We start from the raw sequence: 144,179 nt of genomic DNA, 5'->3' as shown, positions 1-144,179 counted from the left end.
TGTTGAGCATCTTTTCTCCTGGTTATTAGCCATTTGTATAACTTTTTGGAGAAGCATCTATTCAAATATTTTGCTCATGTTTTTTAAAATAAGATAATTTTTAGAGCAGTTTTAGGTTTGCTTCAAAATTGGGTGGAAGGTACAGAGATATTTTACTTACTCCCTGACCCTACACCCACATGGCTTCCCCCACTTTCAATATCCTCCACCAAAGTGGTACATTTATTGCAACTTGAACCTACATGGACACATCATTATCCCAAGAGTCTATAGTATACAGTAGGGTTCCAACTTGGGGTTGTACATTCCATTGGTTTGGACAAATATATAATTATATGTATTCACCATTACAATATACAGGGTAATTTCAATAACCTAAAAGTTCTCTGTGGTCTGCCTATTTAACCCTCTTTACTCTATATCCTCCTCATCATTGATTATTTTACTGTCTCCATAGTTTTGACTTTTCAAGAAATTTATATAGTTGGAATTATATAGTATATAGCCTTTTCAGATTGGTTTCTTTCACGTAGTAAGTAATGTTTACTTAAGTTTCCTCTATGTCTTTTCATGGCTTGATAGTTCATTTCTTTTTCACATTGAATAATGTTCCATTGTCTTCTCCCTCACTTTTTTACTTTTCTCATTTCTTTTACTTTTCTCTTTTCAATCTGGATGCCTTCTATTTCACTTTCTTGCCTAATTGTCCAGGCTGGAACCCCTAGTACAATGTTAAATAGAATAGGCAGAAGGACAGACATCCTTGTCTTATTCCTGTTCTTAGGTTCTCAGTTTGAAAGCATTTAGTTTTTCACTATTAAGTATGATATTAGCTGTGGGTTTCTCTTAGATACCCTCAAGTTGAGAAAGTAGACTCTGTTTCTAGTTTTCTTTTTTTTTTTAATCATGAGTAGCTATTAACATGGTGGACTACATTAGTTAATTTTCCATTTCAAACCAATTCTTGTGATAAATCTCATTTGATTGTGGTCTGTAATCCTTTTTATGTGTTGGCTAGATTTTGTTTGTTAGCATTTTTTAAAGAATTTTTGTGTCTATATTCATAATAGATAATTGGTGTATAGTTTTCTTTTCTTGTGATGCATTTGACTTCAGGGTAATACTACCATCATTAAATGAGTTGGAAGTGTTCCTTTGTTTTCTGTGTTTTGGATGAGGTTATGAGGATTAGTATTAATTTTTTCTTAACTAATATAATTTACCAATTAAGTAAGCTATCATTAGGCTTTCCTTAGTGGAAGTTTCACAATTACAAATTCCATCTCATCAGTTATTACTGCTCCATTCAGATTTTTTATTTCCTTGAGTTAGTTTTAGTAGTTTATGTCTTTTCTGGAACTTGTGTATTTCATCTAAATTATCTAATTTGTTGACATATAGTTGCTCATAGTATTCCTTTTTAGTTCTTTTAATTTTCATAATGACTGCAGCGTTCCTTCTTTCAGTGCTAGTATTTTGAATTGCCTCTCCTTTTTTCTTTGTCAGTCTAGCTAAAGGATTGTAAATTTTATTGACCAAGGAACCAAATTTTAATTTCATTTATTTTCTCCATAACCTTTTAATTGTCTATTTTATTAATTACCACTCAATATTTATTATTTCCTTCTTCTGCTTATGATACATTGTTCTCTCTTTTTAACAATTTCTTAAGATGGAAGTTAGCTTTCATATATGACATATTATTTTTTAAGGTTAGGCATTTGCAGATTTACATTTTCCACTAAGGACTATTTCAGCTGTACTCTATAAGTTTTGGTATGTTGGAGTTTTTATTTTTATTTATCTAAAGGTATTTTCCTATTTCTCTAATTTTTTTTTCTTTGATCCATTTATTATTGGAATGTTTTAAAATTTCCACATATATATAAAATTTATTTTTTGTCATTGATTTCTCATTTTATTCTATTGTGATCACAGAACATATTATTTTTTCAACTTTTAGATCCAAGGGGTACATGTGTGGGTTTGTTTCTTGGGTGTATTGCATGACACTGAGGTTTGGAGTATGAATGATCCCAAAATCCATGTACTGAGCATAGTACCCAATAGTTTTGTAAGCCTTGCCCACCGCCTCTAGTAGGCTTTAGTATCTATTGTTGCCATCTTTATGTCCACAGGTACCTGAAGTTTAGCTCCAACTTATAAGTGAGAACATGCAGTATCTAGTTTTCTGTTCCTGCATTAATTCGCTTAAGATAGTGGCTTCCGGCTGCATCAGTGTTGCTGCAAAGGGCATGATTTTGTTAATTTTTATGGCTGCATGGTATTCCATGGTGTTTACGTTCCACATGTTCATTATTGAATCCACTCTTGATGGCACTTAGGTTGATTCCTCATCTTTGCTATTGTGAATAGTGCTATGATAAACAAACAAATGCATGTGTCTTTTTGGTAGACTGGGTTTGTTTTCTTTTGGATATATAACCACTAATGAGAAGGCTGAGTCAAATGGCTGTTCTAAGTTCTTTGAGAAATTTCCAAATTGCTTTCCACAGTGGCTGAATTAATTTACATTCCTACCAACAATGTACAAATGTTCCCTTTTTTCTGTAGCCTTGCCAGAATCTGCTGTTTTGACTTTAATAATAGCCATTCTAACTGTTATGCAATAATATCTCATTATGGTTTTAATTTGCATTTCTCTGATAATTAGGGATAATAAGCGTTCTTTCATGTTTGTTGGTCATTTGTATGTCTTCTTTTGAGAAGTGTCCGTTCATGTCTTTTGATCATTCTTTAAAGTGGTTATGTGTTTTTTTTTCTTATTGAATTTTTTAAGTTCCTTATAGATTCTGGATATAAGATCTTTGTTAGATGTATAATTTGTGAATATTTTCTCCCGTTCTGTAGGTTGTCTGTTTACTTTATTGATTTGTTTTGTTTTCATTTTGGTTTTGGTTTGTATCGTTTTTTTTTTTTTTTTTTTTTTGCTGTGCAGAAGAAGCTCTTTAGTTTAAGTCCCAATTGTCAATTTTTTATTGTTGTTGCAATTGCATTTGAGGACTTGGTCATAAATTCTTTTCCAAGGTCCATGTCCTGAATGGTGTTTCCTAGGTTTTCTTTTCTTTTTTTCCATTTTTGTAGTTCTTTAATTTTCTCTATCTTCAATTGCCTTCTTATGACCTTTGCCCCTTTTTAAATAGAGGTTTTTTTAAAACAAATAAATTTGTAAGGGCTCTATATAGATTCAGAATACCAACTCTTACTGTTTTTACTTTGACTTTATTTTCTCAGTTTTTTTTTATTATTATTATACTTTAAGTTTTAGGGTACATGTGCACAATGTGCAGGTTTGTTACATAGGTATCCATGTGCCATGTTGGTGTGCTGCACCCAGTAATTCGTCATTTAGCATTAGGTGTATCTCCTAATGCTGTCCCTCCCCCCTCCCCCCACCCCACAACACTCCCCAGAGTGTGATGTTCCCCTTACTGTGTCTGTGTGTTCTCATTGTTCAATTCCCACCTATGAGTGAGAATATGTGGTGTTTGGTTTTTTGTCCTTGTGATAGTTTACTAAGAAAGATGATTTCCAGTTTCATCCATGTCCCTACAAAGGACATGAACTCATCATTTTTTATGGCTGCATAGTATTCCATGGTGTATATGTGCCACATTTTCTTAATCCAGTCGATCGTTGTTGGACATTTGTGTTGGTTCTAAGTCTTTGCTATTGTGAATAGTGCCGCAATAAACATACGTGTGCATATGTCTTTATAGCAGCATGATTTATAGTCCTTTGGGTATATACCCAGTAATGGGATGGCTGGGTCAAATGGTATTTCTAGTTCTAAATCCCTGAGGCATCGCCACACTGGGTACATAACGAAATGAAGGAAGAACTGTTCAACTATGGTTGAACTAGTTTACAGTCCCACCAACGGTGTAAAAATGATCCTATTGCTCCACATCCCCTCTAGCACCTGTTGTTTCCTGACTTTTTAATGATCGCCATTCTAACTGGTGTGAGATGGTATCTCATTGTGGTTTTGATTTGCATTTCTCTGATGGCCAGTGTGATGAGCATTTTTTCATGTGTTTTTTGGCTGCATAAATGTCTTCTTTTGAGAAGTGTTTGTTCATGTCTTTTGCCCACTTTTTGATGGGGTTGTTTGTTTTTTTTTATAAATTTGTTTGAGTTCATTGTAGATTCTGGATATTAGCCCTTTGTCAGATGAGTAGGTTGCGAAAATTTTTTCCCATTTTGTAGGTTGCCTGTTCACTCTGATGGTAGTTTCTTTTGCTGTGCAGAAACTCTTTAGTTTAATTAGATCCCATTTGTCAATTTTGGCTTTTGTTGCCATTGCTTTTGGTGTTTTAGACATGAAGTCCTTGCCCATGCCTATGTCCTGAATGGTATTGCCTAGGTTTTCTTCTAGGGTTTTTATGGTTTTAGGTTTAACATGTAAGTCTTTAATCAATCTTGAATTAATTTTTGTATAAGGTGTAAGGAAGGGATCCAGTTTCAGCTTTCTACATATGGCTAGCCAGTTTTCCCAGCACCATTTATTAAATAGAGAATCCTTATCCCGTTGCTTCTTTTTGTCAGGCTTGTCGAAGATCAGATAGTTGTAGATATGTGGCATTATTTCTGAGGGCTCTGTTCTGTTCCATTGATCTATGTCTCTGTTGTGGTACCAGTACCATGCTGTTTTGGTTACTGTAGCCCTGTAGTATAGTTTGAAGTCAGGTAGCATGATGCCTCCAGCTTTGTTCTTTTGGCTTAGGATTGACTTGGCGATACGGGCTCTTTTTTGGTTTCATATGAACTTTAAAGTAGTTTTTTCCAATTCTGTGAAGAAAGTCATTGGTAGCTTGATGGGGATGGCATTGAATCTATAAATTACCTTGGGCAGTATGGCCATTTTCATGATATTGATTCTTCCAACCCATGAGCATGGAATGTTCTTCCATTTGTTTGTATCCTCTTTTATTTCATTGAGCAGTGGTTTGTAGTTCTCCTTGAAGAGGTCCTTCGCATCCCTTGTAAGTTGGGTTCCTAGGTATTTTATTCTCTTTGAAGCAATTGTGAATGGGAGTTCACTCATGATTTGGCTCTCTGTTTGTCTGTTATTGGTGTACAAGAATGCTTGTGATTTTGTATCCTGAGACTTTGGTGAAGTTGCTTATCAGCTTAAGGAGATTTTGGGCTGAGACGATGGGGTTTTCTAGATATACAATCATGTCATCTGCAAACAGGGACAATTTGACTTCCTCTTTTCCTAATTGAATACCCTTTATTTCCTTCTCCTGCCTGATTGCCCTGGCCAGAACTTCCAACACTATGTTGAATAGGAGTGGTGAGAGAGGGCATCCCTGTCTTGTGCCAGTTTTCAAAGGGAATGCTTCCAGTTTTTGCCCATTCAGTATGATATTGGCTGTGGGTTTGTCATAGATAGCTCTTATTATTTGGAGATATGTCCCATCAATACCTAATTTATTGAGAGTTTTTAGCATGAAGGGTTGTTGAATTTTGTCAAAGGCCTTTGCTGCATCTATTGAGATAATCATGTGGTTTTTGTCTTGGGTTCTGTTTATATGCTGGATTACATTTATTGATTTGCATATGTTGAACCAGCCTTGCATCCCAGGGATGAAGCCCACTTGATCATGGTGGATAAGCTTTTTGATGTGCTGCTGGATTCGGTTTGCCAGTATTTTATTGAGGATTTTTGCATCAATGTTCATCAAGGATATTGGTCTGAAATTCTCTTTTTTGGTTGTGTCTTTGCCAGGCTTTGGTGTCAGGATGATACTGGCCTCATAAAATGTGTTAGGGAGGATTCCCTCTTTTTCTATTGATTGGAATAGTTTCAGAAGGAGTGGTACCAGTTCCTCCTTGTACCTCTTTTAGAATTCAGCTGTGAATCCATCAGGTCCTGGACTCTTTTTGGTTGGTAAGCTAATGATTATTGCCACAATTTCAGAGCCTGTTATTGGTCTATTCAGAGATTTAGCTTCTTCCTGGTTTAGTCTTGGGAGAGTGTATTTGTCGAGAAATTTATCCATTTCTTCCAGATTTTCTAGTTTATTTGCATAGAGGTGTTGGTAGTATTCTCTGATGGCAGATTGTATTTCTGTGGGATCGGTGGTTTTATCCTCTTTATCATTTTTTATTGCATCTATTTGATTCTTTTCTCTTTTCTTCTTTATTAGTCTTGCTAGTGGTCTATCAATTTTGTTGATCTTTTCAAAAAACCAGCTCCTGGATTCATTAATTTTTTGAAGGGTTTTTTGTGTCTCTATTTCCTTCAGTTCTGCTCTGATTTTAGTTATTTCTTGCCTTCTGCTAGCTTTTGAATGTGTTTGCTCTTGCTTTTCTAGTTCTTTTAATTGTGATGTTAGGGTGTCAGTTTTGGATCTTTCTTGCTTTCTCTTGTGGGCATTTAATGCTATAAATTTCCCTCTACACACTGCTTTGAATGTGTCCCAGAGATTCTGGTATATTGTATCTTTGTTCTCATTGGTTTCAAAGAACATCTTTATTTCTTCCTTTATTTCGTTATGTACCCAGTAGTCATTCAGGAGCAGGTTGTTCAGTTTCCATTTAGTTGAGTGGTTTTGAGTGAGTTTCTTAATCCTGAGTTCTAGTTTGATTGCACTGTGGTCTGAGAGACAGTTTGTTATAATTTCTGTTCTTTTACATTTGCTGAGGAGAGCTTTACTTCCAACTATGTGGTCAATTTTGGAATAGGTGTGGTGTGGTGCTGAAAAAAATGTATATTCTGTTGATTTGGGGTGGAGAGTTCTGTAGATGTCTATTAGGTCCACTTTGTGCAGAGCTGAGTTCAATTCCTGGATATCCTTGTTAACTTTCTGTCTCATTGATCTGTCTAATGTTGACAGTGGGGTGTTAAAATCTCCCATTATTATTGTGTGGGAGTCTAAGTGTCTTTGTAGGTCACTCAGGAGTTGCTTTATGAATCTGGGTGCTCCTGTATTGGGTGCATATATATTTAGGATAGTTAGCTCTTCTTGTTGAATTGATCCCTTTACCATTATGTAATTGCCTTCTTTGTCTCTTTTGATCTTTGTTGGTTTAAAGTCTATTTTATCAGAGACTAGGATTGCAACCCCAGCCTTTTTTTTGTTTTCCCTTTGCTTGGTAGATCTTCCTCCATCCCTTTATTTTGAGTCTATGTGTGTCTCTGCACGTGAGATGGGTTTCCTGAATACAGCACACTGATGGGTCTTGACTCCTTATCCAATTTGCCAGTCTGTGTCTTTTAATTGGAGCATTTAGCCCATTTACATTTAAAGTTAATATTGTTATGTGTGAAATTGATCCTGTCATTATGATGTTAGCTGGTTATTTTGCTCGTTAGTTGATGCAGTTTCTTCCTAGCCTCGATGGTCTTTACAATTTGGTATGTTTTTGCAGTGGCTGGTACCGGTTGTTCCTTTCCATGTTTAGTGCTTCCTTCAGGAGCTCTTTTAGGGCAGGCCTGGTGACAAAATCTGTCAGCATTTGCTTGTCTGTAAAGTATTTTATTTCTCCTTCACTTATGAAGCTTAGTTTGGCTGGATATGAAATTCTGGGTTGAAAATTCTTTTCTTTAAGAATGTTGAATATTGGCCCCCACTCTCTTCTGGCTTGTAGAGTTTCTGACAAGAATTCTTATAGTTTGTGATCTTACGTTTAAATCTTTAATCCATCTTGAGTTAATTTTTGTATGTGGTGAAAGGTAGGGGTCCAGTTTTGTTCTTCTACATGTGGCTACTGAGCTATCCCAGCACCATTTATTGAATAGGGTATGCTTTCTCCATTGCTTATGTTTGTCAACTTTATGGAAGACTAGGTGGCTGTAAGTATATGGCTTTATTTTCAGGCTTTCTGTTTTGTTCTACTGATCTATATGTCTGTTTTTACACGAGTACCATGCTGTTTTGGTTACTGTAGCCTTATAGCATAAAATTGGATAATGTGAGTCTTCTAGTTTTATTTTTGCTTAGAATTATTTTGGCTGTTCAGGTTCTTTTGTGGCTCCATAAAAATTTTAGAATAGTTTTTTTTCAATTCTGTGAAAAATACCATTGGTAGATTGATAGGAATAGTGTTGAATCTGTAGATTGCTTTGGGCAGCATGACCATTTTAATGACACTGATTCTTCCAATTAATAAGCATGGAGTGTTTGTCCATCTGTTTGTGTCTTCTGTGGTTTCTTTTAGCAGTGTTTTGTAGTGCTCCTTGTAGAGATCTTTCACCCTCTTGGCAGAGAACATACTTTGTATGATGTCAATACTTTCAAATTTATTAAGATTTGTATTATAGGGTGACAATAATCTATGTGTTTTATGTGCACGTGAGAAGCATGTGTATCTTGCTGTTGTTAGGTGAAGTGTTTTATAGCTATCTACCAGGTCTAGTTGGTTTATAGTATTAGTCCAATCTTGTATTGTCTTCCTGACTGTCTTTTTAGTTGTTCTATCTATTACTGAAAATGGAGTAGTGAAGCTCCAGCTATAATGGTTGAATTAAATGTTTCTCTCTTAAATTTTGTCAGTTTTGGGGTTATGTGTTTTGATCTCTGTTGTTAGGTGAGTAGAGGCTTATACTTATCATATCTTCTTAATGGTTTGGTCATTTTGTCATTATACAACATCTCTTCTTATCACCGGTAACTTTTTTTTATTGTTGTTTTCTTTTACAGTCTATTTTGTCTGGTGCTATTATAGCCATTCTGGCTTTCTTATGCTTGTTTGCATGGTTTACTTTTTTTCCTTTCATTTTAATTTCAATCTAAAGTATATTTAAAATCTAAATTATTTCTGGATTTTAAAGTATGTGTCCTATAGACAGCATATAATTAAATGTTGTTTTTTAGCTTACCTGACAATCTATCCCTTTTCATTAATTTATCCACATTAGATTATTATTGATATATGTGAATTTATGCCTACCATTTTACCTTTTGTTTTCTATAAATTTTATGTCTTTATTCATTCTTCACTTAATTGTTAAATTAAGTGAATAGTTTCTAGTGTAACATTTTAATTTCTTTAATAATTTTCACTTTTTTGGGTATTTTCTTAGCCATTGCTCTAGGACTTGCTATATACAATTTGATTTACCAGAATCTGCTTCATATTTGCACTCACTTAATTCTGGCAAGATATAGAAATGTTGTTTGGGAGGCCTAAGTGGGCAGATCATGAGGTCAGGAGGTTGAGAGCAGCCTGACCAACATGGTGAAACCCTGTCTCTACTAAAAATAAAAATAAAAAAAAATTAGCCAAGCATGGTGGTGGGCGCCTGTAATCTCAGCTATTTGGGAGGCTGAGGCAGGAGAATCACTTGAACCTGGGAGGCAGAGGTTCCAGTGAGCCAAGATTGTGCCATTGCACTCCAGCCTGGGTGACAAGAGCAAGACTTCATCTCAAAAAAAAAAAAAGAAAAGAAATGTTATTTGCATATAATTCTAATCCCTCTTCCCCCATTTTGTGCTGTTATTGTTACCGATATTATATTTATTTATGATAAATTGTATGCATATTTTAATATATAGTTGTTTTATAAATCAATTAAGGGCAGAGAGAAGTAAAATATATTTAATTTATCTTTGATAATTACATAATTACCTTTACCAAAGCTTTTTTCCTTTCATGTGGATTCAAATTACTTTCTGATGAAAACTGCTTTCTCTATGAAGGACTCATTTTTATTTCTTATAAGATGTACTTCTTATAAGGTGACTACTAGGAATTAACCTAGTTTTTGTTCATGATTTGTTTCTTTGCATTAATAATTTTCACCTGTTATGGTTTTTTTTTTACTGCAGAGAAGGTCTAGAGATCACCTCATTGTATTCTACAGTGACACACTTTGAATATTTACATTTATATTTCCCTGAAGGCAAATATAAGATTCTGAATCAAGGAAAAATATTATTACTTATAGCAATAAACAAATCAAGAGATAGAAACCAAAAATTGTGAACCTTGAAATTTGTATCATATGGCTCACAAAGCAGTTTTTTTTTCTTCCTAAGAGAAGGAGAAAATAATCGTCTCCCTAAAGAAATTATCCATAAATAATAAAGGGTAAAATAAAGGATAAAGATACTTGGATCTTGCCCTCTGGAATAAAAATAAATCTCCGCAGTAGGATTTATAATATAATTGTCTTTTTTTTACAGTTGCTAAAAAATATCCACCTTTCTGGGTTTTCTCCCCCTTTGGGATAAAAATATATATCTCCAAGAAGGTAAATCTTTCTGGAGTTCTCTCCCTCTCTATTCTGTCATCTTTTAACAGTTCCTGCTTGTGTTTCAGCCCAACTTCCAGTTTTCATTGCTCAAACATCTTCACCATGCAGAAACTTGAAAGTATTCATATTTTTTCTAACAGTCAATAATATATGCTTAATTACTTATTGTTGATGTCTTTTAAGGCTAGAAATCCAAAATAAGATCAGGACACATTTTCTTACTTTTATTTTTCATTGTTCTACCTGGTTACCAGCTTCCAGAAACCATAACCCAGGCTAATATTAGCATTGCCACTTCAGCTACAATGTCACTCAAACATTGCCTTTGGCAATTCACAACCTCATGGGGCTCAATTTTTTAATCTTGGGAATTAAATGGTTGTCTAGATGATCAAGAAGCCCTCTAGCTAAAATTTTATGAGTTTTTAAATCTAGAGGCAGGCTCATTTAAAGCAAAATGAGATAAAACAAAACAAAAAGCTTGTTCATCACTCCTAGAATTATTACTGTGAAGAACAAAACTGTGTTTCAAGTTTCAAATGCTCCACTCAATCTTTTCCATGCATTTCACAACTTATTCATAAGTATCTCATTTAATAATTGACTTCATTGTAGTGATAATGTGAATAAAAATAAAACCTTGGCCAGTTTGGAGTATTTTCCAGTCTAAGATTAATTAAGCAGGTTATCTTTCACAAAAATTTGAGAAAGAGCTTTTGGTTACACAGTAGTCAATCTCTTCTGTCTTATAATAGTCTAATAGTGTAATAGTCTTAATCTGTTTTGTGCTGCTAGAACAGAATACAGCAGACTTGGTAACTTACCATGAACAAAGATGTATTGGCTCACTTTTGGAGGCTGGGAAGTTCAAGATTGAGGGGCCTGTATCTTATGAGCACCTTCTTTCTGCATCATCACGTCGTGGAAGGCATCACATAGCAGAAGGGGGAAAAGAGGCAGAGAGTGAGCAAGAGGAGACCAAACTCAACCTTTTATTAAAAAAAATTAAAAAAAAATTAAAAAATTAAAAAAAACACTCCTACTGTCAGGGCATTAATCCATTCATGACAGTGCAGATCTCATAGCTTGATTACCTCTTGAAAGCCACACCTCCCAATACTGCAACATTGAGTATCTAACACATGAACTTTGGGGATCACATTCAAACCATAGCAGCTTGCCTACTCTGAGAGGTGGAGAAATGGTCATCTTTTCCAGGTGCTTGTTAAAAAAAAAAAAAAAAAAACTCATGAATAGGTCATTATAAAAAACTAAACAATAAACAGACTTTCAGAAGAAAGAGAAAAAAGATTATTTGACCCTGAAAAGATGACATAAAAGGCTCTCTTGATTTATCAGAAATTTTTAGAAACCAATTCAGATGCCTCATGAGTTGCAATTACCCTTCTTGTTTTTGGTTGTATGCAGAGCCACTTAAATAATTTCATTTTTGTACAATCTAACTTGAATTGTTTTCTATTACACCCAGTTCTGCTATCATAAACACAGACATTCCTAAAATTTATTGCACTATGTAAAATCATGCAATAAAGACAAATAGTTGATAGCAAATGCAAAGTTAGGAACAAAATCTTCACAAATTTTATCACAAATTTCCTACCTTTACAAAGAAAAGGTAGGAAAATAATGAAAATGATAGCCCAGTTTTATACGTATTAAATGGTGAAGAAAACTATAAATACTACAATAAATATTATACTTTGTCTTGGTGGAGGGGCTGCCATTTGTTTCTCTAAACAGGCCTCAGATGGGTTGAAGCTGGTGAGTTATCATGAAGTGGTAGAAAAGACGTTACCACATTTGTAATCTTTTGTGGCCGTAAAACCTGGGGCATGTTTTTTCTTGCTATTGACAATGTAAGTCTTTTAAGCTATGTGTTTATACTAAATACCTATTTTATCAAAACTGAAAATTTTTATATGATGTATAACCTTTAATTAACTTTTGTATCACTGCTGGAATTACCTTTACTGTTTTCTAATCTTCACCCAGGGCTTTGCTTAACAGCCGAAGGCTTTAAAAATTTTAGTGGTGTTTGAAAATAACCAAACCAGCCAATACTTGTGCTAAAAAGAGCTGTTCTGCAGGTTTTGGCAATTTCTATTTAAAGTCTTAGTTTACAGATAGTGCTTTATATTTGATTGTGAGAAAGGATATTTATGACTTTTTGACTCTGTTCTCCTATGCATAAGCTCAATAATCTTTCCATTACATTAAATTCTCTGGGCCTTGTTTTCATTGACTTTGCAGCACAAGAAGTTTTTCTAATCAAATATTTCTTTCTCATTAATTTTAGAGCATTGTCTCTAGTGGTCCACAGTGTGGATTTCTTTAAGTCTGTTGCTTGAGAACTGTTTCATGCTCTCCCATTTCTTTCAAAACTTTTTATTATTTCAAGTTTCTTCTCAATATTTAAAGCTTCCTTTTCTGATGCACTGCTTGGTGTTTTCAATCAAGGACACTTGTATTTTTGGGATTTTGAATGAATGTCACAAAGGCAAAATATTACCAAATCACAGTCTTTTAGGATAACATGTTCAGTGAACAGAATGAGTTGACAGAAGAGATATTTGAGATGTTGTTCCTGTGTGTATTTTGCATATTCCTATGTGGTTCAATTCAGTTGGATACAGTTTTCTGTATGAACTTTGAATTTCTTGCAGGTGAAATTTCATGTGAACAAATGTAATACTGGCATTATTCTCAAATTATTCCCCAATAAATAAATTGCATTGGAACAAACTTGTGTTTTCAAAACAAGTGTGATAGCAGAACTTACTGTACTTGTGTCCCAAAGTGCCTTCATTAAGTCTCCTGTATTTGTCAATTTTTGAGGGCAAGACATACCATGTGATTTTTTTAAAATATATTTTTAAAAGTTTAATTATATTTGGAGGTATTTAGCCATCTTCAGGAGTATGAATTGTCTACTTTGAGATTTTGAGGAATTTTGGAATATGGAGTGTTAAAAATAACAGACTATTCTGTAACCAGAAGCATATTTTGTCTTATGAATTAGAGCTCAGACTCTAAAAATAGACTTTCTGTAATTGAACCAGCTTGTATACATTCATATTGCTATGTAACCTTAGGTAAGTTATAATAAACTATTGATGTTACTATCTTTAGAGTAATCACTGACTTTACACACTTAATGGAAAAAAAATCAGTATAGAATTACCAATTTTCCTTAAAATAATGAAAAATTGTTCAGGAGAGATCATCTTTAGCCAATACATAACCTATTATTACCTTTATAATATATAAAAGTAACATAAATGAAGACAAAGAAAACCTTGTTTATTTTATAATTTACTATTTACTGTATCTTTGTCTCCTCTTCAATTCTTCATGTTGAAATGCACCATTATAAAAGGGACTATAAACAACTAATGATAAATACTAAGACTAAGTTCAATAAAAATAAATTATTGACATTGGAATCCAAAAGATGTTGGCAAACTCCTGTAATGGGAATGATATTCAATAAATAAGGCTTTGTGGGCTGTGTGGTCTCTGTTACAAAGGATTAAGTCTGCTATTTCAGCTCTAAAGCAGCCATGGACAATACAGAAATAAATGACTATGGTGGTGTTCTAATAAAACTTTATTTACAAAAGCAGAGAGAAAGATTTCGCCTACTGGCCGTAGTTTGATGACTCCATGGAATAAATCACTCAGATTTAGCAACTGACTTTTAGAATATGTACATTTCTGTAATAGTGTTAATCTGTACCAGCTCCAAAATAGCTTTATTTCAACAGCCTCACATCCAGTATTAGCAGATCACCTGGATTGATTAAATAATTTCTGCAGGACCTCTGCTTTAGTGGTTCTTACAACCACTAAACTTGACCCTTACGACTATACCAAACTTATGCCTCCCTTCCATAGTGACTAATTTAATTAGCCTGAGGATGTGGTTCAAGTATCTATATTAAAAGAGAAAATACAGTTGACTCAAAAGATGCAAGCATGGATTACATAATTCTAATTTTAAGCCAGGTTTTGCTATAGAAACATTTGTTAATATTTTAGAAGGTGTTCATTAAAGTGACTACATAATCACTTATTTTTTGACCTTAGGCACATTACTTAATATATTTGTGAGGCAGAGACTGGTAGGTAGTTTTGTTTTCAATAAAGTAGAAATGACTTGGCTCCTACTTAGATGGATCTATAATAATCATTTTGTTTAACACTTGTATGTCAGATTAAATAAACCAAATCAGTAATTATATATGCTAATTTTCTTATTATGTTCTAAGGCTTGAACATAATGTTATGCAAAGTAAAATACAGTCTTTATGGAATTAATATTTATTAACTTTAATATTTACTAATATTTAACAAAGCTTTTCAACCTCACCACTATTGACATTTTGAAATGGATAATTCTTTGTTGTAAGAGGCTATTTTGTGCAATGTACGATGTTTAGCAGCATCCCAGGCTTCTACCAACTAGATGCCAACAGTACCCCTCCTCCTGCAGTTGTGACAATCAAAAATTTTTTCTAGACACTGCCAAGTATTTTGGGAATATATCAGTTGAGAATTATGGATATTTACTCAAATAAGACATGTAGAATTTTATGTAGTATGTTATAGATGACTGTGGTAGGCTTAGCAATTTAGAAGATGGCTGCTAGTGGTCCACATCCTCCTGTGTTTGTGGTCTTGTGTAATATTCTCCCATTCAGAGTAACATACACTTAATGATTTGCTGCCAATAAATTGTCTATGACGAAAGTGGTGGAATGCCACTTCAAAGATAAGATTCCAAAAAGACTCTGCTTTGTTGATCCTCCTTCTAATTTTTTTAATTGACAAGTAAAAATTATATATATTCATGGTATATAGCATGATGCTTTGAAATATGTATACATTATGGAGTGGCTAAACAAAACTATTTATCATATGTACTACCTCACATATGTATCACTTTTTTCTGGTGAGAAAACATAAATTCTACTATCTTACCATTTTTCAAGTATACATTTTTATTCACTATAGTCACCATGATGAACAATAGATCTCTTTAACTTATTTCTCCTGTTTAACTGAAATTTTGTGTCCTTTGACCAACATCTCCCCAATTGCTATACTTCCTATACTCTGGTAACCACCATTTTACTCTCTATTTCTATAAGATCCACATGTAAATGAGATCATGTAGTATTTGCCTTTCTGTGCCTGGCTTATTTCACTTAAGATAATGTCTTCTAGGTTCTTTCATGCTGACTCAAATAACAGGATTTACTTATTTTTTAAGGCTGAATAGTATTCCATTGGGTATACATAACACACTTTGTTTATTCATTTATCTTTTGATGGAAACTTAGGTTGATTCCATAACTTGGAAATTGTAAATAATGTCATAGTAAACATGGCAGTGCAGACATTTCTTCAACATCTGATTTCACTTTCTTTGGATATATGCCTATTAGTGGGATTGCCGAATCATATTGTCGTTCTATTTTTAACCTTTGTGGAACCTCTATACTGTTTTTCAAACTGGCTACACTAATTTACCTAAGATAATTTACCAAACTTTTTTTTCATCTATTTGATATTAGCCATTTTAACAGGTATGACATGATATCTCATTGTGATTTTAATTTATATTTCCCTAATGATTAGTGACGTTAAGCATTTTTTCATATACCTGTTGAAAGTTTGTATGTTTCCTTTTGAGAAATGTCTATTCAGGACGTTTGCCCATTTTTTAAATCAGGTTACTTGTTTTCTTGCTATTTGTGTTTCCTATATATTTTAGATAATATTAATGTCCTATCAGATGTGTAGTGTACAAATATATTCTTTTATTCTGTGGGTTGTCTCTACTTTGTGGATTCCAAAAATATTAGAATTGTTTCCTTTGATGTGCACAAACTTTTTAGTTTGATGTAATCTTATTTGTCTAGTTTTGCTTTTGTTGCCTGTGCTTTTGGGGCTATATCCAAAATAATTATTGCCTAGATCAGTGTCATGGATTTTTTTTCTTATGTTTTATTCTAGCAGTTCTACAGTTTCAGGTCTTACATTTATGTCTAAGTAATTTTTTTTTTTTTTTTTTTGAGACAGAGTCTCGCTCTGTTGCCCAGGCTGGAGTGCAGTGGCGCAATCTCGGCTGACGGCAAGCTCCGCCTCCTGGGTTCATGCCATTCTCCTGCCTCAGCATCTCCAAGTAGCTGGGACTACAGGCGCCCGCCACCACGCCCAGCTAATTTTTTTGTGTGTGTGTATTTTTTTTAGTAGAGACAGGGTTTCACTGTGGTCTTGATCTCCTGACCTCGTGATCCGCCTGCCTCGGCCTCCCAAAGTGCTGGGATGTCCTTATGTTTGTATATGGTTTGAGGAAGGGTCTAATTACATTCTTCTGCATGTGGATATCTGGTTGTCCCAGAATCACTTGTTGAAGAGACTGTCCTTTTCCCATTGTGTCTTCTTGGCATCTTTGACCAAAATCAATTGACCATAATTATATAGAGTTTATTGCTGGGCTCTCTTCTTCTCCATTTAGCTTTGTATCTGTATTTATGTCAGTACTATGATATTTTGGTTATTATAACTTTGTAGTATGTTTTGAAATCAGGTAGTGTGATATGTCTGACTGTTCTTTTAGCTTGAGATTGCTTTTGCTATTTGGGGTCTTTTTTGGTTTTATACAAATTTTAGGATTTTATACTTCTGCAAAAAATACTGAAATTTTGATAGAAATTTCATTGACTCTATAAATCACTTTGGGTAGTATGGAAATTTTAGCAATATAAATTCTTCCAATCCATGAACATGGGATACCTTTCCATTTGTTTGTGTCTTCTTCATTTTATTTCATCAATGTGTTACAGTTCTCAGTGTATTGATCTTCCACCTCCTTTGTTAAATTTATTTCTAAATATTTGTGTATGTGTATGTGTGTGTGCATGTGTGGCTGTCATAGATCTTTTAGTGTTGCTATAAAAGAATACCTGAGGCTGGGTAATTTACAAAGAAAATACATTTATTTAGCTCATGGTTCTGCAGGCTGAGAAGTACAAGAAGAATGACACCAGCATCTGCTTAGCTTTTGATGAAGCCTTTTCATGCTGTGTTATAACATGATAGAGAAGGTCAATGGGGAAGTGGACACATGTAAAGAGGAAAACTCCAAGGGGGTACTCTGGCTTTATAACAATCCACTCTCATGGAAACTAATCTATTCCCTCAAGAACAAATTCACTCTCTTGCCAGAACAATTACTCACTCACTACCATGAGAATGACACCAAGCCATTCTTGAGGGATTCACCCCCATAACCCAAACATCTCCTAGGCACTACCTCCAAATGCCATCACATTAGGGATAACATTTGAAAATGAAGTTTGGTGGGAAAAAACTCCAACCATAGCAGTAGCTGCTGTAAATAACATTGTTTTCTTTTTTTTTTTTTTGAGACAGAGTCTCGCTCTGTCACCCAGGCTGGAGTGCAGTGGCGCAATCTCAGCTCACTGCAAGCTCCGCCTCCCGGGTTCACGCCATTCTCCTGCCTCAGCCTCTCCGAGTAGCTGGGACTACAGGCGCCCGCCACCACGCCTGGCTAATTTTTTGTATTTTTAGTAGAGATGGGGTTTCATCGTGGTCTCGATCTCCTGACCTCGTGATCTGCCCGCCTTGGCCTCCCAAAGTGCTGGGATTACAAGCGTGAGCCACCACGCCTGGCCAACATTGTTTTCTTAATCTCATTTTCTGATAGTTCATTGTGAATGAATAAAAAGTTACTAAATTTTGTATGCTAATCTTGTATCCTGCAACTTTACTGCCTGAATTTCTTTATTAGTTCTAATAGGATTTTTTTGGTGGAGTTTTTAGGATTTTCCATATATAAAATTATGTCATCTGCAAACGGAGATAATTTAACATTTTTCTTTCAAAATCGTATGCGTTTTATTTTTTTGTCCTGCCTAAATGCTCTAGCTAGGACTTCCAGTTCTATGTTGAACAGAAGTGTTGAGAGTGGGTGTCCTTGCCTATCTAAGATGAAAACTTTAAATTTGCACCATTGAGTATGATGTTAGCAATGAGTCTGTCATGTACAGTCTTTATTTTGTTGGTGAACATTTCTTCTATAACTAATTTCTTAAAGGTTTTTATCAACAAGACTCTGTCTTGACAATTGACATATTGCAAGAAGCCCTATGGAGAAACCCAGGTGGCAAACAACTGAGGGAAACCTCCAGTCAACAGCATACAAGAAACTGAATACAACTAATGACTTAAATGAGTTTGAAGTTAATTCTTTCCCATTATTTCCTCTTGAAATACATCAAAGAAATTCCTTTTAGTTTAAAATTGAGATTTTGTTATTATAATGAAACACAATCTTTAGCATGGGCTATAAGTAATTTTTTCTTGATTATTTATTGTAATATGTATCAGTCTTTTTACAGTTTTCACAAATACCTTCTTTTTCCTGTTGAGAGTGGGTGTCCTTGCCTATATAAGGTGGAATCTTCAAACTTTTCACCATTGAGTAAACTATTAGCTATGAGTCTGTCATATATATTCTTTATTTTCTAGTAGAAAAGAGTCTGAGTAGATGAAGTCTGTCACACAGGCAGTGTATGTCTACATGATTGTCCCCCAATAAACACCCTAGACACAAAGGCTTAGTTGCGCATCCTTGGCTGACACCATTTTTAATGTGTTGTCATGTATCATTGCTTGAAATGACTACAGGTTTCAGTGACACCTTGTTTGCTGCTTTGTGAGAGATCCTGTGCCAGAGGACACTGTGCCTACATTTCTGAAACTCAGGAAAAGTAAGATAATAAGTGTTTACTGTTTTAAAATGCTATGTTTTGAAGTAATTTACTATGCAGCTGTAGGTAACTAATAGAGTGATAGTTAATTAAATATAATTTATTTAAAAATTTAGCATTCTGATTTTTTTGGTAAGGCTACTTTTAGGGATTGGAGCCAACTAGCTCTCAGCCGTTATAATTTTTTTCTTTGCCAGTGGTGGAAAGCCTTTCTTTACTTTTTACAATTTATCTAAAATCTCCAATTTATGACTCTTGAGACATATGGTCACTAATGGAGGAAGGAAACACACAGGAAAAAGAAGGTGCTTGTGAAAACAGTAAAAAGACTGATACACATTACCAGAAAAAATCAAGGAACAATTACTTATAGCCCACACTAAGGATTACATTTCATTGTAACAACAAAATCTGAATTTTAAACTAAAAGGAATCTCTTTAATGTATTTCAAGAGGAAATAGCAGAAATGTATAATCTTAAAGAATCTTGGAGAATATAGTACTTTATGTTGATTTTGCTTTCAATATAATCAAGAAAAGAGAATGTACTCCAAGGTACAAAAGACTAGAAAAACACATGATTCGTATAGAATTTAAAACATAGAGGGAGCTGTGCAGGGAAAGCTAACTCAGCAGGCCTGGGTTGCTCAAATCCTCAGATTTTCCAAATAAAGATCTGTCTTCAGGACTAGTCTGAAGCAGGCTTCTATAAGATAAGCTCTGTTAGCTTAGACTATTTGGCCTGATAAGAGTATGTTTATATTCTTGAGGCCTTGGGCCATGCTGTATTTGTTTGATCAGATAAGTTTACCCTAACAATGCAATTTATGGTTAATGCTTGTTTTTGCTTTGGGAGTGGTAGAATCTCAGTAGCCGAAGTCTGTCACACAGGCAGTGTATGTCTACATGATTTTCCCCCAATAAACACCCTGGACACAAAGACTTAGGTGAGCATCCTTGGCTGGCACCATTTTTATTGTGTTATCACATATCATTGCTGGAAGAATTAACTATGTCTCTGTGTGACTCCATTGGGAGAGAATGCATGAAAGCGTGTGCCTGCTTCCTCCTGGACTTTAGACCACGTGACTTATTCCTTTGTTGATTTCAGTCTGCATCTGCAAAGTTATATAATAATCTATAACTATGAATATAGCAGTTTTTCTGAGTATCTGAGTCCTTCTAGCAAATCTTCAAGCCTGAGAATTGTCTTGGGAACCTTTGACACAGAATTAATAGTAAGAATCATTATAGATGAATTTAAGGCTTCAGTTCCAGTTGAAATACATGCTAAGGTACTGAAGTAACTAGTGTATCATCCATATCACCCTTAATAATTTTTGATCTATTATAGAAAATAAGTGCCAGAATAGCTGTGATCATCACAGATCATCAAACATGATCCCAATTTTTCAAAGAAAGAACATTAGGAGCTAAAAATATGTAAGCTTGATATCAGATTCTAGAAATACTCTATAACATAATTTAGAGCATATAGTGAGCTTATTGAAAGCTGGAGTTACAGAGTAGATCTCTTATAACTGGGGAACATAATACATAGCACATAATAAATGTAACACATAACACATAGTAGGTGCTCAAGAATTATTTGTAAAACTAAACAAGTAGTGTTGGGTTGCAAGACTGAAAAGATAAGATATCATGACTAGGAATTAGCATAGATGAAGAATCAATACAGGAAGACAACCTAACTATGTTGGCTGTTTTAATCAGGTGATATCTAATTAGATTGGCCAAGCATAGGAAAGTCACAGATAAAGCTAATTTGGATTTCAGCAGTGTGTTAAAATCTTTCATGATTTATTTGTTTACCAGTTGGACAAATGTAGGCCAGATGTCAGAAAAATCAAGTATTGACAGAGTTGGATGAGAGTAGATTCAAATGATTGAATGATGATTTCCCAAGAGTCATCACACAGGATTCTGTCTTAAGCCTTGTCCTCTCTAAGATTTGTATCAGTGACTTGGATAAAGACAAAAATGTATGCTTATAAAATTTTTAGATAACAAAAAGCTGAGAGAAATAACTAATGTGCTGCATAACAATCAATATTAGAAAAGATCTTGACAGCAATTTGTGTGAAAAAGACTTCAGGATTTTAGTCGACTGCCAACTCCATCAGCTATGGCTGCCAAGGAAGTTAAATGTGTGTTGTATATAAATGCAGTAGCATGTGTGTGTGTTTGTGTGTGTGTATGTGTGTGTGTATTTCACACATGTTTGTTAGAAATTATCTCTTAGAAAATCAGTGAATCTAATAGAATTCACTGACAGAGTTTGTCCTAATCCAAAATTCTTGGGTTTCCTCTCACAAGTCAGTTATTATGATTGTGATCAACCATGCCCTAGTGTGTGCTAGTGTGACTGAAAAAGTAGTTTTCCTAAATGGCCTTATTAATGCAGGAAAGTAAATTATAAAATGGTATTAGGGCTTATTTCAATAAATATATATTAAATTTTTTAAAGCGACCCACTTTAGCAAGAACTGTTTGTTACTGGTTGCTTTGAGATCAGAAGGGAGAAAAGATGGATGACCTGCCATAGAGCCACCTGTAAGTGGAAGTGAGAAAGCAGGAAGTTTTTAGTTTATTTAAAATATCTGCCCAAAAAAAAAGAAAAAGAAAAAATCCTGTATGAGAAGGAAGACTGTTAAATTAATAAGCAAATCATCTTAAGTGAAACAGAGGAAGGCAATGTTTAAAAATATTGTTGGGACAATAGAAAATGTTCTAGCATGTTAAAATGGTTTTTCTGTGACCACCACCACCCTACTGTGAGGATCTGTAGGGCTCAGGAAGCTGCTGGGATTCTCTTCCTGTTGCCTTCCCACATAGGTCTCTACTGGAGCTGTGCTCTCTGTAATGCACAATGCCCTTCAGTGAATAGAGGGGTCACACACCTCGTAGCTTTACTCACTTGCTTGCAAGGGAATCTGCAAAGTAAGCATGTAAGAATATAATTACCTTTGCTAATAATGGCCTAGGAAGGGGACCACATGTAAATACCATGATAAGCTCCTGAAGTAGGCTAGAAGGAATGCTGGATGTTAATACTTCAGCAAAAGCAGAAGGTGATTATTTTTTATTCAATTAAAAGCAGAATGTTAATTATGGCTATGTTTGTCACAAGAGAGTAAATGTGTAAAATATTTGGACAAATTGATCAGGGCTAGCTCCTGAAAAGACAAATTAGCGTGAGTGAACTGGGGCCATCAAATATCAATCACTGTCTTAACATGAGATAGCAAAGATAGGCCCTAGGCTACTTGGAAGGAGTTAGGTTTATATCCTTTAAAATAATAATTTATATATATATAGTATATATTTTACATATACATAATTATATATGTATAATAAATTATACACAAAATATAATGATCTGTTATATAGACTTTTAAGGTGGGAATATAATTACTGTTTCTAGCTTTGTTAAATAAAATTTAAAAGTTTTAGATCATTCATTTATCCATAGCAAATTATTCAATTATCTAATATTTACTTGGAATTAGGACATTGTATAAAATCATTAGCCTCTTACAGTGTGGAGTCTAGAGGGAGACAAGAAGAAGTATATCCTCAATTAAGAGATATTCACTGCCAATAAATTGCAACTAATAATACCTTTACTTTTCTCAGTGACCTGGCTCATGAGGAAGAGAAAATGTGTGTAAGTTTCAGATAAAGAGAGAGAGAAAAAGAGACAGAGAAGAGATTAACTTGTCCATTTTTTTCAAAGTTGTATTAGATTATACTAGCATCAATCATCATTAAACAAGGTAACTCCAATAAACAGAATTCTCCCTACTACATGGTGGCTGATTTAACTTAGAGAAAGTAAGGGGAGTGGGATTAGAAGAGGAAGGTGGTATGGTTTGGCTGTGTTCCCACCCAATTCTCATCTTGAATTTTAATCCCCATAATCCCCACATGTCATGGGAAGAATGTGGTGAGAGGTAATTGAATTATGAGGCAATTTCTCCTATGATGTTCTTGTCAATGAGTTCTCGAGATCTGATGTTTATGTAAGTGTCTGGCATTTCCCCTGCTGGCACTCATTCTCTCTCCTGCCGCCCTGTGAAAAAGTGTCTTCCGCAGTGATTGTAAGTTTCCTGAGGCCTCCCCAGTCATGCAGAACTGTGAGTCAATTAAACCTCTTTTCTTTATAAATTACCCTGTCTCGGGTATTTTCTTATAACAATATGAGAATTGACTCATACAGAAGGCAATTGTATAAATAGCTTAGTGGAAAAAAGAAATACGAGGGAGGATTTACAGAATTAAATGTAGTCTGCAAGGATTCATTTCAACGTCATCTTAGGCCAGTTTCTTGGAAACAGACTCTGAACTGACAACTTGCAGGCAGGAGGCTTATTCGTGTGTAACGGAGAAATGGTACCTGTAAGTAGTTAAGGAAAGAAGAACTGGGTGAAGGGAGAATTTGAACTGCAGTGCAGTTCCCATAGAGGCCTCAGCCAATCACACATGGGCCTGTGGGGCTACCATACTCCTTTAGAGTTGTAGTGAGTTGAAATAAATGGCCCAAAGGTTGCTCCGGCTCCCTTAACCAGTTGTTGGATCTGGGCTGCCCTTGGGAAACTGGCATTATATTGAGTGAGAGAGCGTTTTATCAGATAAAAGCCATTTCAGGGAGCAACTCATCTTTGAGTGATCAATAGCCACTAGGGAAATAAATGTCAGGGATAAAGAAGGAGGTGTCTGGCCTGACTGTGTGACCGTAGTATCCATTACAAACATCTTGATGAGTCCCATTCACTAGTTTATCCCCAGAATTTGCCTCTGTAGAGAGATTATTCATCAGTTTTCAAGGCAAATACACAGGCAAAATAGTCCACTTTAAGGGGACTATATAACAGATAATTATTTATTATATTATATGTGTAATTCATTATTCTTATATAATAATGTATGTATGATATATATACTAAATATAAAACAATTTTAAAGGATATAAGCCTGACCCCTTTCATTAACTATCTCCTCCACCCAGACTCTCAAAATTCAGCTAAGGAACTCAAGTTTAGAGTTAGTAATCAAAAAGCATTTGGAGGCAGTTTAGAAGATGAATTGCAAGGGAAAAGGGGTAGATGCTCTGAAAAAAGAAAAATATTGGTCACAGAAAACAGAATAGTGAAGTCAACATCCACAAAGTTAGTGTGGTAGAGGGGATTGAAGGGAGACACCTGCTTGCATTTTTTTCCCTAGACCTACTTTCAGAGGTGTAGCAGACAAATTACAGAAGATAGAATTAAAATTGATTCCACCCATGGGGTCTGCCACTATTCCACCTAAATAATACAGAAGAGCCAGGAGCATGCATAATGAGAATTCATAATTTCACAGCTTAAATAAAAGCTATAAAAGTCATCAGAATGTTAAACCTGCAAGCAGAGATAGAGAAATGTGTTTTTTATTTTTATTTTTTAAACTCCTTGGTGCAACTCCAAGAAAGAAAGCAAAAATTTCTTAGAGGCCAAGAAATAGAAGCACAAAGGAGGCCTGTGGGGAAGGTAGCATTTTTCAAAGAAATGTCAAATACTTTTTAAAAATGAGACATCACCTGAAATATTCCCTAGGAGTAAAATTAACTCATAACCTCTAATTAAATAAGATATTGATATTTTAATTTATAAGGGCATATGAATGGCTGTGAAATTTATTTATTAGAATGTGTTTCAGTTGTGCAATCATTGTACACTGCTCTGTGCCATAAAATTACATAATTAGATACACCAGAACTTATATTTAATACCAACATTTAAGTCTTCTTGCAAATGGGCGTTGTGTGGGAGTTACTGTATCTTATAAACTTGCCGGGGCAGAGAAAATTCCAAAGGATGTTTAGTGGGGGGAAAATGTATTATAGATTTCATATGATAAAGTAGTGAATGTGAACTGGCTCTGGCATCTGGATGCCTGGTTTAAACACTAACTCTACTACTTACAAGTTGAGTTCAAACAAGTTATTTGAACTCTGGACTCAGTTTCCAAATCTGTAAAATGGGGTATTATTTGTAATTACCTCACAGGACACCAATTAATGTTTAGAGCTTATTTTAGCATCTTTCATATTTTAATTATGTCATAAATGACAACTATTGTTGTTATTAATATTAATTGCTGTAGTGAGCAGAAGTATGTCTTTAGAATAGAAATGTATTAGGATAATAGTAAGTGTGGATGTGGAGAATATAATGAGTGAGGATCTAATGAGTAGAATCAATTATGTTTAGTAAAACTGAGTTACCTGAAATGTAAGAAAGCTAAAAGACTTGATGTATTTCTTCTTAATAAATTAGTTTTTATTATTATTTTGAGAAACTCCTTGGTAATATACATTCAGTATGAGAAGCTCCTTAGTAATATACATTCAGTAGTTTGATCAGGTCATGTGTTGGGACCCCTAATGTTTCTTCACATTTGATGATAATAAGAACAAGCATTTATTAATTTTCTCACTGTTTGTCTGATACTGCTGTAAGCACTCTATATGCGTAGACCCAATTAACCTTCCCCGAAACCTTTATCAGGTACATGTGAGTCTCATCTCAAGGGGAAGAAAATATGATAAGAGAGTTTCTAGTAACTTCCATGTTGTTAAATCACAGAGTCAAGACTCAATCCCAGGCACTCTGGCTTCACAGCTTGGGACCTTAAACAGTATACTATATTGTAGTATATCTGCTTATATGTGTCCACTGCGCAAACATGGTTAAAAACATTGGTAAGTAAATCTGTTATTTATTAAGTCAATTCAAAAGAAAAAAAGTTTTCTGATTTCAGTGGCTCACCATTTCTATTATGGTCTGTCCCTATTTACACTGTTAGACTTTACAACCTCACTTCCTGGTAATTTACAAACAGCGGTAATTACTATTACACTATGACTATTTACAACCTCACTTCCTGGTAATTCACAAACAGTGAAAATGAAACCGGGGTTTTAGGTTTTCTCCACTCAGTCCATCTCCTTTATGGCTTTACCTGGCCAACGGCAAGAGTGGGAGCTGCGGTTATGTACATCCACAGCATCTAACAATGGTGAGTGGCTTACTACATGATTATGGGAATCAACTGGTGAGAAATAACGGTGCCATAGTCAAAATAGCCTAATAGACCAACTATCAACACATGATATTGGCAGCCCCAGGGGGATTACAGTAGGATTCAACCAAAAGGATTGACTTTATTTATCTTATAGTCACACATATTTGAGGTAATTTGGAAACCTACTTTCAGACATTAAATGTTTTCTCTAACACTAAACAGCAATTATTTCTTTAAGATCATATATTAGTTTGCTAGGGCTTCCATAATGAAATACCACCAACTGGGTAGCTTAAACAGCAGAATTTTTTTTTTTTTCTGACAGTTTTGGAGATTAAAAGTCCAAGATCAAAGTGTTAGCAGGATTGGTTTCTTCTCTCCTTGACTGGTAGATGACTATCTTCTCCCCGTGTCTTCACCTGGTCTTCTCTCTGTATATGTCTGTGTCCAAATTTTCTTTTCTTATGAAAACACCAGTCATATTAGATTAGGGTCCAGTGACTTCATTTTAACTTAATTATCTCTTTAATGACTCTATCTCCGCTATAGTTGAATTCTGAAGTACTAGAGGTTAGGACTTCAATATATAAACTTTTTCGGAGGACACAATTCAGTCCATGACGCAGTATCAGTGGAATAAAAATCATTCTACTCTACCATACTAGAACAATATTTTGGGCCTGGCTCATAGCCCTGCAATCCCAGTACTTTGGGAAGCCAAGGCAGGAGGATCACAAACTTACATATTATTCCAGTCCAACAGAAGCTTTAAGTTAAAAAAGATAATTTTAAACTTTGCTCAACATGGTCTACTAATAAGCTGGCTGCATGGAAGTGAGTTGGAATTTCTTCCCCACATAGGCTTTTGTTCCTTTGATGGGAGATGGCAAAAAGGAAAGCTTTGCAAAGTCACACCTCATTTTGCATACTTACTAGAATAAAAGAAGAATGTTCAGAATATGCACAGATGAATAGAATGTCTGACCTTAATGTCATTTTTATTAGAATGTACTAAGCCTTCTGTTTTTCAACTAGCAGTAGCTATGGTTACACTTCTCATATTTTTTGAAAACCATTGGTTAGAGCAGTTTTATGCCCAAATATTCTTCATCTTAATGATGTGAAAAACAAATTACTAGACACTAAATTACTAAACTTTTTATATATTAGGGTTCTCAAAATTTTACAAATTAACCGAAGCTAAAAATTAAAGCAAAACAGTGACAAAACACTCAAAATGTAATTTCAAAGTTAGCAATTTTTTAACTATATAATTATGGAAGAAACATGCATCTTTATGTATCTGAAATGTTGATGTACATTATTTTAGTTCAGTATTACTTTATTTCTTCTCCCAAATGTTACTGAGAAGAACAGATTAATTTCCATGTTCTTCCCTATGGCAGCATATAAAATATTATTTAAATGATATATGGAGTAAGTCTGAGCCTAAGTTAGAACTCTAGTGTATATAGTGGAAAACTTGATAGGCTTAAGAAAGACTTAAAATCTTGTTTAATAGAAACTCCAGATATAAATATAAGAAGACAAGACTGCATAATGATCCTCCATGAACCCATTATAGCCTCAAGAGTTACTAAATAATGACAGATCCTTTTCTTTTTGATCCATAACTCCACTCACACCCCTTTTCACTTGATTATTTAAAAGTGAGAGCCTGAGCAACATAGCGAGACCCAATTTCTACAAAAAATTAAAAATAAAAGCTAGCCAGGCATGGTGTTTGCACCTGTGTTCCTAGCTACTGAGGAAGCTAAGGCAAGAGGAGCACTTGAGCACGAGAGTTCAAGGCTACGGCGAGCTATGATTGTGTCACTGCACTCCAGCCTGGGTGACAAAGCGAGACCCCCATCTCTTAAAAAAACAAACAAACAAACAAAAAAAAAGAAATGAGTTCCAGACATCAAAAAATTTAGAAATAAATATTTGAGTATGTAACTGTAAAATATAATGGTTCTTAATAAGTACAACACAGTAGGCCGGGTGCGGTGGCTCATGCCTGTAATCCCAACACTTTGGGAGGCTGAGGTGGATGGATCACTTGAGGTCAGGAGTTTGAGACCAGCCTGGCCAACATGGCAAAACCCCATCTCTACTAAAAATACAAAAATTAGCTGGGTGTGGTGGTACATGCCTGTAATCCCAGTTACTTGGGAGGCTGAGGCAGGAGAATCACTGGAACCCCTGAGGTGGAGGTTGCAGTGAGACGAGATCACACCATTCAACTCCAGCCTGGGCAACAGAGTGAGACTCTCGCTCTCTCTCTATACATATATATATTTATTTATTTATATTTTTATTTATATATATATATCACAATAGTATTCACATGCTGCTTCAATTAATTTCTTTTTTAACTAAATGTCTAGTCACTTCACATTTCCCAGATTATCATATATATAGTTATATATTTATGTATAATAAATACATGACATATATTTGCCATTATATAAGTATATGATGTATTCAATATATTCAATATGCATTCAAAAATATTTGAAAATTCAAATGCAGTCTATATATTCCCACTGGTTGAAATGTTGCTTGTCTTTTTTTCACTTGCTAGTTACACTTCCCTTTTCCTTTCTCTCTGTTTTTCCCGTCATTTTGTTGTTGTTTTTGAGGAAACTAAGTCATCAGTCCTAGAAAGCTCTCAACACAGAAACTGCTTTTTGCTGATTGTCAGTAATGACAGAAAAACAATTGCCTAAGTTGTCTGTTGCTAAGAATATTTTTTCCAGAATAAGAACGGATGAAGGAAGGAGGCAGAGACAGTATTCTCTGATGTCCAAAGTTTGTATGGAACACTGGAAAGAAGGCCAGACCAGAGATTAAATCCTGACTCTGAGAAAGACTGGCTTGGTATGGGGCAAATTTTTATTTTTCTGGGTGTCAGTGTCCACGTATATAAAATCACATATAAGTACATCATAGTTAAATTACTGAAAACCAAATATTTTTTTAAGTTGTGAAGGCAGCTAGAGAATAAAAGACATGCTTTTTACAGGATAACAGTAAGAGTGATAGCTGATGTCACAAGAATACCTAAAACAAGTTATCTTGAAAGAAAAGTGGAGGTGAAATGCTTAGTGACGTTAAAAGCTTATGTGAAATATTAAAAGGAATAACCTATGATAGAGAAACAAACAAACAAAAAGAAATTATATGGTTTAAAGCTTTGGTCTGGGCAACTGAACCAAGGTCAAATCTCAGCTTCACCATTTTGTTTCTATACAGCTTGTGGTAGTTACACTGGCTGATTCTTAATTTTCCTTATCTTTCAAATGGTTATAATAATGTCTACCTCATGGAGATGTTGTAAAGATTAAAAGATAGAAATCAGTAAGTTGCTTAATAAGTGTCATAGTTACCACAAATTGACAAATGTGATTGGGGGAAGAAACTATGCTAAGGAAATATAAATAAAATGACCCTGAATTTTTCCTTTCTTTCATGTTTATGTATGTGTATGTGAGAAGCTGAAGTGACTATCATCACAGTAAACCCAATATTTGAAATAATTCATTTGAATAATTTATTTTCTTTACAATTATTTTCTAGCTGAGTTAGAAGGTTTTTGGGTTTTTTTATTTTGGTTTTTTGTTTGTTTGTGTGAGATGGAGTTTCACTCTCGTCAACCAGGCTGGAGTGCAATGGCACGGTTTCGACTCACTGCAACCTCCACTCCCGGGTTCAAGTGATTCTCCTGTCTCAGCCTCCAGAGTAGCTGGGATTGCAGGCGCCTGCCACCGTGGCTGGCTAATTTTCATATTTTTAGTAGAGACGGGGTTTCACCATGTTGTCCAGGCATGTCTCAAACTCCTAACCTCAGTTGATCTGCCTGCCCCGGCTTCCCAAAGTGCTGGGATTACAGGCGTGAGCCACTGCGCTGAGCCTGTTTTTTTTTTGTTGTTGTTGTTGTTGTTTTTATAAGTAAGGAAGACATAGTCAGAAGGATATGAGAAGGGATATACAGGGCCTCAAACTTTATTTCCCTGGCTGAGGGTACATTATTGTTCCTTGTATTATCCTCTATGCCTGTCTTTATGTCTAAAAGCTTTATAATAATTTCCAAAATTATAATTTAATTATGGTTAGCTAGCACTAAGAAATGACAAGTATTCAACAAATCTGGGGGATAATTTAGTTTTAAGTTTCAGCTAATGACGTATAGGGATGTGCAGAATGTGTTAATGATATGTTATATTACAGCTGTCGATTACAAACAACTTTACTTCCTGTGTCTCTGCTCTTTATCTGTTTAATATCCTCTTTCTCATATACCCAAACACTTCTCTTCCTTTAAGGATATTAAGTCGCCTTTGCAGTTATTAATATTATATTGGTTGAAATAATTTAGGGAATAGGGAATGAGGTCAACAATGTACAGACTAGATAATGTGGCTCCTGGACTGCAGCAACATTGGCTGCAGTTAGACAGGAAAAAATTGTTAGATTATTGGAAGCCATTTTTATTTTTTTCATTAAATTTTAAATACATTCTGCTTAGTCAAGCCTACATTGAAAGGGTTTTAATTGATAGTTTTCAGTGCTCAATCTATTATTCTAATGAATGATATATAAACATGTTTGTTTATATATTGTTATCTTACTTCATTGATTTTTTCATAATTATTAAAGCAAGCTCTGGTATGAATTAATGAAGGTATGTTGATTTTAGCAAAAGACAAGGATGCTTCCAGTTTTTTATTTTTATTTTTAATTTTTTAAATTAACCTTTAAATGTATCACATTTTTAGGGATCATAGTTCAGGCTTACTCTAGCTGGCATTGTTTCTCTCTAGATATGTGTTTATCTATTTGGAGGAACTGTTGTGTTGTAGAGTGTTTTGGAGAGAAATTTTTATAAGAAATAATGTTTATTTAGAATAAATAATTTGATATTTTCTTAGAGCGTTTATTTATTTTCCACTTAGAAAATAAGGTTCTTCTGGTAGTAGAACTTAGTTTTTGGTTTGGGTCTCATTCATGTAACCCATGAATATAGAATGATGTCAAATATAAGTCACCTCCAGAGCAGATGTGAATTAAGGATCACACTAGCTGTACATTCTTCTGTCAGACCACAGTAGTTGGTTCAAAGATAGGTACATTACCTATGTTAAGCCAATCAGAATGAACAAATTGGATGTGGAGCAGTGAAAATGCAGTTCTGGAGCAGCAAAGATCTGCTTGTGACAAAGAGAAGAGAGCCTTATTAATAATAAAACAAAAAAATGGAGGAAAGATGATGGGAGAGAGGGAGGACAACTGAGTTTTTTTGACAAAGCCCCTGATTGACCACATCAGAAGTTAGCATATCCCTTGGTCCTGAAATCAAGTTTGGTTTTGGTTTTCTGGATTCACCAATAAATGAGTTCTAATTGATAAAATTTCATTGATAATGTTTAAACTGACAGTGTTATAAAAATAAATTACTACAATATTAAAAAGAATTCTGGATGTTTACTATCTTTGTGAAACTAGCTTTTTGATACCATATAGCTTTTGAACTCAACATTTTCGTTTTTATCTGATGTTTGAGGTAGCCCAAAGAACAGCAACTACATTCTTGCCACATATTCACAGGCATGCAGCCAAACTTAAAAAAATATATAGTCTAATTAATCCCCAAGTACCTACCCTGTTTGAGCCTCTTTGCTCCTCACCCTCCATGTATATCCCATGAAAATATTTAATCTTATGGATTTATGAGTTTGTTTAGTTAACTAGATAGTTCCAGTATTCTGCTCAACATTTTATAAGTCACCAGAGTTTAGAAATGCCATATTCCCAGTATTAGGCATATACTGAATAGTCTTTTATGTTATAGACAATTTCCTTTTTCAATCCCCAAGGGGGCATCAGGGTCAACATCAATGACACTCTTATTCTCAGGTTGCTGGCAGAAGAACTAATTCCGTGACAACGGCTCTCTCTCTATCTCTGACCTCCAAACCCCTGAATTTCTGATGAATGGCACCCTAGGAAACTAGGCTTGACATGTTTGCTTGCTTGTTTGAAATCAATCGAGAAAGTAAAAAGTACTTTAGAGATGCATGGCATTCTCACATGGATTTATTGCAGAAAAATGTATTTATTTTCTAATACATAATTTACTTCCTGAATTGGTTTTTAGGCAGAGAGATCCATTTGTGTTTCAAGAGGTATAAGCAAGAGTGATGATTGAGAGCTTAATATAGACATAATCTCTAGTTCTCGATGATTAGTTCTCCATGGATTTTTGCCATGGATTAATACACAGCTGCAAAATTTGTGCAGTAATCCTCAGCTATGCAATTTGGTGGCAGGCTTTATTTTAGAGCCATTGTCCCTACGAATAGTTAGAACACAACATGTATCAGTGCTTAGTTTATATCTTCCTACTGATAGATAAACTGATAGATAAAAAGGGAAGGCAATAGCCTAAAACTATAAGGAAGTCAACACAGAGATAAAATCTGACAGTAAGATACATATGTGTGAGTGAATTGGGTTATTATTCAGTAAGAGCAGGGTGGCTTCAGGGCAGTGATGGCATGCGGATTGTACCTCAAATAGTGGCTTGGGTTGTATGAGAACTATGCATTTCTATTAGGAGTAGAGGTGGCAGAACAATGTAAGCAAGACATGTTTGTGAGCAGGAGATAAAGCCTGGTGGAACAAAGTGGTCACACTTGGAAGAAATGAGACATATGATAGAAGTGAATCCTGAGCACACAATTGAGGAGGGTGTGTACCGACAGTCAAAGGGTTTTGGAATTTATCCTGTGAACATTAAGTGTTCTTACTGTTTTTAGGTCTCTGCAGGTAACTAATGAGAAAAAAAAAAAATCAGGTTAGCATGCATTGTTTTGGCTTCTGGAAAACCAAATTAGGGAACATTTGGGAAAGCTCTTTTCATCATAATAACTGATTCCAAACAACAAAATGGAGTGAAAGTAGTCAATGTACCATTCTCTTTGAATGTGTGGAAATGACAGGATTAAATTCAATTAGTTTTGAAATCATCTGCTATGACTAGAGGAAGGCAGCATAGTTATCTCACCTTAATTGGTACTAAAATGGAAGACAAAGTTATAGCAACATGGCTTTGGGGAGAGACCTGGAACAAGTAAGACAATATTAACATGGCATTGTTGAGATGCCTTAGGTTATGGGAAATCACAGCTTCAAATACTAACTCACAGCATAGAGAGGCCAAGAAACAGCTACGGTAAATAAATGAATATGCCACTCAGCAGACAGAAAGAAGGGAAATGAAAGTTCTCTTTAAGACACATAACAATAATCAAGGTTCCAAAACTACTAGACTTAGTATATAGCTATCACCCAGACTGGAACCACTGTAGGTCTGAGAAATGAAGAGATATTGTCCATCAAGAAAAAAGCAGCCCTGTCGGGAAGGGAGAGTGAAGAGTGTTCTAGACTCAAGTGCAACTTGAGAGAAAGTATAAAATTGATAGATACTGTTCGGATAGAAAGATTAAGGAAAGAACAGGCAGAAGATGGCTTAACAGTTGAGACAGGTTTATTGAGAGTAAATCTGAGAAGGGGTTTTGGCCAGCAGGGTCGGAGCAAAATTCTCTTACTGCCTGAGGCTTTTTTAAAGGGCCCGGTGGAGAAGTGTGCTTTGAAGCAAGATTTTATGGGAAAGTGCTGGCTGTTTTGTTATGGTTAGGGCCATTATGCTCTGTTGAAGCTACGGGCAGGGCTGACATTTGCAGTTTTGGCCAGGTGGCTTAAGATGGTGGAGTGTTACAAAGATGACGGTACTCTTGTCCTATCAATCTGGACTCTGTGGTTAGATGAGGAGATGGGCCGGTGTGCTTTTATGGCTACTTCCTGCTGAAAGGGGGCTGTGAGATTGTTGGTTCCGGATTGACTGGAGGAGTAGCACCGTTTTCAGGTATTCCTGGGTGGCGGCTTGTGAGATGGCTGTGATCCTATTGGTAAGGAACTTTTGGGAGAGGGTTATTAAACATGGTAAAAACAATAATTCCAGGCCTATTATTATTAGAAGGCCTATGAAGGGGGGAATTCAGGTTAATAATTTACCATTTAACCAGGAACTAATTTGGTTTTTTTGTTGCTCCCTAATTCTTTGAGTTTTCTTCGTAAGTTTTGAGGCTGCATCCCTTATCAAGCCTGACTGGTTGAGATAAAAGCAGCATTCTTCCCCTAGAGAGAAGCAGAGACCTCCCTTCTCTGCTGTAAGGAGGCCGAGTTCTCTCTGGTTTTGGAGGACTACTCTAGTTGGGGAGTCTAGCTGGTCTTGAATTTTTACAAAGCCTTTGGCTATATTTTCCAGGGATTCTTGTAGGTCTGTGGAGAGAGCCTCAAAATATGAGAGTGGAATGTCTCATTCCCCAGCTCCTAAGCTGATGCCCAGCACATCCAATAAAGGAATGATTTGGATTGCCCTTTTCTGATTGACATGTTGAATGGAAGGCACTGGCAAGGATTGGTTAAGGGGAAGTATTCCAATGGCTAGAGAAAGGTAGGTCAGAGTACAAGTGCCTGTCCTATTAGTTGGGAGGCAGAGGTATGTGTTGGTGCCACACAAGAAAAACAAGCCTGCTTTGGAAATGCAGGTAGAGATATGAAGGGCAAAATGTGGATTAAGGGCTGTTTTTTTGTGGTGGGTTTCTGGCTCCAAACAGACAGTGGAGATGCAAGGGAGGCTTCAGTGATTGTGGAGACGTATTAGGAGTTGACGTTTGTACATTTAATGCAATATGAGGTGGCACCAGTTATGGATAGCCACGGATAGAGATGTGTGTTGGGGATAGAGCAATTAAAAGATGCAACTGTGACTATAGGGGTTTAGGGGAGCTGTAAAGTGGACTCATTGGAGGAACAACCCATTGGCCTCTAGTGAAACTTGATATTCAACCTGGTTAGTTTGATGGTCTGTAGGATGCTGGATAGAAATGGTTTTGTTACATTCTCCTGGGATGAGGGATCCTATGGGGGATGTACCTGCATGGCTGAAAAACAGAGTAGAACCTGTTGAAGGAGGGGGGCATGAAGAGCAATGGGTTTTTCCATAGAGGGGTCAGAGGAGGCATATCTTGTTAGGGAGTTATAATCTACTTAGAATAGTTTGTTGGCTTGGTTAGCAAATTAGTTAGTGTAGTTGCCAAGTAGAGTGTCTGCCCTTTCAAAGAAGGAAGACTCCTTTGGGAGTTTGTAAATTAGAAATGAAACGTTTTTTGAGTTAACACTGTAGGGAGAGGTGCTGGTAGGGCGGTATATGCCGACAAGGACAGTGATAGGCACATTCAACAATTATGAGCATAAGAGGAATTAGCTTGCCGCAGAAGGTACTGAGTGAGATTTAAAGAGTGTTCCATATGTTTAATGATGAGTAGTGACTTGATGGGGGCCGAGGATTCCATTGTAGTGAGGAAAAGTAAACTTAGGTACGAAGGAACAGCAGGCCGAAGGAAAAGCAAGTTATTTGGGTGGGGGAGAAATCCTGGAAGGCATCTTGAAGCCGTAAGTCCCACAGAAGGTTAAGGATTTGATTAGGGGAAACTAGAGGCTCCATGTGAGGGTACCAGGTAAGATCTGAGGTAAGGAGTGTGAAGAAGAGGCAAAAATTGTGGGGAGAGAGACAGAGAGAGTTGATAGGCTTTTAATAGGTTCAGGTGGAAATTTCTTCTTTGGGAATCCTGGTTAGGCAGATGGATGTAGGCCCTGTGGAAACACAGGAAAAGGTTGGGAGGGGTTTACTTTTTGTTGGTGGGGGGCTGGATGAGGGAGGATTGGTTTTTTTGAGGGATGAAATGTGGAACCAGTTAGCAATTTTGTGAGAGCATTTTTTAGAATGCCATTTGTCATTTTTACCTTCCCAGAAGATTGAAGTAGGTAAGGGATATGGAATTTCCAGGTAATATGAAGGGCTTATAAGATTTGGAGTGATTTGGGCAGTGAATTTGGGATTATTATTAGACAGCCTCTGATTTAGGAGTAGTAGGGCTGCTAGGGAGTTTATTTGGTTTTGTGTGTGCTTCACATGGGCTGCTAACTCCGTTAGTTTCTCCTTTAGTTGAGCAGACAAGAGAAGTGAAAAAGCTAGACTTGTAGAACTAAGGCCAATTGCAGAGGAAATTCCCAGAGCAGGGAGGATGGGAATTAATTAGACCACCCTTTCTGTTTCCACATGTGCATCTAGAGGGAGGGGAAATTTTTGATCCTTTGTGGCAACAGACAGGGAGGCGTATAAGTGTGGTGTTTGCATAGGAGTTTCCTGAATGTCCCTCATGCCAACAACAGAGTTGGAGGAATGGGTTAAAGGACCTTGGTATTTAGTTAATACAGATGAGCTTGCCCCAGTATTTAAAGGAAAGAAAGTTTTACCAGATACCGTCCCGATCATCCTGGGCTCCATGGACTCACTGGGTGTGGGGGCAATGGATCCCAACCTTTTCAGTTGTTTGTTGACAGTGCCAGCAGAGAAGAGATTTTATTATGTGGCAGTTAAGGGGCTACTTTTTGGGCTGCACCTGAACAGGGTGGGTGTACCTGTTGGGGGCAGTCCATTTTCCAGTGTCCCCATTGACCACATGTCAGGCATGGCTTAGTGGGGCAGGGGTGGGGATGGGGGTGGGGAAGGCTTGGGCACATCTTTGCCCAGTGTCCAGGATTGCCACAACAGAAGCCAACTCTTGGGGTATTGGGAGGATTTCCTTTTGAGTGTCCAGGGGGATTTTGAACAGCAGAGGCAAGCATTTGGTATTTTAAGTGAAGATGCTTTTTAATTTTTTTTTCCTTTTTTTTGTTGTAGAAGACATGAAAGGTGGCACTCAGGGGTTTCCACTGAGGAGTTTGGGGGCCATTTTTTTAGGTTTTGGAGTTTTCTTTGAATACTGGGGGCAGATTGGGAGATGAACTGGAGATGGAGGAAGGTTTGACCTTCCCTATATTCTGGGTTTAGGTTAGTATAGTTTAGCATAGCCTCTGTGAGGTGAGGGAAAAAAAAAAAAAAAGAGGACAGGGTTTTTTAATAATTTATGGTTGCTCCCTCTCAGAGAGGGAGAATAGCAGGAGCAGTCTCTGGACAGTTAAGTGGGGGAGAAGGAAGGAGGGAAGGAGGGTTGAGCGGGTGGGACTGACAGGGAAAGAGACCCAGGCTGTATGGGAGCAGGTTGGGGGACATGCCGGGGTAGGTTGAGGACTGAGAGAGGCGTGAGTGAAGGTAAAAGTAGGCTTGAAGATGGGGAACTTTTTGCCTTTTGCCATTCCAGTTGAGGAAATTTTCTAGGTTCCTAAGAACTTGGAAATTGAAAGCGCAGTTCTCAGACCAAAGGGTACTGTCATTTAATTTGTACTGGGGCAAGCTGTATTGCAGTAGACGAGTTAGGGTTAGGCTTTGATAATCCAGATGAGAGAAGGGAGGAATTCGAGATTGCTTGGAGCCCATTGAGAACTGGCAAGGAAAGGCTGGAGGTGTTTGCGGTTAGACTAGGCATCCCCAGATAAAGGGCGGAGACCAGAGATTTTCTCCCAGAGAAGAGACAGATTGCAGGGAGATGTCAGGTGTCCCTGAACGTTCACCTCCTAAGGTCCCTGATGGTTCCTCGGGGACTGGGACTGCGGACCTGACTTTCCTGGGTACCACAGGAAGAACAGGTTGGGGGGCAAATTTTACCAGTTTTTCGAATTAATGTCCGGTGTTGGATGCTTTAGAGGGAACCGACAAAGGATCTCAGACTGGAGCCACGGGGGAGAAATAGAAAGCGAAGGCCAGGCACGGTGGCTCACGCCTGTAATCCCAGCACTTTGGGAGGCCAAGGCGGGCGGATCATGAGGTCAGGAGATTGAGACCACCCTGGCTAACACAGTGAAACCCCGTCTCTACTAAAAACACAAAAAATTAGCCTGGCGTGGTGGCGGGTGCCTGTAGTCCCAGCTACTTGGGAGGCTGAGGCAGGAGAATGGCGTGAACCTGGGAGGCGGAGCTTGCAGTGAGCCAAGATCGCGCCACTGCACTCCAGCCTGGGGGACAGAGCGAGACTCCGTCTCAAAAAATAAAAAATAAAAAATAAAGCAAATTACCCAGATTGGGTTGTTGGTGGCAAAATTCTGGGTCTGGGAATTTTGAGAACCCACCAGGGAGTATCCCTGGCCAGAACCTTGCAGTCCTCTCCGGTCAGTCAGTTAACTCACGCAATTCGCTTACGGAAAAGAGACGAAGGGTTGAAGGAGGGGAAAGGAAGCCAGAGAACCCTCAGGATCCAGGAGTTAGCCTGGGACGAGCTGCCGCTGCCCATTGCTTCCTCAGTTGCAAGAGGGTTCCCTGCCCCAACACCTATCCCGGGTTTTGACACCAAATGTTGAGATAGAAAGATTAAGGAAAGAAGAGGCAAGAAGGCAGTTTAACAGTTAAAGACAGATTTATTGAGAATAAACCTGAGAAGGGCTTTTGGCCAGCAGGGTCAGGATCAAAATTCTCTTACAGCCTGAGGCTTTTTTTGTTTGTTTTTGACGGAGTCTCTCTCTTGTCACCCAGGCTGGAGTGCAGTGGCACAATCTCGATTCACTGCAACCTCTGCCCCCCAGGTTCAAGTGATTCTCCTGCCTCAGCCCTCCCAGTAGCTGGGATTACAGGCGCCCGCCACCACACCCGGCTAATTTTTGTATTTTTTAGTAGAGGCGGGGTTTCGCCATGTTGGCCAGGCTGGACTCAAACTCCTGACCTCCAGTGATCCACCAGCCTCAGCCTCCCAAAGTGCTGGGAGTACAGGTGTGAGCCACCGTGCCAGGCCTGCCTGAGGCTTTTTTAAAGGGCCTGGGGGATAAGTGTGCTTTGAAGCAAGATTTTATTAGGAAGAGGTTGGAATAGTGCTGGCTGTTTTTTTATGCTCTGTTGAAGCTGTGGGCTGGGCTAACATTTGCATTTTGGCCAGATGGCTTAAGATGGTGGAGTGTTATAAAGATGACTGTACTGTTGTCCTATCAGATACTATAAACAAAAAATTAAATTCTAAGCCCCTGGCTTAATGGACTTTTCCTCTCAGCTAAGAACACTCTAAAGCAAACCTGAAACACTAGTTCAGGCCATGATGAGAATGGATAGCTGGTCAGACTTGCCTCATTATACCTTCCTCTCTTTGTAAATTCAGGCACAACTGACCAGCATTAAGAGGGACCTAAAGATTAACAAAACAGCCTCCTTTCAGCAGTAAGATACCAATGTAACATTTAACAGGCCCTGAAAGAAATCAAAGTATTTTACCCCAAAGTTTTTTTCTTTGCCATATTTTGAAATGACCCCATAAAGCTGCCTCTTGTGGGGAACATATGCATTCTGTAGAGAATCCTCTTTCCTTTTCAGGTATTTTTCCTGATCCAGGAGAGAATTATCTAAGAGTCTGACACTCTTTTAAGTCTAAGAAGCATTCACAATGGATTCTTTCTGAAGCCTGCTACCTGGGGGGGGGGGGGGGTTCATCTGCATAACAATAAAAATTTTGGTCTCCACAACACTTTATCTTAACCCAGACACTCCCTTCTATGGATTCCAGGTCTTTAGATAAATTCTTTCAACCATCTGCCAATCAGAAAATGTTTGAAACCACCCATGACTTGGAAGCCCCTGCTAGGAGTTGTCCTGTCTTTCTGGACCAAACCGATGTACATCTTACATGTATTGTTAGACGTCTTGGTCTCCTTAAAATGACAGAAAACCAAACACCGCATGTTCTCACTCATAGGCGGGAATTGAACAATGAGATCACTTGGGCACAGGGCAGGAACATCACACACTGTGGCCTGTTGTGGGGCGGGGGATGGGGGAGGGATAGCATTAGGAGAAATACCTAATGTAAATGATGATTTGATGGGTGCAGCAAACCAACATGGCACATTTATACCTATGTATCAAACCTGCACGTTATGCACATGTACCCTAGAACTTAAAGTATAATTAAAAAAAAAAAAGTATGAAATCATGCTGGAATGCTGTAGCCTGAGCACCCTGGGTGCATGTTGTCAGGACCTACTGAGACTGTGTCATGGTCATGTGCTTAACCTGGGCAAAGTCAACTTCTAAATTGACTGAAACTTGTCACAGATACATTTGGATTACCACACCGTGGTGCATTTCAGAAACAGAAAGACATGCTGTCGTGTTTGTAGCGGAGCTAGAAGACTTGAGTCTGGAAAGGAGTAGCCAGATCCCACGGCTTGAAGGCTTTAGGAGCCATGGTGATATGGACAGGAAGCAGGGAAGTGCTGGGTAGAGAAAAGCAGGGTCCCTGGCGAGGGCTCCACCCTCGGGCCTATGCCCATGGACCTAAGCAAGAACTGGCACTCCTGTTTTCATGCCCAGATGTTGTATTTTCCCAGACCACTCTGACCTACCACACCTCCCATTCTGTGCCCATAAAAACCCAGGACCTTACCAGGCACAGACGCAAGTGGTTGAATATCGAGAGGAGCAGAGGAACAGAGTGGCACAGAGCAGTGGAGAGCAGTGCGCTGGCAAAGCAGAGAAGGAGGGAAGAAGCATCTGAACATTGGCTGAGAACAGCCAGATTCCAGGGGAAGAACACCTTCCCACTCCATTCCCCATCTCTGGTTCCCCATCCATCTCTCTGAGAGCCACCTCCACCACTGAATAAAACCTTGCACTCATCCTCCAAGCCCACATGTATTCCGATTCTTCTGGTTCACTGGACAAGAACACAGGCTATCACACTGGTTCCCTGTCCTTGCAATAAGGCAGAGCATCTATTGAGCTGATTAACGCAAGCCATCTGCAGATGGCAAAGCTGAAAGAGCACACTGTAACACATGCCCACTTGGGCTTCAGGAGTCCTAGATACTCCTGTGGGGTCGGAACCAAAAAGGTCTCCCCAGGGCCTCTGCACCTGCCCATCTTCATGCTTCCCCTAGGAGTTTGGGCAGTGGGGCACCTAAGGAGCGAGCCATATCCCTGTCACACACCCTGCGAGGGGAAAGGAACTCTCCCGTTTCAATGGTAAGCATGGTCTCCAGTGATAGAAGGATACTTTAAGTGCTAATCACAAGAATAAATTGTCTGTCCAAATATCACAAAAAGATTATTAAAAATTATTGTATTGAGTAATTTGCCCTACCTAATTAAATTTTCTCTTATTCTTGTTTTGCTGTGTTTAACCTGAAACTTAATCCAAAATATACAGTTTATTGGAAAATCTTGATCCTAGGAGCGTGTTTAAATTTTTAATTAAAGCATTATTGACTGCCTGCTATATGAAAAATTCTGTGCACATTACTAAAGATACACAGCTAAAAGATAATTTGACAAGGTGCAAATTCTAGAAAGTTACATCAGCTCATAAACAATTCCTCTAAAGAGTCAACTGAGTTAGTGAAGGGTGGAAAGGGAAGAAAGTAATCACAGTGTCAGAGACATGTGAACTAGTGCAACTCCATCTTGAGTAGAAGCTGGGTAAAATGAGGCTGAGACCTACTGGGCTGCATTCCCGGATGGTTAAGGCATTGTAAGTCATAGGATAAGATAGGAGGTCAGCACAAGATACAGGTCATAGAGACCTCACTGATAAAACAGGTTGCAGTAAAGAAGCCAGCTAAAACCCCCAAAACCAAGATGGTGATGAGAGTGATGAGAGTGACCTCTGGTCATTCTCATTGCTGCACTCTGACCAATGCCATGACAGTTTCCAAGTGCCGTGGCAATGTCACGAAGTTACCCTATATGGTCTAAAAAGGAGAAGCATACATAATCCACCCCTTGTTTAGCATATCATCAAGAAATAACCATAAAAATGGACAACCAGTAGCCCTCAGGGTTGCTCTGTCAATGGAGTAGCCATTCTTTTATTCCTTTACTTTCTTAATAAACTTGCTTTCAGTTTACTCTACAGACTCACCCTGAATTCTTTCTTGTGCAAGATCCAAGAACCCTCTCTTGGGGTCTGGATCTGGACCCCTTTCCTGTAACAACAGTGTTTAGAATTTTTGGAGTCTCAATTTTGAATACTGGTTTAATAGCGAGGAAAGGTCACTCTTAATTTCAATTAAGTTGACTATTTGATGGAAAGTCCTATATAAGCATTGACAATGACCTCACAACCTGGGAGAAATTTAAGACTACAGTGAAAAATCACAGAGTTTGACATAGTGGAAAAACATGGACACTGAAATCAGTCAGAAATGGGTTGAACTATTTAGTAATGTGCCAGGCATTCTCAGACACAAGAGAATGAAACCCAGTTTTTGTTCTTGGGGATCTTACAGTCTACAGAAGGCTTGTCCAGCCTGTGGTCAGTGGGCCACATGTGGCCCAGGACTGCTTTGAATGCAACCCAACACACATTTGTAAACTTTCTTAAAACATGATTAGTTTTCCTGTGATTTTTTAATTTTATTATTATTATTAATTTATTTATTTATTTATTTTTGACGGAGTCTTGCTCTGTCATCCAGGCTGGAGTGCAGGGGCGTGATCTCGGCTCACCGCAACCTCCACCTCCCAGGTTCAAGCGATTCTCCTGCCTCAGCCTCCTGAGTATCAGGGACTACAGGTGCGCACCAGCACTCCTTATTTTTTGTATTTTTAGTAGAGAAGGGATTTCACCTTGTTAGCAAGGATGGTCTTGAACCACTGACCTCATAATCTGCCCACCTCGGATTCCCAAAGTGCTGGGATTACAGGAGTGAGCCACTGCACCCAGCCCTCTGGTTTTTTTTAAAGCTCATCAGCTATTATTAGTGTTAATGTATTTTATGTGTGGCCCAAGGCAAGTCTTCTTCATCCAGGGTGGCCCAGGGAAGCCAAAAGATTAGACACCACTGGTATAGGGAGTAATTGTGACAATAAATAAGTAATTATAGTATCAGGTGGAAATAAGATTTATAAAGGGAAAAAAACAGTAGTGTTAGGGAATAAAGAGTATTGGGGATGTTTTAAATCATAGGGAAGGGACCTTGACAGAGGTGGCATTTCAACAAAGCCCTTGAATAAGTAAGGGAGCACTGCAGCTATTTGGTAGGAGACTTGCCTGGGCAGAGGGAAGAGTCCTTGCCTGGGCAGCACTCAACTTTATGTGTTCAATAAAGTTAATCTAAAATAACCCCAACTAGATACATTAGCATTATCTACATGTTTAGAAAACTGCTTTCATCCTGGAATAAAAATACCCCAAAGAAAAAAATGCTATACATTAAAGGCAAAGAAGATCTTAAAAAGGACTTAATCCAACCACCTCAATTTGCCACTGAGAAAACTAGGTTATGAAAAACAAAACTATTGGCAGAACTGGGCTGGAACTAGAAATTAAGCCCTTTCAACCTCAGATTGTTTATTATTTTTCTGTGATCTCTGCTGGTACATAAGAAAAGGTCTCAGGAGTTGTCTTGGCATAGCATCTAGTTTAGTACCAAGTACAGTGAGCTGCATGATTTATGAACCCTGTTCAAAATGACATGACAATTCAGAATCTTTTTAATTTCTCCATGAAATACCATATATATTTTATTGAGGGTCAAAAATGCCACTTTTACACGGTAAAACTGCTTTAAACTTAGGATCCCAACATGAACAGCATAAAAATATTTTTTAAATCTAGAAAAATAGAATCTCATTTTTGAAAAAAATCCTTGTCTACTTTCAAAAAAAAAAATTGCTCAATATGCTCCCATTAACTCTCCAGGAACATTTAAGATGACTAAGGCTGACCTTCTTGCTTATTTTTCAGTTTAAAAAATGTGAATCATTTTGCCATTTTCTATTTCTTTAGTCTTTATTTGGATTTTGTGAATGTGCTGTAAAATATCTTTCCCCAACAGGGCTCTTAGAATCATTTGCCTCTGCTAGTGGTCCATTATTATTCCCTTGCTTCCCAACTACCACCGATGGGCTGGGAGGTTGGTACTGACCTGGTATTGTGATTCAGGTATAATTCTTGCCTGCCATTCTTCTAGCTCTGCTCTTCTCGAAAAAGTCACTGTGTGTCTCTGCTCCCATAATGCTAAGTGATCTTGACATTAATGGTAAATATTTGTCTGCAGACAATCAATGTATTTTTTTGTTGATGGCAATCTAGCTCCTTTTATGACAGTTTTTAAAACAAAAGTTTGTAAGTATTCTTGCAAGAAAAAAGGTGATAAATTATGGTAATTTATTTGGTTATTCTATAAAAAGGCAATTTTATTCATAATGTAGTTCTACTATAATACTTACTGTACCATCCTAAAATTTCAGTCCTAGGGCAGAGAGAGGTGTTTTGTGTGGAAAGAAAAAAGCACATGGGCAAAAGGAGGAGAAATTGCAAAGAATGAGTTTGTCTTCTCCCTTATTCCTAGTTTTAGAGATGATGGGATAATTTTCAAAGCAGGGAAATTTATACGTTTACATCAATTTTACTTTCTTCCTGGAAACCTTTCATTCGGAGGTCAAAGGTTTTAATGACTGTAATAAATTAAAAGTGGGCCAGCCCAAAATCTTTTTACACTCCTTGCATTATTAGTAAGTGGGATGTAATTTTCTTCCTCTAATCTGGCCAGGGATTGTCCAATGGAATAATGTAGAAGTGATTATTCTATTAATGCCATACTGATTTTTAGACCTAGGTTTAAGAAACTTGGGCAGCTTCCACTCCTTGTCCCTTGAATACTTACTCTTGGATCTCAGCTCCTCACTCCATTGCAGCCTAACCAGCTCTGTGAAGCCCTTACAGAAAAGAACTAAGATGTCTGACAATCCCAGCCGAACTCTCAGGTGATATCCAGCACCAATTTGGCAGCCATAGGAGTGAACTCATTTTGGAAAAAAACATTGTTTAGCTCCAGTCAAGCTGATGCAAAGAGACCAGTGATTAATTCCCCCTACCAACCCCCGCACAAATGACAGGTTAATAAGGAAAACAGATTATGTGTTTTTATGCCCAGAAGTTTTGGCTGGTACTTTATGCACCAGAACAGTACTCTTTTGTAAGCATCTTCAAACGAATCGGGCTTGCTATTTCTATAAGAGCGTTTTATACATACCTGCACTAAATGAGTGCCCTCTCAACAAAGCCACCTCCCAAGAACTTCCCCAGATCAATGTTCACCTTCTTTTAGAGCAGATGGGCTAATTATTTGTTAGAAGGAAGCAATTTGATTGAAGTAATTCTCAACAAGGCTTGAATGATTAATGTGTATTTAAGCCACTCAGAAAGATTTAATTGGCAACTTGTCAACCCATATAATAAAATAAATTGAAAAAATAGTAGACAGTATAGGGAAAGTTACTGTCAGATGGTGGCCATAGTTTACAGAATACAAATTATGCAGGCTGTCATTATGTAATAGTTTGGGCCTCTGAATTGAGTAGGTTAAATCAAGGATATGCATCTTGTGTTAGTTACTAGAAAAGGGGCACCTTATAGTATATTGTGTTGTATTTTCAAATAATCCCTTGTTTACCTCTGTGCCTAGGTTGACTATTCCTTTATGGTAGGAGTGAAATCTACCTCCTCCATGTATGTTCCACCATACCTAGTACAGTGTATTTTGTATATTGTAGGTATTCAATAAGTGTTTGTTATATAGTATAATATAATATAATATAATATAATATGAAACACACCTGTATACATATTTACCATTTGTTGGATGTCAAAGTGTATACAGACTTTACAAGATATTAACATAATATAATCAAATTGATATTATATCTTGCTTTTTTCTTTATTGCACTGCCTAAAATGTCTAATGCAATGTTGAACATATTGATTAATTTTCAATTGTTATAGTTCTATTACATTCATTGAATGACCCCAAACTAGTAATATTGTACCATTCTTTTTATTTATTTCCTGAGTCACTTTTCTCATATTTCAGTCAAGGTTTTTGCATTTATATTCATGAGATTGCCCTGTGATATTTTTAACTGTAATTTTTAAGTTAAGTATTGTTATCAAGTTTAGGCTATCCTCATAAACAAATTAAGAAAGGGTCTGTCTTCTTATAATTTCTGAGATAATAAATATATGCTAGCAGTCATCATAAAAGTCATTTGGGATTGCATTTTCCTTTGTAGGAAAGATTTTTAAAATGAATTTAAATTCTTAAGTAGTTATGGGACTATTCATTATAACCACTGGAAAGAAAAAACATATTCACAGATGATATATTTGTAGAAACTTCAAAGATAATCTATTCATTGATATTAGAAATAATAAGTTGGTTTAATAGCTTGCTGCATACAAGTTAAATTCAAAGAACATATGTAAGAAAAAATAAAGTGAAAATTTAACAATAAAAGATACTATTTCAAATAGCATCACAAATACGAAATACCAAGTCATTAATGCAGCATATATTTTATGGCCACTCATGGAAAAATTATATTTTTAAAAAATTTATAGAGGATGTTAATGATTAGATGTATTATGAAAAAAATTGAAATGATCCATATTAAAAAGATGCCAATTCTCCTAAAATTGGCCTGTACATTTAAGGCAATTACAATAAAAGTTCCAGCAATTTTATTTGTTTCTGACCACAAGTTAATTCTAAGTTTATAGCAATTTGTAAAGGGTCAAGAATAGCTATCATAAGAATAAATCAATAAACAACAGAACAACATTGGTAGTGCAGAAAAAGATCTTATCTTAGATGGATATGTAATTTATGACAAAAGTAGAAGAAGTTGATATTCATCTTGTAAAAAATATAAAACTTGGCCTCTACTTCAAACTGTTTCCAAAAGTTAATTCCAAATAATTAAGACATTTATGTGAAAGAAAAAAAGCAAACCTTTTAGAAAATGATCTGAGACTATCTTTAGTGAGACAGGTTTAACCATGTTGGCCAGGATTAACATAAGCTTGAGGTAGGTAGGGAAATTTTTACAAAGGGAACACATAAAGCACTTCTTATAAATGTAATTTAATGAATTAGAATACATTAAAATGAAAAATTCCCTGTAAATTCAAACTAAAAGTTAAATGGTAATCTATGAAGTAGACAAAATAATTCTAACACATATAATTAACAAAGGGCCTGTATCCTAAATATAGAAAAGTGTCTAAAAATTAGTACAGAAAATACAGAAAATCCAATAACATGTCAATGGAACAGACATGTTACAAAACAACATATCTACATGGCAAGTAAATATGCGAAGAGATAACCTCATTGGTAATCAAAAGAATGTTGATTAAAATTGTAATAGAATGCTATTAAAAACCAGTACATGAATACAAGTAAATAGACAAACAATATGGAAATTGGCAAGAGGTGGAGCAGCCAGAATCCTTAAGCTCTGCTGCTCTAAGGTGGAACTGGCACAGTGACTTTCAAAAACTTTTTAACCAGTATTTACTAAAGCTGAAGGTGTATGAGCTTCATTATGATTCAGCAATTCTACTTCTGGGTATAGACCCAGCAAAAACAATTGATAATAGACGATAGAGAGATAGATAGATAGATAGATAGATAGATAGATAGATAGATAGATAGATAGATGATTGATAGATAGATGATAGATAGATACATGATAGGGAAGTTGGCATTATCTTTTAAAATCACAATTGTATATACCCTTTGACACAGAAATTTTATTTCTAGTCATTCCCAAAGTTTTACTAGTATGTATGTGAAAGGATTATCCACTGCTGTATTACTAAACAGGTTCAAAATCCCTTATCTGAACCTTTGGAATAAATGTGTTATCAAATACAGATTTTGTGTTTATTTTTAGGAGGATACCACCATGTGTATGTCATCTAGTACATTATACCCTCAGTAGGATTCAGAGCACAACCCCATATCGAAATCGCTGCCACTTCTGCAGTGAAATGTGTGTATATTCACACTAAGTAAAATAAACAAAAATATAAATAGTATTACTGTCTACATATGGTTTTCCTAATGGTAGTCACTGATTTTTGAAACAATGCCATAAACATAGGCCGGTGGTGTGCAAACATGAGCATACATCAGGGTCACCCCAAGCCTTGTGAAAAGACAATTGCTAGGTCTTCAGTTCAGATTGCATGATTCAGTAGGTGTGGGGTAGGACCTTGTGATTTGCCTTTTTAATGAAGTTTTTGAAGTTTTTATGAAGTTTTTTTGCCTTTTGCTGATGCTGTTGGTTCAAGGGGTCACATTTTGAAAATGTCAATATTGAGGATAAGCATTCTCTGCTTTTTCTTTCTATGAATAATATTTAATAAAACTTTAAGCTAAACTTAAAGCCTGTTACATTTACATACACTGAATTTTTGCTATACTAGCATGCCTTGGAAAAGGGGACACATCAGTGTGGTCATTGTAATCAGAGTGAAGTTACGTGTCTAAGGGTAGATGTGGAGCAAGTTTCTCAAATGACAAAACCATACCACAGCATTATTAAACCTCATTATAGATGGCTTTATTTAAAATTTCTGGTGTTTTCTGTCTCATTACCATGGGTTTATAATAAGTTGTAGTCTTTGGTTCACAGAAAAATGTATGTTATTTAAGGACAGAACTTAATTGATCAGACATTTTCTCCCCATATTCCATGAAACATTTAAACATTCACACAATTTCTGCATTATTTACATAATACACAAGTGATTTTTAACATTTTTAACACAATTTTTAACACAATCGAACATTTAAACAGTCACACAATTTCTGCATTATTTACATAATACACAAGTCCTTTTTAAAAATCTAACTTTTCCACACTCTTGGGTGATTGAATTTAGTCTGGGTGATGAGGTCTGATATTAATTCTTATAATTATGCAGAAGTATCATTTAAAGTCTTCACCAGCAGGGTTTTTCAAACATCATTGCTAGTTTGATGGCTATGCCAAGTATTTGTTAATATTGATTTATCAAAATAATTCCAAGCATTTCAGACAATATGTCCTACAAACTGAATGCTTTTAGAATATTTGGATTCTTCAACCTCTGTTAATTACTGCATGCTTACATTTTAAAATGTGTTTATGCTTGTCTTCATGAATGTAATGATCATGTTACAAATGTCATATTGAGGGGAAAATATCCATGAATAATAACATATTAAAGTTATTTTTCCTAGTCATACTAATCTGCAGTGGGTTCACATAGCTGTTTCAATATTATTTTTGAGGCAGTAAGAAAACATATCTCTAGTTATCCTTGTTCCATACCCAAGAAGAGTCAACATTATTTATTCGTATTATCTGTTGTTCTCTCCTCAGTATCATTAAGTTGTTTCTAGGAATGTAGGACAGTGCCAAACTTTTTATCAACATTGTAAATTTGCACAAAACTGCATTTTTCATTATTACTTTAAGAATTTTGTCAAAATACCTTATTCACCATAGTTTTTTTAGACGTGCTTCACCATGGTGCTTCTTAACACCTTGGAGTCAACCTCCAAAAGATCCACATTCACCTTTCATTGTCTCTTCTTGGTCTCTTCTGGCTTATTTAATGGCCAGAAAATTTGTTGGTACATTAGTTTTACTTCTGATTGTTGTATTACTATAATCAACACATGTTCATGACCTTTATTTTTCATGTCATATGTTGTGTTTTTCTGTTTCTTTAGTTCTTGCTCATCACAGCTGCAAAGTGAATACAAACATGCTAACCAATATATTACTATCACAGAGTAGCATTTTCTGATGTTCTGACTTTCTGCTTCTGATTTTTCACTGTCACCAGAGTAATAGCTTTAAATATAAAAATATTTTCATAGTTTAATTAAAACCAAGGTCAAAATATAAAATGTAAAAGAATGCCAAATACAGTAAAATATTATTAAAAATGCAATAGTATATCAGCAAACAGAAAGGGCACCTGTGACTGTTGGAAGCACAGATATAAAAATTGTGACTCTGTGCAGATTAGATTTTTTTAGTCAAATTAATTTTGGCATAAAAATTGTCTTAATTGTCTTTAAAAATATTTTCAGAGATTATCAGATTTTGAAATTGTAAATGCAGAATATGAACCCACATAAACAAAATATTAGTAAAAAATATTCATCATTAGAGTCTTGATTAAATAAATTGTGGAACATGTTCTATGGTGTAATACTATGTAGCGCTCAAAAAGAATGAGGAAACTATATTTTTGTATCAAAATATCCCTAAGATTTATTAAGTGTGACTAGCAAGATGCTAAATAATATTTGTAGTCTGTTTCTATTTCTGTAGAGAAGGGAAATAATTATAAGGAAACAGAAAGTGATGTATGAGAGAGGATGGAAGAGAAGCTTTTCACTATATGATTTTAATTTGGTAGTTTTGCTACTTAACTATGTACAGCTTTACATAATGCTGCTAATTCTGCTTAAGCAATTAAACACTTGAAAAAATAAAAGATAATTTTGTTAGGGAAACTACAGGAAGAAGAAGTATGAGTCCCGATATGCTGTGTGGCACCAAACCTGCTATGTGACACAAAACTAAAATTTAGCCACTGTAGCCATCCAATTTAGGGGAAGCCTCCACTAACAAATAAATCGATAACCATTGCCTTCTGGCGTAGGTTAATTCCAGTGCTTTATTAGAACATCGTCATTGCCATTTACAGCAGAAGACTAACAGAATACCTTTGTTTTATCAGTGGGGAAGTGCGAGAAAGGAGAATCTAGGACAGAACATGGCTTTCATGTAACTGAGATTTTGTAAGTTTGAGCACTTCCACTTCTAAGGTGCATAGGCCTTAGGCTCTTATTCCCAAAAGTACATGCCAGACACAGACATTCTCCCAATGTCCTGGTAGTGTCAGAAGCTGAGTTGCAATTAGGATGAATCATTTAAGCTATTCTGTTGTTAGTTGTTAGACTGGTAGGTCAAGGAAAGTTCATTGACAGAGTTTAGCTAGCATTTTCAAAGGATTTGACAGCGTCTCCAGTGGTGGCCTGCTGAATGTGATTGAAATATGTGAGCTCTATGGCAGTACATTTAGGTAGATCTATACCTATTTAAATATTTCTAGGAAATAATTGATTAATGAATCCTTGTTGAAAAGAAAGAAGGCTACTGGTGGGTTATGCATTCTATTAGCCCTGCTGTTTAACTTTTAAACTTTGACTTATCTGTTTATTTTATAACTTCTTATTGCAAACTCACCATATGTGAGTTTTATAACTCATATATAACATGTAACATATTTTATAACTTCTTATTGCAAACTCACCATATGTGAGAGTCTATTAGTCTACTGGGAATGTTAATAGTGAGGACTGCTTCAGCATGCAAAATTATAGTCTAAGAGGGTTACTGAGGGGGCTTCAGGATGGCTGATTAGAGACATCCAGCACCCCCCTCTTCCACAAAGAGCCAAAATAGCAAGGAGATGATCACACTTCAAATAGAGAATGTAAGAGTGGACACAAACTCAACAGAGAAGTAGCAGAAAACACCTTAGGCATGGAAGGAGGGGGAGGTGAGACAGCGAGCTCATCTGGGATCAGCTGGGAGTCTGGAGTGTGGGGAAAGTGTGAGCAAGAGATCCTGAAGCCCACATTCTCACTGTGTATGTCTGTAATAATAGCTACAGGAGAGCCTTTCAGCCTTTTCAAGCCCTAAGACTAGCATAGGAAGATGCCTGGATCACGTGATGGCATTGCTTCAGGGAGGGAGCTTATGCTGAGTCCCACACATACCCCAAGTCTAAGTAGCTATAGCACAGCATTATTTTGAAAGCTTATTCCCCACCAGCCTGCATCTTGTTCTGGGACCCAACAGTCCCTGCATTGCCACATCCCAAAAGCTCTGCGGACATTCTCCCACATTCACATGGAGGGTTGCAACAGCACAATGCTGATTGGACCCAGCACTCTAGCACACATGGTTTTCTGTGCCCCAGGGAATGGTGGTGCAGTGCAATAGGAAGGCTGTGCCAGGGACAAAGAGAGTCCAAGTGTTTACTCACTAAAGCCTGAGAGCCACTTGCCTGGGGCAGCTAACACAGACAGCAACTCTGGCACCCCAGCAGCAGGACTGCTGTGCACATGCCCTGAAAACAGGCTCCCCATGCCCACCACTGTGGCTGTTGTAGCACGCTGGCTCTCCTTCAGGAAGCCTGAGGATCACTCTGTCCTATTCACCACAGCTAGGGCCTAAGCATATCAACAAGGGGCCTGAAGACAGGCCCACCCAGCCTGGCACTACCTGTAACCCCCGCAACAAACTCCAGTGCCCAAGCACACTGCGCAGATGCCTGGAGATTGCCCGGTTCCATTCACCACTGCTGGCATCTGTTCATTCCTCCGGGGGGCCTGAGGATGGGCCTACCCAACCTGTTACTACCACCACAGCCAGAATAAACCTGAATACACCACCTGGGGGCCTGAGGACTGGCCTGCCCAGCATGTCATAGCTACTGCTAACACCAGTGCATGCTACTTCAGAGCCTAAGGGTTGTTCTGCCACTGCTACTGATATCACCCACACCACACATGCTGCCCAGGGGGCTGAGAACCCACCCACCTGCCAATCCCACCACTTCCACTGTCAACACCTGAGCAAGCCACCTGTAGGCTCAAGAATTGACCCAGTTGTACCTGTAAATACCGGTGCCTGCATATGCCACCTAGGGGTTAAAGGACAGACATGCTCATCCCACTGCTGCCACCCTGAGGTCTGAGGACTGGCCCATCTTACTTTCTTATCCCCGGAAAGATGTCCACAAAGCTTCCACTAATAACCGTAGCTTAAGACACTGAGGAAATCACAGGCATCACTGATGCTACTTACAGCTGAAGAAATCATAAGGAGACTATACTACTGCATATACCCAGAATCAAAACTAAAGTATTCTACCCAACTAACACCACAGATATATCTCCTGGTAATGTATTCCTCTACAAAAGCCAATCCAAACAATTAGAAGAAGTGAATATTACACCAGATATGCAGATATCAATGTAAGAACACAAGAAATATTTTTTAAAAAGGATACATGACACTTCTAAAGGAACACAATAATTCTCCAGCAACAGATTCCAATAAAAAGAAATTTATAAAATGCCAAAAAAAAATTCAAAGTAATAATATTAAAGAAGCTCAGTGAGATACAAGAAAGCACAGATAATCATTACAGAGAAATCAGAAAAACAATTTAGGATAGGAACAAGAAATTCATCAGAGAGGTAGATTAAAAATATATATAGAGAGAGATAAATCTGGAAACTGAAGAATTCAATGAATGAAATAAAGAATTCATTCAATATCTTCAACAGTAGACTAGATTAAGCAGAAGAAGGGACCTCAGAACTTAAAAACAGGTCTTTTGAAATAGCTCAGCCTGACAAAACATTTTAAAAAATTAAAAACAGTGAACAAAGCTTATATGATATATGGGACACCATAAAGCGAGCAAATAGGAAAATTTTGGGTATTCAAGAAAATGAAAAGAAGGCCAAAGTCATAAAAATCATTTTATTATTATTATTATTATACTTTAAGTTTTAGGGTACATGTGCACAATGTGCAGGTTTGTTACGTATGTATCCATCTGCCATGTTGGTGTGCTGCACCCATTAACTCGTCATTTAGCATTAGGTATATCTCCTGATGCTGTCCCTCACCACTCCCCCCACCCCACAACAGTCCCCAGAGTGTGATGTTCCCCTTCCTGTGTCCATGTGTTCTCATTGTTCAATTCCCACCTATGAGTGAGAACATAAGGTGATTTGTTTTTTGTCCTTGCGATAGTTTACTGAGAATGATGGTTTCCAGTTTCATCCATGTCCCTACAAAGGACATGAACTCATCATTTTTTATGGCTGCATAGTATTCCATGGTGTATATGTGCCACATTTTCTTAATCCATTCTATGATTGTTGGACATGTGGGTTGGTTCCAAGTCTTTGCTATTGTGAATAGTGCTGCAACAAACTTACGTGTGCATGTATCTTTATAGCAACATGATTTATAGTCCTTTAGGTATATACCCAGTAATGGGATGGCAGGGTCAAATGGTATTTCTAGTTCTAGATCCCTGAGGAATCGCCACACTGACTTCCACAATGGTTGGACTAGTATACAGTCCCACCAACAGTGTAAAAGTGTTCCTATTTCTCCACATCCTCTCCAGCACCTGTTGTTTCCTGACTTTTTAATGATGGCCATTCTAACTGATGTGAGATGGTATCTCATTGTGGTTTTGATTTGCATTTCTCTGATGGCCAGTGATGATGAGCATTTTTTCATGTGTTTTTTGGCTACATAAATGTCTTCTTTTGAGAAGTGTCTGTTCATGTCCTTTGCCCACTTTTTGATGGGGTTGTTTGTTTCTTTCTTGTAAATTTGTTTGAGTTCATTGTAGATCTGGATATTAGCCCTTTGTCAGATGAGGAGGTTGCGAAAATTTTCTCCCATTTTGTAGATTGCCTGTTCACTCTGATGGTAGTTTCTTTTGCTATGCAGAAGCTCTTTAGTTTAATTAGATCCCATGTGTCAATTTTGGCTTTTGTTGCCATTGATTTTGGTGTTTTAGACATGAAGTCCTTGCCCATGCCTATGTCCTGAATGGTAATGCCTAGGTTTTCTTCTAGGGTATTTATGGTTTTAGGTCTAACATGTAAGTCTTTAATCCATCTTCAATTAATTTTTGTATAAGGTGTAAGGAAGGGATCCAGTTTCAGCTTTCTACATATGGCTAGCCAGTTTTCCCAGCATCATTTATTAAATAGGGAATCCTTTCCCCATTTCTTGTTTTTGTCAGGTTTGTCAAAGATCAGATAGGTGTAGATATGCGGCATTATTTCTGAGGGCTCTGTTCTGTTCCATTGATCTATGTCTCTGTTGTGGTACCAGTACCATGCTGTTTTGGTTACTGTAGCCTTGTAGTATAGTTTGAAGACAGGTAGCGTGATGCCTCCAGCTTTGTTCTTTTGGCTTAGGATTGACTTGGCGATACGGGCTCTTTTTTGGTTCCATATGAACTTTAAAGTAGTTTTTTCCAATTCTGTGAAGAAAGTCATTGATAGCTTGATGGGGATGGCATTGAATCTATAGATTACCTTGGGCAGTATGGCCATTTTCATGATATTGATTTTTCCAACCCATGAGCATGGAATGTTCTTCCATTTGTTTGTATCCTCTTTTATTTCATTGAGCAGTGATTTGTAGTTCTCCTTGAAGAGGTCCTTCACGTCCCTTGTAAGTTGGATTCCTAGGTATTTTATTCTCTTTGAAGCAATTGTGAATGGGAGTTCACTCATGATTTGTCTCTCTGTTTGTCTGTTATTGGTGTACAAGAATGCTTGTGATTTTTGTACATTGATTTTGTATCCTGAGACTTTATTGAAGTTACTTATCAGCTTAAGGAGATTTTGGGCTGAGACAATGGGGTTTTCTAGATATACAATCATGTCATCTGCAAACAGGGACAATTTGACTTCCTCTTTTCCTAATTGAATACCCTTTATTTCCTTCTCCTGCCTGATTGCCCTGGCCAGAAGTTCCAGCACTATGTTGAATAGGAGTGGTGAAAGAGGGCTTCCCTGTCTTGTGCTAGTTTTCAAAGGGAATGCTTCCAGTTTTTGCCCATTCAGTATGATATTGGCTGTGGGTTTGTCATAGATAGCTCTTATTATTTTGAGATATGTCCCATCAATACCTAATTTATTGAGAGTTTTTAGCATGAAGTGTTGTTGAATTTTGTCAAAGACCTTTTCTGCATCTATTGAGATAATCATGTGGTTTTTGTCTTTGGTTCTGTTTATATCCTGGATTACATTTATTGATTTGCATATGTTGAACCAGCCATGCATCCCAGGGATGAAGCCCACTTGATCATGGTGGATAAGCTTTTTGATGTGCTGCTGGATTTGGCTTGCCAGTATTTTATTGAGGATTTTTGCATCAATGTTCATCAAGGATATTGGTCTGAAATTCTCTTTTTTGGTGGTGTCTCTGCCAGGCTTTGGTATCAGGATGATGCTGGCCTCATAAAATGTGTTAGGGAGGATTCCCTCTTTTTCTATTGATTGGAATAGTTTCAGAAGGAATGGTACCAGTTCCTCCCTGTACCTCTGGTAGAATTCGGCTGTGAATCGATCAGGTCCTGGAGTCTTTTTTGTTGGTAAGCTATTGATTATTACCACAATTTCAGAACCTGTTATTGGTCTATTCAGAGATTCAACTTCTTCCTGGTTTAGTCTTGGGAGGGTGTATTTGTTGAGGAATTTAATAGTTGAAAATTTCCTAGCTCTAATAAGAGGCATAGACGTCCAGATACAGGATGCTTACAGATCCCCAAATAGATAAAATTCAAAAGATGTTTTTTATGGCATAGTATAGCCAAATTGTCACATCAAAGAAGAAGAGTAAATTCTACAAATAGCAAGGGAAGGGTGTCCAGTCATTTATAAGGGAACTCTCCGTTAGAAAATGATTTCTCAATAGAAGCCTTACAGGCCAAGATAGAATGGGATGATATATTCAGACGGTGAAAGAGAAAAAAACCCTGCCACTCAAGAATACTATACCCAGCAAAGTTATTTGAGAGGATTGAAAGATAAATGGTCTCTCCCAGACAAGCAAAAACTAAGAAAATGTATTACAACTACACCAGTCCTGCAAGAAATACTTAAGAGAGTTCTACATTTGGAAGAAAAAGTATGATACCGACTGTCAGGAAAACACATAAAAGTATAAAACTCATTTGTTAAGTAAACACACAAATGAGAAAGAGAAAAAAACTCAAATTTTACCACTAACCCCCGTTCACCAAACTGCAGTGATAAACAAGAGAAAATAAAGGATATATAAAGCAATCAGAAAACAATGAACAAAATAACAGAAATAAGTCTTCATATAGCAACACCCTTGAATGTGAACAGATTACATTAAAGATATAGACTGGTAGATTGAATTAAAAAAAAAAAACTGACCCCAATTCATGTTGCCTACAAGAACTTCATTTTACTTGTAAAGACATGTTCACTAAAAATAAAGAAATGGAAAAAAAAAACTATTCTACACTAACAGAAACCAAAAGTAGGTTGGGATAGATATACCAGAAAAAAGCTACTTTAAGTCAAAACCGGTAAAAAGAGACAAAGAAGGTCATTATATAATGACAACGAAAGCAATTCAGCAAAAGGATATAACAATTCTAAATAAATGTGCAGCAACCCTGAAGCACCCAGATGTATAAAGCAAATATTATTAGATCTAAAGGGAAAAATAGACTCTAATACAGTAATATTTAGGAACTTAAACATCCCATTCTTAGCACTAGAAAGATCATCTAGACAGCAAGTGAACAAAGAAACCCTGGATTTAAACTTGATTTTAGACCAAATGGACCTAACAGACATCTACAAAACATTTTACCTAACAGTTGCAGAATACAGCACATGAAACATTCTCCAGAATAGACCATATGTTAGGCAACAAAACGAGTCTCAATACATTTCAAAAAATCAAAATCATAGCAAGCTTCTTCTCAAAACTCAATGGAAAAAAAAAGAGAAATACAAGAGGAACTTCAGAAATTATACAAATACATGGACATTACACAATATACTCCTGAACAACCACTGGATGAATGAGGAAATTAAAAAGAAAATTTAAAAAAATATTGAAGCAACTAAAAATGGAAACACAACAGACCAAAACTTACAGGATACAGCAAAAGTAATGCTAAGGAGGGAAGTTTATAACAATAAATACCTATCTCAAAAAAAGTAGAAATATTTCAAGGAAACAATCCAACGATGTACTTCAAGAAACTATATAGAAAAGCAAGAACAAACCAAATACAAAATTAGGAGAGGAAAGAAATGATAATAAAGACCAGAGTAAAACTAAATGATAGAGAGACTGAGGAAAAAACAATGCAATGGATCAACGAAATAAAAAGTTGGTTTTTGAAGAGACTAATAAAATTGATAAACCACTAGTTCAACCCACCAAGAAACAAAAAAGAGAGAAAACTGAAACAAAATCAGAAAGAAAAAAATGAGATGTAACAATTCATATCACCAAAATAAAAAAGATCATCAGACTATTATGAACAACTGTACGCTAACAAATTGGAAAATCTGGAGGAAATGATTAAATATCTGGACACATGCCAATCCAGCAAGATTGAATTAGGAAGAAATAAAAAACTTAAGGAGACCTATAACATAATAAGATTGAATCAGTAATAAAAAGTATTCCACAAAGAAAAGTCCAAGATTGGATGGCTTCACCACTTAATTCTACAGAACCTTTATTTTTTTTATTTTTATTTTTTATTATACTTTAGGTTTTAGGGTACATGTGCACAATATGCAGGTTTGTTACATATGTATCCATGTGCCATGTTGATTTCCTGCACCCATTAACTCGTCATTTAGCATTAGGTATATCTCCTAATGCTGTCCCTCCCCTCTCCCCGCACCCGACAACAGTTCCCAGAGTGTGATGTTCCCCTTCCTGTGTCCATGAGTTCTTATTTTTCAATTCCCACCTATGAGTGAGAACATGCAGTGTTTGGCTTTTTGTCCTTGCGATAGTTTACTGAGAATGATGGTTTCCAGTTTCATCCATGTTCCTACAAAGGACACGAACTCATCATTTTTTATGGCTGCATAGTATTCCATGGTGTATATGTGCCACATTTTCTTAATCCAGTCTATTGTTGTTGGACATTTCGGTTGGTTCCAACTCTTTGCTATTGTGAATAGTGCCGCAATAAACATACGTGTGCATGTGTCTTTATAGCAGCATGATTTATATTCCTTTGGGTATATACCCAGTAATGGGATGGCTGGGTCAAATGGTATTTCTAGTTCCAGATCCCTGAGGAATCGCCACACTGACTTCCACAATGGTTGAACTAGTTTACAGTCCCACCAACAGTGTAGAAGTGTTCCTATTTCTCCACATCCTCTCCAGCACCTGTTGTTTCCTGATTTTTTAATGATGGCCATTCTAACTGGTGTGAGATGGTATCTCACTGTGGTTTTGATTTGCATTTCTCTGATGGCCAGTGATGATGAGCATTTCTTCATGTGTTTTTTGGCTGCATAAATGTCTTCTTTTGAGAAGTGTCTGTTCATGTCATTCGCCCACTCTTTGATGGGGTTGTTTGTTTTTTTCTTGTAAATATGTTTGAGTTCATTGTAGATTCTGGATATTAGCCCTTTGTCAGATGAGTAGGTTGCAAAAATTTTCTCCCATTCTGTAGGTTGCCTGTTCACTCTGATGGTAGTTTCTTTTGCTGTGCAGAAGCTCTTTAGTTTAATGAGATCCCATTTGTCAATTTTGGCTTTTGTTGCCATTGCTTTTGGTGTTTTAGACATGAAGTCCTTGCCCACGCCTATGTCCTGAATGGTATTGCCTAGCTTTTCTTGTAGGATTTTAATGGTTTTAGGTCTAACATTTAAGTCTTTAATCCATCTTCAATTAATTTTTGTATAAGGTGTAAGGAAGGGATCCAGTTTCAGCTTTCTACATATGGCTAGCCAATTTTCCCAGCACCATTTATTAAATAGGGAATCCTTTCCCCATTGCTTGTTTTTGTCAGGTTTGTCAAAGATCAGATAGTTGTAGATATGCGGCATCATTTCTGAGGGCTCTGTTCTGTTCCATTGATCTATGTCTCTGTTGTGGTACCAGTACCATGCTGTTTTGGTTACTGTAGCCTTGTAGTATAGTTTAAAGTCAGGTAGCGTGATGCCTCCAGCTTCGTTCTTTTGGCTTAGGATTGACTTGGCGATGCGGGCTCTTTTTTGGTTCCATATGAACTTTAAAGTAGTTTTTTCCAATTCTGTGAAGAAAGTCATTGGTAGCTTGATGGGGATGGCATTGAATCTATAAATTACCTTGGGCAGTATGGCCATTTTCATGATATTGATTTTTCCAACCCATGAGCATGGAATGTTCTTCCATTTGTTTGTATCCTCTTTTATTTCATTGAGCAGTGGTTTGTAGTTCTCCTTGAAGAGGTCCTTCACATCCCTTGTAAGTTGGATTCCTAGGTATTTTATTCTCTTTGAAGCAATTGTGAATGGGAGTTCACTCATGATTTGGCTCTCTGTTTGTCTGTGATTGGTTACAAGAATGCTTGTGATTTTTGTACATTATTTTGTATCCTGAGACTTTGCTGAAGTTGCTAATCAGCTTAAGGAGATTTGGGGCTGAGACAATGTGGTTTTCTAGATATACAATCATGTCATCTGCAAACAGGGACAATTTGACTTCCTCTTTTCCTAATTGAATACCCTTTATTTCCTTCTCCTGCCTGATTGCTCTGGCCAGAACTTCCAGCACTATGTTGAATAGGAGCGGTGAGAGAGGGCATCCCTGTCTTGTGCCAGTTTTCAGAGGGAATGCTTCCAGTTTTTGCCCATTCAGTATGATATTGGCTGTGGGTTTGTCGTAGATAGCTCTTATTATTTTGAGATACGTCCCATCAATACCTAGTTTATTGAGAGTTTTTAGCATGAAGGGTTGTTGAATTTTGTCAAAGGCCTTTTCTGCATCTATTGAGATAATGATGTGGTTTTTGTCTTTGGTTCTGTTTATATGCTGGATTACATTTATTGATTTGCGTATGTTGAACCAGCCTTGCATCCCAGGGATGAAGCCCACTTGATTATGGTGGATAAGCTTTTTGATGTGCTGCTGGATTCGGTTTGCCAGTATTTTATTGAGGATTTTTGCATCGATGTTCATCAAGGATATTGGTCTGAAATTCTCTTTTTTGGTTATGTCTCTGCCAGGCTTTGGTATCAGGACGATGCTGGCTTCATAAAATGTGTTAGGGAGGATTCCCTCTTTTTCTATTGATTGGAATAGTTTCAGAAGGAATGGTACCAGTTCCTCCTTGTACCTCTGGTAGAATTCAGCTGTGAATCCATCAGGTCCTGGACTCTTTTTGGTTGGTAAGCTATTGATTATTGCCACAATTTCAGAACCTGTTATTGATCTATTCAGAGATTCAACTTCTTCCTGATTTAGTCTTGGGAGGGTGTATTTGTTGAGGAATTTATCCATTTCTTCTAGATTTTCTAGTTTGTTTGCATAGAGGTGTTTGTAGTATTCTGTGATGGTAGATTGTATTTCTGTGGGATCGGTGGTGATATCCCCTTTTTCATTTTTTATTGCATCTATTTGATTCTTCTCTCTTTTCTTCTTTATTAGTCTTGCTAGCAGTCTATCAATTTTGTTGATCTTTTCAAAAAAAACAGCTCCTGGATTCATTAATTTTTTGAAGGGTTTTTTGTGTCTCTATTTCCTTCAGTTCTGCTCTGATTTTAGTTATTTCTAGCCTTCTGCTAGCTTTTGAATGTGTTTGCTCTTGCTTCTCTAGTTCTTTTAATTGTGATGTTAGGGTGTCAATTTTGGATCTTTCCTTCTTTCTCTTGTGGGCATTTAGTGCTATAAATTTCCCTCTACACACTGCTTTGAACGTGTCCCAGAGATTCTGGTATGTTGTGTCTTTGTTCTCGTTGGTTTCAAAGAACATCTTTATTTCTGCCTTCATTTCATTATGTACCCAATAGTCATTCAGGAGCAGGTTGTTCAGTTTCCATTTAGTTGAGTGGTTTTGAGTGAGTTTCTTAATCCTGAGTTCTAGTTTGATTGCACTGTGGTCTGAGAGACAGTTTGTTATAATTTCTGTTCTTTTACATTTGCTGAGGAGAGCTTTACTTCCAACTATGTGGTCAATTTTGGAATAGGTGTGGTGTGGTGCTGAAAAAAATGTGTATTTTGTTGATTTGGGGTGGAGAGTTCTGTAGATGTCTATTAGGTCCACTTTGTGCAGAGCTGAGTTCAATTCCTGGATATCCTTGTTAACTTTCTGTCTCGTTGATCTGTCTAATGTTGACAGTGGGGTGTTAAAATCTCCCATTATTATTGTGTGGGAGTTTAAGTCCCTTTGTGGGTCACTCAGAACTTGCTTTATGAATCTGGGTGCTCCTGTGTTGGGTGCATGTATATTTAGGATAGTTAGCTCTTCTTGTTGAATTGATTCCTTTACCATTATGTAATGGCCTTCTTTGTCTCTTTTGGTCTTTGTTGGTTTAAAGTCTATTTTATCAGAGACTAGGATTGCAACCCCTGCCTTTTTTTGTTTTCCATTTGCTTGATAGATCTTCCTCCATCCCTTTATTTTGAGTCTATGTGTGTCTCTGCACGTGAGATGGGTTTCCTGAATACAGCACACTGATGGGTCCTGACTCCTTATCCAATTTGCCAGTCTGTGTCTTTTAATTGGAGCATTTAGCCCATTTACATTTAACGTTAATATTGTTATGTGTGAATCTGATCCTGTCATTATGATGTTAGTTGGTTATTTTGCTCGTTAGTTGATGCAGTTTCTTCCTAGCCTCGATGGTCTTTACAATTTGGTGTGTTTTTGCAGTGGCTGGTACCGGTTGTTCCTTTCCATGTTTAGTGCTTCAGGAGCTCTTTTAGGGCAGGCCTGGTGGTGACAAAATCACTCAGCATTTGCTTGTCTGTAAAGTATTTTATTTCTCCTTCACTTATGAAGCTTAGTTTGGCTGGATATGAAATTCTGGGTTGAAAATTCTTTTCTTTAAGAATGTTGAATATCGGCCCCCACTCTCTTCTGGCTTGTAGAGTTTCTGCCGAGAGATCAGCTGTTAGTCTGATGGGCTTCCCTTTGTGGGTAACCCGACCTTTCTCTCTGGCTGCCCTTAACATTTTTTCCTTCATTTCAACTTTGGTGAATCTGACAATTATGTGTCTTGGAGTTGCTCTTCTCTAGGAGTATCTTTGTGGCGTTCTCTGTATTTCCTGAATCTGAATGTTGGCCTGCCTTGCTAGATTGGGGAAGTTCTCCTGGATAATATCTTGCAGAGTGTTTTCCAACTTGGTTCCATTCTCCCCATCATTTTCAGGTACACCAATCAGATGTAGGTTTGGTCTTTTCACATAGTCCCAAATTTCTTGGAGGCTTTGTTCATTTCTTTTTATTCTTTTTTCTCTAAACTTCCCTTCTCACTTCATTTCATTCATTTCATCTTCCATCAGCGATACCCTTTCTTCCAGTTGATCGCATCTGCTACTGAGGCTTCTGCAATCTTCGCGTAGTTCTCAAAACTTGGCTTTCAGCTCCATCAGCTCCTTTAAGCCCTTCTCTCCATTGGTTATTCTAGTTATCCATTCTTCTAATTTTTTTTCAAAGTTTTTAACTTCTTTGCTATTGTTTTGGACATTTGGGTTGGTTCCAACTCTTTGCTATTGTGAATAGTGCCGCAATAAACATACGTGTGCATGTGTCTTTATAGCAGCATGATTTATAGTCCTTTGGGTATATACCCAGTAATGAGATGGCTGGGTCAAATGGTATTTCTAGTTCGAGATCCCTGAGGAATCGCCACACTGACTTCCACAATGGTTGAACTAGTTTACAGTCCCACCAACAGTGTTAAAGTGTTCCTATTTCTCCACATCCTCTCCAGCACCTGTTGTTTCCTGATTTTTTAATGATGGCCATTCTAACTGGTGTGAGATGGTATCTCACTGTGGTTTTGATTTGCATTTCTCTGATGGCCAGTGATGATGAGCATTTCTTCATGTGTTTTCTGGCTGCATAAATGTCTTCTTTTGAGAAGTGTCTGTTCATGTCCTCTGCCCACTTTTTGATGGGGTTGTTTGTTTTTTTCTTGTAAATTTGTTTGAGTTCATTGTAGATTCTGGATATTAGCCCTTTGTCAGATGAGTAGGTTGCAAAAATTTTCTCCCATTCTGTAGGTTGCCTGTTCATTCTGATGATAGTTTCTTTTGCTGTGCAGAAGCTCTTTAGTTTAATGAGATCCCATTTGTCAATTTTGGCTTTTGTTGCCTTTGCTTTTGGTGTTTTAGACATGAAGTCCTTACCCACGCCTATGTCCTGAATGGTATTGCCTAGATTTTCTTGTAGGATTTTAATGGTTTTAGGTCTAACATGTAAGTCTTTAATCCATCTTGAATTAATTTTTGTATAAGGTGTAAGGAAGGGATCCAGTTTCAGCTTTCTACATATGGCTAGCCAGTTTTCCCAGCACCATTTATTAAATAGGGAATCCTTTCCCCATTTCTTGTTTTTGTCAGGTTTGTCAAAGATCAGATAATTGTAGCTATGCGGCATCATTTCTGAGGGCTCTGTTCTGTTCCATTGATCTATATCTCTGTTGTGGTACCAGTACCATGCTGTTTTGGTTACTGTAGCCTTGTAGTATAGTTTAAAGTCAGGTAGTGTGATGCCTCCAGCTTCGTTCTTTTGGCTTAGGATTGACTTGGCGATGCGGGCTCTTTTTTGGTTCCATATGAACTTTAAAGTAGTTTTTTCCAATTCTGTGAAGAAAGTCATTGGTAGCTTGATGGGGATGGCATTGAATCTATAAATTACCTTGGGCAGTATGGCCATTTTCATGATATTGATTTTTCCAATCCATGAGCATGGAATGTTCTTCCATTTGTTTGTATCCTCTTTTATTTCATTGAGCAGTGGTTTGTAGTTCTCCTTGAAGAGGTCCTTCACATCCCTTGTAAGTTGGATTCCTAGGTATTTTATTCTCTTTGAAGCAATTGTGAATGGGAGTTCACTCATGATTTGGCTCTCTGTTTGTCTGTGATTGGTTTACAAGAATGCTTGTGATTTTTGTACATTAATTTTGTATCCTGAGACTTTGCTGAAGTTGCTAATCAGCTTAAGGAGATTTGGGGCTGAGACAATGGGGTTTTCTAGATATACAATCATGTCATCTGCAAACAGGGACAATTTGACTTCCTCTTTTCCTAATTGAATACCTTTTATTTCCTTCTCCTGCCTGATTGCTCTGGCCAGAACTTCCAGCACTATGTTGAACAGGAGCAGTGAGAGAGGGCATCCCTGTCGTGTGCCAGTTTTCAGAGGGAATGCTTCCAGTTTTTGCCCTTTCAGTATGATATTGGCTGTGGGTTTGTCGTAGATAGCTCTTATTATTTTGAGATACGTCCCATCAGTACCTAATTTATTGAGAGTTTTTAGCATGAAGGGTTGTTGAATTTTGTCAAAGGCCTTTTCTACATCTATTGAGATAATCATGTGGTTTTTGTCTTTGGTTCTGTTTATATGCTGGATTACATTTATTGATTTGCGTATGTTGAACCAGCCTTGCATCCCAGGGATGAAGCCCACTTGATCATGGTGGATAAGCTTTTTGATGTGCTGCTGGATTCGGTTTGCCAGTATTTTATTGAGGATTTTTGCATCAATGTTCATCAAGGATATTGGTCTGAAATTCTCTTTTTGGTTATGTCTCTGCCAGGCTTTGGTATCAGGACGATGCTGGCTTCATAAAATGTGTTAGGGAGGATGCCCTCTTTTTCTATCGATTGGAATAGTTTCAGAAGGAATGGTACCAGTTCCTCCTTGTACCTCTGGTAGAATTCAGCTGTGAATCCATCAGGTCCTGGACTCTTTTTGGTTGGTAAGCTATTGAGTATTGCCACAATTTCAGAACCTGTTATTGGTCTATTCAGAGATTCAACTTCTTCCTTGTTTAGTCTTGGGAGGGTGTATTTGTTGAGGAATTTATCCATTTCTTCTAGATTTTCTAGTTTATTTGCATAGAGGTGTTTGTAGTATTCTCTGATGGTAGATTGTATTTCTGTGGGATCAGTGGTGATATCCCCTTTTTCGTTTTTTATTGCATCTATTTGATTCTTCTCTCTTTTTTTCTTTATTAGTCTTGCTAGCGGTCCATCAATTTTGTTGATCTTTTCAAAAAACCAGCTCCTGGATTCATTAATTTTTTGAAGGGTTTTTTGTGTCTCTATTTCCTTCAGTTCTGCTCTGATTTTAGTTATTTCTAGCCTTCTGCTAGCTTTTGAATGTGTTTGCTCTTGCTTTTCTAGTTCTTTTAATTGTGATGTTAGGGAGTCAATTTTGGATCTTTCCTGCTTTCTCTTGTGGGCATTTAGTGCTATAAATTTCCCTCTACACACTGCTTTGAATGTGTCCCAGAGATTCTGGTATGTTGTGTCTTTGTTCTCGTTGGTTTCAAAGAACATCTTTATTTCTGCCTTCATTTCATTATGTACCCAATAGTCATTCAGGAGCAGGTTGTTCAGTTTCCATGTAGTAGAGCGGTTTTGAGTGAGTTTCTTAATCCTGAGTTCTAGTTTGATTGCACTGTGGTCTGAGAGACAGTTTGTTATAATTTCTGTTCTTTTACATTTGCTGAGGAGAGCTTTACTTCCAACTATGTGGTCAATTTTGGAATAGGTGTGGTGTGGTGCTGAAAAAAATGTATATTCTGTTGACTTGGGGTGGAGAGTTCTGTAGATGTCTATTAGGTCCACTTTATGTAGAGCTGAGTTCAATTCCTGGATATCCTTGTTAACTTTCTGTCTCGTTGATCTGTCTAATGCTGACAGTGGGGTGTTAAAATCTCCCATTATTATTGTGTGGGAGTTTAAGTCCCTTTGTGGGTCACTCAGGACTTGCTTTATGAATCTGGGTGCTCCTGTGTTGGGTGCATATATATTTAGGATAGTTAGCTCTTCTTGTTGAATTGATCCCTTTACCATTATGTAATGGCCTTCTTTGTCTCTTTTGATCTTTGTTGGTTTAAAGTCTATTTTATCAGAGACTAGGATTGCAACCCCTGCCTTTTTTTGTTTTCCAGTTGCTTGATAGATCTTCCTCCATCCCTTTATTTTGAGTCTATGTGTGTCTCTGCACGTGAGATGGGTTTCCTGAATACAGCACACTGATGGGTCCTGACTCCTTATCCAGTTTGCCAGTCTGTGTCTTTTAATTGGAGCATTTAGCCCATTTACATTTAACGTTAATATTGTTATGTGTGAATCTGATCCTGTCATTATGATGTTAGTTGGTTATTTTGCTCGTTAGTTGCTATAGTTTCTTCCTAGTCTCGATGGTCTTTACAATTTGGCATGTTTTTGCAGTGGCTGGTACCGGTTGTTCCTTTCCATGTTTAGTGCTTCCTTCAGGAGCTCTTTTAGGGCAGGCCTGGTGGTGACAAAATCACTCAGCGTTTGCTTGTCTGTAAAGTGTTTTATTTCTCCTTCACTTATGAAGCTTAGTTTGGCGGGATAGGAGATTCTGGGTTGAAAATTCTTTTCTTTAAGAATGTTGAATATCGGCCCCCACTCTCTTCTGGCTTGTAGAGTTTCTGCTGAGAGATCAGCTGTTAGTCTGATGGGCTTCCCTTTGTGGGTAACCCGACCTTTCTCTCTGGCTGCCCTTAACATTTTTTCTTTCATTTCAACTTTGGTGAATCTGACAATAATGTGTCTTGGAGTTGCCCTTCTCGAGGAGTATCTTTGTGGCGTTCTCTGTATTTCCTGAATCTGAATGCTGGCCTGCCTTGCTAGATTGGGGAAGTTCTCCTGGATATTGTCTTGCAGAGTGTTTTCCAACTTGGTTCCATTCTCCCCATCATTTTCAGGTACACCAATCAGACGTAGGTTTGGTCTTTTCACATAGTCCCAAATTTCTTGGAGGCTTTGTTCATTTCTTTTTATCCTTTTTTCTCTAAACTTCCCTTCTCTGTTCATTTCATTCATTTCATCTTCCATCAGCGATACCCTTTCTTCCAGTTGATCGCATCTGCTACTGAGGCTTCTGCAATCTTCGCGTAGTTCTCGAAACTTGGCTTTCAGCTCCATCAGCTCCTTGAAGCCCTTCTCTCCATTGGTTATTCTAGTTATCCATTCTTCTAATTTTTTTTCAAAGTTTTTAACTTCTTTGCTGTTGTTTTGAATTTCCTCTCGTAGCTCAGAGTAGTTTGATCGTCTGAAGCCTTCTTCTCTCAACTCATCAAAGTCATCCTCCATCCAGCTTTGTTCCGTTGCTGGTGAGGAACTGCGTTCCTTTGGAGGAGGAGAGGTGCTCTGTTTTTTAGAGTTTCCAGTTTTTTGGTCTGTTTTTTCCCCATCTTTGTGGTTTTATCTACTTTTTGTCTTTGATGATGGTGATGTACAGATGGGTTTTTGGTGTGGATGTCCTTTCTGTTTGTTAGTTTTCCTTCTACCAGACAGGACCCTCAGCTGCAGTCTGTTGGAGTTTACTAGAGGTCACTCCAGACCCTGTTTGGCTGGGTGTCAGCAGCGGTGGCTGCAGAACAGCGGATTTTCGTGAGACCACAAATTCAGCTGTCTGATAGTTCCTCTGAAAGTTTTGTCTCAGAGAAGTACCGGGTTGAATGAGGTGTCAGTCTGTCCCTACTGGGGGGGTGCCTCCCAGTTAGGCTGCTCAGGGGTGAGGGACCCGCTTTAGGAGGCAGTCTGTCCGTTCTCAGATCTCCAGCTGCGTGCTGGGAGAACCACTACTCTCTTCAAAGCTGTCAGTCAGACAGGGACATTTAAGTCTCGGGAATTTCCTGCTGAGTTTTTGTTTGTCTGTGCCCTGCCCCCAGAGGTGGAGCCTACAGAGGCAGACAGGCCTCCTTGAGCTGTGGTGGGCTCCACCCAGTTCGAGCTTCCTGGCTGCTTTGTTTACCTAAGCAAGCCTGGGCAATGGCGGGCGCCCCTCCCCCAGCCTCGCTGCCGCCTTGCAGCTTGATTTCAGACTGCTATGCTAGCAATCAGCGAGACTCCGTGGGCATAGGACCCTCCGAGCCAGGTGCGGGACACAATCTCCTGGTGTGCCGTTTTCCAGGCCCATTGGAAAAGCGCAGTATTAGGATGGGACTGACCCAATATTCCAGGTACCCCTTTCTTTGACTAGGAAAGGGAACTCCCTGATCCCTTGCGCTTCCTGAGTGAGGCAATGCCTCGCCCTGCTTCGGCTCACGCACAATGCGCTTCACCGACTGTCCTGCACCCACTGTTTGGCACTCCCTAGTGAGATGAAACCGGTACCTCAAGCAGAAATGCAGAAATCACCTGTCTTCTGTGTCGCTCGGGCTGGGAGCTGGAGATCGGAGCTGTTCCTATTCGGCCATCTTGGCTCCACCCTCCTACAGAACCTTTAAAGAAGATTTAATATCAATTCTTCTCAAACTTTCTGAAATACTGATTTATCTTTGTATTCCCAGAATAAGCCACATTTGATCATGAAAAAAAGAAAATGGTTTACCATTTGCAAAGCTAGAATCCGCTTACATCTTTGGACTTTGCATATGTGTGTGTGTGTGTGTGCACGCGTGTGTGTATGTGTGTGTGTGTGTGTGTGTGTTTTTCCATACACATCCACACCCCTAAGGTATTCACACAAAAAGCATAGCTTCTTTCCTCAACAAGGACCTTGAGTTTTCTTTTCTACTAAGGCCCTTCTGTGGAACAAATTAATATAAAATGTGTTAAGGTGTTTTCTTAGGATACTAAAGTTAAAAAAAAAAAAAAACCTCCTGGTAAAGTACTCATAATCATAACAACTTAAAGCTTTGACAAATGTCACATTCCTAGCCAGAGCAATTTGTGGAAGAGTTGAGGAAATATAGGTTATCCGTCTCTCCTTTCCTGTATCTCTCATGTTGATAATGGAGCTAATGGAGTTTGTTTGATTTTGAACATCAACTAAGTAAACCATGGTCTGATATTTCAAAGAAATAAAATATACTATAAATCAAGGCAGTATTATTATGAGGTCAATTTTCAAGGAACAGTTTCCCAATAAAGGTTCATCAAGTAAATCTTTAAATAAGTTTTCAGGATATGGCATGCTTTGAGCTTTTCCAGTTAATTAAATATAACTAATATTTTCCAGTAGAGGAGTTTAAATCAGTTAAAGCTACCTTCAGAAATATTATAGGAAAAGATTGTATTATATTAATTTATTTGAAATATTAAAAATTATAGACAGTGCATGATTTAAATGGAATCCTCTTCTCAGAATATTAGCCACTATAACGTCTAGAGACTACACACTTACAGTACTCTCAGGACAAAATCTGAAAAATAGACCGTACATCCCACAGGGTGGATATACCAAGTTGCATATAAAGCAAACCAAGCCCTTAAGACAGGAAAGAGAACATTCAATCCCAATCCAGAGAACTTTAGAAGAGATATGTTCAATTCAAAGTTTTCTTCATTGCTTGCATACTAGCCTCTGAGAAACCCAAAAAAGTAACCAAGAAATGTATACTCAGAACTGACTTTCTGAAGCTGACAAAGTAAAATCCCAAAATGATATAATATGTAGGCATGGGATGTATTTTTGATACCCAACTCAGATTGTATAACAAAGAAATGTCAAGGGCATTCCTTTCAAGCCTCACCTGGTTACAGCAAACTTAGAGGCACATATAGACACAGACACCACCTATAAATATTTTTTGCTCTAACATAAGCCAAAGCTTTGGAGAAAAGGTAATGTAAGGATATTTGGAGGACTCCACAAGTACATATAAGAAGCAACCTTGAATTTTAGGTGCGTAGTAGTGCCACGTATTGGACCAGCAGGATGCATCCAGGTAGTGTGAGGCCTGAAATTTATTCAAATCAACATTACAAATGCAAAATTAGTGATGAGAGTAAATATTTATGTAGAACGAAAATAAATCAAGTTATAAATTTAAAAAAAAACTGAAACGTCATAAACATGAAAATAATCAAAAAATATGTTTAACTACTTAATTATTTTGACCGTTTACTCTTTAATTACTTCTCAGAAAAAGAACTTTGTAATATAATTTTCTCTAGAGAAAATGAATACCTAATTCTACCTGTCCTTTAGCATGGTTGAATGAAATTTGTTTTTATTATTAATTATAGAGATCAGAGGTGCAAGAGCCCTTTGCAGGAACTGGGAATGGGTTACAGAAATGTGTTCACATGTTTTTGTTAATTTCTGCAAAAGTTAGATATTTTAACTAAGATGAGTTCAGACAACTATGTATTTTCACTCTGCTGTGTTCTATATGTTTGTGTTACCCTTCAAATTCATATGTTAAAACCTAATCACCAACGTAATGATATTAGGAAGTAGCGCCTTTGAAAGGTATTTAGGTCATGAATTCAGAGTCCTTCTGAATGGAATTAGTGTCTATTAGTGCCAAAGAGCCCCCATAGAACTGCTTACCCCTTTCTGCCGTGTCAGATACAGCAAGACAGCACCATAAACCAGGAAACAAACCCTCATCACCAAATCTGTTAATGCCTTGACATTGTACTTCCCACGTTCCAGAACAGTGGGAAATATATTTCTGTTGTTTATAAGCAGTTTATGGTACTTTGTTGTAACATCACAAGTGGACTAATGCACTCCGACTTCTCCTCTTACTCTATCACATGACTTCGTGTCAAGTGGTATTCACGTGGCCACAAGAAGTTTTGGAATCTGGCTGGGGGATATTGAGGAATATATGTAGTCTAGGTTTAGTGGGATGTATTTGTGTGGTTTGTAGTCAGTTCTGATTTTACTTGGATTACTGCAGATTATCACAGTGTGGAAACAGCTTCCACCAATACACCTCAAAATATATATAAGGTTAGCCACTGCACAAAAACACAATCACAATGCCTTTCATGTTGTACAGATAATATATGAAAAACATTGTATAGAGGTTTTTAAAAATTTGAAAGTACTAAAATTTACATGGCATTGCTGTTAATAAATTCTAAAACTGAGGCTGAAAGTGTCATGAAGGGAAATACATAATGAAACTATATGATCAATTTCAGTTAAAATATCTTACTTAAAAAAAAAAGTGACACTATGCCCACATTGCTTTGGTCCTTCCTGAAGCATAAAGTTTCATTGGCTTCATGGTAAACCTGCTTCTGTATATACTGTAAGGAAAGGTAGGACTTTAGACAGGTTTGGTTTAAAATCTCAGCTTCATTACTTAAGAGTTCAGTGATGAGGACTACTTTTTCAGCCTTAGTTTCTTCGTCTATTAAATACTTCACTTGAGGAGCTTGAAAGATTCATTTATTCAACAACTGCTGATTGAGTATCTAAACAGAAGGTGCTGGGAATGAGCTTAGCATATGCCAGGAACTGAAAGATTTATGTGGCTGACAAAGAGTTGAGCAAAGCAGAAAATATTAGTAAGTGAGATCTGAGAGAAGGGACCTCACACATGGCAAAGAGTCTTAACTTTATTATTATTGCAAGTAGCTTATTTTAAAATTTTAAACAGGAAGTGACATTCATGATTATTTCATCCATGTGGAGACTTATAATATTGACAGCAATAGATTATGTTACAGGCAAAATAATCATCACTATACAAATGCTTTTTTATGTAATCCTCTTAGAAATCTATTGAAATAGTGTCATTACGTCCAATTTGCAGCATTAGAAACCAAAACTTTGAAAAACTGATTAACTTACTAAAAGCCAGGAGGTTAGATTTGGACAAAGTGGGTTCAAACCTAGGTCTCTATTACTTCAAAACCTCTTCTGCAAACTGTAGTTAGCCTGTTACCACCTAGCAGGAGTCTGATCACTTCAATATCCCTGAGATTTAAGGGAGTGTTTGCACCATTTGGGTGAGTATTATTGGAAATCTCTTGTCTGTGCTCTAAATTTTTCTGTGGGGAAAAATAGACTATCCTTTTAAATTGAGAAAATTTTTTATTGTTTTGTCAGTTAGCTCAGTAAAGAAAAGGTGCTCTTTTGCAGTTTAGAGTGTGGCTTTTTGCAAATGCAATACTATTTTAAAATGGCTTATTCAAAGGAAATATTTTCAAAAAATAGAAAAATAGATTTAAACCCCTGTGTTATGAAGTTCAAGGACAATCCTGATATACTCCTAAAATAGCATCCAGTACAACAGATGTTTATTTGTCACAGTACACTTCGGGATATGGGTTCTTTATTTTTCTCTGCTCCAGCATCCACTCTGGATCAGAAATTCTTGGCATAAATGTAAGTGTTGAATCATATCAAATGAGTAAGAATCTCTACTATGAGAATTTGACTCGTCTCCTAAGGGTCCTTTAATCTATTAAAAACAGAGTCCTCTATCCTCTTTAAGACCATTTTAAGCCCAAATTCCTTATTTGGGTCTCCTTTATCTAAATTGACTGGGTAATTTCATCGAGGTATGAGATATTTGCCTAATCTTCTCTATAGGCTTCTGTTTAGAGCTTATAATTAAAGAGTGAATGATAGCCCTTGGCAGCTCCTCTAAAATAATTCAGGTTTAATATAGCCAAACACTTCCCTTCTAAAGGCGCATTGGGCCAACCTAATTATTCTAAAAAGTAGAGATTAGAGATGAGCCATGTGAAGATGCGTTTTCTTTGAAAGAAAGCAGACAGTGACTGAGGATCTTTTAGGTATACGTATAAGATAGTAGAGTTGGATCCATGCCAGAGGGAGTTAAATCCACAATAAGCAAATAGTAACACATAAAAAAGGTCTTCCTCGGGCGCAATGGCTCACGCTTGTAATCCTAGCACTTTGGGAGGCCAGAAGTGGGCGGATCACCTGAGGTCATGAGTTTGAGACCTGCCTGGCCAGCGTGGCGAAACTCCATCTCTACTAAAAATACAAAAATTAGATGGGTATGGTGATATGTGCCTGTAATCCCAGCTACTCAGGAGGCTGAGGCAGGAGAATCACTTGAACCCAGTAGTTGGAGGTTCCAGTGAGCCCAGGTCGTGCCACTGCACTCTAGCCTGGTGACAAAGCTAGACTCCATCTCAAAAAAAAAAAAAAAAGTCTTTTGTTGATGTTTCTATTGTCTGTATTCTACTTCCTTTTCATTTTTTTCTTTGTTGAGGAAGCACTGAAAGATTATTTCCAATTTTGTGTTAATCAAGAAAATGGTTGTTTTCTGATGGATTTCACCTTCGTATTTCATCAATACAATTAAATTCTCTACAGATAAAACCATCTATTTCTTCATTTACTAATCCTTTCCTTAACTTTATCCTTTATAATTTAACCACTAAGTGTTTGCATTTGGTCAGCCAAGTGTTAGAAACTCAGCAGCAGTAAAATCAGTGCAACATTTGGTAGATACAATTTCATAAATGACTGGAAATTTTTATTTCACGTATCAGTCAATCTAGCTAGACCAGTGGTACCAATGCCTGACTTTCATCCATACCTTTATTCAATTAATTAAGTCATAAAATGCAACCTTTAAATAGCAGTTAGTAATACTAAAGTGCAGAGAAGGAATCTGTAATCAGTTTGAAAGATTTGAATTTCTGTTAAACACTTAAGATGTCAGGCTTGGTTGTGCCCTAGACAGAGAATTTCCTAGAACAACTGGTAGTTACTTTAGATTGCTCTGTATTTTAAACAGAAGATCATACAATTATTTTAGCACTTCCAAGATGAAAATATCTTTTGCATCAAAAAATGACAGAAAGTGCGGTAGGTTACCATGTGACTTTGTGCTCATTTCCACCATACCTCAAACTAATTTAATTTTAAAGGACATTTTAAGTCATGTTTTGACTATAAAGCTCTTGCATCTGATTAAAACATGACAAATCCTTATATGAACTAAAGTTACAGGAACAAAAATATTTTTGAAGCTGTGCAAAGGTGCTAAGAAGTTGACAATTTTGATTGTTGACAATCACTGATGGAATATGGTTGAAATCTGATACCAAAATAATAGCTATTAAATGGGCAATGGCTACGATTTTTGTGACTGAATAAGGGCTATGCCTAAACAATTATACTCTAAGGCCTGATAGGGTAGCTACTAACCAGATGTGGCTGTTGAACACCTTAAATGTGGCTATTCTAAATTTAGATGAGCTAAAAATGTAAAATACACACCAGCTTTGAAGACTGATTGTGAGAAAATGTAAAGCTCTCATAATAACTTCTATATTGAATAGAGGTTAAAATGATAATATTTTGGGTACATTAAGCTAAGAAAAATAAATTATTAAAATTAATTTTGCTCATCTTGCTTTTTAAATGTAACTAACTTAAAATTTAAAATTACATATGCAACTTGTATTTGTGACTCTCATTATATTTCTATTTGATGGCATTGCTCCAAGGGGACTGACAGAGGCAAATAAATTGTTAAAGAGTAAATTAAAATCCATTTGAACACATTTGGCAATTATATTAACCTTCAAAGTATATCTTAGAAGCCTTCTCATATCTTACTCAGTAATTTTGTCCCTTAGATAACCATCCTTATTAACATATACATAAGAGACCAACACATACAAATGCACATGTGCACACACACAGGGTTCTCAGAAGGAGGAAAAATGAAATACTGGAAGCAGCCTGGCATGCTAAAAAGAAAACTGGAATAAGACTAAGAAAATTTGGATTTGTTAAAAATGTTTGCTCACAACTATTTCTAGTGACAATAAGTCACTTATTTGACCTGATCCTTAGTTTTCCCATTTGTTAGTTGACTGTGTTAAAGAATCTCTAAGACTTTCCTGCTCACACATGCAAGGAATCCTTAAGGCAGATGAAAAAGATACAGGATTGACATGAGAGTTGATTAGAAAACTTGACTTCACTGGAGAAAATGGAGAAAAGCCATTATAAATGCCTAGAGCAAGATAACACTTGAAGAGTACAGAGACAAGCATCCCAGGAAGATGTCTTTTCCCATTAGCCTCTACCCACTGCTTACACATTTCATCTTCACAGAAGGAAGTGTATCCCCCTCTCTCTCTGAGTCTATATTCTTGTTGAGAAGATTTTTTTTTCTCACAACCACCCCATGTCAGATTTGTGGCCTTTCCACATTTTGTCCCTCTGGTCACTTGGATTCTTAGGCACTTGGTCCTACCCAACATAATTTGTTGTCTTTTGATTTCACGTAGGAAGTTCTCCTGTGAATGATCTTGCATTCGCCTCCTTTCTGACTTAGTTTTCTATTTGCGAGCCCCTATCTTTAAAACAAGATTCAAAGCCAAATTTCCCTAACTTCCAACTTTCAAAGCTTTTATGCGACCTCATCCTTACCTTGCAGGTTCTGGATCTGTTATAGGAAAGAGGTTCCGATCCAGACCCCAAGAGAGGGTTCTTGGATCTCACACAAGAAAGAATTCAAGGTGGGTCCATAAAGTGACAGCAAGTTTATTAGGAAAGTAAATAAATAAAAGAATGGCTAATCTATAGACCGAGCAGCCCCAAGAACTGCTGGTTGCCCATTTTTATGGTTATTTCTTGATGATATGTTAAACAAGGGGTGGATTATTCATGCCTCCCCTTTTAGACCATCTAGCATAACTTCCTGACCTTGCCATGGCATTTGTAAACTATCATGGCACTGGTGGGAATTTAGCAGTGAGGACAACCAGAGGTCACTCTCGTGGTCACCTTGGTTTTGGGGGTTTTAGCCAGCTTCTTTACCGCAATCTGTTTGATCAGCAAGGTCTTTATGACCTGTATCTTGGGCCAACCTCCTATCTCATCATGTAACTTAGAATGCCTTAATCATCTGGGAATGCAACCCAGTAGGTCTCAGCATTATTTCACCCAGCTTCTATTCAAGATGGAGTTGTTCTTGAATAGAACAACTCTGACAGATCTTCTCAAAAGGTAAGGCACATTTAGGTCTGGGGTAGGATGGAAGGGTACAGGACGAGAGAGTTTCCATTGTACAAAGGGAAGGCAGAAGTTAAAGTAGGAAGGCCAGGAAAGAAAGGGAAATCTCCTTCTTCCGTGGCGTGAGTGTTGTCTTCCTTTATTTGTGATTCCAGTTATTTAACTACTTCTATTGAGTATTAAACTTTCCATCTAGAGGTATGGAATATGCAGACAAATCATATTCTCTGCCCTTGGAAATCTGTACAAGACTAATGTTTCAAAATATTAATATGTGAGCTTTCTTCTTTCCTTTTCCAAATTTCCATTTTGGTAGGATGATCTCCCCAAAATCCCCTTTAGGTGCATAAGAACCACAACCCAAAATGTCCTTTTTCACTTCTATCAACAGTTCTCTCTTTTTAACCCAATTATTTCTGAAGTGAGCTGAAATCTGTAGCCTAAATATATAAACATAATGATGTGATTTTATAATCGGTTTAGATTAAGCGCAAAATATATTTAAAATGTAAGGGTGTCACCTGTTCAAGATGCTATCATTAAAGTGGTTGGTTGTTACTTATACATAAGTCCCTTGAGTAGTTAATGCAAGGCCATTCTCAGTAATACCCAGAGCCACTCAAATATGATTCATAAAAGAGACAGTCCTTGAATCTCCTCTCCAGGGCAACCTGAGGTAATAGGTAGTCACTGTATTCTGTCCTTTTGCTATTACAGCTATCAGAACTGCTTGACAAAATTGCTATCCCTCTCCTAACCAGGTAAGACTAACCCAAAACTCCTTTGGAGAAGAGGAGAAAGGGGAAGTGTTGCTGGCCACCTGGAAACACAAAGTTCTTGACTCCCCACTTGACTCTTGTAGGCTAATACTCTAACCCTTATTCTCCGTGGGCTAGAGAATCCCTTCTCATCTCCTCATTGAGACTCAGAGACAAAAGGTGCTTGCATTTATTTTACTCATAGGTGTCAAGATTCCATTTTCCATGTTAAAGTTATTTCAAGTACCTTTAACCATATTACAAGAAATACAGTAGTATGGAGACCCCATAGGAAATGTATAAATTGCACTGCCCAAAAACAATACAGTTAAAAGTCAGAACAAAGAAAAGCCGGTGTGAACCCCAAATATCTGAGGGAGGTCTCAGTTAATTTAGAAAGTTTATTTTGACAAAGTGAGGACACGCACCCATGACACAGCCTCAGAAGGTCCTGATGACATGTCCCCTAGGTGGTCAGAGCACAGTTTGGTTTTATACATTTTAGGGAGACATGAGACCTCAATCAACATATGTAATATGAACATTGGTTCCATCCTGAAAGGTGGAACAACTTGAAGCAAAGGAGGGACAACTTGAAGTGGGGAGGGGGCTTCCAGGTCATCAGTAGAAAAGAGACAAATGGTTGCATTCTTTTGAGTTTCTGATTAGCCTCTCCAAAGAAGACAATCAGATGTGCATTTATCTCAGTGAGCAGAGGGGCAATTTTGTATAGAATATGAGGCAGGTTTGCCCTAAACAGTTCCCAGCTTGATTTTTCCTTTAGCTTAGTGATTTTGGGGCCCCAAGATTATTTTGTTTTCTAACAAGATTCTCTAATTCTAGTTTATTTGTTAGATCCTATGTATATGGCTATCCTCATCTCTTGCACAAGTGAGGTTCACTAATCCGAACCTCTTTACTTTCCATTTTGGCATCTTTTGGCAAGGGCACACCGAGTTTATAGTGTCCCTGTGTCTAGGTTCATGGCTTTCCAAGTAAGCCATCATAAAATAGCTTGTACTATTTTACTGGGAAATTAAACCCAGGACTATAAATCTAATTCTTTGTTGCTCTTCCTGGATCATTTTTGCTTTTTTTTTTTTTTTTTTTTTAGATAGAGTCTTGCTCTGTTGCCCAGGCTGGTACAGTGGCACGATCTTGTCTCACTGCAACCTCCGCCTTCCAGGTTTGAGCGATTGTCCTGTCTTAGCCTCCTGAGTAGCTGGGACTGCAGGCATGAGCCACCACACCCATCTAATTTTTGTACTTTTAGTAGAGACAGGGTTTCACCATGTTGCCCAGGCTTGTCTCGAACACCTGACCTCGGGTGATCCACCCGCCTCAGACTCCCAAAGTGCTGGGATTATAGGCGTGAGCCACCGCACCTGACCTTCTTTATTTGACATCATATGTGATTCCAGCTCAAATTAAATTGAGAATTAAAACAGATAGTGAATGTAGCCCTTTATATAGAAAAACAAAGTTCGGGTCTCTATAGTTGTAGCTAACAAGCAGTCGAAATGTCAGTCTGCTTTTTCCTGAGCAATTACGATGTAACTAAGGCACTAAATCTGCCGTATCTGTGGTGGTAGATGCAGAAGAAGTCATTGAAATGCATCTTTAGTTATGAATCTCATTGCAAAAAGTTGTTTTTGTTCTTCCTTAGACTCTGTCTTTAAATATGTAAAAAGGCTGTAATTAGCCCATGTTGTTGTCATGGGATCCATAATTTAGCTAGAGCTCACCAGTAGTAAGGGACACAATATGGCTCAGGAAGTAGTAGTAGAAATAGAACAGGGCTCATGGAGGAGAAAAAGCTGTATGGGTGGACTAGAACATCGGCCCCCACCAGGAGAAGAAAGACAACATCAACTGCAGGGTTTGGGCAAGACAAGTAATGTCCTTGTGTAGTTTGCTAGTCCATGTATAAGATTTTCTGTAAGAACTGAGCAAATAGAGGAATCCATGACACTTACTGCCTGCCTATTTCCTGGGTGACGTTTGTTGTGTACATGCTGCCTGTTGCTTTTCAAAGCAAACCAGAAGAGTGAGGATGTTTGCCAAGGGCAAAGGTGTGATGGACTTCTTTGGAAATGCTTCCTGGAGAAGAGTTATTTACTGTTAGTAGTTACATCCATTCCTCCCCTATTGCAGTCTGTTCTGTTGAGGGTTGGCAGATACAAACAAAGCCTGTGATTCTTTCCTCTCTTCAATGTGCCATTCCTGGAGAGGAAATTACTAAGGAGAGAAAGGGGGAGAGTTGGCCACTTGAATAAAGCTGAATGAATACCAGACATGTTATCCTAATGACCATAATCATTTTTCATTTTAACATAACAGAGACTTTGAATCCACGGGAAATTATCCTAGGTAACAACGTGACTACTAACATAACATTTACAATAGTGTTCAACAATTTATTACCATATGCTTGGATATTATTGGCGTGGCATTTATAACAAAAAAAGACTTTCTCTGCTTACTCTTTTGTGTTCAGGGACAATGCTATTACATTCAAATATTTAATTGTGTCTGTTTCTCTTAGGCTAAGCTACATGGCAGAAAAATACACTCTAGCAAGAACACTGCCTATTCTATTTGCACTGCCTATTCTACTATGCAGAAGCCATGGGCCTACTGCTGAGTTATGTATTTATATCTTAGATAAAATAATAGTTGCTTTCTCACAAGCAACAAAATTACTTTGCTTACATAGGGAGATAGAGAAAAACAAAACTAACAAAGAATGCTTCGTGGAGATTAAAAGACTGTTTAAACCAAAGAGCATGTGCATTTCAATTTATATAGTGAACAAGTAGGAAAGAATTATTGCTGGGAGAAAAACAACACATCTGATTATAGAGCACACTTGAAAATATGAACAATACTCTGTTCATGAGCATAAGTATGAAGTGCTGGGGTTAGCATCCGGCTGATCAAAAGCATCTTGCAAAGCAAAGAGGAAGTGCTCATTATTCAATGACTTCCAGGCTTTCACACAACTGTAGTAACTTTGTTTACAAAGTCATCTGATTTTAATTGAAAAAGATCTTGAGATGCTCAGAGATGTATAGAGATGACAGATTAATGGCCTTCTCACCCAGCCTAATATTCCTGCAAATCCTTAAAACCGCATCTTGTGAAACTAATATGAGAAAAGGGTATGGCTTTCCACATTCCTGCCAGCTTAAGTTATCCATCTGATTGGCATATGACTTGCAGGTGGATTATGACTAAAGCAGGGACAGATGACTAATACGAGCTGCTGCTTCTAGAAATCAATAGAACACATCCTAATTCAATCACGCCCACTCAGTATTATTTCTCCCTCTAAACTTCTCTTTGTATGCACTTTTAAATATCCGTTATTTTTTCATTTGTCTCATATGGGAGGTTAATGAGAATATATAAACTGATAATGACTTTTCTTTAAGTATTAAACACACTATTAATAGGCCAGAGAAATAACATAAATCATGCCAATAAGGAAATAAAAAGCTGAATCTGCAGAATAAAATGTTAGCAATAGATCACATTCAAGTTGCTGGTAATTAAATATTGTGAGCCTAAAATAAGTATCTCTGTTGCCAAAGAATATGCTTTCAATATAATTTTCCTTTTATCTTCTGAAGACCATATTATTTTATTATATTTTCAACATTCTTTATTTTTGGTGGTATAGAAACAATCTATAAAGAATCTGCATCAATATGGTTTATACCATCAAAATTATCACTTACAACTGTCAGAATTTTAAACCCCAAATGAAACTATTTAGAAACCTAACCATAAATATATAATACCCTGTCATCATTTTTTTCAGGCTTATTTTTCTTTCTTTCTTTCTTTTTTTGTTTTTTTTGACAGAGTCTTGCTCTGTCACAAAGGATGGAGTGCAATGGCACAATCTTGGCTCACTGCAACCTCCGCCTCCCGGGTTCAAGTGATTCCCCTGCCTCAGCCTCCAAAATAGCTGGCATTACTGGTGCCCACCACCACACCTGGCTAATTTTTGTATTTTTAGTAGAGACAGAATGTCACCATATTAATCAGGCTGGTCTTGAACTCCAGACCTCAGGTCTGGAGACCTGCCTGAGCCTCCCAATGTTCTGGGATTACCAGCATGAGCCATCGCGCCTGGCCTCAGCATTACTTTCCTTAAGCCTTAAGTAATAATCAGTGAAATCACTCATTCAAGATGCCAATATATATGAATACATTTTTCTGCACACACACACATACACATACACACACAGACACACACACACATACACACACACACACACACACAAGTGAATTAGAAGATGGCTCAATAGAAAATGTCCCAAACAAATCACAGACTGTTAAGAGATGGATGAAACAGAATAGAGTGTAAGAGACAAATAGAACATGCTTACAATGTTTAATCTATGTACCATTGGAGTCCCAGAAAGAAAAAAAATAAGCCAATGGATCAAAATTAATATTTGAAGAGATATAACACAAAAACTTTGTAGGCCTGGGTGCAGTGGCTCACGCCTGTAATCCCAACACTTTGGGAAGCCGAGGCAGGTGGATCACCTGAAGTCAGGAGTTCAAGACAAGCCTGGCCAATATGGTGAAACCCTGTCTCTACTAAAAATACAAAACATTAGCTGGGCATGGTGGCGGGCACCTGTAATCCCAGCTAATCGGGAAGCTGAGGTAGGAGAATAACTTGAACCTGGGAGGCGGAGGTTGCAGTGAGCAGAGATCCTGCCATTGTATTCCAGCCAGGGTGACAGAGGAGACTCTGTCTCCAAAAAACAAAAAACAAAAAAAAGGAAAAGAAAAATTAATGATTAACATATATATTCCAGAAGTGAAACAAATTGCTAACAAAATAAATACAAATGTGTCTACACCAAGTCACATCATAGTAATACTGCTGAAAAACAAAGACAAAGAAAAAAGACCAATGGCAGCCTGAGGGAAAGCAAGAATACGGTACATTGAAAGGGCAAGAGTGAGAGTGACATATGACTTCTCCATAAAAACTCTCAAAGCAAGAAGGCAAAGGAATGGGATCTTAACAGAGCTGAAGGAAAACAACTACTAGAAAAGAATGTTATACTTAGTGAATATATTCTTTAAAAATAAGGTAAAATATTTTTCAGACAAAGGCTGAGAAAGTTTATCCCAGCAGACTTCCACTATAAGGAAAAGATAAAAAGGAAGATTTCATCAGGCAGGAGAAAAATTACCCAAATAAAAAATTAAAATGTAACTAAAAATTTTAAAATTTAGTTAAATTTAAATCGTATGGATGATTAAAATGAAAGACAATGACCAAAAAAAAGAGGTAAAAGGCGGTAAATGCAGTATAAAGTTTAGATTATTGCACTAGTATCAGAATTAGAGTGTACTGGGTTAAAGATGAATATTATAGTCTCTAATGTAACAATTAAAGAATAGTTAAAATAGGATTTCTAACAAGTTACTTGTAGAACTTGCTAAGAATGAATGATAAAATTATTCAATCTATTCAAAAGAAAGCAGCAGTCAAAGAAGATAGAACAGCATGCAGATGAACCAAGTACAAAAAGTTATATAGTGGTAGATTAAAACCACCCATATCAGTAATTACATTAACTATAAATGGACTAAACTCTCCAAGAAAAAGATTAAATTATTGCATTAGATTTAATGAAAAAGTGCTGCTACTTGAAAGAGACAAACATTAAATAAAGGGATGTACAAGGTTTGAAAGAAGGATGGAAAGTGATATACCATGTAATCACAAACTAAAAGCTGGGGGAGCCATACTAACCTCAGGAGCACTAGATTTTTAAAAAGAAATATTGCTGGAGATAATTAAACATAAGACATACCATAATGGTAATGGGAATGATCCAATAGGAATGTATCAGAATTCTATGTATTTTTCAATAACAATTTTCAAAATTACAAAGTGAAAAGTGAGATAAATAAGGAGAAATACATAATTATCATGACAGACTTATAAATTATTAATAACTCCAAGCTTCAAGGCCAAAGTCTTCAAATCTTTCTCTGCTCCATCTTTATATTACTTTTTCCTTTATGTATGAGCAATCTCCCTCCTTTTTATAGGGATTCATTTAAGACCCAACCAGGTAATCCTGGATAACCTCTCCATCTCAAGATCTTTAAATTAATGGCATCTGCAAAAATTCCTTTTATTATTATTATTGCTATATAAAGTAACATTCATGGGTTCCAAGGATTAGGGTGTGAACATCTTTTGAAGAGCCATTTTTAACCCTACTACAAATCCAGTCACATGTCCTTTCCTATCTGATGGATACTTGCTGAGATGACAAATCCAGCTTCCTATAAAGTGCTGATTCTCTTCCTGTAAAGTACTGATTCTTATCATTATGTCCTAGGTCTGATCTGCAACATAGTCAACCCTCTAGTCATAGGAAATGAGTTTCTCTTTAAGCACTGCCAATTGTACCTTGAGTCCGTATTTGTCTGTTTTGGAGCTTTCATTTTCCTTCTTCAATGCATCAGTTACATCCAACAATAACTAACAATATGACAATATTTATAATTACAACATCCACCTTCTCTGTCCAGTATAGGAGGTATTGCATATAACAGTTTATTTCCTTCCACACAGAAACATTCCAGTTTGTGATGGATGAAAATTTTGGTAATCTCACTGCTCTAGCTCCAGCCTAGCACGGTGCATCAACAGTTCACTTACCGCCAATGATGAGGTCATGATACCATCTGACCATAGAGGAATTCAACTCCAGATTCCTGTTTTTCCAGATTCCTTCCTATGATGAACCAGTTTAGGTTATTCAGTCACATTTACCTGAGGTTGGATTCTTCAGAAACATAACCTGAAATGAAGATTCATGTGCAAGTTCCCAGGAAAAGCCAGTACAGTAATGAGGGAAGTGGAAGAAGCAAAGCAAGGGGGCAATTTCAGGCAAAGTTCTGGGGAAGGTAGCTTTAATTTTATCCTAGAAGGAGATTCATAAGTGTAAGTTACTCCTTGGAGTTCATTATGGCCCAAGGCAAGGGAGCTGGTTTTCGTTATGCTGCACTCATCAGTCAGTTGCTATGGGGAGAGGTAGCTCTCAAGCACTAGTAGCTTTTTATGCTTTGGGAAAGGGGCTCTAGAAACCTGAGAAAAATTCTTCAGCGATGAGTTCTAAAAGCAAGCACACTCAAGTCTAAGAATGGATAGGAATAGTAAAAAAGGATCTGAGGGTACCCGAGCTTAGCACTGAGAGTGACTGGAACATATAACAGGTGATGAGCTGTATGCTACCACTGCCTCCCCCAACATGTCCCCTACCAATGTTCCTCTGCCCTGATCTGTTATCATTCTCTCCCTCACTCCCTCACTGTACTTCACACATATTTGCCTTCTCTTTGCTCTTTAAATGCACTGTCCTCAAGTATGTTTGATTTTGCTATTCCCTCTGCTTAGAATGCTTGTCCCGTAGATATCAGCATGATACCTCCTCTGCTTGAAAACCCCTAGAAGAAAAGCTCTTGCCTGACCACCATTTCTCAAATTATATACCATCCACCACCACCATGACTACTTTTTACTTTAGGTGACCTTTTCCTGCTCATTTGTGTTCAAGATTCTTATTGCTTAGTATATATGGAATCAGTATTACCTGGCTTCAAATTTCAGAATCATTACTCTGCAAATTACTGTGTAAATTACTGAACTTGTCTTTTCTTCACTATCTTTATCTGTAACATAGAAGTAACAATACTACCCATTCAAGTCTCTTTGAGTATTAGATGAGGGAATACAGGCAATGTTCTTAGAAAAATTCCCAGCCACAATTTAAATGTCCAATAGGCATAAGCTAATGTTTGTTTACTTCCTTTCTTACATGACAGGATACTAAGTCCATTAGGAAAGAATCTTTCATCTTTTTTAACTGCTATGCTCTCACTGAGAGCATACTCAGTGATATTCAGTAATTATTTTTCATTAATTTATGTATAAATGCACAGGTTGTTTATCCTTCTAATTCTATTAAAGTTTCTTTCTGCTTTCTTCAAATCAGTAGTGATGACTATGGATGAATTAGTTTCTAAAACAACTGAAATCCACAGATCAGCCCTGTCATGAAAACTCAATTTTCTGAAAGAATGCACTGCGCCTGCACTTTGCCACCTACATGGATGACAGGGATAAAATTAAATCAAATGCAACAGATAGTATATGAGTATCTGCACATGGCAATTACTCGTTCTTTTGGGCAATTGAACACAATGATTATTTTGGGAACATGTTTTATACTTTCATACTGTTTCCTTGTGATAACTTGTTTCAGTCTCCATGTTTCAACAATTGACATTAGTACTTCACTGGAGTGAATGAATGAGTGACTCTAACATGTCCTTCCTTCTGCCACCATCTCACAGCCACTAACTGGGTAATTTGATTCAGGAGAAGATAATTCTGTCACTTTAATTTCTCTCAAAAAATCATAGTGCTGTCAGAAGCTCCACCCATAAGTATAATTATAAAACATGGAGCACAAATAGCTAAAAGTATATTGTGAATGGGAGTTCACTCATGATTTCGCTCTCTGTTTGTCTATTACTGGTGCATAAGAATGCTTGCGATTTTTGCACATTGATCTTGTATCCTGAGACTTTGCTGAAGTTGCCTATCAGCTTAAGGAGATTTTGGGCTGAGACGATGGGGTTTTCTAGATATACAATCATGTCATCTGCAAACAGGGACAATTTGACATCCTCTTTTCCTGATTGAATACCCTTTATTTCCTTCTCCTGCCTGATTGCGCTGGCCAGAACTTCCAACACTATGTTGTATAGGAGTGGTGAGAGAGGGCATCCCTGTCTTGTGCCAGTTTTCAAAGGGAATGCTTCCAGTTTTTGCCCATTCAGTATGATACTGGCTGTGGGTTTGTCTTAGATAGCTCTTATTATTTTGAGATGCGTCCCATCAATACCTAATTTATTGAGAGTTTTTAGCATGAAGTGTTGTTGGATTTTGTCAAAGGCCTTTTCTGCATCTATTGAGATAATCATATGGTTTTTGTCATTGGTTCTGTTTATATGCTGGATTATGTTTATTGATTTGCATATGTTGAACCAGCCTTGCATCCCAGGGATGAAGCCCACTTGGTCATGGTGGATATGCTTTTTGATGTGCTGCTGGATTCGGTTTGCCAGTATTTTATTGAGGATTTTTGCATCGATATTCATCAGGGATATTGGTCTAAAATTCTCTTTTTTTTTGTTGTGTCTCTGCCAGGCTTTGGTATCAGGATGATGCTGGCCTCATAAAATGAGTTAGAGAGGATTCCGTCTTTTTCTATTGATTGGAATAGTTTCAGAGGGAATGGTATCAACTCCTCCTCGTACCTCTGGTGGATTTCGGCTGTGAATCCATCTGGTCCTGGACTTTTTTTGGTTGGTAAGTTATTAATTATTGCCTCAATTTCAGGACCTGTTATTGGTCTATTCAGAGATTCAACTTCTTCCTGGTTTATCTTGGGAGGTTGTATGTGTCGAGGAATTTATCCATTTCTTCTAGATTTTCTAGTTTATTTGCAAAGTGGTGTTTATAGTTTTCTCTAATGGTAGTTTGTATTTCTGTGGGATCGGTGGTGATATCCCCTTTATCATTTTTATTGCATCTATTTGATTCTTCTCTCTTTTCTTTTTTATTAGTCTTGCTGGCAGTCTATCAATTTTGTTGATCTTTTCAAAAAACCAGTTCCTGGATGCATTGATTTTTTGAAGGGTTTTTTGTATCTCTATCTCCTTCAGTTCTTCTCTGATCTTAGTCATTTCTTGCCTTCTGCTAGATTTTGAATGTGTTTGCTCTTAGTTCTTAACTACTTTTATAGTTCTTATAAACATTAAGTGTTAATAGAGAATGTATTAAAAATATACTAACATATATTGAGCATTTTATATCTCAGTATGTTAGAGGCATTTTATATGTTATAAAATATATATATTATAAATGTTATATTGTACATTATGTATAAAGTATATATGTTATAAAGATGCCTTATGCACTAACTATATGTATATAGTAGTATTATCTAATATTTACTAAATGTTTACTAGATGGCAGGCTCTATGCTAAGGGCCTGTTACTTATTTAATACTCATAGTAACCCTGTCATGTTGGTACTTATTATTTCTTTTTTATAGGTTAAGAATATTAATCTCAAAATAGTTAAATACCTCAGTCAAGGGTTCACACTATTTAGACAGCAGAAAAGTCTGACCCCAGAGCCTTTGCTTAGAAGCATATTATGTGAAGTTGTAAGTTCTTATATTGTTATTTATAATAGTGAACATTTTGGAAATAGGTGTCAACAAAATTATGATACATTCATAATGTTGAAGAATATGCAGTGGTTAAATAGATTTATATATATATATATATATATGTCTACTAACATGGAACACAACTTTCAGAATTTATTAAGTGGGAGGAAGAGTTACAGAAAACAATGATCCATTTAAGTTTTAGAAATCCTATTATGTATGAAGAAAAAGGTAGATACATGTATATTGACTTGAAAAACATAAAAAAATGTGCGAAAAATGCATAGTAATTGTTCAGAGGTGTGTTTTTTTCTTTCCTCTATGGTCTTAAGTGGATAACAGGGAGGAGATCAAGGACTTTCTAATAGTATTTTCTTTGTTTGGTAATGTTTGAGTTTCTTATAAAGATAATATTGTCTTATATTACCATTTTAAAAAATTTCAAACCACATTTTCTTTGGGAACTATGAACAGATTGTTTTGACTATGATTTCCTAGGAATTATTGGTCTGTATGTAGTGCATGCAGAATGTTTGATAAATGTAATGTCATTCCTAAGGAAAATGTCAAAATACTCTGTGAAATAGAACACAGTATACAATGTTAGTTTTGATTAGGGTATATATATGAGTACACATGACATAAGTAGTATATTTGATTAGGATATATATATACACACAGACATAAGTATTATATACAATACTTATATATTATTATTAATTATATTTTTATAATCATATGATTAAGTATATTTTAATATTATTAATTATATTATATATAATACTTATGTGTGTATATAATAATAATATTTATGTTATGTGTATAAATACATATTATATATTTTATATATAATACTTAAGATTGATTGTGTTAGAATTGATGTGATTATTTGAACATTTGTATGACCAGTTAACCTAATGACAAATAATTCCCCATATCTAAAATATTACAAATTAATTATCTCCAAAAACATATATGTTATTTTATGCATCAGTATCTTAAGATCAATGTGTTAAATAATGTCTCATCAAAATGTGATTTTATAGTCTACATTATGTTTAACTTTGATGGTTCTAAAATGGGTTAGATATGTCAAACAGAGCAGCTCCTAACTCCTTTCCCTCATACACATAATTCCCTATCTTAATTCTCCTCCGAAGGGGAAGTCTCCCTGAGTTTTGTATCTACAGGTCCACTCTCTGACCCTCAGGTCGGAATGTGAGGCTCATATTTCTTTCCCTGTAATTATTTCATGCACACATTTTATGGCTTCCACCTTGAGATACCATTACCAGTGAAGCTGAGTTATTATATACCAAATTGAAATGAGCCAGGAAATGTTTCTCACAATATTTCACAATTCCTAATGCAGGTATAGGCCCTGATAGAATCCCCAAAATTGCTATCAAAGTTCAAATTGAATGTGAACCATAGAATGCTTCAATTCACATAAGAAAGATCTATCATGTCTCTGCATTTGGCATAGAGTTAATCTGAAACTGAGGTCTTAATTGGTTGACTTGCAGTTTAGATATCTGTAAATAATGCAGATATGAATTTATCTATAATCAGCCTTTTCTGTCTTTCAGCACCACAGGGTAGACCTTCTTTTCTTGTTCAATTGAAACAATGTGAAAAGGCACATAGATAGATTTTTTTTTTTTACCATGTCCTGACTATTCTTGTTTTTTGTCTTAACATTTTACTGGAGTAAAGTAGCACATACACAGAAAAGCGCACATACCACAGTATAGAGCTCAGTGATTTTCACACACTAAGCACTCTGGTAACCAATACTCAGATGAATAAATAGGCAATTATCACCATCCCTGCTTAGTGTCATTCCTGTTCATGGAGGAATTTCAGAGAAGCTGCCATGAAAGCTTCCATACCTAAGTGAGTGTTTCTAAGGAGGAAGCCTGAAAGCTGTAAGCAAAACTCTACTTCTGCGCTCTGCCAGTAGCCACATATATGCTTATATATGCTTGCATCTGCTGCAAGCAAATAATGCTGTGGCATGAGAAAAAATATATATTTGGTCTCTATACCTGTCTCTTGACATAGAGCTCCTAAAACCCTTGTAGTTCCCTGAGTGATAGGGTGCTAAGAGCATCCTTTGTTCAATTTGATCTTTGACCCTGGTTTGTGACATAGAGCTCCTTAACTCCTTGGAATTTCCCAGGTGATAAAAATATCTTTTGTTCTAATGAGGCAACACTTGGTAGGGTCCTGGATAGCTTCAAGTTGGGAGCTGGTTGCCAGGAAGACCAAGCCATGATTAGAAACTTGAAACTTTCAGCCTCAGAGAGGCTGGGAATTGAGTTAGTAATCAATCATGCCTATGTGATGAAGCCTCCATAACAATCCCTCAACTACAGGTTCAGAGAACTTCTGGGCATCAAATATATTGATGTGCTTGGAGAGTGTCACATCACAACTCCATGGGCACAGAAGCTCCTGTGCTCAGGAACCCTCAGTCCCCTTTCTATGTGCCTACCTCTTCATCTGGCTGTTCATCTGTATTGTTTGTAATATCCTTTACAATACAGCGGTAAATTTAAGTAAATATTTGCTTGAGTTGTGTGAGCTGTTATAGCAAATTATTTGACATGACGAGGGTGAGAGGTTGTGAGAACTTCTGATTTATAACTGGTTAGTCAGAAGTATAGGTGACAACCTGGAACTTATAATTGGCATTTGAAGAGGGAAACAGACTTGTGGGACTGAGCCCTTAATCTCTTGGATCTGCACTAACTCCAGGTAGTTGCAGAATTAAACTGTAGGACATCAAGTTGGTATCCGTACAGTTGGTGAGTCAGTTGGTGCAGGAACACTTGATACACATTTGGTGTCAGAAATGTTCTGTGGGTAAAAATAGGTTTTCCTTTAAATGGCTTCTCCTTCTCCCCAGTCTGTCAAATTTCACCTGAGTGCCTTCCACTGAAGAATTAAAATAGAAAGCTATTAGAAAGGGCATATGGTAAATAATATTTTAAGGCTTTATACTGCCACAATCAAACAGCAGGTCTAGAAGAGTAGGCAAGATATTGATTATCAACAAACACAACTGGCACACTTTCTGAGTCTTCTGAAACCTAGAGAAATGATCTTTCATGATGCGAACATGATTTACTGTTGCTGTGTCACTAATAGGGAGTGAAAAATTTGAAAAACAATTAATATGTTGGGATGTTTGATATTAACTATAGGAAGTGAAAAAGACTCACAATTTCCCCTTTGCATTTTAAATTTTTAAAAAATTATACTTATTTTTTAAAACTATGGATGAATATTTACAAATGTGGAAAGACTGATATGAGAAAATTCCATTGTCTCATCTCCCAATTTCAATCTTACATCTGTACACCCCACCTTCTTCCACCTCTTCCTAAAGGACAATCGATACAAATTTAAAATATATGTACTTTAATCAATAAATATTTATTAGGGATATCTAAAATATAAGACTTTTTAAACATAACCACAATATTGCTATTTATTATGTCTAAAACATGTATAAAGTTAATTGTTTAATAACACCAAATATTTTGGCAGTGCTTAAGTATCTCTATTTGATAATTTTTAAAAGAATCAAGATCTTGATAAAATCTATACATTGCATTTGGATGATAAATTGCAAGAGTCTCCTTTATATAGTCTGTCTCTCTCCCACTCTCTCCCTTCCCACCACACACACCCCTCTCTCTCTCTCTAGAAGTTTATTTATTGACTATTCAGGTGGTTATGCACAGTATGGATTTGGTTGATTTCATCCCTGTGGTATTATTTAACATGTTTCTCTCTACCATGTTACTGTTAAGAGCCTTGTCCAGATTCTGAAATGTGGTGCTGTGTACTAACACCAGGAGGCACATAATGTCTAGCTTTTTCTCCTTTGTGTTTTTAGCTGTTATTAGGTCATTATTTTTCTTGAAGTTACAAAATGCTGACATTCTGACTCTATTATTCTTCATTTATAATCTGGAGGAGAATTTTTGCAACTTAATTAATTGGTTATCCTTAAGTACAGTTCACAATGGAAAAGGTGGATAGACTCTTGATTATTTTTCTTTATGTATCAGTCCTCAAATAGTTTTCTGGGACCTCAAATGTGGGCAATGTGTACTCAGTTCTAACACAATATTTAAGAGTTCTGTAACACTGAAAAAAATATGTTTCCTCTCTGTTGATATATAAATCTGGTGGAGATGTTTGAATAATTAGAAATAATTCACACAAAAAAATGCCTAGCTGACACTTTTGCACACAGTAAAAACTCAACCCATTTTTATAATCATTACTATTTGTTTAAATACTCCATATTCAATGTTTACACATATGGCTTGAGGAAATAGGAGAAATATTGAACTATGTATTATATAATTATATATAACCTTATATATAACATATATGATAATGCTATATATTATCTTATGTATGTTATATATAATATATATGCACAGAGAAAAACGGCACAGTAGAGTTACTAAAAGAAAAAAATGTTTATTTGGGAAATGTGTTCTAAAACACTGGATTATTTTTATATTACATGTAAAGAATAGCCGTACTTCAAGCCCCTCTGCCATTTTTACTTGCCCTCTTCTCAGTGAAGAGATTTCAAAAATGCCAGTTTTTCAGACAGGAGAGGAGATAAAGGGTTTGAGACAGCAAAGCAATCGCGCTAAGAAATATAAACTTGGTCTAAGTCTTTTGACAAAATCTAGCAGCAGCCTGAAAATTTATCATTCTTTTCAGTATATGTTTCATGTAAGCTTGTTAGAAAAGAAGAATAAGATTACTTATACAGATGGCTAACTCAGCAGGTGAGAGCTTGATTAATCTCAGGTCAAGACCTCATGTCTCCTATGAGCTCATTATTTTCACACGTTTTCATGTCCACAGTGTACATATTTAACCCAGGTCAGTCATTTCATAAATGCTTATTCAGATTCATTCATAAAGGGTAAATTCTTGAAGTTCTAACTCCACAATAAAAGAAAAACTTAAAGCACGTTCATAATAATATTGGATTTGTAGTTTCAACCACAAATTAAAACCAACAATAATGTTTTTATGCCCATTATCCATTGTCTCTGTGTTGATGAATTCCATTGATCCATCAACTTATATTTAGGGTTTCTGATTGTCTATTTTACTGAGAAGTCAATACCTTCAACTCATTGAAACCGTGGAAAATTCATAAGATATGCAATAGAGGTGAGTTGATGTCAGATGGCTATCTGATAATTCTTCTCATGTGTGGGTTACTCTGACTCTGAGTATCAAAAAGAAAAAGTCCATCTCTTCCTAGAGAACTGTGAGATTTTCAACCTCTCTTGCAGCTAGATTGAGAGTATGTGATCTAGTTTTTCAAGTCAGTTTTCCCCACCTTAGACTTTGAATTGGAATTTAGGGCAAAAAACATAGAACATCAATTTTAGCGATAATGGCAACATCACCAAGGCCCCAAGAATAGGAGCAGCAATAGTAGAAGCAGTGCAGTGCACAGGTAGAATACAGTATTTGGTGCTGACAGTGACAGAAGTGCAAGCTGGCATATGTGGTGAGCAGCAGCAGCAGCAGCCAGACAGTTCTCACAGAGCTGATATTTGATGTGGCAGCCAGTCTGCTGCTAGCTGCAACCTAGCTTTTCCTCTTCTTGGCCATTTTTCCAACCTGATTCTTCAACCTTCCTGACTCTTTTGTGTACTGCTTGCTGTCCCCTACATAAATATTCTGTTTAAATTAACAAGTTTGCTCCTGTTACACAAAACAAAGAATCTAACTGGCACAAGAAGTGATCACAGAAGCTCAAGAAAATGTAGACAATCTGAAATGGATTTTCTGGACAGAGTTGATGTGAAAAACACAACTAACATTTGGGGAAATAATTCTGTTCATCCCTAGCGTGCAATGGCTAAACGAATATATTCCATGCTATGTGAACTCTAATCATCTGAATAGATGTTATAATACCTTTCAATGAAATTAGCCATTTCTTACTATCCAAACTGAAAACCTGGTATAACAAACCTACATGCAAGTTTCAGTGAAAACATTTAAATTGCATGGATATTAATGTGAAAATATGCAGAGTATGCTGTAGTTTTACCTCAGTGATTTCCTCAATAAATTTTTGTCTTGTACTTGCATTTAAAAATATGATGTGTATTTTTGCTATCATTTATTCCTACATGAGTAAGTTTAGAAAGTCTAACGAAGTAGAAATGCTGTGAAGAAAATAGGTGAGCCTAAGAGGCACCAAAATTATATATTAGAAAAAACATTTGAGGTAATAAAGCATTTTAACAGAGGTGACTACTTAAAAGACATAATCATGGCCATACACGTATTCCCAATAACTGTTTAAGTGAGTTGTTTCTCAGCATGGGAAAATAAATAACAATTATGAAAGATAGCTATTGCTAGTTTTACCAGTGGAGGGTCTTGACTATGAGTCGTCCAGGTGCTTGGCGTTTTGAACAAAGAATTGGAAAAAATACACAAACAAAACAGTGAAAGAATGAAGCAACAAAAGCACAGATGTAATGAAATGGAAGTACACTCCACAGAGGGGGAGTAGGTTAGAGCAAGCGGCTTAAGAGCTCTGGTTACAGAAATTTCTGGGGTTTAAATACCCTCTAGAGGTTTCCCATTCGTTAATTGGTTACACCCTATATAAATGAAGGAGTGGGCCATGACCAGTCTGATTGGTTGTGGGAGGGGGCCAATCAGAGGCTGAAGTGAAGTTACAAAATTATACATGAAGACCGGTTGCGGGGAGGGGACCAATCAGAGATGCTTTCCATTTTTTATTTGGGCAAGGGAGTGGCCTCTGATCCTTTTGTTACTTGGATGTGGAGAGGTGGGGTTTTCCTTCTGATTCAGTTCTAGGAGGTCAGCTCAGTGTTAGGTTCCCTGACTCCAGACCCTATTGTCCTGCCTCACTGGTTCTGGAAAATTTCAACATGTTACCTATATATGGCATATTAATTTTGAAAAAAAAAAAACCAGAACATTAACTTCCCCAGTGCATGTGAACCACAATCAGTGTTGGCCGCCCCTGAACATCATATTGGTACAGCAGAAAGTGCCAAACATATTTAAAGACCTGAATAAGGCCACGATAAAGGAGTATGATGACTTAGTGAAGGAGCTGAGAAGTAGACTGAGTTAGGATAGATTAAGGTATTTAAGAATCAGGCAAGACTGCACAATTTGAAGATTATGGGTCAAGGAGTTTCTGCTGATAATGAAGCTGCAATAGTCTATGAATTGCAAAATTCTGTTGTTTCTGACTTCATGCCATTGGGGAAATGATTGACAAAAAGTAAGAGCATCATAAATCTTGGTAAGAAGCTTGAATTTAGTGAGATGTCTAGAAATATGCTGATGAAATGTTGTCAACACATAGTGAATTGCTTACTATGAAGAAAGACATTCTACTTGATGCTCATCATTGGCCTGAGAAAGAAAGAAAAAGAAAGCCATAGCTGTATGTCATGTCTTTAAAAGAAACTACATTATTCAGAGCAATACGTACTGCTGAAATTGATCATAACATGAGCACTAATATCCACTTTTCAAAAAGCAATTGTAAATGTAGGTAGCTTTTGTAATTGATCTTAAGCATAAATAATGCAAGCTGATAATCATTTTTAGTTTATTCATGTTTTTTTTCTTCAGACAACCCACTTTTGTTATTTTAAGTGCCAAATGAGAATAATGTCTACCGTGCATTTTGATTTGACCTTGTACACTCTTTGGACAGTTTTAACCTCTCTTTTATCAATGCACTCCCAAGACTTCAGTGAACAGCAGGAAAAACCTACCTTCATCTACCTTCTCCTATCCCAAAGTTTATCAAGTTTTTCAAAGATTATAGATTGGTATGACACATTAAGCAGCCTGGGGCTTTTGTGAGTTTAATTTAGTTAATTAACTGAAACTAGATTCAACAGCACCTTGGACTACAGGATATGGAGATGACAAAAATTTCTTTATTTAAGTCATGGAAAGTAATCCATAGACTTGGGTATTAGGCACATGGAGCACAATTTCCATGTCTGAAAAAAGATTTTAGTTACTTAACCTCTTCAGTAGGTAAACAACCCCAAATAGAGGAGAAACAAAGTTTTTTATTTTCATTCTTCTTTCATTTTCATTTCTTCTACTGTTTTCTATAGCACATGCTTGGTAATAATTCTATGGTTAAAAAATATCAAGACATGATTTTGGCAATCATTTTGCAGGGTATATGTTTATCAAAACATATGTTGTATACTTTCAATATATAGAATTTTTATTTGTTAATGGTATTTCAATTAAGCAGGGAAAATATTTTACACAAAAATAAAAGAAACAAAATAAGTAACTGAAGTGTGTGTGTGTGTGTGTGTGTGTGTGTGTGTGTATCTATGAAGACGTATTGAGGTCAGAAGAAGTAATAAACATTTCTCTAGAGATCCGGGTGTTCTAGCTAAATGTAGTAACTGACGAAATTTTGAGTTGCTCTTCTTTACAGCAGGTGAGAATGCATTTTGGTTTCATAAAGCAGTGTATTACTTTAGGGTGGGGTTGCTTTATTTCATTTTCATTTTTGAAGTGGAACTATGTGAAAAGGTTTTGTATGCTAGAGAGCCAAAAATAATGAATGCTTGGCAGACAAATAGTTATATGGTGGTGGTCACCTATCATGTCCTCTATGACAAGCATCCAGTTCCCATTTTATGGATGGACAATTTCTTACTTGGAGTGTCAGTGGAGATACAGACTGCTTTCTACCACGCAAGTTGGAAATGCCAGATACCAGTTTTTTCAGGACGTGACATGAAATACTGGTTTTGTCAAACTGATTCACCAACTCTGGGCTTGAAATTGGGAGATAAGAACAAAGAACCCATTCTGCCAGTGTGCAGCATTAGTTGCAGGGACAAATCCCAGAGGCGGCATAGCACAGTGTCTAGTGTTCAGTGTTGCTAGCGGCAATTTAAACAGGTTGCTCATGTTCTGTGGAAACTGTAGCAGTCTCTTCATTGGACTAATGTTACTGATTTTGACTGTGGTCCTGTCTGATGACTGTCCTACTTTGTTCCTGCCCAATTTTCCAGGCATGATTCCCTAGCCTTCCTGAAATTTCCTGAGTTATTCAATACACTTTGATAAATATATATTTGATAAATACATGCTGGGCCAATGTCTATAGCTAATAAATAGGAATAATGACAGATTCTGGGTCCTACAAAGTGGCCTAAAATCTATGAATAGACAATAAATATGCATTATCAGAGAACTTTCAAAAATAGGAGACTAAATATCTGATCTGTAGTTACATGTGCTAAGTTGGAAGCTAAGATTCTCACCAAGCTAACAAGTCATGGATCCATTAGGAAATATAATCCATACTTAGCTGATATTTTGAAATGAGACTTTCTAATTGACAAAGATAAGGGAACCAACAAGATATGATGAGGCCCTAGAAACCAGCAGTGGTAAGAAAAACTCCATTGAGTGAAGGGGAGGAAACAGTTACCAGAGCCATGTGAGCACTGCCATTAGGAAAGAGTGTAATCTGGTAGGAGCTATAGTTACAAAAAGACAAAATTATACTGAAAAATATAGAATAGGCAGGTAGTGGGGCTAGCAGGAAAAAAAAAATCTGACTCTCATTCCCCCAGGCTTCCAATCTTCTGTTGGTGCCTCCAACGCCATTGTTGCTGCAATGTGTTATCTAAATTGTGCAGTTAACATAAAAGCAAATATGAGACATACAAAGAAACATAAATGTATGTTTGATACCCAGGAAAGAATAACTAATTAACAGGCATTGTATTTGACAGGGCCAGGATGTTAGACTTAGCAGAAAAAGAATTCAGAGCACCTATGATAAATATTTGCCAAAAAAATGAAAGGAAACCATGATGAAAGGTTTGGTGGTATTATGTCATCAAATAAAAAAAAAGAATTGCCAATAAAGATATAGAAATATAAAAAATTGAAATTCTGAAGTTGTAAAATAGAGTAAACAAATTTTACTAGAAAAGCTAAACAGAAGATTTAAGCTCACAGAAGAAAGCATTAGCAAACTTGAAGATAGATCAATATCTGCACCCAAATGTGAAAAGCCGAGAAGAAAAATAAAGAAGAAAAAAATTTTTAAAAGCTTCAGAGAAATGTGGGACAACATTAAGACACCAACATATAGCTACTGAGATTATCAGAGAGAGGAGAAAGATAAATGAGCAGAAAAAGTACATGAAGAAATAATGTCCAAACACTTTCCAGATTATATTGAAAATATTAAATTGCACATCCAAGAAACTCAGTGGATTCTAAATAGAATAAATGCAAAGAGATCTACACACAGACACATCATAGTAAAACTGTCAAAAAACAAATATATTAAGAAAATATTAAAAGTAGCCAGAAAAAATGTACTTCTCACATTTAAAAAAGCCCAGTGATATTAACCACTCTCTTATCATCAGAAACAGTGGAGTCCAGAGGTCAACTGGATGAAATAGTCAAAGTACTAGGGAAAAAAATCAGTCAAAATTCTTAAATCTGGCAATACTATCTTCAAGAAATGATCAACGAAAACCAAGAGGTATGTTTTCTGACAAATGTGCATTATAAGAAATAGCAGGGGAAATTCTTTACATTGAAATCAACTGATTCCAGACAGTAATTTGAATGTACACAATACAAAAAGGATCTGTAAAGGTAATTATGTAGGGCTGTATAAAAGAGAGTATAATTGCATACTTCTTTCTTCTCTCACCTATTTAAAGAGCAATTGCATAACACAATATATATTTAATTGTATTGTTGGGCCTATTACATGTAACAATGTAATATATTTGGTAGTAACAACACAAGTAAGGTGAATGAGGGCAGAGGTGTATTACAGTATAAAAAAATTCAGGTCACAATATGAATCCACAGGAAGCAATGAAGATATTGAATAATAGTAAATAAAAATGTAAATACAACAAACCTTATAAATATATGCTTAGTCTCCTTCTTCCAGCTTTTTAAAAACTTAAAATGATCTAAATTAATAATTGAAACAATAAATTATTGTGTTTGTAACATATAAAGATATAATAGGTATAACAACAACAGCGAAAAAAATTATGAAATAATTATTTAAGCATTGAGGTAGACAGTATAATTACTCCCAGAGATGTTCAGGCCATATTTCCCAGAAACTGTAAATATGTGACCTTAAATGACAAGTAAACTTTGATGATGTCATTAAATTAGAGGTATTCAGATGGAAAAGTTATTCTAGCTTATCTGAATGAGTTCAATGTCATCAGAAGGGTTCCTACAGAGTAACGTAGGAGGCTTTGGGTGATTCTAAAAGTAGAAGTGATGAAAGAAAAGTAAATAGAAAAAATGTATACATTAAAATTAAAAACTTTGCACTACAAAGTCTACCAATAAGAAAGACAACACAGATATAGAATAGATATTTACAAATCATATGTCTGATAAAGAAGTTGTACCCAGAATACATAAAGAATCCTTACAACTCAGTAACAAAAATATAAATGACCCAATTAAAAATGTGCAAATGATCTGAATACATATTTTTCTAAAGATCTATAAATAGCCAGTAAGCACATGAATTGATGCTCCATATCATTAGAGAAATTACCCATTAGAGAAATGCAAATCAAAGCCCTCAGTGAGCTACTACTTCAGACCTACCAGGGTAGCTATAATATAATAGATAATGAAAAGTATTGGCCAGAATATTCAAAACTTGGGACCCTCAAATGTTGTTGGTTCGAATGTAAAGTGATGCAGTCAGTTTGGAAAACATTTTGACATCTCCTCAAAACATTAAACATAAAGTTACCATAGTACCCAGCAATTCTACTCCTAGGCATACTCATATACCCAAGATAAATGAAAGTGAAATAAACACACATCCACACAAAACTTGTACGCAAATATTTGGAATGGCATTACTTACAATAGCCAAACAATGGAACCAAGACAAATGTTCAGTAACTGATTTATGGATAAGCAAAATGTGTTATATAAATATAGTGGAGTATCACTTGGTCATAAAAAGGAATAAAGTGCTGATAATGTGCTAACACTTGGATGAACCTTGAAAATATTATGCCAGGTGAAAGAAGCCAATTTAAAAAGATGATATTGTGTGATTCCTTTGTATGAAATATCCAGAATAAGCAAATCTATAGAGACAGAATATATGTTAGTAGTTGCCTAGGGCTGGGAAGTTGTAGGAGAAATGGTGAGTGATTGCTACTGAATGCAGGACTTCTTTATAATGTTGATTTAAATATCCTAAAATTGATTGTGGTGATGGTTGCACAACTCTGTGAATATACTAAAAATCATTGAATTGTTCACTTTAAATGGTTGGATTTTATGGTATGTGAATTATACCTCAATCAAACTGTTTTAAAAAATTATATTGCTCTAGCAAGTTGTTGACCTGCTATTTTCTTCCATATTAGTAAAATATACTGGAAGACAGAGAAAATAAAAGCAAGAAGGAAAGGTCAACCTGTGGTCAAAATTAGAAGTTTTTAGTAATTGCAATTTGAGAGGAATCATATTTTAAAAATACAATTTGTGTATTCTCGTGCTCAGCCAAGTCAAAAAAAAAAAAAAAAAAAGTGGAAGTGGTGGCTGACCACTCCTTAAACTTTTCTAGATAGGCAGACATAACCTTTTATTTAAAACAAATTATTTGTAATACTGGGCTGAAAAATAAATTTATGTCAGCCTTGAAAATGAGCTACTGCTCTTCCCTATATGTACTAATTTTTCTTCATCCATTTTAGTTCTTTCTCAACATTGGTTTCTTCCTTCAACATTGTTCTTTCTTCAACATTGGTTTCTCATCAGGAGAGAGAGATACTCAGAAAACAACAAGCCAGCATGGATTTAGGGAGGAAGTTGTGATGGGGAATGACATCTTGGGAGCTGTAAAAATCGTAGTGCAGAGGAGAGATGGGGAACTAAAAGGGATTATATTAACAGTTCATAGTAAAGTCTGTTATTTCTCCCGAACTGCACCTGTTTAGGGTGAGAGCAGGCCAGAAAGTGAGATTTGAGAAATGTGCAATCTCAGACCTGAATAATTGCATGAATTAAAGTTGGCTAGATATGAAAATTAAACTAAAAGTTTTGCAAACAAAATTGCCATCCTGCTGTAGATATGTAAACAGAATTCAGACAGCATCCATATTGCCAGAGAGTGAAGTCAAAGTCCATGCTACAGTCAAATGAACTAATTGAATTTCCTGTTAAAAAGAAAACTCTAGAGTCTTCATAGTTCTCATGGTTAAAGGTTACATTCTCTGGAGATTACATACATATACATGTATATGTATGTATAATGAAAAAGCCAAATATCTCAGAAAGACTTTGTTTCTTTTAATAACATTTAAATAAAATAATAATTGTTAACAAGAAACAGAGGAAGTAAAAGTTTAAACTTTGCTTCTAACCAATGAAAACGTGGTTAAATTTTTTCAACATCATATAAAAAGCAATTAATTTTTATGTAAGTCAAATTTGAAGTGATTTCCAATTGCTTATTTAAAAACACAAAGTAAGAAGACTCATTGACCAAGTTAGAGCATACATTTTAGTGATGCTTGAAAAGAGACAACAAGAAAATGGAATCCCAATGACCAATAAAACTAGTGTAAGGTTGGTTTCTGAAGTCCTGAAGCAGATGAGAACTAGTCATAGTGGTTCAAGCATCCAGACTGCTCTATGCCTCATATACTTAAAACTTTCCAAGGCGGTATCTTAGAATTTCACTTGAGCCTCAGATTTTGTCACTTGTGACAAGACAGTATTACCAATAATAAGGATAGTCATTACATTAATGCAAAAGCAAACTGGCTGCACCATCACTTTTTGATAGAATATATACTAGATATGGGTAATTGATAAATACCTGGTCAGTTACACATAGTTGCTGAAATAGTCATAACTAAAAAGTTGGCACCCTAACCTGCAGAAACCAAGATTTAGAACTTGCTACCTGAATAGACAAAGCTTTGCTCCACATCTTGACCTCCCATCTCAGGATACTCTTTCAGTTCTAGCCAATGATCAAGTAGATCTGTGTTCTTGGAGTTTTGGGTAAGAAATCATGCATGCTATATTATTAAAAACTCATTCAGACACATGCACACTTATGTTTATTGTGGCACTATTCACAATAGCAAATACTTGGAACCAACCCAAATGTCCATCAATGATAGACCGGATTAAGAAAATATGGCACATATACACCATGGAATACTATGCAGCCATAAAAAAGGATGAGTTCATGTCCTTTGTAGGGACGTGGATGAAGCTGGAAACCATCATTCTGAGCAAACTATCGCAAGGACAGAAAACCAAACACCGCATGTTCTCACTCATGGGTGGGAATTGAACAACGAGAACACTTGGACACAGGATGGGGAACATCACACACTGGGACTTGTTGTGGGGTGGGTGTAGGGGGGGAATAGCATTAGGAGATATACCTAATGTAAATGACGAATTAATGGGTGCAGCACACCAACATGGCACATATGTAGCAAACCTGCACATTGTGCACATGTACCCTAGAACTTAAAGTACAATAAAAAATAAATAAATGAATAAATAAAACTCATTCCCATTGTCTGAGGAGAAGATGTTATCTCATGTCCTCCTTACTTGATCTAGGAGCATTGTTAGTACTCAAAAAGTTGTGTCAGCAAGGTAAAATGTGATTGTGGCACGTTCAATTTAAAGAATGTATGTATCTTGGGAGAAAATAATAGAAGCAGTCATTTCAATCACAAAGAGTTATACTCAGTATTCTTTCTTAAATGCATTTAAGAAGATTTCATTACAAGGCAAGACCAAGTCTGATTTTTATCTAATGAACAAAAGCTTTCTGCCACTGAGTCATTTCAGTAACACACCTGAATACACAATGTATGGCCATGTCAGTCTCTGATAGATTAGCCGGCAAAGGGAATACTCAAGTTTGTTTAAGCTGGGTGATTGTGAATTTCTATTCTGTATATCTTATTTTAATTAAGTGCTCAAAAGAGAGATAAATTACAGCTAATGCTTAATATATGTCATAAAGATTTCTTGGTTATATATTTACTTCTCAAAAATACCTGCAAAAAAATGTTTTCTAAAGTGTTCTACTGAGGGTAGGTGAAGCCCAAAAATTTATAACTAAAAAAGTAAAAACATATTACAGTTCAAGATTCATTTCAGTCTAAAACATAGGGAATTTTTAAATATCTGCCCTAGTTGGGACACGAATGTTTATTTTTCAGTATAATTTTTGTTGAAGTTTCTTACTTGCATATTCATAGAAGAGTGATGATTCGTTGAAACCTGAATCAAAAACATCTCAGTTTCTCCAACCTTGAGGGCAAAGACTGAAAGACAGTAAAAAAGAAAGCAAATGGGAAACACTAAAATAACTTAAATTATTAACAGTATTTTTTTTTCTATGCATGAAGTATAGAGAGTAGGAAGGAGACGCTGTCTCTAGATTATGATTACTTCATATAAAGGTTTATGTCTTACTCATCTTTATATCCATAGGATCCTAACACAGTATCTACTATCTGAATAGACACTCAAAACATACTTCCAACATTTTTTTTTTGGACTGTGGATGTCTAGAAGTTTAAGAGTTCATGTAAGATTGACTTCATTCTTGCTTCATGACATTTGGAATGTGCAGTTTTTCTCAAACTTGGATTCACACAGATGCCTGGGGCCCATGCCCAGAGACCCATGCCCATGTTCAGTCTTGGGTAAAAGCCTGGGCACCACCATTTTTTAAAAGACTTCCAGGTGATTCTATTGTGCAGCAGGCTCGAGATTCACTACCATTGTCCCAAAGCAGTGATTCTCAATCCATAAAGTGCATGCAAATCACCTAGTGATCTTGTTAAAATGCAGATTCTGATCCAGAATATCTGGAGCAGGGCCTGGCATTTTTCATTTATAACAAGCATCCAACTTATGATATTGCTGAGAGTAGGGTGGCCAACCATTCTGGTTTGCTGAGGATATGAGACTTCAGTGCTAACCCAGGAATGTTCTTGGTAAACTGGGACAACAGTAACCCTAATTGTGGGTCTGTGGACTACACTTTATATGATAAGGTCCTAGGGCAGAGATTCTCAAACTACAGCATGCTTTAGAATCATCCATAATGCTTTCTAAAAGTAAGATTGCTGTTACCCACCCCCAGAATTTCTCCTTCTGTACAACTGGGTTAGATGTTGAGATTGTACATTTATTAAAAGTGCCTAGGCAGGGCTCAGTGGCTCACAGTTGTAATCCCAGGATTTTGGGAGGCTGAGACAGGCAGATCACATGAGGTCAGGAGTTAGAGACCACTCTGGCCAACACGGTAAAATCCCATCTCTACTAAAAATACAAAAATTAGCTGGGCATGGTGGCACACTCCTGTAGTCCCAGCTACTTGGGAGGAGAGTCACTTGAACCTGGGAGGCAGAGGTTGCATTGAGCCGAGATCATACAATTGCACTCCAGCCTGGGGGACTAAGAAAGACCCTGTCTCAAAAAAAAAAAAAAAAAAAAAAAGTACCTAGATGATACTAATACTGCTAGTTTGGGGCTGCTCTTTGTGAACCAGTATTCTAACTGACTAACTATAGAACCACCAGTAGTCAAACTTGTCTGCAAATTAGTTTTGCATGGAGAGGCTTTTGAACTACTGTTGCCTGGGCCTCAACACCAGTGGTTGTTCTAGGGTCCATCATAGGATTTTACAATGTACCCCAAGTAGTTTTAATGTGCAGTCAAGTCTGAGATTGACAGTAAATATGTATCTTATAATTATCTGCAGTTCAAATATGAATTAATTTTTGCATATTTGACATTCATGTTTGTTCATGTAACACTCATGATCACAGAGAGTGATCAGCCTGGGCAACATAGTAAGAGCCTGTTTCTACAAAAAGTACACAAACAAAAAATATCCAGATATGGTAGCACATTCCTGAGGTTCTAGCTACTAGGGAGGCTGAGGCAGGAGGATTGCTTGAGCCCAGGAGTGTGAGGTTGCAGTGAGCTACAATTGTGTCACTGCACTCCAGCCTGGCCAACAGAATGAGGCCCCATTTCTAAAATGTTTTCTTCTATTTTATTTCACATTCTCTGTATTTTTTAAATTTTATGTCATTAAAAATGTATTTTATTATCATGTTAGTGTCATTTTTGGAAGGAGATGTGGTACAGTGGAAAACCGTGAACCCCTCTAATGTTTGTTGTAGAAGTACAAGTGGTGAAAATACAATGCTTGTAGTCTTTTCCTGTGTGGAAAGAAGTGTTATCCTCATCTCATAGACCATCCTTTCTTAGTTAGGAAAGGTGAGATAAGAATGGCTGTTACAGAAAATAAGACCATTTTGGCTTATGTAACCTGAGCAAGAGGTGCTCTTCCTGGTACACACTTACTTAGTTCAGCAGGCTACCACACGAAAGTTCAAGGCCAAAATTCCAGCTAGTAATCAGAATTTATTTGTCTCTCATTGTCCTCTGGGAATATAATTTCCTTGGCATATTGCAGAACTGGTAAATTAGTAAGTAAAACATCATTTGTGCATTCTGAGTTTTCTGTATATATATATATTTTTTTTCTGTATATATATATAAAACATATATATGTCCTTCAACATATGTAACTATGAATAACTATGCTGTATACATACAGTTTCCAATTTGCAGTTTTAATCTAGTATACAGTATTCAATGAATTATGTGAGATTTTCATATTTTATTGTGAAAGTGGCTTTGTGTTAGATAATTTTGCCCAACTGTAGGCTAATGTAAGTGTTCTTAGCACGTTTAAGGTAGGTTAGGCTAAGATATAATGTTTGATAAGTTAGGTATATTAAATGAATTTTAGACTTACAATATTTTCAACTGATGATGAGTTTTCCTGGACATAACCCCCTTGTAAGTTGAGAAACATCTGTATGTCTACTGTGTACACACACACACACACACACACACACACACACATGCACGCACACAATTTTCAAAATATAAATTTCAAGAATATTATACACTTAAATTTTAATAGTCCTTTGCTGGATTATAGGAATTTAGGTGTATTCTTCATTTATATTTTCCAAGTTTTCTACCAAATAATATGTATTGCATGTTTAATAAGGAAAAAGTTATAAAGAAATTGTAACTCAGGGACTCCACTTTTGGTGAATATAAATGTTATCTATTTCTTGAGATATTAAAAAGAGTTAAGAGAAGATAATTATGAGAGAAGCTTGAACTGAGTAGAAAGTTCCTGCCATGCTTCAGGATCAATTATTAAATTCCAAGCTGGTGTCTAGGAAAACCAGGTTAAAATTGCCTTTCTACCAACCTTGAAGTTAACCTGCAGTCCTCTTTTCAGCTTCCTAGAAACTTGAGGAGGTCTTTGGGACAGAAAATAAGTGGCAATGTTGCTATCTAGGGTGAATGGCTGCGTTGCTCCGATCTCATGCCTAACAGAGAGTCCCTTGCCTGGGTGTTCTAACACAGAAGACACGTCTTTTTCTGAGGCTGCTGTGTACATTTTTTTCAATGCGTCTTGTCAACCTGGGCAAGAAAATGAGGACTAGAGGGGATTGTCATGAACATTGTTCAATGCACTTGCTCTGTCAAATTGTTTTTTAATATTTTACTCAGCCCAGAAATGAGTTTAACAGTTTTCTGTAGCACAGTAATTTCCAGAATGCATGTGTGAGGCCACTGAGCCGTTGTGTTCCTCATCAGAGTTAAAGGAATTGTATTAATCTTTTCATTGTCTCCGTTCGCATACAGCAGAATGACTGATTGCTTGGCATATGCTAGTGTGCCGCATGGTACCAAACAGATGGAGACCATTCAGGCAGAAGCTGGGTCGAGCCAAGATGTGCTCCACAATTTTGTGTTTGTGAAGAGAAACAACTGGGCGGGCTTCCTTTGCTTCCTCTGGTATTTGGATTCTGAACTAGGAGGGGGGAAAAATCACCCTGAATTAATTGCTGTCACTTCTATTGATCTGGATTCTATTAAGTGAGAACACATTTGCAATTAATCCACAGAGGCAGAGCAACTCAAATAAATTAGTTTGTGATGGGCATTATAAAATATATCAAGAGATTTTGTTCTTTTATTTCAGAGATAGAAAATTATTAATGTTTTTGCAAACTTGATTCTCTTGCTCTTAATTTGCTTTGCACATCTCTGGTTCATTCATTTATTTTAGCAAATATTTGTAACACACTCATTATACCAGGCACTGATTTAAGAACTGGAGATAATGTGAGAAATAAAATGTAGAACCCCTGGTATTCATATCACTTACATTTTAGTAGATAGGAAATAAAAATAGAAATAATCTAAATAAATTTAAAAAAATATGTTAGATGGTAAGTGCTATGGAGAATAACACAGGGAAGAAACTACCTATGGAGCAGAAGATTTATTATGTTTTCATTTATTATTATTATTATTATCATTATTGAGATGGGGGTCTCACTCTGTCACCTGGGCTGGAGCGCAGTGGTGCGATCTTGGCTCACTGCAGCCTCTGCTTCCCAGGCTCAGTCGATCCTACCACCTCAGCCTCCTGAGTAGCTGGGACTACAGGAACGTGCCACCATGCCAGGCTAATTTTTGTATTTTTTTGTGGAGATGGGGTTTTGCCATGCTGCCCAGGCTGATCTCGAACTCCTCAGCTCGAGCAATCTACCTGCCTTGGCCTTCCAAATTGCTGGGATTACAGGCATGAGCCACTGCACCCAGTCTGGTTTATTGTTTTATATAAGAAAATTATGGAAGCTATCCCCATTGAGGTGACACTTGAAAGTGGGTAAGACTTCTGCACAAAGGAAGAAAGAAAATGTAAAAGTTCTGAGGTGAAGTCGTGCACGGCTACGTAGCATACTTGAGAAATAGCAAAGGGCCACTGCAGTTGAAGTAAGATGAGAAAACAGGAAAGAGGTGAGAAAGCAGAAAGGAAGGCAGGTATCAGTTCATGTAGGGACTTTTAGGCATCTGTAAGGACTTAGATTCTATTCTATGTGAGAAAGGACACTAAGAGTACTTAAAACAAGGAAAGAACATACTTTGACTTACATTTCAAAGAGGTCAGTCTAGATGCTTGTTTGAGTTTTACAGGAAGACAACAGTTGATTCAGACCTTATGGAAGAATTCAGTAACAATCAAGATGTAAGATGATAGTGGCATAGCCCAAGATGGTGGAAGAGAATTGTGATAAGCAGTTGTATTCTGGATATAAGTTGAGAAAATTACAAACAGCGTTTGATGATATATCTATTGTGAGGTGAAAGATACAAAAAAGGTTTAAAAGAATACTCCTTAAAATTATAATAGAGGCTGGTATTTCTGGAATGGTAGAACACAGACCTCTGAAAATTCTCCCTTTCAAAGAGGCAATAAGAATACTGTTAAAAATGGACAGAATAAATTTTTTCAGAATTCTGGAAATTAACCGAAGGCTTGCAGCAATGTAGGGAGCATTTACTTAATAAAGATTGTTGAATCTTGGTAAAACCTGTAAATTTTGTAGTATTTAAATTTTCCCTATTCCCATTACTCCTTTCCAATTCTATGGTAGACTTGAAAACTAAGAATTGACACTCACAGGGAAAACCAGCAGGCTGGTAGCCACCTGAGGAAGCACCAAGAAAAGATGGGCAAACGATTTAAACAGACATTTCTTCAAAGAATATATACAAGTGGATGATAATTACATAAAAATATACTCAACATCATTAATCATTATGGAAATGCAAGTCAAAAGCACAATGAGATACCACTTCACTCCCATATGGATGCCTGTAATTTTAAAACATGAAAAATAATAAGTGTTAGCAAGAATGTTGAGAAATTATTAGGTTGGTACAAACATATTCGCGGTTTTTGCTATTGAAAGTAACGACAAACCGCAATTACTAATGCGCCAACCTAATAGAACACTTATACTTTGTTGGTGTGAATGTACAGTGGCGCAGATGCTTTGAAAACCAGTTTAGTTGATCTCCAACAGTTAAACATAAAGTTATTGTGTGATCTAGCAATTATATTCTTATATACACTCATGCACTGCATAATGGCATATTAGTCAATAAAGAACCACTATATGTCAGTGGTCTCATACAATTATAATACCGTCTTTTTACTGTACCTTTTCTATGGGTAGGTATGTTTATATACACAAATACTTACCATTGTGTTATAATTGTCTACAGTATGCAATACAGTAAATTGCTGTACAGGTTTACAGCCTAGGAGCAATAAGCTATAACTTATAGCCTAGGTGTGCTGTTGGCTATACCATCTGGATTTGTGTAAGTACATTATATGATCTTTGCACAACAATGAAATCTCCTAATGACACATTTCTAATAATGTATTCTCATCTTTGAGTGACCTATGAATTTGTATATATCCAAAAATGAAAATATATGACAAAAATACTTGTACATAAATGTTTATGGAAGTATTATTCATGATAGACACAAATTTTGAAACAGTTCAAATGTCTATAAACTCACAAATCAGTAATCAAAAGGTAGTATATCTATACACAGCAATATCATTCCATCATAAAAAGGGAAGAAGTAAGTACCCAATACATGAGGCAAGATAAATAAACCTTGAAAATATGCTGAATGAAAGAAACCAGATATAAAAGGCCACATATTATATGTTTTTTATATGAAATATCCTTCTTTACAAATTCTCTTAAAAAGGGGTCAGCTCCAGGCAGTTCTATTTGGTACAATGTGATCACTGTCCTCTTAGCTGCATCCACAGTTGGACTACAGTGAGCCCCCTACATAAGGGCAGTTAGTTGAAGGCTGACTACCAACCTAGGATGTGACCTGTTGAATTGGGTTATTGTCATTCACGCTATTGAATAAGTAAGTAGAAATACTAAAATTATAAGGCATTTGGCAGTTTAATCAGGCTTGCAACAGTGAATAGGTGGTACTCTCAAATTAGAATAATTTAAAACGGACTTAATAAAGTCACAGAGGTGGGGTGTGGACAAAGAAAGAAAGGTTGGGGTGGGCAAGGGAAGGGCATTTCTGTCAGAGGAGATAATAGCTGGCTGGTCCCAGGAAGGCTTAGGACACTAAGAAGGGTATGGAAAGACTGGAGCATAACGCATCAGGGAAAAAACATAGGGAGGTGAGACTTAAAAAGTTTGGAAGTAACAAAACACAAAAGCTTTTTTTATAAAGTATGGTAATGTAAGACATAAATGGATTGAAAGCTCTCTTAAGGGACAATTTGAGGACTCTAGAGTTGTATAATCTCTGCAAAGATTTTAATACATTTTTTTTCTGTAGAATCAAGTACATATTACTGGGTCACTGAATTTAATAAACGCCTTCATATTTCTGTAAAAGAAGCTGAACCTCCCTTCTCCTCTGAGTTAAGTACCAAAAAATTCTAACCATGAAGTCTGTTTCCCTTTTCTGAATGATCGTTCTTTTTCCTTTCATCCTCTTTTGAATCTCTTCTCAGCTAAATGATGCTATAAAATCTGCAAAAGCCTATAATGCTTCCAAAATGCGTCCCTAATTCTAGATAGGAGAGTCAAATACATTCACACCCACCTATAAAATGCTTAAGCAATAGCCACTCCTGGTAGAATTTACTCACAACAAAATTTCTTAGCAGCTTAGTTTTGTTGAAAAAGTTGGCTTTTAATGGAAGTAAACATTTAAATATTTATTTTAACAATCAACTTTTGTGAATGTGAGCCAAACAGAACTTCTGGGAAGCTGGAGTACATCTTTTTGTTTTTCGTTTTTTTGTTTTGTTTTTTGTTTTTCCCTATTCCTCCTTTTAAGTATAGAAAAAAGAGGCAGCATTACAAGACAAAAACTTTTAGGTAATAGCTGCTGTACTCTAGCAAGCCACCTCAGATAAAACTGAGATACTTCCTTTATTCAGGAAAAACTGAGTGGGAAACATAGATGTCTATTCTCATCAGGTTATAATGGGTGGCCCCAGCTCCCTCCCCACACCAAGGTGGTGTCAGAGAAAGTTGAATAGGGAGCTGAAAATTTCATTCTGGAAGGGATGGCAGCCACCCCCGGCCCCTTGGTGACGTGGAGACCACATAAAGAACCTGAAGTTCCCTCCTCACTTGACACTAAAGAGGTACTACTTCTTCCTGCTGGGATGAAAACAGGGGACATCAAATGACGTGCCAGGACTCCCACCACCACTAATTGCCAATGAGGTTCCCATCCGTGGTGTCAGTGGAAGCCAAGTGTGGAGCAGTAATGAAGTACTCCAACCCATCCATGGATGGAGCAGTGAAGGCCTAGTTGGGAGCCGGAACTCCCATTTCTGTCCAGCATTCACAAAGAGCCTAGTCTTTGAATGCCAACAGAGGCTGAGTGGGGAACTCGGAAGTCTATTTCTACCTTTGCCTGCATGGGGCCAGCAAAGGCAAACCCACTGAGCAGTGTACTCAAGCAAGTGGTAATTGTTTTTATGATCCAAGACCACATCCACCCCAAATGACAATGCAGGTGGCTGAACTAGAATTAAGTTTGAATTTCTCAGGCACTTTTTTATTCAGATGACCATTCAGAAACATATAAGGCAAGCTTCCTCAGAAGTCAAGAGGAAGAAGAAGCATCATGCCCAGGACTGGTCATAGCAAAATACCTAATTTTTTACACAGTTTATGTAACTAATCATTTCTTTCATTAACAAAGAGAAGTAAACCTTTGTTGTGGATAACCATTTTTAATTACCAAACAGCCTTGCTAAGGTGTATGGACGAGGAGGTGGTGAGAGCAATAGAGAGCAGAAACCTTTCTGAGTTTATTTTTAGAAGTCCATTCCACCTCATGATAATGTCAGCAACCTGGGGATAATAAAGGGTATGAAGTGTCCATCAAATGCTGTGACAATTGACCCACTGTTGAGTAGTCTTTGCTTCAAAATGTACACCATTATCATTGACTGTGGATGAGCTGAAAACATGATAGTTCTGTTTCAAGGGAAAATGTGGTACCAGAATCAGCTGGTCAGACTGAAATAGTAGTGAGGCCCTGTTGCCCAGAGGAATGGGCAAATACTCTAATGTGGTCAATTTGCCAGAAGTAAGCAGAGGCAAACCCCATGCAATATAGCCTCTGTCACCATGAGACAAATGGGAGAATTATTGATAAGAGTCACCACATGAAATAATTGACATGCAAGGACAGCACTTGCATCAGAAACATATAGTCTTTAGCTTTGTGCCCATTCCATGATGTTGGATGGATTACCATGTCTGGTTTGATTATAGATCTAGGTAGAGTTTTCAGTGAACAGGCAGTGCTATCTTGATCAGTAATTTGATTGCAGTCAGTGTCATCAGAGAATGGGCCCTAACTGTGGGTGTATACCTGAGCGATCCAGACTGTTCAATTAGCAGCAGTGATTTATTTCCGCATTTTATGGCCTGAAAGAGAGAAATACCTAATATGTCAGTCTGCAGTCTTCCAAGTAGCAACTCATAGGACTAGGTCATTGGCAGCAAGCCAAAGTTCAGTAAAATATGTCATACCTAGTTCTTAGGAATATTGTCCTAGGCAAGAGTCATGACTTTCAGTTTAGCCCATTGTTTTGATTTGCCCTTACTGCTGTGATTCTTCCACAGTTGCTATTGTCCCATGTAACCTCCTTGAATTATTCTACCTGCACTTTTCTGTTAGTTCTTTCTCTGGTTGTGGTCGTTTTCCCACATGCTTATGTGAGGAGGCTTATGTTAATCCTCTGCATATCTCCAGAGCCCTGCTCTCCTTGAACTTGGAAGTCTTTTTCCTTAACTCATTGAGATTGCTGAGCTCTGTTAAGATTCTTAACTCCTCTGTGTTAAGGTCTGTCTGCAGCCAGTAAGCTGGGGAAACCATAGGGCACATCTAGCTTGGTCCTCTTCTCAGTGATCACTGTTCTGCGCTGCTGGTTATCCAGTGTCTTAAACTATCATTTCATGTATTTTATCCAGTTTATGGTTTTTCAGAATGGGAGGTTAAGTTTGGCTCCTTTACTCCATCATGACCAAAAGTGGAAGCTCCCTAATCTCTTTTGTAGTTGGAGAAATACAAAGGTGGTTTTTTTTTGTTTTTGTTTTTGTTTTTTCCGTTACACTTATTTCCTTTAGAAGATCCTTACTCTGAGAGAAAAAATAAGGGTCAGGATGGCTGGGAGGTGAAAAAAAAAAAAAGGCGACTTAGGATATACCCAGAAATAAAAATTGTCCAAGAGCTTGGTGTGTTATTTGTCCTATATTTCTAAGGATCTTAATCACCACATGAGTATATATGCTGCAGAGTCGCAGCCCTAATTCATAAAATGATAAAGGAAAGGAAATACCCAAGCTTTTTCAGGGGGTACAGAGCCTCATCAATGGCATTGCAGGATGCTCCTATGATTATGAGTTTATTGACTTCCTCTCTATCCTGCTTCTTACACACTCTCCTTGGCAAATGCACTCTTTGAATGAGACTGATGAAATACAGCCTGAGCAGGGAGCAGTCTCAGCATCACAGCACCACTTTGATGAGCCACAGGCTGAAGATAAATGACTAGGGAATATATCCAATTTATTCATTGGATTTTCCCATATAATTTCCAGCCAAGATTCCTTACAGGGCAAAGGAAAAGCCAAAGCAGACACCAGTGATTCAGTAACCTTCTCTTCCCAACTACTGTCTCCTCTCTTGACATATATATGTTTTAAAATAGCCACATGTATCTAAATGCAGATCTTGTCTCTGTCTGGATTTTAAAGTTCATCTGTTCAACATTTTTTCTTCCGTTTTAGAACTGTGTTCCCAATGATTAGTCCTGAAACATATGTTTTGCTATACTTTCAAATAGTGAGGCACGATGGCCAGGCTTTGTTGTTGTTGTCTTATGAATTCTGTAAATTTCACTCACCTTTTGACTAATTTTCCATTCTTAGTACTATAGCAGAAGTCTGTAAATGACCTGTCTCTTTTTTAAGTGTGTGAAAGGGGAAGAGAGAAAGGACAATTATTTTCTAGCCATTAAGAACATTTTTACTCTGTAGCAGGCTCTGTACTTGTGATTGTATATAGGGTATCACGTTAACCTTGTTGTTGAGTTATTAACTATTCTGAAAACAGATGAAGAAATGCAGACTCAGAAAAACCCAGACCTGTGCCTAGTTTGTTTCAATTCCCCAGATTAACAAGTCTTTCCCTTATATTCTTCTACTTTTCAAATTTATTTTGAAAAATTAAGCAGTGTTTTTCTTTTATTTTCACACACATTTATCTAAAAAGTAATGTAAAAATCTATTCTTGTTGTAATATTTATGAGCAATTCACAGTGGCTAAATGCCATTAATTTTTACTCAAACCCCATTCTTCTCCTCTGAGTAACCAATGTTAATAATTTTGAGTCTTGTATTGTTTACATACAGATATATGTAAGTGCACAAATTTACAATTTAGTAACTTTTTTAAAAATGTCATTACATTATGTATTATGTTCTGCAATTTTGACTTTTTGATTTAAAACTAAGTCTTTGACTTTTTTCTACATCAAACATAATATGCTGACTTTTTAAATTGCTGCATGATTATCCCATGCTATACCTTAGTTTCAAAAAATCATTTATCTATTGTTAGAGTATGCAATATTTCTAATTTTAGGTATCACAAATAACACTGCAGCCAACCCCCATAGAGAAACATCTTTTTAAACATGTATTATTCATTTTTCTCTCCTTATTTGGCACTTTTTCATCCTTTAATTTAAGAGATTGTAGTTTAATTAGCAAATGCTCCATCCAGCAGCTCTGAGAGATTTATCTCAATCTTGCTAAGGAGTTTAAATGGTCCCCTCCTCATTCTGACACTTTTGTGCTAATATTGCCAGCCAGACATCAAAATTCCTGATTCACAGCCATTCGGCTTTTAGGAATATTGGGTGTTCCAGTGCTCACATTGTCAGAGCAGGTTCATAGACTTATAGAAATAAGAGATTGAAATGACCTACTGGGCCAACTGTTCTATACACCTGCCGGCACAAGATTGTTCCTTACAATATACATTATTAATGAGATGAACTGGAATATATTTTTTAGAATAAATCCTTCCACTTGAACAAAAAAAAGTATGAGGTCTTCAATGAGAACAGGAATCCTTCCAAATGAATGATTTCAGAGTCACATGAAGAGTGGGGACATAGCCTTATTACAATCCTAACAAGATCATGTCTAGCAGTGTCATTATTTAAGAGGAATAGTATCGGCTGGGTGCAGGGCTCACGCCTGTAATCCCAGCATTTTGGGATGCTGAGGCGGGTGGATCACAAGGTCAGGAATTCAAGATTAGCCTGGCCAACATAGTGAAACCCCGTCTCTACTAAAAATACAAAAATTAGCTGAGCGTGATGGCATGTGCCTGTAGTCCCAGCTACTCAGGAGGCTGAGGCAGGAGAATCACTTGAACCCGGGAGGTGGAGCTTGCAGTGAGCCGAGATCGCCCACTGCACTCCAGCCTGGGCGACAGAGCTAGATTCTGTCTCAAAAAAAAAAAAGAAGAATGATATCAAGATAGAGATGTGACCCTCCACAACACACACAAATATAAAATTTGGTAATTTTATATACCAATATTTATTTGGCAATAAATATTCAGTTCCTAGCACAGTGCTTAGCACATACTCAATAAATGGTTCTCTCTTTCTCATACCACTGGTATAGCAAATCCCATATCTTTAAGAGAATGAAAAACAAAATTCAGTTACCTTTTCTTTTTTTTCCCCTTTTCTTTCTTTTCCTTCCTTCCTTCCTCCCTCCCTCCCTTTCTTTCTCTTTCTTTCTTTCTCCTTCCTTCCTTCTTTTTCTTTCTTTCTTTTTTCTCTCTCTTTCTTTCTCTCTCTCTTTTTCCTTCCTTCCTTCTTTCCTTCTTCTTTCTTTCTTTCTTTCTTTCCCTTCCTTCCTTCCTTCCTTCCTTTCTTCCTTCCTTCCTTCCCCTTCCTTCCTTCCTTCCTTCCCTCCTTCCTTCCTTCCTTCTTTCTTTCCTTCTGAGTTTCACTCTTGTTGCCCAGGCTGGAGTGCAATGGCACAATTTCGGCTCACTGCAACCTTCGCCTCCCAGGTTCAACCTATTCTCCTGCCTCGGCTTCCCGAGTAGCTGGGATTATAGGCACCCGCCACCATGCCAAGCTAATTTTTTTGTATATTTGTAGAGATGGGGTTTCACTATATTGGCCAGGCTGGTCTCGAACTCCTGACCATAGGTGATCCACCCACCATGACCTCCCAAAGTCAATTACCTTTTTTGTACTCTGCCTTTACCTTCTATTATGGTTTGGCTGTGTCCCCACCCAAATTTCAACTTGAATTGTCTCTCTCAGAATTCCCACATATTGTGGGAGAGACCCAGAGGGAGGTAATTGAATCATGGGTGCCAGCCTCTCCTGTGCTATTCTTGTAATAGTTAGTAAGTTTCACGAGATCTGATGGGTTCATCAGGGGTTTCCACTTTTGCTTTTTCCTCATTTTCTCTTACCATTGCCATGTAAGAAGTGCCTCTCACCTCCAACCACGATTCTGTGGCCTCACAGCCATGTGGAACTCTAAGTCCAATTAAACCTCTTTTCCTTCCCCGTCTTGGGTATGTCTTTATCAGCAGTGTGAAAACTGACTAATACACCTTCCTTCTCCAATTCTTTAAAAAAACCTGTGAATTTAAGTATTCTGGCAGATAATGTTAAAATTTTGACTCTTTATGTATAACAACAGAGAGAATCTGCTTTTTTGAATGAACAAAAAAGAAAATTGAGTCCAAATAGTTTTATTTATTTTTGTATTATTTCTTTATTTTTTTGAGACAGAGTCTTGCTCTGTCACCAGGCTGGAGTGCAGTGGTGCGATCTCGGCTCACTGCAACCTCCGCCTCCCAGGTTCAAGCTATTCTCCTGCCTCAGCCTCCCCAGTAACAGGGAATACAGTTCCACACCAACACACCCAGCTAATTTTTGTATTTTTAATAGAGACGGGGTTTCACCATGTTGGCCAGGATGTTCTCGATCTCCTGACCTTGTGATCCACCCATCTTGGCCTCCCCAAGTGCTGGGATTACAGACATGAGCCAAAATTGAGTCAAAATCGTCTCATTTCTGTGTGATGCAGAGTACTGCATCTTGAGTGATTATTTGCGTACATGTCTGTCCCTATAGTCTTTAGCCTTTTTGTGGAAAATATCTTCATATTACTCACATTTTCAAATTTATAACTTACTATAATAGCTAGTAAACCAGAGACAATGAAGATTTGTTGAATAGACAAATTAATGAACCAAAATTTCTTTCTTCTGTAAGCTGAACTGTTATTATATTATCATTGTCAGTAAGACATTTTATGGATCTAGAAGAAGCTTAATAGATCAATTAATGTAACAAACTCCCCATTTTATGGATAAAAAAGATAACTAGAAAGATAATTCATAAATCAGGTTTGACTAGAGGTAAAATAATGTATTTATTTTAAGGTTGAGAAAATTATTTAGAATGAAGTATAGAAAGTAAAAATAAAAGCATTGTCATGATATACTCATTTAATAATTCATGATTTTAACCAATAATGCATGCCCATTACTGTGTTACTGGAATGTATTCCATTGTTATTCACACTTAATCAGATATTAACATTTTGTATTTCTAGTAATGGATGATCTCATGGAGCTCCCATTTGTCTCTTATTCATAATCTGAGATGTTCTATTATTTTAGCCTTTAGTTTTATTCTCTGGTGTCATCACAAGATGGTGCCAGTGTGTCTCTGTCACCACAGAATAAGAATCAACAGATAATCTTCATGTTACTTGCATTGGAGGTTGGATACAGGTCTGGTAAATTCCAAGAATTTTTCACATTTTATTATTTCTGTTGAAATTCCAATGTCCTCTCCCAGGCAATTAGTGAATAAATCTCTCAGAGTTACCTTCAAAGTGTATATATTTCTCTATCTAAGAGGCTCCCATGCCCATGAATGACTCATACAATACTTCTGCTGATTTCAATGAGCTTCATCCATCTATGGGAAAACACAAACAACATCCCTATACATACAGGGTTATGGTCATTATTCTTGTTATTGCCTTTTCTACCAGGAACTTCTGTATATTATGTATAGATCTCAACTGGTAAACTCATCTCTTGATTTTCATAGCCTTGTAAATAATTTAATATCGATCATATTTGTTGTTTTTCTCACTTCAAGTTTTTGGAATTGTAAACCACACTAAACATCAGGGATGACTAATTGATCACTGATTATGTTTCTTTTAAGAATTTTATTATCCAGCTGGCAACACCAATTGCCCATTGTTTCTGTGCCTTCCTTATGCATGGGAATTACCATATTGGCTGGAAGTGCTGGACCCTTCCAGTCTTCTCAATGTAATGTGTGTTAATTACTACTGAGGTTCTGCCACATCCTTGGAGATGCTGCCACATGGCATCTCCCCCCCACAGCGCCATATACACAAAGACACACAGACACAGACACACACACACACACCACTCAACCTGGAAGAATATTTAGTCTGGAGATACAGCATGCTTCTTCAAATTCTATTATTTTCAGTGGGTTTAGACACTTGGAAACAAAAGTCTGGAAGCACAAAAACAAATCTCATATGAAGAAAGAAAGTAGAATGTGGCCAGCTACTTAAAGGGGGAAAGAAAGGGAGGAGAACATTAAAAAAAAAACAGAATATGCAATAAAAACATAAATCTCTGTCTCAAAAAATTATAGTGATAAATATATATGGAAATTCATTCAATGCTACAGATACCACACGCCACACTTTTTTTTTTTTAAATTGCACACTGGTTCTCTAATTCAACCAATGATGAATTGAAGTATTTTTAAAAACATAATAAAAATAACAATACAACAATAAAAATAATAAATATTTAAAAGTAATACAGTGTAACAATTTGTACAACATCTATATTGTTATGTAAATTAAATATAAGTACTCTAGAAATGATTTAAACTATATGGGAGAAGGTATGTAGGTTATCTGCAAATACTACACTATTTTATATAAGGGACTTAAACATCTGTGGATTTTGGTATTCACAGGGGTTCTGGAACCAAGCCGCCAAATCCTCCATGGATACCAAAGAATATCTGTATTACTATATGGAGGAAGCTTTGCCAAGTTTTGCTAAAACACCAACAACAAACAAACTGAACCAATGTCTGCAAATGGGAGAGCTCACTAACTAGCAACTGTCCCTGAATCAATGAATCAATGGCTTATGAATAAATTAATCATACAATGCCTTAATCCCCAAAGGATTTAATGCAGCACTAAATTATTAAATTACAGTGAAATATGCATAATTTTCCACTATTAATCTGACTGTCTTTGATCAGTCCACAGTGAGCCTGCATCTTAGGATAGAGTTGGATGCATATAGAAGCTACAGGATTCCTGGGTATTACATGTTCCAGTTTTTAGCTTTCCCACCCATGTATATATTATTTTAAATTTATTATTGTTATTTTATTGATTGATTGATTGAGATGGACTCTCGCTGTGTCGCCCAGGCTGGAGTGCAGTGGCGCCACCTCAGCTCACTGCAACCTCCGCCTCCTGGGTTCAAGTGATTCTCCTGCCTCAGTCTACTGGAGAAGCTGGGATTTACAAGCATATGTCACCACGCCCAGCTAATTTTTGTATTTTTAGTAGAGATGGGGTTTTACCATGTTGGCCAGGCTGGTCTCGAGCTTCTAGCCTCAAGTGATCTGTCCACCTCGGCCTCCCAAAGTCCTGGGATTACAGGTGTGAGCCACTGTACCAGGCCTGTTATTTGTTATTTACTCCATCATTTATTAGGATAATAAACTTTTTTCCAATGAAACACTTCCAGATAATTCTACGCAGAAGTACTGCTTTCTTGTAACTCTGACTAACTCAAGAAACGGTAGTAAATGAATATTTTTAGGAAAGCTTTTTTTCCCAACAGATTTACCAATGCTTTTCTCAAATTGGGTGTGTATGTGTGTGTGTTTTAATGAGTTTGATCCAAAATCAAAATCAAAACAAAACAAAAAAACTACCCTTTGCCAAATGACCTCAGGGTCTACTGACTTAATTAAACATTTAATCATTGAAATATTTTAAAATGTCAAAACTTCGGCAACCAAATCATTTTATGCCCCAGAGCATGCCAGACTAGGAAAAAAAAAAATAGTCTATGTAGCAAGCCCTTAAGGTGAACAGTGAAATGCTTAATGCATTCACAGTTCTTGTAATGAAGCTACTTCCTAGAGCAAAAGGAAATATATATATAATTTTTTTTCTTAGCATGTAGTATTTGGATGATGAGTATATCAGATTCAGTGACAGAGCTTTCTTCTTCCCTGTCTCTTACTCCTCAAGCCTCTCAATATTGATGCATTGCCTTCTTTTTCTTCGGTTTCAAGTTCTATATACTGCATATTTTTCAGCATGTTCTAGTTTCTTAAACTTATCATCCCATCTTAAATAGTTTTTCCCAAAGCTCCTTTTCTTCCCCAACATGTTAAATAATTGAGTTTGTTTTACCCATATTTTTTCCATCTTGCCACTGCATTCTATTTCATCTTTTATACTGATTTCATTAACTTTTATGCTAATTTTTATAAAGGCCTTTAGTATTATACAGAGAGGTCGGTGTGGGGGAGTGAGACGTCCTTTTATTCAATCATTCATTTGTTCTTTTATTTATGAAACATCTACCTAATACCAATTATGAGCAAGGCCCTGCATATAAAGAAAGGTGTAAGTCTCATTCCTGTACTCCAAGCACTGATAGAAACCAAATAAACCAAACATCAAATTTGAGAGGATACGAAAGGTCATCTATGTCAGCAGCTCCACTGGCAGACTATATCAGAGTCATCTCTAGGGTTTTAAAAAATGCAGAGTTATGGATCTTGTACCTCAGACACAAAATAAGTGTTAAATTAATTTGGACACTTAAGTATTTATTATGTATCTTAGGTGACTTTGGAATGTTGGAATGCCAATGAAGAACGACTTGAAAGCATAGATGTAGTCCAACCTACAACCAATTTCTTAAATTATTTTAGTGTTATATATTACAAAACAAAAAGAATTCAAGAAATCTTATTCCAACATTCCAAATATATGTATTAATACTTTAGAATGTATGTATATATTTCATATATTACTATATACATTTATTCATATATTTCATATATACATAGATATTTCATGTATTTCTATATACATATATTCTAAATTATATTCTTAAGTATATTCTATATACTATAGTATATACAGTGTGTGTATATATATATTCTAAAGTATACACACACATACATATATATATTCTTTAGATTTAGTAAATCAGAATGTCAAATTTCTGAGACAGAAAATTCTAGCTTTGGACAGCTTTGACCATTATAAATTCTTCTTGGTTTGAAAAAAATAGTTGTGTATCTTCTACCAGTTGATTCTTTTTATTTCTCTTGTTTCTGAATAGGATTGAAATCCTTGGGGGCACAAACCACACACAGACACACACACACACACACATACACACACACACACACACGATTCTGATATCTTTCTCTCAGTCCTTTGTGGTTAAAATACAATGTTACATTAAAACATGACGTACAACATATGCACACAGAAATCAGATGACTTTTTAAAAGATTGTGTAATTACTACTTAACAAAGACTTTTATTCAAACTGTTTTTTCATGACCTTCTCTTGCTAGTATATACACTGCATACTTACTCTGCCGAATGGTTATCCAGCAACTATTGTTATCTATATACAACTACTACAGGAATATAATGTATTACTATCCCCCAGGCATTCATTGAATGTTTCATAGTATCACATGTTATTTATTCCCACATTTTTTCCTGTTTTATCCACATAATCCAAGCTGTCTTACTCAAAGCATATACTCCTCATAATCACTCTACCGTCTTCTAAGAATAGAAATATTTTCTCATAATATTTCAAAGATTATTTATAGAACTTTAATGTAATTTTATATGAATAAATAAGACCCGCAGCTGCCCAGAGAATAACCTCTGTGTAGGCTGGACTACCCGTGTTTCTCTCCGGCAATATCTAAACAATCATTCAAGGTTGTTTTGAGTCTCCCTGAGTGTTGTGATTCCACGGAAATTCTGTGCTCATGTTCTAGAATCACAAGTCTGTGTCTAAGGATGTTGGGAGTTGAGAGATGTGGGAGGCCTTGTTTTCCATCTGAAACAGACACTCAAAGAAGATACCAGCATTCTAACAGACTCCAAGGCCCAAGGAGCCTTACCTCTAATATCCTTTCAAACTCACTTTACTTCCTGATATTATATTAGCCAAACACTTGTGCTGAAAACAATAGCACACTAAGGAAGGGAAAAGTAGAGAAATCCATAGTTCCATTTCATTTCAATTACTTCTTACATTCCTGTAAGCTGGATATAGGATTTTTAGAATATATGTATATTTGAAGTGAAATAAAAATCTTTGACCAGGGTTTCTACTATTCCAGCAAAAACAAAACATATGCTTGCACAAGATAAAAAATGCTGATGATTAAGCTCTAAAGAACTTAATTCAACAAGCATAAAACCGAATAACCCTATTAAAATGTGGGCAAAAGACATAAAGAGACACTTCTCGAAATGAGACATATGACTGACCAACAAAAATATGAAGAAAATACTCAATATCAATAATACTCAGAGAAATGTATATCAAAACCACCGTGAGATAGCATCTCACACTAGTAAGGATGGCTGTTATTAAAAACTCAAAAAACAGCAGATGCTGGTGAGGCTGTGGAGAAAAGGGAACATTCACACACTGTTGGTGGGAATGTAAATTAGTTCAGCCACTGGGAAAAGCAGTTTGAAGATTTCTCAGAGAACTTAAAGCACAACTACCATTGGACCCAGCAGTCCCATTACTGGGAGTATATTTAAAAGAAAACCAATTGTTCTATCAAAAAGACACCTGTACTCGTATGTTTATTGCAGCGCTATTCATAATAGCAAAGACATGGAATCAACCTAGCTGCCCAATGGTGGATTGGATAAGGAAAATGTGGTACATACACACCATGGAGTACTATGCAGCCATAAAAAGAATGAAATCATGTTCTTTGCAGCAACATGAATGCAGCTGAAAGCCATCATTCTTGCTTTTTAGTATGAATTAAACTTGGATACTCATGGACATAAAGATGGGAACAATAGACACTGGGGACTGCTGGTAGGGAGGAAGAGAGGAGGCAAGTGTTAAAAAACTAACTATTGGGGTACTATGCTTGCTACCTGAGTGAAGGGATCATTCATATTTCAAACCTCAGCATTATGCAATATAACCATGTGGCAAAACCTGCATATGTACCCCCTGAATTTAAAATAAAAGTTGAAATTATTAAAATGAAAGAAAATGAAAAATACAAAACACTGGTTATTTTGCATAAGTAAAATACTTTCATATTTGTATTTAAAGGTGGTATTACATAATATGAAGATAATATCCATGCTACAAATCTAAAATTTTATTTTTTTAATTTAAAATGGCAGTTAATTTGTCATAATATTTTTAACTTTTTATTTTGTAATAATTGTAGATTCTTATGCATTTGTAAGAAATAACACAGAGATCCTGTGTACCTTTTACACAGCTTTCCTAATGATCACATTTTGCAAAAGTATAATGTAATATCAGAACCAGGATATTGACATTGATACAGTCAAAATATTTTTTCTCAGATTTTTTTTCTGAGACTTTCTAAACCATGAATTCCATTGCATTAATAGTTATAGGGCTACTCAGATAACTTCATCTTTTATCAAATGAGTTGTAGTAGTTTATATAATTTTGAGAAAGTGATCCAGTTTGTTTAAATTGTGTGAAAATTGATTATATGAATTGAAGTTATCTTATCATACCTAACTAAATTAGAGTCAAGAGACCGGAGTGGAGGGGGAAACACTCAGGATACAATTGCCTTCAGAAGGATTATGCTGCAAGCCAGCTGCTGAAATGACCTGTTATTACCATAAGACCAGTTTTACTTGGTAACTGTTGAAATAAACTGCCATGACCACAATAAACCATAATAAAATGCCATGACCCTTACTCACTCATCAGAGCTTGCTAGCTCTCAAAAACTTCACTAGTGCCAATGAATTAATCATAAATCTGAATACATTTAACTCCCTTGTTTAATAGTATTCTGAAATGCTTTAAACTGTCCCCAGGGTAAATAATTACTCCTATGTGTTTCACCAGCATATCTAATCTTTTCAACTCATACCTTATCTTTTACATTCTAGTGATACAAAAATACTTTTAAATTCCCCAGATTTGCCTTATTTTTTCTCACTGTCAATTTTTTTACATGACTTCGTTCTCTCTGATAAAATTCCCTTTTGGCTCATCTCCTAGATATTTCATACTCAATCGTTTCTGGTCTAAGTGTCATCTAAAGTGATGGAAGGCACCAGGAAGTCTTCCTGTGTACTTTCAAAGTACTCTATCCCAGGTCGTTGCTGACGAAATTATAATAGCCTGCTTAGCATTAAGTTAATCTCATTAGACTTTAAACTTAATGAAAGCAGGAAATTATATCTTATTTATTCTTCCAAATATAGACTGTAAGCATAGGAGATTTAGTAGGTACAATATATCTCAATAGTGCATTCTATTTTGAGCAAGTTGCAATTCTGGGTTTTTAATGATTTTTTATACCAAAATTAGTTATGCCCTGAATAGCTAAAAAATAAAAATACACTTTAATAAAATGTATTACCTGAAATATTTAGTTTGAGATAACGGAGCTGTCCTAATGACACATATGGTCATTGCAACACTTTTCTTTTTGCCTCTAAAAGCTATTTGAGCAAAATCAGATAAGAAAATACATAATAGACAAATGGAAGTGAGGAAAGTTCAAAAGTGCAGAAAGAAAAAGGCTTAGGCTTACATGTAAGGAACAAGATGGAGAGGGGCCAGGAGGAAGAGATGGGATACCATTAGAAATTATATAGATTTAGTTCAAATTAGAGACTTTGGAAAACATTACCTGCAAACCTGTCTACCTTGTTCTGTGCAGAGTCAAGTAACAGAGGCAAAATATTGACCAAATCGATCGATCGATCATTTTAACTGGGTTTAATGGAGGGAGGACATTCCTCGTTAGAGTGGTCAATAATATCAATATTTCTTTAGGTGAACACTGTCTGAAGCTACAACATTCAGCCTCATACAGCCATGATTCTCTTCATTTTGATATTCATAGGCATGGCTTTTACTCAGATGTCACTAGTCATCATATGTAAGCTCTTTTGATATAAGGGTGTGTGTTTGTCGGGGGAGGTGCTGAATCTGAACTACTAATTTAAATAAGCCATTTTTTTGAGATTGCCAAATCTCAAGTAAGAATGTTGGTACAAATCTGAAAAAGCCTTCAAATATTTAATACTAAATACAGATGCTTTTCTAATATTTGCCATTCAAGATCTCTGTATGTGCTATTTAACAGTGAGTGCTTCAGACAAATGGTCCTGCTCATTGCCTTGGATGTTATCACTAAAATTGAAATAAACTGTGCTCTTAGATAATTAAAAAGATGTTAGAAATGAAATTGCATTTCTAAACTACAATCATATTGGTCATCAATACAGAGGCGATACTCAACAGTAAACAGAATGATATATTAGCACATATATTTTGTCAGTAGTTTCAAATTAGGATGTCTAGAAGAGTTATAACAGGACAAGGACAATAATGTAGTCATTCTCTCCAGTCTTAACATTTGGCTTCTTTTGTTTTTATGTATGTAGACTCTTGGCTTCACTTATTTTCTATGTGCCAATAAATATAATATTTAAGTCTCTTGCTCTGCCCTATCTGCATTTTTTTTGTTAGTTTCTTAAAAGGGCTTTAGTAGGCTGGGCGCAGTGGCTCATGCCTGTAATCCCAGCACTTAGGGAGGCTGAGGTGGGTGGATCACAGGTCAAGAGGTCGAGATCATCCTGGCCAATATGGTGAAACCCCATCTCTACTAAAAATACAAAAATTAGCTGGGTCCTGGTGACTCGGGAGGCTGAGGCAGGAGAATCGCTGGAACCTGGGAGGCAGAGGGTGCAGTGAGCCAAGATTGCGCCACTGCACTCCAGCCTGGCGACAGAGTGAGACTCCGTCTCAAAAAAAAAAAAAAAAAAAAGGTGGGGGCGGGGAAGTTTTAGAAATATATTTTATGTAAAAATGTTATTTTTTATTTTATTTGTCATAAACCAATTTTGGAAAATTTGGGAAATATTTTAAAAGAAGAAGGAAGAAAGAAAATACCGTATTAATAATATCTGTCAGTCTTTATGTACATATGCCTAGTTTACACTGATACGGTTTTTTATTTACCATGGTTTTAAAAATTAAGTGCATACTAAGATTTTTTCTCTTTTATTTATTTTTACCATCTAAATTTATTACTTTATTATAATTTTAATTGATACATAATAATTGCACGTATTTATGAGGTACAGTGCAATGTTTCTATACCTGTATGCAATGTGTAATAAACAAACCAGAGTAATTAGCATATCTAGCCCCTCTATTTATCATGTCTTTGTGTTGGGAACGTTCAAAATTCTCTCTTCTAGATACTTAAAAATATGGAATAAGTTACAGTGAACTATATTCATTGTACAGTGCTATAGAACACTAGAACTGATTCCTCTTAACTGTATTCCTTAAGCAACCAAACTGTCTCCATCCCACCTGCTCCCCCACCCATCCTAGCTTCTAGCTACCATTATTCTATTCTTACTGTCTACTTCTGTGAGATCCAATTTAGTTTTCACATATGAATGAGAATATGTGTTATTTCTCTTTTTGTACCTGGCTTATTTCACTTAGCATAATGTCTTTTAGGTTCATCCATGTTGCCACAAATGGCAGTATTTCATTCTTTTTTTATGGCCAAATAGTGTTCCATTGTGAATATATACCACATTTTCTCTGTCCATTCATCTGTTGATAGATGCTTACATTTATTCCATATCTTGACTATTGTGAATAGTGCAGCAATATGGAAGTGCGGGTATTTCTTAGACATAATGATGTGCTTTCGTTTGGATATATACCTAGTTGTGGGATTGCTGGATCATGTGGTAATTCTGTTTCTAGTTTTTTTTGTGGAGGGGAGTCTACATACTGTTTTGCATAATGGCTGTACTAATTTGCATTCCGCCCACCAACACTGTATTAGAGTTCCCCTTTCTCTGTACCCTTACCAGCATTTGTTATTTTTTGTCATTTTGATAGTAGCCATTTTAACTGGGTTACAGTGACATCTCATTGTGGTTTTGATTTACATTTCCCTGCTCATTAGTGATGTTGAGCATTTTTTCATGTGTGTTGTCTATTTGTATGTCTTCTTTTGAGAAATGTCTATTCAGATAATTCGCCCATTTTAAATTGAATTATTTTATTTTTGCTGTTGACTTGAGTTCCTCTATATTCTGAATATTAATCTCTTTTTAGAAGAATGATTTGCACGTATTTTCTCGCATTCTATGTTATCTCTTCACTCTTCTGATTTTTTTCCTTTGCTGTACAGATGCTTTTTAGTTTGATATAACATATGTCTATTTTTGCTTTTGTTGCCTATAATTTTGTGGTCTTATCCATAAAATCTTTGCCAGAATGAATGTCTTGAAGAATTTCCCTATGTTTTCTTTCAGTAGTTTCCGGTCCTACCCTTAGGTCTTTAACTCATTTTGAGTTAATTTTTGTAAATGGTGAGAGATAGGGATTTAGTTTTTCTTTTTTTCGTATGGATATCCAGGTTTTTCAGGACCATTTATTGAAGAGACTATGTTGTCCCCATTGTATGTTCTTGACACTGGTGTGAAAAATCAATTAGCTATAAATATGTGGATTTATGTCTAAAATATCTATTATTTTCCATTGGTCATGTGTATCTGTTTTTATGCCAGTTACCACATTGTTTGGTTTTCTTTCTATTAATAGTATGTTTTGTAGGTTTCTAGTGTATTTTGAAGTTAGATACTCTGAAGGTTTCAGCTTTGTACTTTTTATTCAAGACTGCTTTGGCTATTCAGAATCTTTGGTGGCTCCATATCAGTTTTAGGATTGTTTATTCTATATTTGCAAAGAATGTAATTCATATATTGATAAGAATTGTATGGAATACTTACATTGCTTTGGATAGTGTGCTCATTTTAACAATATTAATTCTTTTGATTCATGAGCATGGGATGTCTTTCCATTTGATTACATCCTCTTCATTTTCTTTCACTAGAGTTTTATAATTTTATTGAGAAGACTTGTCATCTGTTTGGTTAAATTTATTTCTTTTTTTTTTTTTTTGCTATTGTGAATGAGATTGCTTTCCTGATTTCTTCTTCAGCTAGTTTGTTATTGGTGTATAGAAATGCTACTGAATTTTCGTACATTGATTTTTCTACCCTGTAACTTTACTGAATTTATCAGTTCTAAAAGATTTTTGGTAACGTTTTTAAGTTGTTCGATATACAAGATCATGTCATCTGAAAAGAGGGACGATTGGCCTTCTTCTTTTCCAATTTGGATGTCTTTTATTTCTTTCTCTTGGCTAATCACTCTGGTCAAGGCTACCAGTTCTGTGTTGAATAAAAGTGGTGAAAGTGAGCATTTTTGTCTTGTTCCAGTTATTTGAGAAAAGTTTCCAATTTTTCCCTGTTCAGTATGATGTTGGCTGTGGGTTTGTTATGTATGGTCTTTATTGTGTCTAGATATGTTTGTTCTAAATCTAATTCTTTGAGAGCTTTTATCATGCAGGGATGTTGAGTTTTATCAAATGTTTCTTTCTGCATTTATTAAGATACATGGTTTTTTTCCTTTATTCTGTTGTGCTGTATTACATTTCTTCAGTTGTGCATGTGTGATCACCCTTGCATACCTGGATAAATTACACTTAAATATGGTGTATAATCTTTTTGATGTGCTGTTGGATTCAGTTTGCTGGTATTTTCTTGAGGATTTTTGCATCTATATTAATCAGGGATATTGGCTTGTACTTTTCATTTTTGTTACGCCCTTGTCTGGTTTTGGTATCAGAGTGATGCTGGCTTCACAGAATGAAAAATTATCTCCCCTTCAGTTTTATACCATATTTACAAATAATTGGTTTTAGTTCTTTCTTTTCTTTCTTTTTTTGAGACGAGTCTCACTCTGTCACTCAGGCTGGAGTGCAGTGGTGTGATATTGGCTCACTTCAACCTCTGCCTCCTGGGTTCAAGTGATTCTCATGCCCCAGCCTCCTGAGTATCTGGGATTACAGGTGCCCACCACCACGCCTGGCTAATTTTTGTATTAGCCAGACTAGTCTCGAACTCCTGGCTTCAAGTGATCCACCTGCTTCGGCCTCCTAATGTTGGAATTACAGGCGTGAGCCACGGCACCCGGCTGGTTTTAGTTCTTTAGTGTTTGGTAAAATTCAGCAGTGAATCTGTCTAGTCCTGGGCTTTTCTTTGTTGGGAGACTTTTTATTACTGCTTCAATCTTAGTAGTTATTGGTCTGTTTAGGTTTTTTATTTATTCCTGCTTCATTCTTAGTAGCTTGTATGTGTCAAGGAATTTATCCATTTTCTCTAGGTTTCTCGTCTGTTGGCTTACACTTTTTCATTACATAATTTAATGATATTTTGTATCTCTGTGTTATTAGTTGAAATGTCTCCTTTTTCATTTGTGATTTTATTTACTTGGATCTTCTTTCCTTTTTTAATTATTCTAGCTAATTATTTGTCAATTTTGTCTATCTTTTGAAAAAACCCAATTTTCATTTTGTTGATCTTTTGTGTTTTTTAGTCTCTATTTTATTTACTTCTGCATTAATCTTTATTATTTCTTTCTTACTACTAATTCTAGTTTTAAATAAATATTTGTTGAGGTCACTATCTTTAATGGTTACATAACATTTTATCCTGTGGAATGATTATTTTTTTTTAGGAATTCCCCTATTGTTTGGCTTTTATGTTGATTCCATTCTTTAATAAGAAAAAGGTATCCACTTTTATAAATATTTGTTGCCTGAATATTTTTAAAAATGCATTCTATGAAATCCAGCCACAGAGATAGACTACATATTTTAGGCCACTTAATACATTTTGCAAATCTGTGTCCTAAAGTTTATGGTGGTGTATATTATTATTTATATATGAGCTTGCCCGACTTACTACATCTTTCCCAGAAAAAAACAGGCATAAATTTAATTTTGCTTAATGAAGAAGAAAAAGTACATTTTACATATTTGTCATACTTATTAAAAATGTATATTTTTTCCTTTGATTTTTCCGTGTATGTCCTGCAATAAAATTTCAATTAAGGTTTTCTAAATTAATCAATCCATTAACTTTTAATAAGATCCTTATATATTAATACGATTATCATGTGCGGAATTATCTACTGCCAACTAAATGCCATTTTCCCTCTTCTATGGGCTCCTTTATATATTGAGAGTTGGAAGCCAGGGAATTACATTTTCCAAAATGCTTGCCAGCATGTTTTTGGATTTGATTCTAGCAATACAAAGCATCCACACAAGACTTGGAAAGTGCAATAGAAAGAGAAACCATTGTTGCTTCTGCTGCAGTAGCATAATAGGAATATGGTCTGACAGATGATGTGTAAGAAATGTTACCAAATGTTTCTGAATATTCTTTTGCAAATTACCCATTTTCATTCTGTAAGCAACTAATATTAAAATTGATGATATTTTGCAATCCCTGCACTTCCTGATTTCCTAAGTACTGCCAGTCCTGACTTTCACTTCCCTAGCCTCTCAAATTTTTTATTAAATCCTACCATATCTGAAATAGATCTTACATTTATATTTCCCCACATGAAATCTTAGTGATATGTATTAATATTTATCTCCAATGTTTTCTAACTTATATTTTACCTTTTAAATTTTGTTAATAATTTCAAGAAAGTTGTAGTATTTACACGTGTAAATACTTAACACATTTTTAATTTAATTTTTTAATTAAAAAATCTCAAAAAATGTTGCCCATATAGTACAAAAATATAATTTTTTTAGCCTGAAGCATTTAAAATAAATTAGACAAACTGATGCTTCATTACCAATGAACACTTTGGCATACTTCTATAAGCAAAGACAATTTCCTAATATCCTTGTACATAGTATAACCATCAAAATCAGATAATGAACACTGATAGATTATGGGAACTACTTCTCAAAATTTATTTAATATTCACCAATTGTCCCCCAAAATGTCCTTTAAAGCAGAAGATTTTAGTCTAGAAATGTATGTTATATTTACTTGATTATTCTTAAGTCTACTCAAATCTGAAATACTTCCTCAACCTTTTTTTAACACATGTGATTTTGATAGTTTTGAAAATTGGAAGCCACTTATTTTATAGAATGCCCCTCAGTTTCTGTTTGCTTGATGGTTCTTCATCAATAGATTATGCTTCTTTGGCACAGATATCACAGAAGCATGAATGTGTTTTTTACCTATGCATTCTTACATTACATATAAGATACTATGGGTTTTCCATTCATTCCACCATTGGTGATAGTAACTTTAATCCTTTAATTAAGAGGTGTTAGCCAGACTCCTATGAATAAGATTTCTCTTTTTTCTCACTGTAATTTTGTGAAGGTACTTGAAAGTAGATATTAGTTTACTTCAAATTTTAAATTTCTCTTCAAACTTTAATTTTATTCACTTATTTATGTTAGTATGAACTCACATATTCTTATTTTAATATTTGGGTTAAAATCTTTATGCTCATTATTTATATCTCAAATTCCCCAAGATTTGGTTAATAGAAGCACTTTCAAGATATTTTGTGCATCTTTTGGGAGTGTGTCTAGGGTTTTTGAACACTCTCTTACTGTCTGGCATGAAAAAAATATTTAAAGTTAGTTTTGTACTTCCTCTCTCCTGGAACTGGAATCAGTCATTTCTCTAAAGCAGCAGTCCCCAACCTTTTTGGCACCAAGGACGGGTTTTGTGGAAGACATTTTTTCCATGGGTAGGAGGTGGAGGGATGGTTTTGGGATTAAATTGTTCCACTTCAGATCATCAGGCATTAGTTATTAGAGTCTCATGAGGAGCACACAACCCATATATCTTGCATGCATGGTTCACCACCGGGTTTGAGCTCCCATGAGAATCTAACACCACAGCTGGTCTGACAGGAGGCAGAGCTCAGGAGGTAATGCTTGCCTGACGCTCAACTCCTGCTGTGTGGCCCGTGGCCCCACTCCTAACAGGACACAGACCAGTACCATTCTGTGGCTAGCGATTTGGGGACACCTGTTCTAAGGATGTTCTGGTTCATTTTATCAATGAAATTTGGAAAACGAAACCTGTGAACTATATTTGTTTATTGTTATTAAGGTATGTTGTTCAAAATCCTCTCATACAACAGAGCTAGGATATTACTATCTCTATCTCATGTCTACCAATATCATTTGTCAGTTAAAAATCACATGTTCACAATATCTCCAAACCAATCAATACCATAAGGTTTGGTCTACGTTTTTCTCTTTCTCTAAGTGTCTTTCTTCTCCAACATGGAGAAAACTGCCTTCCATTAGCTTCAAGATATTTACTCAATTGGTTGTTTCAAATGTTACTAACACATTCCTAACCCTACTCCAGCTCAGATACGCTACCCGGGGCTTCCATAGCTTCCCTCATTTGGTTACCTTCCTCATTTTGCCTGGGCTTCAGTACCATATTCTAAGCCACCCACCATGCCCTCTTTATAATGGTTAGTCCTTTGACATTCGGTGCTTGGCCACCACTGTCACTCCCATACATGGAAACCTTATGGGCCCCAACACCCTGCACTCAACTATCCTCCTGAATCCCACTCTTCACCATGAAGTTTGACATGTGATGAACAAACACTCTCTATTCAGGTTCTGACATGACTTGCTGGATTACCATGGCTCCTCAACTCCCACCAGAGATATACATCTTGCTTAGTTAGGACCAAGTAATGTTTTATTCTTTCATTAATTTATTTTTAGACTGAATTTCTTTGGAAGAGTAAAATATTACTTTAATTTCATTCTTGCCCATTTCAATATTAGTTAGACACTCACAGTCTGTCTTTTAATTGGAGCATTTTGATCATTTACATTTAATATAATTATTGCCATGGTTTGGTTTAAATAACAGCATCTTGCTATTTCTGTCACCCAGGCTGGAGTGCAGTGATGAAAACTTGACTCACTGCAACCTCCATCTCCCGGGTTCAAGCGACTCTTCTGCCTCAGCCTCAAAAGTAGCTGAGATTACAGGTGCCCACCACCGTGCCTGGCTGATTTTTGTATTTTTAGTAGAGACAGGGTTTTTCCATGTTGCTCAGGCTGGTCTTGAATTCCTGACTTCAGGTGATCCACCCACCTCAGCCTCCCAAAGTGCTGAGATTACAGGTGTGAGCCACTGCGCCTGGCCGGTATTTCTTGTCCTCCTGTTCTATCTGTTTAACTTATTTTTCCCTCTTTCTACCTTTTTTTGATTTATTGGTAAATTTATGTGTTTTTCTTTTTTCTTTCATGATTGTTTATTAGCTATAATTGTTTGTGGTGTTTTTGTAGTTGTTGTTTTAATGGTTATAGTATACATGTCTACCTTATCATAGTCTACCTTCCACAAATATAATACCATTTCACTTTTAGTATAAAAACCTTACATTTTCATCTTTTCTTTCCTGGCCTTTGTGGTGTGTTGTCAAACGTTTTACTTCTACATGAGCTCCAAATCCAACAATATAGTGTTATTATTTTTGCTTAAACAGTTAATGATCTTTTAAAAATTTTAAATAAGAAAGATATATTTTATGTAGTTATATTTCTGGAGCTCTTTATTTGTGTAGAATATACTTTCATCTGTTATTAATTACTCCTCTGGTAGCATATTTCTTTTAGTTCAGACATACTGATGATGTGATGATGCAGTATTTTAGCTCCTGTATGTTCAGCTATTATTTCTTCTGCATTTAAAAATACATTTTGCTGGGTACAGAATTCTGGAATGATAGCATTTTTACTTCACTACGTTGAAAGTACTCCTCAACTGATGTCTGGTGTTCAGTTTTCTAATGAGAAGTCTGTTGTACTTTTTCATCTTTTTTTTTCCTCTGAATATAATATGCCTTTTCCTCTGGCTCTTTTTATCATTGGATTTAAGTAGTTGGTTAAGATATATTTTACTACAGTTTGCTTAATTTTGCTTGTGCTTGATTGAGATTTTTGGTGAACCAAAAATTTGGAAAAAATGGTCATTATTTTTTGCAAATATATTTTCTGCTTTTCCTCTGTCTTTTATGCTTCAGGACTCAAATTACACCAGGACTCAAATTGTCCCACAGCTGATTTATGCTCAGTTAATGTTTTTCTCATTACTTTATTCTTCTCTGCTTCATTTTTGGATTGTTTATGTTGCCATCTTTTCTATCTTTTCTTATATAAGGTATAAACTACTATTATTACTCCCATCTAGTATATTTTGCATTTGAGATATTGCTTTCAACTCTAGAAGTTTGAGTTAGGTCTTAGCACTTCTCTGCTGAACAAGTTCAATTTAGCTAATTCAAGGTATGGAATAAAGTTTAATAACTATTGTGATAGCTTCATCTATTATTCTATTTTCTGTATTTTTCAGGGTCAGTTTAATTGATTAATTTTTTTCTTGTATATATTGTATTTTATTGCTTCTTTTCATATCTGGTAATTTATACTAGATACCAGATACTGCTAACTTTATCTTTTTGGGTGCTGGATATTTTTGTATTTCTACATATATTCTTCAGCAGTTAATTTATGTGAAAATAATTTGATCCTTTTGGTCTGGCTTTTAAGCTTGTTTTAATCAGGACCAGAAGAGTTTCTGTTTACAGTTAATTTGACTTCACTTATGAAGCAATTCACTTCTGAGTTCCCTACCTATACACCCAATGTTTCGTGAATTGTAAGTTCCCACTCTGGCTGGTGGGAATAGGCATTATTCCTCTAATTCTTTTGCTGTTTAATCTCTGGTTTCTGGTGGTAACATCATATGGCATGCACTGATCAGTATGAGTGAAAGCTTGAAGAAACCTGCATTTCTCCAGACAGCTTCTCCCCCTACCGTCTTCCCCCGACTCTCTGCAGCTTTATTCTCTGTGGCACTAACCCCTGCAAATTCTAGCCACCCTTTTCCCTTACAGAAGGAGCTAACTTACTGGCTTCTTCTCCTCAGCTCAGGAAATCACAAGATTCTGCCCAGATTCTTCCTCATTGTACTATAGCCTTGAATATATCTCTTCCTGCCCTCCCCCTACACTCCCCAGCTTTATTCTCTCTGGCACTAACTCTCTGGTGAAAATGCTAGCCACACATTTCTCTTATGGAAGGAGCTACATTACCAGCTCCTTCTCCTAGAAGGAAATCACTAGATTCTGCCCAGATTCTTCCTCATTTTACTATAGCCTTGAATATCTCTCCAGGCAATAAAGTGAAATAATCCTGAGATTCACCTAGTTTATTTCTCATCTCTCAGAGATAAATATCTTTTATTACCTGGTATGTAGTATCATAACATATAGTTTTGTATTTTTATGTGTTTTTTATTTTGGTTGTTTTGAGAAGAATAGTAAATCACGTTCGTTTCTCCACATTGGCTAGAAGTAGAATTCTTTTACTCTTTTAAATATTTGACTGTACAGTATGCTGAAAATCCTCTACACCATATGACTGGATATAGACTTTTTTCCTATAATCATTTGAGAGCCAATAAAAAACCTTTAGAAAAATGTTCAGATTTATACTGTCAGAAATGAAAAGCTTTTGGTACTGTCCCACGAGGATTTGAGGATGAAAGATAGAGGTTGTGAAACAAATTAGGGATTTGTCATTTCTTCATAATGTATATGATTGCACAATATTGTACAATCTAAATGTACATGCTTTTGAGTATGTTTAATAAAAGTGGGAATAGAAAAACTAGAAAGGATAATATTTGAAGTTGATTTTTTAAAGTTACATAAAATTGCCATGGCATGGTGAGTGTATTAGTTTGATTTTCCCTGCATGCCAAAATTTAGTCATAAACTTATGAAGAAACAGATTTTTGGAAGGTGACTAATCTATCCTCCCTTGTTCTCTCTTTTCCTCAACAATTGCCTTATTTCTTTCCTATGTTTTCAAATATAGAACATCTTAAGAGTGCTAGAAGAATATACCCAGGTTACATACTTGAATCTCATGTTCAAAGTTGGAATTGTGTCTGCAGACTAAGACAGGTGGTGCTGATTCTCAGTTTGAAGATGCATTGTGTTAAAGTAATTTGAAAATCTGATTCAAATAAATAATATGATGGGGTTTCTTCTTTTGAGTTAGGATGGTAAGTGGCTAAGAGTGTAAATCTTGGAGTAATTATGCCTAAATTTTAAACAAAGCTCTTTTGTATTTGCTATGTGAATTCAGACCTGCTACATAATTCCTCTTTGTTTCATTTTCCTTATTTGACATCATTATCTATCTCATGGAATGGTTGTGAAGATTAAATGATTTAATACATCTGGAACATTTAGAAAAATAATTACATAGTATGTAAGAATGTTTGGCTACTCTCATTTTGTTAGTTGCAAAGTAGTTAATTTTTCCTAGATAAACCTATCAGCATTTTAATATTACCACAATTATTTTATTGCCATCTGCTAACTACCTAATTACCTTACATCTATATAGAGAAAGATCATTATCATAATAACTATTCAATAGTAATCCCAGGAAGTCTTTGTGATTAACAGAGATGGAGCCAAGTTCTCTTCAAGTAATATATGCTCTCATCTGACCCTTCATAATTTTGGGAAGTATTATTCATGAAATAGTATTCACATGAAGTCTATTTAATAATCACAATCATTTCATTAAGCACATTATAGAAGAAGAAAAGGCTGTATTTTCTTCTTAAATATTTACATGAATTTCATTAAAAATAACGAAAAGATTGTAGTTGAGTCTTCTTGTTTAGGACTATATAAGAAATGATTTCTGTGTAGTGTGTCGAGGCTAACTGAAATGCAAATGTCTGAAGGTCTAGGTATGACCACGATTTGGAAATAATGATGTTCAATGACCCAGCTGTCTCTTGAGGTCTGTTATAGTGTTTTCTGAAGTGTCTCTCTAGCATTGTTGAATCTATAACTAGTAACTGGAAAAAAACATATTTCCTATGTATCCAATACACACAAAGAAAAAAATTAAGATATGCCATGAGGTATTTATTGCTTTAGAAATCTGCTCATCAAAATAAAAATTAGTCATTCAGAAACAATAAAAAGTTAAGTCTTTTAATGCATGTTCTTAGAGAAAAGGAACTGAAACACTAGCCTCTAAAACAGAGTAATTCAACATTTTGTGGGTATTCTAATGTTATGCAATCATGTTGATAACAATCAATTTAAATTGTAGAGAGTAACGGTGACCAAATTTTCTTGGATAATTTAACACAGGAGCATTACACTCAGATAGTTTTATTTTAATCTACATTTTTAATCGCTATTTGTGAATCTTTCAAAGCATATCCTTTGACATTTGGCCTAATCCTTATTTTCTATTAGCATGTTCTTTAGTTTTACCGTTCAATAGACATTGGCATATGTTTTTATTGATACATTGTTTTCATGTATGACAATATTAAATAATCAAATGTGTTTTGTGACCTTGTTCAGAAATTCTAATGTTAACTATGTAGATTCTCAGTCACAGCATATTGCTGGCACCCAGATTTCTTAGCACATATAATCCTTTAATTAGATATTGTGGTTTGATGTTAATATCCTTTACTTATCTTAATATGGCAAAACCTTTGTAAGTGTACAAGCAAAGGCAAAATCAAGTAAGAAAATGCATACTATTTCACTGAAGAAAATTATAAAATTTTAAATTTCAGAAAATGTCATAAACCATATTAAAAGGATAAAGGCAAATAGCAATAACATATTTATTTCAGATATTATGTTGAAGAAAATGATGCAGCTTAAAAGTAAAGAACTTTAATAAACCAATAAAAATAAAACTCCCATAATTTTGAAGTGTTTTAAAAGTAAATGTGGAATTTCAGAAAAATAAACATTTTCAATTAATGTAAAGAGAAGTTCAAATTAATTTTAGATCAGTAGTGCTTCTAGTAGTAACAACAAAATTATGTCTACTATTTATTAAGCATTTACCATGTGCCAAGCACTGAGCTAAATTAAACCATTTAAACATCATAGCAAATGTAGGAGATAAGTATTATTATTATAATAAAAGTATTATTTTAAAAGTATATAAAAGTATTATTATTATTATAAAACCTGCTTTTCAGATGAGGAAATGGGGAAATAAAAAGGGAAATTATGTTGTCGAAATTTACTTAGTGGTAGAGTTGAATCACAAGTTTATGACTGACAAATTCCTATACACATGTTCTTAAGCCACTGTGCTAAGAAAATATAATTTAGCACGTAAGATATATTAAAATTATGTCTGGCAAATTGACAAAGAATAGAGAATTGATTGTGTGCAAAATTGGCAAAGATATTTTAAAACAGACTTTTCTTTTACATTGTCAGTTGGAATTGTAAAGTGGTATAGACTTTTGAAGGTCAATTTAAAGAAAATATATTAAAAATCTTGAGGTGATTTCAATGGCTAAATAAATCATTTATACTCTGAGACATAACCAGACATTGGCAAAGGTTAATCTAGAATTATATTTATTTTAGCACTGTCTATTCAATAAAAACTTTAAAAACAAAATAAACTTTAATAATTGAAAATTCATTAAGTACAGCATTACGGGATAGCCGTATAATTAATACTAATAATTTATTCAAATTATTGTTTTAGAAAAAATTATTTAACCTCATGACAAAAGTTTCAATATGCTTTTAAGAGGAAAAAAATTCCAAAGTGTAAACTGAACTATACACTCATACACTCATACAACATATATTTGCTAAAGAAACTGGGAGGCTATACCTTCAAAGCTAATTTATCTATGAATGATGTAATTATGAATAAATTTTGCTTTTCTTTCTGTTACTTTCTGCATTTGCTAAGTTTCAAACTTGTTAATTTTTTTTTTCAGTTCATAAGCTGTATTAGCTAAGATTCATTTAAATCATTATACTAGTATGTACAATTTTAAATTGCATCTGTTCATTTACATCAAGTTAATTACTAGGATACGGAAAAATTTTACTTGTCTTCATAACTTAATCCTTTTTTTAAAATTCAAGTTTCAAAATATTACAAAAGTTTTAATGGCATTAGTGTTAATAAACCAGGATTCTACGACATCACATCTCATAGGTCTCTCAAAGAAAATTGAGGCTTTCTATTGCATGCGTGTGTGTCTCCAATTTAGTAAGTGGGGATGAATTCCTAGATAATAAAGATATAGGAATTTCTAAGCTTTGCCATGTTATCAGTAAATGAAAATCATTTCCACTAAATAAATCAATTTCCTCAAACTTCTAGTTGTTTAGCTCTTACCCCGAAATCTTTTTGTGGCCTTTCTTCCTTGAAGTATCCCTGGGGTGTAGTCAGTGGTTTATAATAAAGATATGGACTTTGTTTAAATAATACAATAATATTTTTCCATTTATTTTGAGAACTTATAGTATATGTTTCAAATCATCTGAGAATTTCGGAGAGTATTTGCAGAATCACTGCTTTTGTATATTCAGAATCACTGCTTTTGAATAATTATTACAATGCTGACCAGGAGATGCTGCTAAGAGGAGGAGTTCAAATTATTGACTAATAAGTTGTGTTTTTCTTTCTTTCTGTTTCAATTTCAGTGAATCAGAAGAGCAATCTTTTTGTTTTGTTTTGTTTTGTTTTTCAAGTTGGCTTCATCCCTGGGATTCAAGGCTGGTTCGACATGTGTAAATCAATAAACATAATTCATCACATAAACAGAACTAATGACAAAAGCCACATAACTGTCTCAATAGATGCAGAAAAAGCTTTTGACAAAATTCAATATCCCTTCATTTTAAAAACTCTCAATAAACTAGGCATTGATGGAATATATCTCAAAATAATGAGACCCATTTATGACAAACCCACAGACAATATCACACTGAATGGACAAAGGTTGGTAGCATTCCCTTTGAAAACCAGCACAAGACAAAGATACCCTCTTTCTCCACTCCTATTCGACATAGTATTGGAAGTTCTGGTCAGGGCAATCAGGCAAGAGAAATAAATAAAGAGTATTCAAACAGGGAGCCTAATTGTCTCTGTTTGCAAACAACATGATCCTACATCTAGAAAACCCTATCTACTCAGCTCAAAAGCTCCTCAAGCTGATAAGCAAATTGAGCAAAGTCTCAGGATACAAAAATCAATGTGCAAAAATCACAAGCATTCCTATACACCAACAATAGACAAGCAGAGAGCCGAATCATGAATGAACTCTCATTCACAATTGCTACAAAGAGAATAAAAGACCTAAGAATACAGCTAACAAGGGACATGAACGACCTTTTCAAGGAGAACTACAAACCACTGCTCAAGGAAATAAGAGAGGACACAAACAAATGGAAAAATATTCCATGCTCATGGATAGGAAAAATCAATATCATGAAAATGGCCATACTGCCCAAAGTAATTTATAGATTCAATAATATTCCCATTAAACTACTATTGACATTATTCACAGAATTAGAAAAAATTACTTTAAAATTTAAATGGAATCAAAAAAGAGCCTGTCTAACTAAGACAATCCTAAGCAAAAAGAACAAAGCTGGAGACCTCATGCTACATGACTTTAAACTATACTACAAGTCTACAGTAAACAAAACAGCATGGTACTGGTACCAAAACAGGCACATAAACCAATGGAACAGAATAGAGATCTCAGAAATAAGATAGCACAGCTACAACCACCTGATCTTTGACAAACCTGACAAAAACAAGCAATATGAAAAGGATTCCCTATTTAATAAATGGTGTTGGGAAAACTGCTTAGCCACATGCAGATTTTTTTTTTTTTTTTTTTTTTTTTGAGACAGAGTCTCACCTGTCACCCAGGCTGGAGTGTAGTGGCATGATTTCAGCTCACTGCAATCTCTTCCTCCTGGGTTCAAGCGATTCTTGTGCCTCAGCCTCTCAAGTAGCTGGGATTACAGGCTCCCACCACCACGCCCAGCTAATTTTTTTTTTTTTTTTTGTATTTTTACTAGAGATGGGATTATGCGATGTTGGCCAGGCTGGTCTCTAACTCCTAACGTCAAGTGATCTACCTGTCTCGGCCTCCCAAAGTGCTGGGATTACAGGCCTGAGCCATCGCACCCAGCCTAGGGCAATCTCATACTATGTCTAAAGAGGAAAGACTTCCGTTGGCTCTAAAATAATCTAATATTTTGTGACGCTTCCTTAATCCAGCTGTGTTTGGAGCAAACATTCTAACTGTAGAATTTGGTTCAGCTGTGAAACAGAGTCTAATGTCTGATTGGAGACATGGGTAGTCTGAGATGACAGATGGAAAATATAGTAGTGCTCTGTTCTGATGATCGTTTCATACAGATTTTGTGGATCTGAGCCTTTTTTTTTTTAAGTTTGCTTTGCTTACCTTTGTTTTGTTCTTAGAGACGTATTCTCGTTACAGTTCCTACATATCCCTGAAGGTTTTATATAAGATGCTGTATTTCCTGTTTTTTAAAAGTTTTTTTTAATTTTTCTATTCTTTTGGAAAACGTGGCATTTAAGAGCATCCTTTGTTATAATACATTTGGATAGCATTGTTCTTAAAACACCTCCCTACTTATTGGATGATTCTATTCTAACAACGTGAGGTAAATAGTGTAAATATAATCGTAGCTATTCAATTTCAGGAAAGTTTTAAAAACCTAGGTGAGAGTATACAGTTGGGCAAAGGATGCAGTAAAAGACCTCTTTTGTGAGTAGGTCAGATAGATAGCTGTTTTATGGTGCTGTTGGAGGAACATTATCTTGAGGTTTTGCTCCAAGGTCTGTCTCTGTCTCTCACAAAGATGATCTTCCAGTTGTCCCTATAAAAATTATGTCTACATTTACATAATGGGTGAAAAAAGACTGGTCATTATGTCCCTGTGTATTTTTTAAGTGAATACATGATTGAGAAAGAAGAATACATTAGTTTAGACAACATAAATTGACAACTTATGTCCTGATTCCCAAAAAAGGAGAGAAAAAGACTAGAGATGTTCTATAGATCCATTGGTGTTTCTTCCCACTGTTTACCCAGGACTAAGATTTCTCTGCAAGGGCATACTACCTTCCAGTGAAAATTCCGTTCTAACATGACACGTGCCACAGAGAGTAAAAACCTTTGATTATACCTATTTTGAGCATCTATAGCAGCTATTTTATTCAATATTAAGCCCCACAGTCAATCATATATACTAAAAGTGAAGCCTATGTAACTCATTGAGATACAGTGAGAACCAATGCATTGTAAGCTGCCAGAGCAACTAAACAACTAAATGACTGTCATTTTAGTATGGCTCTATAACATAAAAGTTGTATTTTACTTTAATATAGAGGCAATCTGGGTACTTTGCAATTCTTAGAAACTTACGATAACAGAGAAAGGAAGACTTTTTTTGAAATCTCCAATTTAAAGGTGGAGGCATACAGATTTCAGAGGATAAAAAAGAGCATGTTCAAGAAAATACTGGCAGGAATTTCATATTAGAACAGGAAAAAGGATGAGACTAAGAAGGAGGTCATCTGTTGGGCAGCCAATTAAATTGAGATTCTGTTTAATTCAGTAAGTAGAGCCCTTATTTTTTTCTAAGTCAAAATTAAATGAAATCATTAAAAAGACTGCAAATTATCAAGAAAACTATAGTCTATTTTATTAGACAATCTGACTCTATTGACTAATCCTTACTGAGTTTTTATTTTACATCTACGTTAGGGGATTGCAGCACATGTAGCAAAACATCACAGGAGTTTAATGTAGGTCCCTGCCATTTTGTAATATCTTGGTAGGTTATTGGTTAGTTAAAATCCTCTGAAAAAGTGGACATTCTGAGGTTTTCTTTTTTGTTGTTGTTGTTGTTGTTTTTAATGCCTAAAGACATGAGTTCCAAAAGGGTATAAGATTTAGGGTAGAAAATCACTACAGGTTGAAGTAGTAAATGCAGGCTTCCTCTTACCCTTTATGGCAGTTCTTAAAGCGTAAAAGGACAGAGCCACAAGGATTGATTGGCTGGGAGATCTTTAATGTAAGAAAGGTTGAGCTATGTTTGAGGTAATGTAATCACTCACTGAAATTTTGCCTGAACCTCATTTCATGCAGCATATATCGATATTTATAATTTACTATCTCAATAAATAGCCTTATAGTTTTTTAAACAATTTTTAAGAGTGTCTCAGTAAGGACAAGCCTTTACTATTGCAAAGTTGATATAATATTACCAAATAATGTTAAATAAAAACTAAACCCATAATCTCAACAATCCTAATATCACAGTTATACTTTAAAAAATGTATATTATCTTTTAATATCTCCATGTAGATTTTTCTATTTTTTTAGGAAATTTCTATTTTTTTCTCAATTTTTGATGTCAAGAGAAAATTAGTTGAGAAATCAGGAAAATGATTATTCTATGAGCATTAAAGCTTAAATATTAACGTAGAGACTTAATTGGTTTGGAGGAAGCAAAGCTGACATGCAAGGTCTAAGGTTAAAGTGACCATTTTCGCGAGTTGGCAGAAGAGAAATTATCATGATTTCCTCAGTCTTACCTGTAGCTCTTGCCATGTTATAAGCAGATGTTTATGGTCCTATCTTCAGCTAATGAGTAATTCTTGCACATAAGGTGACCAAAAATGCAAGTTTAGGAAACAAAATAAGACCTTAAAATAACAAGTTAAACACGTGATACTGTGTGGAGCCATTTAGCTTGCTTAGATGATCCTAATGTTACATTACTCAAATACTGCCCAATAAGGATGACTGGTGATTTCCAGTATTTAAATATTCACCCTACACTACAGGTCCTTGTAAATACCACTACACTCAAAATTTTGTATTTATTAGACATTGAAAAAAGATATTCATAACAATTTTTAAAGAATCTGAGAAATCTTGGGTGTCTTTTCAGAATAACATGGTTGCAGAAATTCCCAATTTGTCTAATTTCTTGTTCCCAGTCCTGAAGATTGGTATCTGGAGGGATGGGGAACATTTAGAAACACTATATCTTTGATTCTTAGTTCACAGGAAACACTGTAAATAACAAAAATTTAAAAGTTTGTTTCTGACAGAGTTTCTATCTATATTTTCCTGTGCATCATGGTATTATTCTTGGAACATAATATTTGTCTCTGACTCATTTGAGTTCATTTTTGTGACTTAGCGAACTCCTAGTCTGTTTCTACAGACTTCCAACTATGAAGGTGGATTAATTTTTAGTTTTACTGCTTTTTACATATTGTTCCAAT

This window comes from Nomascus leucogenys, chromosome 15 (genome assembly GCF_006542625.1).
Source record: "Nomascus leucogenys isolate Asia chromosome 15, Asia_NLE_v1, whole genome shotgun sequence".
Lineage (NCBI taxonomy): Eukaryota > Metazoa > Chordata > Mammalia > Primates > Hylobatidae > Nomascus > Nomascus leucogenys.
The sequence above is the reverse complement of the archived record's forward strand: the minus strand, read 5'-3'. Positions refer to the sequence as shown.